The sequence below is a fragment of the Cydia amplana genome, chromosome 5 (assembly GCF_948474715.1).
Source record: "Cydia amplana chromosome 5, ilCydAmpl1.1, whole genome shotgun sequence".
Taxonomy (NCBI): domain Eukaryota; kingdom Metazoa; phylum Arthropoda; class Insecta; order Lepidoptera; family Tortricidae; genus Cydia; species Cydia amplana.
The window spans coordinates 15,949,256-16,093,222 of NC_086073.1; the positions used below are offsets into that span (position 1 = coordinate 15,949,256).

General features: G+C 37.3%; 1 protein-coding gene across 2 annotated transcripts; it reads left to right on the forward strand.

Moving 5' to 3' along the window:
• Nucleotides 1-6,531: 6,531 nt before the first annotated feature.
• LOC134648356 (homeobox protein aristaless-like) lies at nt 6,532-110,276 on the forward strand. Of its 2 annotated transcripts, none has more exons than XM_063502873.1 (5): nt 6,532-6,784; nt 100,276-100,558; nt 101,361-101,406; nt 108,295-108,491; nt 109,908-110,276. In XM_063502873.1, the coding sequence occupies exons 1-5, from the start codon at nt 6,643-6,645 to the stop codon at nt 110,218-110,220; spliced, it is 981 nt and encodes a 326-aa protein (XP_063358943.1). In that variant the 5' UTR covers nt 6,532-6,642; the 3' UTR covers nt 110,221-110,276. The 2 variants fall into 2 exon arrangements, with proteins under 2 accessions (XP_063358943.1, XP_063358944.1); XM_063502874.1 differs by lacking the exon at nt 6,532-6,784 and adding an exon at nt 94,392-94,513.
• The last annotated feature ends 33,691 nt before the right edge of the window (nt 110,277-143,967 follow it).

The window sequence follows — 143,967 nt, forward strand, 5'->3', positions numbered from 1 at the left end:
CAAATAGGATCAGAGGGCCTACCGCGAACCACGTTCGAAGTGTTGCCTCTCTATCGCACTTGTAAATTCGTACGTAAGTGTGACAGAAAGACAACACGTCGAAGGTGGTTCGCGGTAGGCCCTCAGGCCGGTGATTGGGCGCGGCGCCCCGCTGGGGCACTTTGAACGAGCCGCCGTTTCGCGGGTTCGGGTTTTGAAATGTGAATGAGTCCGTAAAGGTTTTGTTTGAATTTTGAGATAATTGTCTTAAAATGTACGTGAATATAGTAATGGCCAAATTTAGAGGAACGCAAAAAAAAAGGTTAAAATTATTGGATAGAACCCGGCACCCTAAAGCACCTAATTTAAAAGTTTAATTAAACTTTTTTTTGCGTTCCTCTAAATTTGTCCATGAGAGTACATAATATATACACATATACATACGAGTATACGTATTATGTAGTGAAAGATGAAAATCCAACTCGACAAAACTAAACTTATTTAGTCATTTATTGCTGTCGGTCGTATATGCACATAAGGTGAATAATTCCATTTTTAATAAATACATTTCTTCTGCGATAACACCATGAAATAGGAAGAGAGGAAAATAATCTAGAAAGATTCCATTAATTATAAAATCCAAACATCCATAATTTTATAATTATGGAATAATATTATCCCACGAGACATGCACCCATACATATTGCGCTTGCGTCGGCGTCCATTGAGATAAAACTGCATTCTGCACTTACTCAAATAGACTTGACTATTTCAACAGCGACGCTAGTTAGCTTAGGGTTGTCGCGTTGACGGGCATAACTATTATATGTACTTACCTATGTGCGCCAACTATGTATCAGTAAGAAATGTGAAGAATGTGCGATGTGTGATGTGTTGAGAGTCAGAGTATTGTACGCCAAATTCTGGCTGATTGTGATGTAACCACATACTAACCCTACCACCATTTATAACCACTCACATTCAAACATTTGAAGTAAGAATACCATTAATATATTCACTGCCAAGAACACGATAGTTGTGTTCATTTTGTATTGGAAATGGGGCGCTTAGCACTGAAAGTAGAAGGAGACAAAAGATATGACTTGCAGCGCGCAACTCCCTAGGGATGAAAAGTCAATAGCGCGGCTTTTTACATTTTATCTTAGTTACTCCTGAATAACTGAAAATACCTGTAGGTACTTTTGTATATATAAATTTTGCTAGTGAGATCCCTCTAGCTATAGCTAAATCACTAGTTAATAAATAATAAAGTTATACTGCTACTAGCTGTTGCCCGCGACTTCGTACGCGTGGATTTGTATATTGGTGGTTATTCTACATTAGCTTAGAACATTATGCAGCAAAATATTGCAGTAGGACGGTTAATCATTTGTCAATTATTAATATTATACAACGCATGAGACTTGTCTTTCACAACCTACGAAGTTTCTAGCCCCTAACTAAATAAAATTGTTCTCGACATAATCCCTCTCAACCCCCTTAGAAGATTTTCATGTCCTCTATTCAATAAAACCTACTACCTAACTACCTATTTACGAAGTTTGAAGTAAATAAAATTTGAACTTTTTAACCATTTTAGGGGATGAATTTTTAAAACGCTGAAATGGCTTTTCTTGTATTCTAATAATATGCCTCTGTACAAAGATTCAAGCCCCGTTCTCACAAAAATGTTTGAACTCCATACAAACCACCACCTTGAGATATAAATTTTCAAAAACGCTGAAATTATTTTTTTTCCGTTTTAAAATAATACCTTTTTATGAATTTTCAAGTTCCTAGCTTAAAATAAAATTTGAACCCCGTACAAACTTTCAACCCCTTTTTAAACCTGTTAGGGGATGAATTTTACAAAACGCTGAAATTACTTGTATTGTCTTCTAATAATATCCCCAAATACAAAGATTCAAGTCCCGCGCTCGAAAAAATGTTTGATATCCATACAAACTTTCAACCCTTTTTTCACCACCTTAGGGGATGAATTTTCAAAAACGCTGAAATTAGTTTTCTTGTATTTAAATTTAATATCTATTTGCAAAGTTTCAAGTTCCTAGCTTAAAATGAAATTTGCACCCCAAGACGAACTTTCATCCCCTTTTAACCTCCTTAGGGGTTGAATTTCCAAAAAAACGTCGCAATTACTTTATTTTGTGATCGGCTATTATGCCTTTCTAAGAAGTTTCAAAGCATTTGTAATGGATTCAAACTTTCAACCCCTTTTTAACCCTGTTAGGGGATGAATTTTACAAAACGCTGAAATTACTTTTCCTGTCTTTTAATAATATCCCCAAATACAAAGATTCAAGTCCCGCGCTCGAAAAAATGTTTGATATCCATACAAACTTTCAACCCCTTTTTCACCACCTTACGGGATGAATTTTCAAAAACGCTGAAATTAGTTTTCTTGTATTTTAATAATATATCTTTAACCGAAGTTTCAAGTACCTAGCTTAAAATAAAATTTGAACCACATACAAACTTTCAACCCCTTTTTAACCCTGTTAGGGGATGAATTTTAAAAAACGCTGAAATTACTTTTCCTATCTTTTAATAATATCCCCAAATACAAAGATTCAAGTCCCGCGCTCGAAAAAATGTTTGATGTCCATACAAACTTTCAACCCTTTTTTCACCACCTTAGGGGATGAAATTTCAAAAACGCTGAAATTAGTTTTCTTGTATTTAAATTTAATATCTATTTGTAAAGTTTCAAGTTCCTAGCTTAAAATGAAATTTGCACCCCAAAACGAACTTTCATCCCCTTTTTAACCCCCTTAGGGGTTGAATTTCCAAAAACGTCGCAATTACTTTATTTTGTAATCGGCTACTATGCCTTTCTAAGAAGTTTCAAGGCATTTGTAATGGATTCAAACTTTCAACCCCTTTTTAACCCTGTTCGGGGATGAATTTTCAAAAACGCTGAAATTACTTTTCCTGTCTTATAATAATATCCCCATATACAAAGTTTCAAGTCCCACACTCACAAAAATATTTGATCTCCATACAAACTTTCAACCCCTTTTTCACCACCTTGGGGGATGAATTTTCAAAAACGCTGAAATTAGTTTTCTTGTTTTTTAATATAATACATTTTTACAAAGTTTCAAATTCCTAGCTTAAAATAAAACTTGTACCCCATACAACCTTTCATCCCCTTTTTAACCCCCTTAGGGGTTGAATTTTTCAAAATCGCTTCTTATCTCTTGTACACTTTATAAATGCAACCTAGTGTGCAAATTTCAACTTTCTAGCTTTTGTAGTTTCGGCTCTGCGTTGATGAATCAGTCAGTCAGTCAGTCAGTCAGTCAGTCAGGACACTTGCATTTATATATATAGATGATGTGTATACAACTGAAAACACTACATAGTATAAAACAAAGTTGCTTCCCGCTGTCTGTCTGTCCCTATATATGGTTAGATCTTCTGTTATGTTACCTGTTGTTTTCTTTTATTTATTTATTTATTTTTGTCACGAATAAACGCTCTCTATTCTAAAACTACCCAACGGATTTTAGATATAGTGAAGATTTTAGAATAGACAGAGTGTTTCAAGAGGAGGGTTTATGTATAATTTGTTAACCCGTGCGAAGGCGGGGCGGGTCGCTAGTAAATGATAATCAGACATGTTGACAGATAACTTTAACCTTTTAAGGTTTAGGTTGGCGTCTGCCTCTGCCCTTGCTAATATAGTCTAGACTCCTTAATTTTACAATTAAATTATCTAATGCAATCTTCAAGATCACTACATAGTATAAAACAAAGTCGCTTCCCGCTGTCTGTCTGTCCCTATGTATGCTTATATCTATAAAACTACGCAACGGATTTTGATGCGGTTTTTTTTTAATAGATAGAGTGATTCAAGAGGAAGGTTGTATAATATTTAACCCGTGCGAAGCCGGGCGGGTCGCTAGTTATTTAAATATTTTATTTAAATATTCATATTTCATTTAAGATTACGTAACCTTTGTAGTTTCACATAAACCTGCACCGCACTTTATTAAGGTAGGTACTACATGTACAATAAACAACTCTGAAATAGCTTTTCCTTAGGACACAGTGCAGCTGACAACCCTTCAAAATAAATCAAAAGTGATAATATAGTGTAACCGCTGAGTGAGACGATGTTTTGAGATTATAAATTCTAGTTAGGTCCAGTAACTAGTAAGTTAGTAAGTATTATTTATGCTTGCTCCCAGCCGGTTGTTGACAATCACAAAATCGTTAGTGAATAAGCTTTAGTTCAAGGTACTCTTGCGCAGCATAATGAGTTTTTCGTGAGCTTGGGCCAAAGTTGCAAGTACGTACTGAATCTGAAGCCTCTATTTTTTTGGTTTTTTAAATAAACTAAGTAGGTATATGTACCTAATTTACCTTAAGTATCTGCACTTGCATACAGCGCTTTATAATTAATTTAATTTATAATAAAATAAAATGGTAATTTAGATTGTTATCTTAGGTAGGATTTGTAGGATATCACTTAAAGTTTTTTGGGAACTTTTGGGTATTTCTTCAGTGATATTACCCAAAACAAATAAATGCTTTGAAAGTTAAGAAATTTACAATAATTATAGAAATACTACTCATAAAAGTCATAAAAGCTTGTACTTACACGATCTTTAATTCCTATGTAGCTATATTAGTATTAAGAAAAAGTCTAGCTGTCATTACAACAACTATATTAAAAAAGGTACTTATAATTTACAAGTTTTTTTAGAATGAAATTATAATCAGCGAAGGCATCGTACTGTTAATTATTTGCTTGCATATATTACTTATATGCGAAAGAGATAATATATAAACATGATCAACAAATTAACACTCTTAATCTTCAATGGAATACTATTAAAGAACAAGACATCTGCTCAGTCAGCGCCACCCTGGCTCCAATTCTTTCATAAAACTAAAACATTACTTTATTTACTTATTCTCATTAACTTGTCTCAAAATAAAAGTCGCCCGACATGCGTCATCACCATAAAATATCCCCTTAAAAACTCTCGACAAGTATTTTTCCCCGTTCCGTAAATTGCGTCTATGGAAATACCGCGGTATTCGGAAAACAAGATCCGTTCTAGACTAGAGAACGGTACGATATGTAGGTACTAGATACGTTGTAGTTTAGATTTCAACTAGTTCTCTTTTGCAGCTCAATTCGGGCAACAAATGTCACTTTTACGTTAAAATATCGTAATACTATCTTGTGGAAATCGTTCAAGAGTATCTCCAGAATCGCACAAACGTCAAATTTGACAGGCAAGATCTTAAACATATCGTTGTCGTATCTTGGTCACAGATTATATAATAGTTCTTACGAACAGATACTTATCTCTCAAAGAAAACGCAAATACCTACCGTTTTAATACCTACACTAAAATACAATGGAATGACCTTCAACGCGCCGCCGCGCACCGGCGCAACGCTAGGGTTGCCGACGCTTAGAAATGATTTACTAATATAAGATACCTACCTACTTAGGTAGGTACAAATATAAGTTTTAATTGTCAAACTAACATTAGAACTGGTCATATAAAAGCATAGCGTAAAATAACCATGAGCAAGATAAGTTGCAATAAGTAATTACAATATTCCGTTTATGCGTTTCATTCCGACGAGTGACTGCGAGACATTTTAAAAGGTCATATCTCCCTGCAGTAAACGCAGTGTTTACGCCGTTTTATAAACCGCGCAATGAATCAATAATTCAATACCACCTAAGTAGCTTGCAACAACAATTGAAACCATCGTAAAAATAAAACCAAAAGTACTTGTATTGAGAATGTCTACCTACTTTTCCTATCTATCGGAAGAGCAAAAACGGTATTTTATATTAGTTTTGTTGTTTCTGCATTCATCCACACTACAAGTACTTAGTGTTATTTGTTCAATGGTTTCTTTCGCATACATTTTAGCATATTCAAGACATTTCTTTCGCTATTCGAGCGCGCGGCAACGCGACGTGTGTGCGTGAGCGCGCGTGGCAACCAACTGGCTTGCTTTTCTACCGTGAACGGGAACGGATTCGTAGGTATAAAACCGAGCTCGCGCGGAGAGTTCCATAGGCCTGTCTTGGTGACGTCTAATAGACATCTAATAGATGTCTAGTTCAAAATCGGAATCGGGCCCATACACTGATCCGGTATCAATAAACGCAATTACGGCTCATTAAAACAAATCGATTGTGTTAAAAAATCGCGCGTATCGAGTACCGAGTACCTACCTAATTGAAGTACGTGTAGGGAGGCGGAGCTTACGCCTCGGAGGCGTAGGGAGGGCCTCGCGCCGCGATGGTCGGAGGCCCGGAGGCCAGTCGCTCGGCACTCGGCGGACTCGGCGCGCGTCGCGCAAATATTCGCACACGTAACAGTGACTGCAAAATACTTGTGTGGATTTTCGAGTGGCGGTGGACACGTGACCGGAATGGATTTGGAAACTCTGTAACAGTGCCTTATTTAAACACAAGAAGACAAATCTTGATTGGATGTTTATTTATAATATTTAAAAAAAAGTTGATTAAAACCATAGGATAATTGTGATAAATCCCGTCCGAGACAAACTCGCAATGTCCGCAGACTAAAATGCTAAAACAAATGACAGCCGGTCGATTTGAACACTTTGAACGCAAACGGTCGACTTCCGAATTTGTAAATGGATCTGACGACGAGGCGAGGGGAGGAGGAGGTGGGGGGAGGAGGGGGCTGTGAGGTCACGAAGCCGGAGGTGAAGAAGACCAGCTCGTTCAGCATCAGGAACCTGATGGGGGATTCCGACGGCGCGAGCAACAGCGAAGGTAAGGAAAAAAAATTTTTTGCGAAGTTTTTTTTTGTTTTTTTTAGTGTCCTGGTTTTTACACATTTGGAACGAGAACGAGATACATAAAATAGATAATACCCATAATCTTTGTTCTACCTTAATTTACCTAGTGCATTGCATTTACCTTCATATGATTAATGATACTCGTACGATCACTAGAAGAAAACTTAGTGTAAAAAGACGTCAACAAATCGACCATTGGCGTCTCTTAAGTAAATCAAACTTGAAAAATTAATTATTGCAAAATTTTGTCATTCCAGTAACCCAAATTGACATACATATTTATGCCAATTAAACAATGTAATATTGTAAGTACCTAAATATTTATTTTTAATAGGTCTATTTTATTTCTTAAAATAGAATTTACTATTTTATAATTCCTCATTTTTCTCTCTGGATATTAACATTTTTGAAAATATTTTGACACAATTTGTTGTATGTCAACCACAGCTATTTTGATTTTTTTCGGATTTTTATTTATTAAGAGTTAGGCGCATTAAAAAATTTGTATGACCTCTATTTTTTGCGCCTAATTTTTACGATAATCAAAATTAAAATTAAAAATGTCAAACGTAGGGGCATGTACATGAAATTATGTAATAATATTTTCCATAATGTCAATATCCAGAGAGGAAAATGGAAACTACGTTTGTATGGAGAAGCGGCCATCCCCTTTCCTCTGGATTAAGTTTTTTTTTATTGATTGTCCGCTATATGTAAAAGTTGCATATATTATGTTTGAATGTATTTTCAACTCTCCGCCGGCAAAGTATTTTACGATTCTAGTAGTAGGTATAAGTTACTGGTTATACACGGTACATATTGATTAGCATAATTATAACGATTGATTGGACATGGAAGATGTTATTCTCATATCATGCCAACGAAAAAAAAACAAGTGAATGAATGATACAATACAATTAATACTTAAGTAAATGATGATAAAACTAAAATAAATCGACGTAACTCAAAACACAGATCTTGGATTTTTCTGAAATTTAATTGGTAAAAATGGTAATAACGTCAGAGTTACAATCTACAATTAGCATTAGTAATAGGTATTAACGTATTAAACAATGCACCAAAAGTACCTTCCACCCTCGAACACTTCCGAATAGAGATATGGGTAGGGTGACTGTTATAGGTGCTCAAAAATATCTGAACACGCACACTAACGCCTGACAATAGAGACGAGGACAGATATTTGTGAGCACTTGGCCGCGATATATCTGGCAACTGCACAGTCGACGTCAAAAATATGTTTACACTTTTTCACCTTACTCCATTGTAATAAGGCGACAAATGTAGACATATCTTTGACGTCGAATGTACAACTAGTGTCTGGATTAGTCTGGAAACTCATGACATCATCATCATCACCTATCACAATAATTTTATAGTGATTTTAATGACTCTACTAACGACTCTTACAAAGTAACAACAACTTCCTTGCAGCCATGACACCTGACAGCTCGTAAATGCATGTTTATGATTGCAATTACGGGCAATATAGCAGAAAGGTTTTGTGGGTCAAATCGTTTTAATTTATTATGCTTTGTTGATAAATATGTTAGCTAATTATTGTTTTTATGTAAAGTAATTGGTAGTTAGAGTTTGAAGATAACTTGACACGTGTAAAATAGTGTTTAATTTGGCTTGCGGTGTCTACTTCCTACTATACTCTCTTAAATATCTCATAAAATAATATACAACTTTTAGACTGAACAAAAGACGCAAATGTGAGTTATGCTAGTCAAAAAAAAAATTACTTGTCAAAACTAAAAAAATATAGTTCAGGGTCAGGGCTATATAACCGCAAAAATAGAAGTTCGCAAATTGCGGGCATTTATTTCTGTCACTCTAATTACGCCTTCATTGGAGTAAAAGAGAAAGATCCCCGCAATTTGTGAATTTCGGTTTTCGCGGTAGCCCCAGTACCTACTGAACTTCTGCAAAAATAAATCCGGTAGCTGAAGCCATCGCTTCTTCTGTATAATTTCAGCTTTAGATGGTATATTGGCATTTCTGGTCAACATTTGTAACACTCAAGAAGGTAAATGCACATTATTTTCCTTTGTCACTATCTTCTTTGGTTGTAGATGTTTACATTTTTGTATTATTGTTCGTAAGCTTACCTTGTGACAGCTTGAAGTGAAATCTAATGGCGGATAAATAAAAGGAAATATTATTATAGTGCATTGGTACCAGCGCTATCTGCAGATTTATGATGGCGAAATTAATTATACTGTCAATTAATATATGTATTATTAACAAAATTTTAAAGGGCCTCTGATCCTGGGCATATTTATCAAAATGTAATAGTTCTTTAATTGTGGTCCACCGTATTTAATTTTCGAAAATTTTTACATGATCCGTGAACTCCGGTTTTAAGTATAGTAATACTAACATTAGGTCAATATTGAGTAAAGTTATGCATTTTTATTCAGTATTTACGTTCTAATTTATAGTTTTTGATTTGCTCATTGATTTATCAGCCATCTTAACATGGCGCTATAGGCTTAGCTTGTAAGTTGGTCTCTAATAACAGTATAAGATATATTATGGTACTGGATAACGCTCGTCTGCGACTACATGATCTATAATAGCGACTAATAACTTCTCTATCCTACTGTAAGTGATACAAGGGAGTTAAGTGACGTTAGCGATATATGGAGCTATAAGAGACTTTTTATCACCTGTTTAGAACCTTAAGTGCAAATTGCAGCTGCTTATAACTCATATAGATTCTAAGGTTATAAAATTCACTTTGAGCTATAACACTAGCTGCTTAGCATGCATTATAGCGGTTAAAATAGTTATTGTGGCTCTTAAAGCTATAGCTAAACCCCCAGCTATTGTACCGCCGTTCTATGTCTTAAGGTTATAAAATAGGTGCTAAGTGTCGCCTAATTGTTTGTTGGGATGTATGTATTTTAAATGCAAATATGGACAGCACTAGCATAGAGTCACCTTTATTTTAAGAGTAAGAAGAACACAACAAAATGTATAGTTTGTCTGTGTAAACTCATAATGATTATTTATTTGTACATATACCGGCTATTCCAGTTGTTGTACTACAAAGGCATCTGCCATCTAGAAAAAAACCCGCATTTCAAAGTGTGAAGCCGATAAAACTACAAGCTAATTACGATTACGCAACATTTTTCACTTCAGCCAGTTCATTACCCTATCCGGCATCTACCCAATTTACCACTAAACTCACCTGCCCCAACCTACCCCCATCGGCTCCATACACGACAGTAATCACGAAACATACGGACAAAGCAAATTAAATCTTAATTTGAACAAGTTAAGGTTCCGTTTTGGTAAGTAAAAGAACACGTCGGTCGAGTCTGATTAAATTCTACAAACAATTGAATTTCAATCTTAAGTTGCGGAGTTTAAGTTTAGTTTTGATTGGATTTGGAATCGGGCTAATCGGGTAGCGGGATGTACTCCAATTTAGTTCAGGAAACAAGTACTTATGGAAGTTGTGACGTCATAGGCTGGTACGGTTCGCTCGTTATTAGTTTGATGGTCATTGTTATTGATAGCGAAGTTCATTCGGTTTGATTGTATATTCTATAGGTACATTTGAATAGAGGTACAGTCCGCATCATTATTAGGGCAATAATGTATAATAACATTTAATTACCTACATTATTTTCAACGCTATATAAATTTATGCAATTACTGCAAGTATTTGCTATAAAGTCATAGTCTTCTTTACATAAATATACATTACTTACTAAACTACTCGTACAACCTTCAAGTCTAAAGTACATAATTGAACAGAAAAAATATTATTTTTTAACTACCTTATTACTAACATAATTAATAAGGCTTTACGACTTTACGTAAAAACACTTCAGTAATTTTTTCTGTTATGTTAAAGGTACTAAAAATTATAGTAGATAATAAATGAGATACGTATTATTAAATGGTTACCTCGACGTATCGTATCGGTCAAGTTGTAGTGACAGTTAGTTTATTATTCAATGCGTAGGTCGTAAATATATGTATGGACAATAAGAAAACCAATTCTACTTAGAATTTATTTTTGAAAATAAGCACGATTTATTTTTCAATCCTGTTAACGGCTACAAAATGTAGTTAACTCTATCGAATTGGTTAACAAAATAGTTATTATGCAGCTAGTGCTAGTCAGATCCATTATATATTTTTTTGTATTTTTATTATTTGCTTAATTTACTTACTTAAAATGTCAATCGAGACCTCGACATACGTTTCAATTCGAGTTTTAGCTATGCGATCTGTTTCGGATACGATAATGATCTGTCAGTGTGAAAAGTTCGTTTTGACACTGACAGATCAGCATCCTATCGGAATCAGATCGCACAACTAAAACTCGAATTGCCCCGATACTCGGTCAAGATTTGGAACGAGATTTTTTGCACACGAGATGAATACATCGCTCAGTAGAGATTTTGGTCACTTTTTCTTTCGTACATATATAACATATGACATATATTTCAGTGTTTGAATGTGTCTGTAGTTAGTAGTAGTAGTTTAGTAATGATATTCTATTTTAGCACTTTATATTTTTTATATAAGTGATTTTTATGTATTTTATATTTAAATTGCACCTATTAAGGAAATCCTAATGCAATTCGATTTCACATATGTATCGCGTGTGGATATCGGTTTCACTTTCATAAGTGTAATAAATGTCTAGTATAATTTATAACTTAGGTATAATTTAGGTTGTAGTCTAATCAACAAACAGTATTTTACATAGTATGAATAGTATTTGATACATAGATTTGATGGATAAGATGATGCTCTTCCTCGTGATGTCCCGGCTTTTTGGCCACAGCCCATGAAAGCTGGGGACCGCTTGGCAACGAATCCCAAGAATTGGCGTAGGCACTACTTTTCACAAAAGCTACTGCCATTTGTCCTTTCAACCCAGAGGGTAAACTAGGCCTTTATTGGGATTAGTCCGCCTTCCCCACGATGTTTTCTTTCACCGAAAAGCTACTGGTAATTATCGTAAGTTCCTAAAAACTTATTGGTACGAGCCGGGGTTCGAACCCACAACCTCCGGATTCAAAACGCACACTCTTACCATTAGGCTACCAGCGCTCTAAATCATTCACACGATTATTTTTGATTGAAATACTAATTATTCAGAGCATGTTGTTGCGTAACTGCGAATGTTTAATTTTATTTGATATTTACATGCAAAATTACAATTACTTTAGTGGTAATGGTTTAATTACAATTACGTTAGTGCTAATTAATGGTTATTGCAGTAATTAATTAAGTATGGAATAACGAAATGTATCTACTTTCAAGGTTATCAACCCTTACAGTTTTGTATTAGGTTAGCGAAGTTTTTAGGAAATTGTTATAAATTACATCATCATCTCATTGGGCATCTCGCTCGTTTCTTCCCAGAACGTGCAGAATGTGGAATGACTTGCCTCCTGTGGTATTTCCTTTGCGCTACGACATGGGACTCTTCAAGAAGCGGGTATTTAGGGTTCTCAAGGGTCGGCAACGCTTAAGTGGCTCCTGTGATGTTGCTTATGTCCATGGGCGACGATGACCGCTTCCCATCAGGCGGCTCGTCTGCTCGTTTGCTGACTATCACATAAATAAAAATAAACAAATTTAAAACTCTTCGTAGAACTACACTGAAAAAAAAATCCTTATTAGTTTAGTGCAAAACTAAACAACCGATTTAGATGAGCTATGGAGATAGTTTGAGACCTGTACGGATATGATGGTCGTTCTTGTCTACGTGACAGCGTGATAAAACGGTGTCCGTCACTTTCTTTCCCACGGTGTTAAACAGTGACAGTTATTTTATCTCGTGGATAAAGATGGATAAAGCTATCCATAATAGGCTGGCTGGGGAAAGGACAAAGGATTTCGCGGGCAGAAGCTAGTCATATTTATTAATTTTTACCATTTCATTAAACTAAGCGCAAAGAAAACGGATTACAATTGTAAATGAATACCTACTAAGCACTTAAAAATCAATTACCTATTGATATACATTTATTGTAGTGGTTAATGGGTTAGAAACTGTGTGCGTGGTAACGCGTGGAAATATAAATTGTTCTTGTTTGTGGTAATTGTGAGAAATCGCGCTTCGGGCTATTGATATGCCAGTAATTAATAGAATAATAATAATTCAGCCTATATACAGTGGAGTACATACGAGACAATTTTTCGCCAATCTGATGAAATTGTCCGGTCGAATCAGGCGCAGGACGCAAACGCCAATTTGATTCCCCAATCAAATCAGCAGGCGCGGACACAAAAATGACAATTTTCGTAGTTAGAAGCCGGAGTTTTAAAATTGGTGATTAAATTGTGTACGTGTGGACGCTAGATGAGATTGGCGCCAATTATTTTCCTGATCAAATCGGTCGATTTGCCCAGCTCGTCTGGACACGGTTTAAGTCCCACTGCTTGATACAATCCTCCTATCACACACGAGAGGGAGATGGTTTGGGCTATAGTCCCCACACTGGCCCAATTCGGGTTGGGGACTGCACACACACCTTTGAATTTCTATCTAATTACAACCTTTTAAGAAGGTAAATGTGGCTAATTCCGTCATAGGGACTATTCCGTCCACTAGCGTTTTTCTCGAACAACGAACAAAATTGATAATTTCATCGACAAAATGTCGTTTTAATTTTTATTGCTTTATTTAAACGAAAATCCGCTAATCTTATCCGACCTTGTCTGGTGCCTTGGTAACGAGCGAGTTAGACGAATCGATTCGAGAATCGATACCGATTCGATTGTGTCGATTAAGTGTTTGTACCGTGGTACCGGTTTACATCAATTTGTCATATTCTGTGTTAACTTTGTATGGTGTGAAGCAATGATAGTTATCATTGATGAAAAGTTTGTTCGAGTCTGATATACTGAATACTTTTTGCAAGTATCTTCTGTAGGTATTTTAACTTGATTCGGTAGTAGGTATCTGCCTCTTTATCGCTCTTGTATATTATACGAGATTCGATTTACGTTTTTCATGGTCCAGCCTCTGTTCTATTAAGCATCCGTCATCCGTCCGTTAGTTTCACTTTCCTCATAGACTAGTTTTAGCAACGAACATAACTGAAATTACTAATTCCACCAACGTATATTCGATTACAATAAAATTACTCGCATTTGCGTATTTTTAACCGCCAGCATGTATGTAGATGTGCACATTTCCATAATAATTGATAGGCGTGATATCGATAAGCCGCATGGATGTCGAGTTACAAGTTCTCTTAAGTCGTTTTAGAGACGTGTCGTTAAAGGACAGGTGGTATAGGAAAGTGTAAGAAACATGGGTTATATTTTGCGTAGTCCTGTTGCGATGTCCCTTTTATGGGAACGTTCCCGGATCAGTTGAACATCATTTTATTTTGACATTTTGCTCATTTTGCTTAGAATGTAGATTGAAGTAGTAGATTGAGCGTGTATTAGAAAGGTAGCCTGGAGAAAAACCAGAAATCCTCCGTGATCATATGGGTTACAAGTTTGCGCTCCGGTGGGATTCGTTGAAACGGTTCGGTTCAACCTGATGGTATGTGAGTAACATATACGACCCATTATTATATTTACTCGTTTCCCGTTTAGAACAGGATGCTAGGCACCGCGAACATTGAAATTGCGAAGATCATCTATCGCTCGATTATTGTAAGAGCGGGCATGGTGAAACATGGCGATATACGTTCTGTTTTGTCAAAGATGAACATTGCTATTATGGTTCCTAAGCTTGGCCAATATATAGATGACACCCAAAAATAAGAAGAGAGGAATATCTAGCATACTATATTAATGTAAGACGTTTCATTTGTATTACATACTTAAGCAAAGCGAAGCAACTGTATTTTTTTAACATGAAAATAATTAATGTAACTTTTTTACATAATTATGGATTTTACAAATATTTCAAGGAATGTTTCCATTGCTTTTGAGACATCCTTCAATGGTCTGGAATATTATATCATAGGTACATTTCCGGTGATATTACCTAGGAACAAATAAAAACTTTTTTGTTTCAACGTAAGAATCGAATTCAACGTTCCCGAATACTCCTTCCACTGAATATTCCCTCGGCACATCACTACACAGAGAACATGGCCATATTTTGCGTAAGAACGTTTTTGCGCGTAACAATTTGTTATGATACGGGCAAGAAAGCGGTAAATACATTATCGTGGCATCCATCATCTATTGTTACGTAGACGGAACGTTAAACTGTGACCTTTTTGTGGGTTGACGAAGACTTTGTTGTGATGTTGTTATGACTATCGATATAGGTACTTGTTAGTATAAAGCGAAGCCTACGTGGTGATCACTACATAGTAGGTATAAAACAAGTCGCTTCCCGCTGTCTGTCTGTCCCTATATATGCTTAGATCTTTTAAACTACGCAACGGATTTCGACGCGGTTTTTTTAAATAGATAGAGTGATTCAAGAGGAAGGTTTATGTATAATTTGTTAACCCGTGCGAACCACAATTATTTTAACAAATGCTAACTCTTTTTTAGGTGTATAGTTCTTCCTTTTTTTCTGCTCAATGGCTGACAAGGGCGAGGAAGTGCATAAATATTTTTTCCATTTCTCTTTAATACTGAACTAGGCGATAGAAAAATAGTAAATCGTAATATGTTGGTGGTGCTATCATAATACAATAAGTTAATAACCATTGAACAATATTTTACCTACTAAGAGCACAGGCATTAACTAACTGTTGATTCATATTTTTCAAAATAAATCATCATCTTCCTCGCGTTGTCCCGGCATTTTGCCACGGCTCATGGGAGCCTGGGGTCGCTTGGCAACTAATCCCAGTAATTGGCATGGGCGCTAGTTTTTGCGAAAGCGACTGCCATCTGACCTTCCAACCCAGAGGGTAAACTAGGCCCGTATTGGGATTAGTCCGGTTTCCTCACGATGTTTTCCTTCACCGAAAAGCGACTGGTAAATATCAAATGATATTTCGTACATAAGTTCCGAAAAACTCATTGGTACGAGCCGGGGTTCGAACCCGCGACCTCCAGATTGCAAGTCGCACGCTCTTACCTAGGGTTGCCAGATGGTCGGGATTCGGCGGGATTCTCCCGATTTTTAGCATGTGTTCCCGATTCCCGACAAAGTGAAAATTGTCCCGAAAAACAGCATCACGTTATAAAACAATAATTTCAAGTTCTGAACTGTCGTGGAGCGAACCAGCGACCCGCGTCGAGCCCGTCAGCAGCGGGCGCGCGGCCGCGCGTGGCGAGATCGGGCAAAGCAGCTGACGTAGTGCTAATAATGTAAAATATAGTTGTTTTTAATACAATTAATTTAATTTGAATGGTTCATTTTCCCGACTTAAGGCCCGAAATCCCGAAAAATTCATATTTTTTCCCGATAATAGCGCCTTTCGATCTGGCAACCCTACTCTTACCGCTAGGCCACCAGCGCTTATTCATTTTTCAAAATAAATAAAACGAAGTAATTACAAATTGCCACTGATCAGTGTAACATAATCAATATAAGATAGGTACATGTCAATATCGCAATGAAAACTCACGAGCACGTTAAAATCTATCAAGACATTTGAAATTTATTAAGCTATGCAACAGAAACGAACATATAATAGTATTAATTCTACATACTGATAAGTAAGTAAATTACCCTTCATCGTCACAATGTTAAATAAAAACCGTTTGCTGTTATGTTGCTAAAATTAATTAATTATAATAGCCCCATCCAACCGAAGTCATATCCATCAAAGGAGTTATAATGCGCTTTAACATCCTACATTAATTACAAAGACGGACTTTACAGCATTGCCTACATTTTTTAGAACATCTGGTCCTTTGCGTGTTCTTACCATCGTAATATTGACTGTCAGGTCTTCATTACCACTAATGCTTATGTCTTCCCTTGCATTTCAATTGATAGTACACCCAGCAACATATTTTAAAGATTAAACTAACCTCTATAGCTATTAACTTAAGGTTCACTTATGTTGCATACTGTCCCTTAATTACAAGTCTATAAAATGTTCTTTTTCATACTATACAACATAATCGCATGGCGAGCTATAATGAGAAAGTGTAGCGAAATTTATAAGTACATGAATCGGCTTACTTATGTAACAGGTTATTAAATGTACTAGCACCTCTTTCGATTTATATCGTGGTATAAAAAACTTCATTAAGTACTCGTTCGTGAGTGGAGTAAATGAGTTTGAAGTAGGTGGATATAAAATCAATTGAAATGGATCTGCGGTGCAACGGTACATTCATTTGTTTTAACTGAAATTATAGACGGGCAATATAATATATTATAAGCTGGCTTATTTTATGGATTGTTGACAATAATAGAGTCTGTGCGGAAAGAGAAGAGTCGTGGAACCATGTATTGGGCCCCATACATTTCACGACTCTTGTCTTTCCGCACAGACTCTAACTATGAGATTCAATGTTGTTGTGTTTTTGTGTCTCTCTGCCTTATTTAGCTATTAATCGTCTATTTATATGGATTTTTTTACATATATTCATAATCCAGGGCAAATGCCATGAAAAAGTTTGACACGGAAACTAAGACTATTATGTATTTGCAAAGGCAGACTTTTTAGGTTAGCCTAAAAAGGTTAAAGTTGGCTCGATAGAAAAAAAAATGCTAAAATATGTCTAACTTTTTATTTTTTTTTAATGGTTTTGGCCAGAAAAATAATAAATACTATTTTCACATAAATTTATTTCATGGGAAAAAGTTATAAAACTCGGTCATTTGAAAAATAAATGTATATTAATATTTTTATATTTCACCCATCACTTGAAATGCTAGTGACCAGCCGAGGGCCCGTGTCACATGAGGCATCTATTCAGTTCATGTCTGTGGCGAAGTCCTTTACGCGACGCCAAGTGACAGTAATTCGATACAGTTTTGACAGCCGTGACAGCGCACTCGGTCAAAGCGCTTTCATATATTGTATGAAAATCAACAAAGGATTATTTCGATAACGGGTTGAAACTGCAAGCAGTTTAAGTAGTTTCTGGGTTATTAATTTTTTATTGCATCAAATGGAAGTTATCTTATATTTATTGGTTTTAATGCTTTTAATTTTATTTTAAGTGAGAGAATAAATGTTGAGACCACCATCGACTGACAGGAGTATTCTGATTTTAGTTACAGGTTAGGAATTAGATCTGGATTTGATCTGGATTAGTGATCTGACGGTGTCTAAACTTAAAGTGACTTTTTGGTTGAAGAAATGTCACTTTTGACATTTCGTCATTCCAACCCACGGTGTTTATTTAAATGTATTTAAATTATAATGTCATTAACTTAATACCTATAACATTTGTACGTCACACACTAATTTACATCTCCAAAGAATCCCAGCCATCCCAAACATGTACAAATTAAAAACAAACATATATTGATGCACAGAAACCTTTCCTTTAAATAAAGTGCAGATAACAATACAAATGACTTATATTTTCTGGAATTTAAAGTACAATGAACCACTACACAAAATCCAACTCTACCTACTTACCTTAAGGTTGTATTTAGAGTGTAATAACCAGTTCTTTATACAGGGTGACATGGAAATAAAAGGATTTAGAAGTGAGAGTTATCACGGCGACCCATTAGGCCGCACGCGCGAGACAGAAAAAAAAACGAAAACAAAACAAAACGTTTTGTATGGGTCGTAAAAATAATGCCGTCTGGCAACACTGGCGACTCCCGTAGTTGGCGATAAGGGCTAGTAGCTTAATGTTTGGAATTTTTGGAATGTTTCGAAAAGGAGTCATTTGTTATTGAATTAGAGTATAATTGGGGGCGCTAGGTGGTTCTGTGCTTGACACATTTTTCTTGATGACACTGGTAACCAAGCCTACTGGCCGTCTAGTAGCAAGCAGATACCGTATTCCAAGATCTGTACTGTGTCCTTTAATTTTAATTTAGCCTGGCACTTTAATTTTTCAAAAAAAAAATACTTTTCACAGATTAGAAATAGTTATTTGTACAACAAGAGATCAAAGTTTGATATTTCTTCGAGTGCTTATTTTGAGTCCCGTGCAAGCGAAAGATTCTATAATAGATTCACGAGCGTAGCGAGTGAATCTAATTTAGAATCTTGAGCGTAGTAAGGGACTCAAAAGCGCACGAGATGTAAATAACTTTGATCTCGTGTAGTACACAACATTTTTCACCTCAGCAGTGAGAACATATTAGAGAACCCGAAAAATGTATTCCTTCTTCATCACTTACCTCTATTCACTCATGTTTTCTTAAGATATACCAACAATTAAATTTTCACCTTAGCAGCTCGAACAAGGGTACTTTGCTACTTAAAAACAGTGAGCAAAATCGTATTTTGCTCACTGAGTGAGCAAAATCGCATTTTGCTCATTTTGTCTCACTCAGTGAGCAAAATGCTATTTTGCTCACTGTTTTTAAGTAGCAAAGTACCCTTGTTCGAGCTGCTGAGGTGAAAAGTTAATTTTCCATCAGTTTTTATTTTACGTGATATTTATACAGCAAATAAAATAAAAATAATCAGTCGCTAAATAGCATGGCTCGATGCGTTTCAAAACAAAAATAGCGTTCAGCGTTCACACTTCGGGGAGCGTAAGAAATGGAAGAAAGCAGACGAGGGACACGATTCACCAACACATGTATTGGATTGATTTTATCCTACTAGCCGCCCAGAGGCCTATAAAAAGGTTTTCCGTCCCATTGTAATTTGAATCTTTATTTTGACTAACCAAAATTGCATTTGTAATGGCAAATTTTTATATCTGAGCGGCTGCTAGAGGATAAGAAAGCTCGAAATCACTCATCTAAACAGATTTGTCTCTAATATCGTAAAATTAAACAGTTGCAGATACTTTAAAACGAAAAGCGTGGATTTATATCTCTACTTAGAAAAGCAATCGAGATTTACGGATACTATTAGATTAGATAGCGCGTTGTTTCATCTGCTAGTATTTATGCCAACTGTGCATGCACTTACTTATAGTTTGTCAAAGGACTCAAAGGACTGTCTCATTTCAAACATATACAGAGAGAATCATGTTACTATCTTCGTCTTACACTAGTACTAGCACCCAAAAGAAAAGGATGAGTATAGTTTTTTTGTTCTTATTTACTGACATATTGGTTAACTACCTACATATTTAACTTCCTTTGAATTAAGTATGCAGCTTCATTCCATAAAATAAAAATGTGAAGAAGCCAACAATCAAATAAAAATACAATTTCAGCAGCCAAATGTGGGCGCAGTTCGATTGCGAAAAGCAAGCCATATTTTATTCGTAATGGCTACGCCATAATTAATGGTCTAACACGCATGAATGGTTTATAGTCGTTATCACTTGCAGTTTTCCACAGTTGATAAAAATGCATTTGGGTTCTTTAATACGAGTGCACACTCCATAGAAGGCAACCCTTTTATATAATGAGTTGTATTGTATGGTGTTATGGTAAATAGTTATTTGTACAACAAGAGATCAAAGTTTGATATTTCTTCGAGTGCTTATTTTGAGTCCCGTGCAAGCGAAAGATTCTATAGTAGATTCACGAGCGTAGCGAGTGAATCTAATTTAGAATCTTGAGCGTAGTAAGGGACTCAAAAGCGCACGAGATGTAAATAACTTTGATCTCGTGTAGTTCATAAAACTTTTCACCTCAGCAGTAAGAACATTTAGACAACCCGAAAAATGTAATCCTTCTTCATCACTTACCTATTTAGTCATGTTTCTTAAGATATACTAACAATTAAGTATAATTACCGCAATCAAACACAAAAACAAACAAACAAACGCAGTAAATTTCAGTAAAATAGGTAATATATGAAAACAACGACCATCAATTGATTGACATTTGAATCGGCAACTTTTTTTTTGTAAAAAAAAAAACATTGTAAGATACGGTCCGAATTACGGATACTTACTATTTGTAAACTATTGTAGAGATTCTTAAAAGTATAATTATTTATTTTACGTGATATACTGTGTATTTTTTGAGTTCATTATTTTAATCGTACAATAAATTACGTAAAATATAGTGTTTTTATCAGTTTTTATCAAATCTGAAACTTTATTTTCATTAATTACATATTAAGAATTCATACTTGTATGTGTTTTGGAACGATGCGTTCTGACGGTTTTCGGGGGTCTATTATAAACCGTCAATATACCGTTGAATGTCGTTTGAAATTTTTTTTGTCTCTTTCTTTTTGCTAACGACGTGAAAGGGACAGAGATAATAAAATCCAAGTATTTCGAACTTGTATTAGACCCCGCATGTTGAAATGACATATGAATATTAAGGTCACTTGAATGTCATTTTGTCTCACTCAGTGAGCAAAATGCGATTTTGCTCACTGTTTTTAAGTAGCAAAGTACCCTTGTTCGAGCTGCTGAGGTGAAAATATAATTAATTTTTTTTTTCATCTACTTATATGTATAGAGTGAGCACTCTAAGTTCACTTACGAGTACCTATCTAAAAGCCAACAGGAGCTAAGATTTAAATATTTTAGGTAAATATACCCGTCTCGCTAACGGAAGCGGCTCCTAAAACCAGTGCGATAAGGACAAGGCGAAAAATCCTGCGTAAAAATATCAAAAATCGAGGTTTCGTACTCGACTGTTTCCTCCTCCAAAACTTAACCAATCGTAACCAAATTTGGAAATCTAAATGATTATGACATTATCTGTGTCGGACCGTTTTGCTTTTTTGACTAATTGATGTCAGTTTTGAATAGCACGCCTCTCATTGCGGCATAGTCAATTAGGCCATTTTGGCCATTTTTGAAGGGCTCTAGCGCCTTAAAAAACAAAAATATAAAAAAAAGCAAAACGGTCCGACACAGATATTGACAATATTAATCTGTGTTGAAAAAATCATTGCTCTAGCTTCAAAACCCACGGAGGAAACAGTCGAGTACGTTTGTATGGAGAAATGACCACTCCTGTTGGCTCTAATTTAGATAGAGAGAGTTACCAAAACTCCCGAGCGCCTTAGATGGTCGCTTCTGTCACCGTATCAGAAGTAAAACTGATCAGTAGATATGTAAACGCGAATGCATGCATCAGAGGAGGCCTATATATCTTGTACCTACCTATCGTCAATGGGTCAAACGTATGCACAAACAGTCAAGCTCACCCGCCAATGATACCACTTAGATATTTTATGTAGAAGAAAACCGAAAAGAATGAAGTCTAAATAAAATGACAATTATTTTGTTCCACTTACCAAATGAAAATCGCGCTTGACTATGTATAGACTATTAAAGTACCTAGGTGTGCAAATAACCTTAGGTAAGCTTTGCCTTCACTGAACCTGTTTTCCGGCAATTTTATGGACAAGATACACCATTAGCAGATAAGAAATATAAAATAAAACAAACAGCTGCCATAATTTGCTTGCTAACGACAGTCTTATCTAGCTAATTAAAATGCGATTTGGCACAGCACAATACTTCATATAACTTCACGTTTTTAATAGAATAAAGTCTCATGTTACTTTCCTATTTTGCGAATGAAAATAGACTTTAGATCGATAGGAACTTACGTCGCGAAGCGTAGCTTTTATATCGGATCAATGTCAGTAATGACATAACAGCCAACCATCTTAAGGCTCATTTTGATACGGAACAAACCATATTCAGTTAAGACTTTATGGTATTAAGAACGGATGCATATTGTCACTAGACTTCGATTTTATCAGTTGATTGTATGTTACTTAATTTCTCGAAATGGTTCTTGGGGAATTAGTGTCAAGACTACGTTAATGGTAGCTTCGAAGGCTTAGTACTAAGTTATCTATAAAATGGTACCTGGTAAAGTGTTGTAAAAGCGATTAGGAACGTTTAAGTGAAGGTAAAAAATGTAGCAAGTCTGAAAAAAGAGATTACGCTACCTTTTTCTTAGGTAGTTAATGCATTGTAACGCAAATGAAAGTGGCTTTGTGTATAAAAAGGCCAGAGCACACCGGCAGCGTGAGCCTAGACGTACGCGTGCGCAAAAATCTAGGAGCCGTGGACACATACAGCACGCAAGCGGTGTGCCGTCTTTCATAAGGATCTGTATATTACAACGCGCACGTACACGTCTACACACACGCATTCGATGTGTGCAGGATTTTAATAGGTACCTATTTATTCTGAGCATCGTTTTAAAATCTTAAATTAGTATTTTTAGTTACTTATGTAATACTACACTGTAAAGTATAGGACTATAGGTTGATTAGGTCGGTACCTTGCTTCTACAAGTATACATACAAATAACATATTTTTTATTAGGCATTTATAATTGACTAAATAGTGTTTGCAATTTGTAGCTCTAAGGAAAAATGATCACAGAAAAAGCATAGACAAAACCGAAAATACGTTCGTACCTAATGAACTTACGAACCATAGTTGCTGTATTGGATTATAGTTGTTTGGTTTTACCGTAGAACTTTTATCAAAAGGCCCCTACAATGACACCCCTCACACTTACACTAACAATTGACCATATGTGTAATAGGCTCATCAATGGAACATTACCCAACCCTTTCTATAATAGAAATCAATTTGTGCCCGTCCTAAATGCGAGACACCTCCAAATTACCCCTCTGGACACTGTGACAGACGCTTAACTATACTTGAGGGGAGCAATCTACTGGAACACTTTTAGTAGATAACTGTCATGGAAATTTACCATTAGATGAGGACTTCGTGCTTTGAAAAAGATTGGCCTGTATTTTATTTCTACCTATATACAGGTTAACCCAAAAATACTGCGGCTAAGATTTTTTACTGTGCTTACATATTGTTGATCATTGAGAAAAATAATTGGTATTTTTTTATCAAAGACAAAGGTACATAATACGTTTTGTTTCAGTTAAACAATTGTAGTTTAAATTTTTATTGTAATTTTGTAAAAGACGTGTAAGTAAGAAAAATATTTTTTAAATACGTATTTCTGGGTATAAATACGTATACGTATATCTCATCTACCTAGGTACCTGTATATAACTTGTGCCTAAAGAATCGCCAACAAACTAGGCCCCGCGTAACTCATTTGATATTCAAACAAATGACACTCGAAAATTCATTGGCACCGGAAGGCGACCTTTTTTAACTCTAACTTAATCACACAGAAGCCACCCGTTAATCGTGGTCGGTTACCGACTAATGTAGTTTTAATATAGCGGACCGCGAGCAATTTGGTCAGCAAAAAACGCATTTGTCCGCCGTGTGTGGCTTAATGGTAAACTAATTATTGGACCATCGGCTTTTCGGAAAGGGTTTAAAAAAGTTACAGTTGGTTTTGGTGAGCGGCGGTGAAATTATTTGCGGAATTGAGTATTTTGCGTGTAAACAAGTTTAGCTTGTTCGTTCGGTTTTATTTTTTGGTGCCGTAAACCTTCCAAATACGTATACTCCTAAGGCAAGGTATTTTTGTAGTTCTAAGGCAAGGTATGTTTATAAATAGACTAGCGACCCGCCCCGGCTTCGCACGGGTTAACAAATTATACATAAACCTTCCTCTTGAATCACTCTATCTATTGAAAAAAACCGCATCAAAATCCGTTGCGGATTTTTAAAGATCAGACATACAGACAGACAGCGGGAAGCAACTTCGTTTTATACTAGTGTATGTTTTGAGCAAATTACACGATTATAGTATGAACTGACGCGTCTCAAATAGTGGTACTACTATGTTATTGTCACAAGATAAAGCTTTCGAACATCATTTACAGGTACGATGATTTTAGAAATAACCAGATATCGGATTTTAGGGAGCAAAATTAAATGACAGGTAAAAACTGGGAGGGATCACTACTGGAAAATAATCGATAACTGAGTTTATCGATATAGAAACTCCCTACCTGTAATTTGATTTTAAAATCCGATCCTATCCTGAAAGCCGATGTCTTTAAATAACTAACGTTGTACCTTATAATTTTGAATTGCGATGTTACACTTAAATACCTAGTTAAAAAAAACAGTAATCATTTCGAGTAATGATGTATACGTTGAATACTTGAAACCTTATTCAAATCAATTCAACAGTGGTTACTCAAAGGAGTAAAGGAGGAGGAGTTATGTTTAGGTAACTACGTAGATAATATTACAACAAAGTAATTGTAACTATAATTTAGGTTAAAAACTAGTATACCAGGCGCATACGGCTTATATTGCTGCGTGCTGCGTATACCCATAGACATAAGTTTATTACTTTTCGAATTACGAAATTGACCAATAAAACAAATTCTGGTTACGTATTTACGTCAAATAAGTAATCCAATTTCCAAATTATCTTTCACAATGATCGTAAGTATGTATCCAAAGTCATAAATGACCAATGAAGCCATCTAATTCCCGTCAATTCCGTACATTTATTTTACAGCTTTATTACAATGAAATTAGGTAGGAAATTGTGTAGTAAAGTACATATCGGAACTCGCCTGTCCAAATATACTAATCTTTATGTTGATCAACCACGAAACTTACAAGTACGTAATAATGTCGTTACGGCACAATAATACTGTTATTGGATTAATGTGTACGAAATTGCCCACTAATGGTAGTTTTGGTAGAAAATGGTAGTTTCGGATTAGCCTAACGAGCGATCAAATGATTGGATTTGGAGTTTGGCTTGTAAATTAGGCTGGTCGTTATAATATCGTTTATATTTAGGCAATTGTGTATATTGTATATGGCAAATATACTTTGACGATAAATCATGGTTATAAGTACCTACGCACGCAGTTTATAAATGTAATACATAAGTACATACTGAAATCGACATAGACGGGTAATAGGGCTCAAAATGATATCTCGCTCGAATCTAGACCAGCCAGCATCAATAGGTTTTTTTAGAGAAGAGGTTAGAAAATAGTAGATAGACGTTTTGACGCTTAAGGTAAATAAAATTCGGATTTCAACTGCATCTGCATTACTGTTGCGACATTACTGCAGTGCCGTTGACATAGCCGCTGTATCTGTCAATTTCTTAGATTATTTGATTAGATAAAATAAATGTCGTTCGCCGCCGCATTATGAGGTTCAATCCTTCACTCGGTTTATCGAAGAAATTGACTGATACAGCCTTGCGTCAAGGCTGCAGCAGTAATGTCGCAGCAGTAATGCAGCTGCAGTCGCGTTCGTTAGTACTGATGTTGTCTGTATCTCCATCTTATCTAGACACGCGGTAGCGTGTCCAGCCAAGTTCAAAGAAAAAGGAACTGGCGACGCAGCATAGAAAATCACCGTTATAATTACATTCTACCAAATGAATCAGTAGGTATATAAAAGGATGTTATGATTTATGATAGACTTCAATAAACCCTGAAAATAAAAACATCTTGAAGTAAACTGAAAACTTTAGATATTAATTGCTTAACACACTAATGTTATTCAACTATTATATCCAATCAACTGTAGTGAGAAAATGAATGATTTATTTATGACAATCAGAATAACATGATAATAATTCAAAGCAAACAAAGTAATCATGTTAGAACAAAAACATGTAAACGATATGATTCACAACCAAAATCAGACTTAATGATATTGGAGCAAGATTGATTTTTGAATAAAGTAATATAACAATATGTGGTGTTATGGATTGGAGCCGTGAGGTTGCGTGTCCTGTCATAACTTAGCTTTTGTTCTAATTTCGCGGAGGCGCTTTAGGCACACTACACTATTAATTCAGTGCACAGTAATTCCATGGTAATTTGGTGGTTGGTTTCCGTTAAATGAAACTAATATTAAAATGCTAATAAGAAAAAAATTAAGACACTAAAAAAGGCACAAAACCTATGCTATTTAGCCCGCAACAGATTATTAAAATGCGACGCGACGCAACTCGACGCATCACCCGAATTAATGCGAAAACACACTTATCCCACGTACCTACGCAACGTATGCAATGAATTATGACATCTGAACCCTGACAAGTAACGCATGACAATATGTTTCTAAGCATACAACTTTCAGGGTTCAGATTGTCATAATGCATTGCATACGTTGCGTACGTGGGATAAGTGTGTTTTTGCCTTTAATCCGACGCGACGTCGTATCACATGTTCATAGTGTAATTCTGATCATAGAAAATAATACAACTTGATTCGACTCAAACTCAATGGGTTTCGGCTATAAGCCACTTTTTTCTGTCGGAGGTTAAAAAGTGGTGGTCTATAGAGGTTGCCTTTTTTGCTTCACATATATAGGTACTTATAAATAAACAACAATACGAACAATTTAAGTACATAACTGCATACTTACAGGATGGCCGAACAATACGTTGACAATATTTTGGGCCGCTCTGTCTATGTCTATAACTCTATACTAATGAAAATTTTCGCCATATGACTTTACCTCGTCCCAAATAGAGGCATTAGTATTGACCGCTCACATGTAACATGCTTATTCAATTAGGGAAAACCCCCTAATGGGGTAACTCGATTGTATGGAGTAAATCGCGCCCGATTGTGGGGTAATCTCGTTTGTCGTGATTGTTGGCTGATTTGTGTTGTTTAGGGTGGTGTTGGCTCATTCGGGGGATTAATTCATATAAATATTAAAGGATTGTTGATAGATGGGATGATTTTTATAATGATTTCATTTTTTTGAAGTGAAAACATCTTTAGCGGCGCTGTGCACTTTTTGAGGTGGGGAAAAAATGTTAAACTCGAGACAGCGTAAGACGATCACGTGACCGTAAGACGGACACGTGACCTGATCGAAAAACTGTTACATGTAGTGTCATTAAGTTTTTCTTTATTGATTTAAATGCCATCTAGCGAGTTTCGCTCTAACTGGTATTAATATAACTAGAGTACTAACAGTGATGTGCTTAGGGGTTTCAAGTAATTAACGCTAACGCTAGATGGAGTTAACCTCAATTATACATAGTGCATTTTGCAATAGTCATTGAGTTTTCACTTCTGCCGGCACTCCCTAAGTGCAACCCGTTGTTTTTTTTGTTAAGTTTTGATGTAATTGGTTTGTAGAGCTTCTCATTCTGGGCGAAATAAATACGAAATCACAACTTGTCCCGAACTAAATTACGTAATTTTCCGTTGAGTTACGAAAACATACGGTTTTTCGTTTTTCGTCAGAGCCTACATTTTAGGACATTACATTGAATTTACCTAAATTGTACCTAAAACAAAGCTTGAAGTGAAAATTAGGTAATACTTCCATGCCTTCCATATAAATAAAGAAATACGTGTAAGTATCGCAATATAATGCAATAAAATGTAGATGGCACAAATAAACGACATACTTTATTTCATTACAAAATTGTTGGCAATCTTAACATGTCGCTATGCATTGTGAATAGTATAAGTTCCTAGTAATAAATTAATTTGCAGCGATTTTCTGCAATTTGCAGTCGTATGTGGTTACAGGGGAGACGGCTGTGTGGCCGGTTGCAGACGGGCGTCTGAAACGCAGCGTTTTTACGATCTAGTCAAATATGCATCGTTTGTAATTAGATATTGGGTGAATACCTAGTAATAAAGGCCAAAGAAAGCTGATATTTCTAGATTTCAGCTTATTAAAAAAAAATCCAAGCTTGAAACAAGTAGTTGAATCCACGCTAAATTGGTTAATAAAAAGTATTTTATTTCCCGAGATACTCCGAGTAGTATTTTACATGCATATCTTAGTACATACCTATACAAAGTTTGTTTAATCAAATTGCACCCATTTTATTGAATTTGATTCATTACAGATTAAGTAATTTTAGAAATGAGTATAGATAGACTAGAAAATAATGTCCTATAGGTACCGTACCGAGTTCATTTTAATATTTCAATAGGCTACATGACTAATTTTCACTTATGGTATCAATCGATCGGGTTTGTTTTTAGGATCAAATGTCTATATGGGACCCATTGCATTAAAGCAACACAAAAGTCAGAAATTATAGTCAAAGTCCGACAATGGTACTTCACTCGCGAAACACACCTAACAAAATGATAAGTGACCCCGACGTGACAAAACAAAAAATTGCGTTTTTGTCGGTGAAATATTGCGTTTATGTATACAGTGTGGAAAGTTAACTCGGGCCCTGGAGGGAAACTACCTTAAATCCTTGAGCTAGCTCATTTTACTCAAAGGAGACATTCCTTTATTTTTAAAAAGAAACAAAACTGCATTCAAAGATTTTCTAAAACTCGCTTGCCTCGCCCGGGACTCGAACCAACTAAAATTAAAATAAAACACACACCCTATTTTATTATACTAATCGATAGTATTAATATTCAGGATAAAATTTCTCTAACAAACATTTGGTCTTAAAAATAAAAACAATCGTTAAATCTAACATTAACTTTATTTTACTATCAATTTGTTACACTTAAATTATTTAACTGATAAATTGTTCGAAATAAGCCCCGTGGTTCCGTCTACACAAAATTAGTCGCCGTTGAAATTCATTTCTTGTAGCCTTCATCAAAGTGTTGTGGTGTATGCTCCTAATAACATTTTCTACCGCAACCCTTAGCTCTTGAACGGTTTCATAGCAAGTTTCATAAATAACATTTTTTACATGACCCCATAAAAAGAAGTCCATGGGCGTCAGGTCTGGACTTCTTGCAGGCCATCTAATCGTCCCGTTTGTACCTATCCAGGTATTGAAATGTTCATTGAGGTAAGCCCTGGCAATTCTGCTGTTGTGGGCAGGTGCACCATCTTGTTGAAAAATGATATTATTTCGTTCCTCTTCTGGTAGAAGGTTTAATTGATTTTGTAGAAGCTCCAATATTTCAATGTATTTTGCTGTATTCAGATGTCCTTCGTAAATGTGCACCAAAACAACCATATTACTTTTGATTCCACACCAAACATTAAACGAAAATCTGACCTGATTGTTCGTTTCACGGACACGGAATGGATTTTGACGACACCAGTAATGATTGTTATGAGAGAGATAACAGAATTGTTACGTGTCTTTTACTTGTTAAAAGTGAACAGTAACCAAATGTTTGTTAGAGAAATTTTATCCTGAGTATTAATACTATCGATTAGTATAATAAAATAGAGTGTGTGTGTTTTTTTTTAATTTTAGTTGGTTCGAGTCCCGGGCGAGGCAAGCGAGTTTTAGAAAATCTTTGAATGCAGTTTTGTTTCTTTTTCAAAATAAAGGAATGTCTCCTTAAGTAAAATGAGCTAGCTCAAGGATTTAAGGTAGTTTCCGTCCAGGGCCCGAGTTAACTTTCCACACTGTATAGTTGCCATACAATTTTTTTTTATTAAATGTAAGGAATCGAATGGCACCCTTACTTTTATCGTTTTTGGAAGTTAAAAAAAACTTAAATTTTGAAACTTTCAGGTCCTGTATTTTTGTAACATTTCCTTAAATTATTTTAATATCCACATTATTGTGATAAATTGCTCATTTGCGACAGCAAATGCAAAATAGATATATTTTACTAGATTTTGTTATAAAATTCAACATGTGTCATCATCCCTATTTCTTGGATAAATACTTACACCATTGATGATTTTCTTTTTCTCACACATTTAAATACGGGCAAACAACGTTGACAGTTAATGATGATGACCACAATTATTTTACAGTTAAAAATTACTCTAAAATTATAAACACATTAAAATTCTATTTTAACCAGAGGCTTTGCATAAACGGTATTTAACGACAACCATATAATGCTAAAGGCTTACGTATTTACATATATTAGTCTAAGTGTGCAATTAAAGTATTTTAAGCTGAACAGGAAGCGACATTGTGAATATATATTAAGTATGTCACCCCACAATATTAATTCCACAATATTTATACCAATTCATAATCATTATGTAAGGTACCTAGATGTATTTGCGCTTGGCAACCTAAAGCCAATTGTTGATATTGTATTGTATTGTAGTTCGGGCGATTTTCCGCAACTCGACGTCTTGCGCCTATTTTGCGTGATGGGGATGTGGGCTAGTCCTGCCAGCCCAGCTCCTCGAGGAATCCTATCAAACCTTTGATGTTGAGTAGGACCTCGGGGAGGTCTCTCGGGGATCCGAGATGTTTTGCCCTGTATGGGGCCACTCCGCTGCATTCCAGCACCACGTGAGAGGCTGTTTCTTCTGTCTCCATGCATCCACGGCATAGGGGACTGTCTGTGACACCTGTTGTAAAAAGATGTTTGTTAAAGAGTCCATGACCTGTTATGACACTGGTTACCATACTCAGTCGAACCTTTCCTAGTTGAAGGAGCGCCCTTGTGAGCTTACCGTTGATGCCAGGCATGGCTTGTTTGGCCTGTCTGCATCCAGTCTGGTTTAGCCAGTGTTCTGTGTGTAGTTTCCCCGTACGTGCCAGCAGCATTGAGCGTACCTTACTGAACGGTATCGGGAGAATCGGTTCCGGGCCAATCGCCCCCGCACCCGATCCTAGTCTGGCGAGCTCGTCCGCAGCATCGTTACCTCGGGATCCGCTGTGTCCCTTGATCCATTGTAAGGTGATCTTATTGTTCTGACATACCTCCATTAGTCGTTCGTGGCATTCGTGTATAAGTTTGGATGTGATTATATGGCTTTTTAGGGCCATTAAGACTGCTCTACTGTCGGAGAGTATGCGGATGGAGGATCCTACTACCTTCCTTGCAGCGATGGCAGCCGCCGCGTTTATGATGCCCATGCACTCAGCTTGGAATACCGAGTTATGGGCTCCTAGCGGAGTGGTGATTGACATGTTCAGGTCTTCTGAAAAGGTTCCAGAGCCCGATCCGCTGTCTGTTTTGGACCCATCTGTGAAGATTCTCAGCTCCCGGGGATTGAGTCCTTCGTAGTTGTCGTCCTCATATAATTGTATTTTGTACCTTTTGTCAAAGATGGCTTGTTTGTGAATTCTATCCGTGCCCGCCCTGAGCACTGGAAATTCGTTGTATACCCTATCCAGGCATATTGTGTGAAGTGCTCCTGTGATGTTAGACCATATGTTGAGGGTTCGCAACCTTACCGCTGAGAGACTGGCCTCTTGCTGTATGTGTAGGTGCAGCGGTGGAAGGTTTAGCATGACCTCCATGGCTGCAGTCGGAGTAGACCTCGTGCAGCCAGTGGTGGCCGCACATGCGAGCCTCTGGAGTCTTTGTAGCTTGTCTCGTACGTTGCCTAGGTTTGTTCTTGGCCACCAAACCAGAGCACCGTAACAGAGTAGGGGGCGGATTATAGTCTTATAGAGCCAAAGGGTAATTATCGGGTTGAGTCCCCACCTCTTACCAATCATCCTTCTGCACTGCCAGAAGACTACTCCCGCCCTGTCTATGCGTTTGTTGATGTGATTGTTCCAGTTGAGTTTACTGTCGAGAGTTAGTCCTAAGTACTTAACTTCGTCGGTCAGCTGTAGCTCAGTCTGGAAGAGTGTTGGTCTGGTAAAGTTGCCAAGTGCCCTTTTATTGGTGAACATTACCATTTCTGTTTTGGTGGGGTTAACTGATAGGTCAAATTCTCTACACCAGCGTTCTACGATCCGAAGAGCTGCCTGGGTGAGGTCGCATACTGTACTGGCAAATTTACCCGATATTAATATTGCCAGATCATCAGCGTAGCCTATTGTGTAGAAGTGTTCCTCGTTCAGTTTGGTTATGAGGTTGTTGACTACTAGGTTCCATAACAGAGGTGACAGGACTCCCCCTTGAGGGCATCCTCGCACCGCCGCTACGGCCTGCGGTTCACCTACATACCTTATTGTCCTTTGGTTTAGCATGTTCGTGATCCACTTTATTAGTCCGGGTTCAGCGCCGTGGCTTTCCAAGGCATTCCCTATGCTGGTAAAGTGAGTCTTGTCAAAAGCGCCCTCTATGTCAATGAAAGTGCCAAGACACATTTCCTTGCCATGGATGGCTCTCTCAACACGGCTTACAACCATGTGTAGAGCCGATTCCGTAGATTTACCTGAGCTGTACGCGTGCTGGTTGTGGTGCATCGGTATGTTCTTTAGCGCTCGGTCCCTCAGGTCCCTGTCGCACAGTTTTTCCAAGGTTTTCAGCAGGAATGATGTGAGACTGATAGGCCTAAAGGATTTCGCAGCTGTGTAGTCATTCTTACCTGGTTTTGGTATGAATATCACATTCACATCTCTCCATCTCCTGGGCACGTACCCCCAGGCTAGGCAGGCTGCCATGATGTCGGTCAGGGTTTCCTGGATGAGTCCTAGACCCCACTGTAGGAGAGCGGGGAAGATCCCATCCGGACCAGCCGCCTTGAAGGGATGGAAGCTGTCTATGGCCCACCTGAGTTTCTCAGCGGTGACGACTCTGTGCGCCATTTGCCAATTGTTGTCCGTTATACTGTATTCCTCGTCCTGCTGATCTGCATCGGCGAGACTTACGCATCCTGGAAAGTGAGTTACCAGGAGAAGGCGTTGGGTCTCTGCAGGGGTAGATGTGTATGTGCCATCGGGTTTACGCAGTGAGCCCAGTTGTGATGTGGGCTTGTACGCTAAGGTTTTCCTTACCCGGTTGGCGTGGTCAAGTGTTTCGATGCTACTGCAGAAGTTCCTCCATGACAGGGATCTCCAATACCGCAGTCTCTTTTTGTACCTGGCTTTGGCTTCGTAGTAATTATCCCAGTCCACCTCGGCCGTTGTGTTCATGGCCCTGTTGAAGAGTTTCCTGGTTTTCCGCCGGAGTCTCTCCAGTTCTGGGCCCCACCACTGGTGCCCCTTTATGGCAGTTCTTGCCGGTGGTTTTAAGGGGCACGCTTTGTGGTAGCTGTCGACGAGGGTATCGGTTAAGATGTTTACCTGCTGTTCTATCTGTGCCGGTTCCCGAAGGTCATCCCTCGGTGGGAGCCGATCAAGGCTTTCCCCTAGGACCTTCCTAAAAGTGGTTCGGTCCGTTTTCCTGGGATTCCTCTGGGCGGTTGGTGTGTCTCCAGATGCTAGTAGATTGAAGCGAATCCATCTATGGTCTGAGCAGGAGGCCTCCTGGGAGACGTGCCATCCCATGATTAGTTCGCTGACCTCCTCCGACGCCAGAGTCAGGTCGATAATCGTCCTGCATCGTTTGTTTACAAATGTTGGTTCAGCGCCTATATTTAGAATGTTTAGATTAGTAGTCACAAGATACTCAACAAGTGTCTTACCTCTGTTGTTGCTGGTCTCCATTCCCCACAGCGGGTGGTGTGCGTTGGAGTCGGCCCCGATGATTATTGCGAGGCCTGATCTCTCGCAGTGGTTGACCAGTCGTTGTAGTTCGGCCGGCGGTGGCTCGTCCTCTCCGGGCATGTACGCCGAGGCGAGGACTAGGTCGCGACAGCCTGTTGGCAGTGGGACTTGTAGTTTAATCGCACACAGGTCTCTGGAACAGAATTCAGTGAGCGGTTGTGCAATAATGTTGTTAGTAGTTAAGATACATGCCCTAGGGACGGCATGTACCGTGGAGTAGTAGAGCTTACCTTTCGTCTCGGACAGCCCGTGTATGTATCCGTTGCCCGCCCATGGTTCTTGTAGGAGGGCGACGGCTGTTGGCAAACCTACCAGACAGCGTCTGAGTTGGGCCGTAGCGGCCACGCTGTGCTGGAGGTTTGCCTGGAGGACACTAGTTGGTGTCCATGTTGTCGGTGGTGGGGGCGGCATCTTGCATCTCCCCTCCCTCCTTGAACATGTCGGCCAACCCAGACTCTATCCAGGCCGACAAGTCCTCGCCCTCGGATGATGTCCCGGCTGGTCCCTCACCAGTGCCAAGGAGTTCATCCTCCGAGAGTTCGGGTATCGTCGGCCTGGGTAGCGACGGGGGGGCAACTTTCTCCCCGGAGACAGACTTGCTCTGCTCGGAGGTGCCCGCAGCCTGTTCACTGGGGACCTGTGCTCCCGTTACCCTTAGGGTGGAACCCTGCTGGGTGGGAGGCTGGTCCAGGTATTTGCCTCCTGGACCCCTGAACCTGAGGTAGACATTGCCCACCCCACAGTTCAGGGATCTCCCCCTCTCCATGAAGGCGGGGACGAGGTCTTCGGGGATTGTGAACGCGACAAACCACCCCTGGTCTTGTCGCAGTATTTCTATAATGGACCAAGATCCAACCTTGGCCCATTCGTTCTGGTACCTTAGTCCATCAGCTGCCTGACGGACGTCTTCCCAGGACGAGTTGTTTATGTTGGGTATTAGGAGCCCGCACTTAACTGTCCTTGCCATCTCCGATTGGCGAACCGCCTTAAGGGAGATGTCTGGCAAGGTTAGGGCCTGGATGCATCGCTGAGACCAGGCGGCCGAGTATTCGTCTTCTGCGAAGACCCTCAGCTGCCCCTCAGCGAAGACAGGCTTGCCCTTGAATTTAGGTGGCCTGGCTCCCACGATGTTCTTTCTTGCCTCCACCACGATTGCTTGGTGCAACCCGCGGAGGATGGCGTTGGAGTGATCAGCGGTAATCTTCCCCGACTTCGCGTCAGTAATGACGATCGTCAGGTCAGACGCCGCTGTTTGTGCGTACGTCAAAGGTTGGCTTGGGCTCACTAGTCGCTGCTTTTTGTTATCTCCTTGCGGGGAGAAGGACTCATCACGCGTCCTTTTAGCAGCGGCTCGTGCGAGCTTACCAGGTCGTCGTTTGGGTGGATCTGCGGCCGAGCCCGTAGGGCCGCCGCCCGACGTTCCAGCCTTAGGGGGTAGGGTGGAACCTTTCCCCTTCGGCGGAGGCCTGGCAGCGGCATCCTGCTTGTTCGGCACCGGTTTGGGTGCCGGCTTCTGGGAAGCCTGCGCACCCACCCCGGTTGCAGGGTGTGTTGGTGTCGGTGTGTTACCCAGCTGCTGCTCTCGTGCTAGACGAGCTGCACGCCTCTGGTTCTTGTTTTTCTTCTTCTTCTTAGCCACCCCACCTTGACATTTAACAGGGGGGGGTGGGTTAGAAGAAGAAGGGTTCACAGGTCTGGCAGGGTGAGGCTTCCCAGTAGGGGGTCGCTTCTTGGACCGTCGGTCCACTACCTGCCAGTCCTGGAAGGAGTTTGGGCCGGTCTGCTCCCCAGATGAACTGGGTTGCGGACAAGCCGGGTTTCCGGTTTGATGCACTGTCACTGGAACAGCTTGTCTCTCCTGTGTGGCTTCACCATTAGCGATGAACGCTGCTGGATCAGCTTGGGGGTTTTCGTTAGACCTGTTATCCATAGTTCGTAACGATTTTCTTCATCCTCATCGGCTCCCACCCTACAAGGGCCCCACCTCTGGGAACGCCTACTCACACATATAAAAGGTGCTTTCAGTCGTTAGGACACCGACTCGGGTATAGAAGTGAGAAGTTGGCTAGTTGCGCGACATCGGAAATGTGTAAGGGTGGAACGTAGGGTCGTCCAGGTCAGACGCCCTCCGCCCGATTCACCCATACGCACTTCCTCAGCATGGCCTTTCACCACCGCATCAGCAGCCGAAACTGCCTCTGCGGCCCCCTCACTTCTCGCCGTGAGCCCACCTACGGTTCCTCACTAGACCATTTCCCGGACTGTGGCTAGTAGCCCGGGCTACCGTTTTGCCCGAAATTAGGGCCAAAGCAGACGTGTTGCCACGCGGGTTGGCAATGGCTCAATCGCCAGGATCCCGTCATCCTTGCTTACGGCGCTCAACTGTGCAGGTCCTAGCACAGGCAGGTTGTATATAGGTCGTCAGTAGTAACCTGCACCTACTGACAACACCAGTGTGGATGTTAGCCGCCACTAGAAAGAGGCACGAATGCCAGTCGCTAGTGGCGTTGCCCAGGGTGGACCGGGGGTGACAGACGGACCTTTGGGCGGGCCGAAGCCCACCCAAACTTCCCCCTGTCTCCCGCTCGGGGAGGTCATCACACCACTCCACCCCAAATTGTTGATAGCTATTTGTCACTATTACACAGGAATAAGAGTCATAGTTACTTCTAAGATTTCCACCTTACGGAACTAAAACATTTATTGTAGAAACTTAAATATAAATACAAACTAAATATATAAAAGAAATTAAAAACTAGCTTAAATCTAAAATAGGCCCTTGAGGCATTGTACCAAGGATGCTGGCGACATTTCCTCGCTGTATCGCAATGCTGATACGTTGTGCGAGGTAGCCGCCAGCTCTTCGGTCACCAGTTACGTCAACCAGACGCTTCGCGATTTCGATTTAATTTCTTTTAGTAATACACTGTATATATCTTGTTTGTAAATAAATATATAAAAAATAACTACCCACTAAAACCCGTTACGGGCCGCTAACGACGCAAAGGTGCCCTTCTAAAAAGTAAAAACATACCTATGTACTTTTATAAAATAGACTACGCGTTTTTTAAAACGCGGCGTCCAAACCGCCGCTCCGTGCGTTAAACTAAATCGGCGGGTGAACCGCATCCGGCGCGCGCGCACAAAAAGCCGCATCTATCGTAATGGCCGCGGAAACCTCAAATGAGACTTATTTCTTTATGATAGCGCTATTTGTTCTAATGTAAAATATATTTGTTCTGTATCGATGGCTAAGCCAGTGGTCATCTACCTTTTTTTTTTCACAGATTTTTTTTCCTTTTAGTATCTTGTGTTTAGCATAATATCCAAAGGCTGTGTTAGATTTTTAAAGAAAAGAGGTATTTTTTTTTCGAATTTTGATTGATAAATATTTAACGAAGTCTTTTTTTTTAAAGGATTTTATAGGTATCCTTTTACATACACATTTTTGGACATAAAAACCTGACCCTAATTGAGCTAGTAGCACGGCAGTGCCTACATACTTACTATTTCAATAGTACAGTCAAAGATTTTAATTTCGGACCCATAACATTGTCACAGTGACAATAGTATGAGGTCTCTAGCGACTTACATATTGATTGTCACTGTGACAAGGTACGAAATGGGAAGGAAAAATACACACCTATATTCTGTGTCTTATGAAAATAATACCTAGCTTACAAAAATACACATAAAATTGTTCTAAAGCTAAAACGTTCACTATTCCTGATCAGACGCCCACGTGGCTCGTGTCACCGCAATTTCTCGAGCCAGCGATCGTTCAAATTGGCCATCTTTAAAAATTACCTTCGATAACTCGATTCTGCCTCTGACGGAAGTACCAACTTTGTAAAAAATAGAGACGTGCCCATTGTATAGGTATATATACCATTTAGGTTAGGTTAGTTAGGATTCAGTAAGCAGCAAAGAAAATCTACATAATCCTTTGTGTGTTAGGTACTGGTATAAACTGAACGTTAAACATTCAAATATAGAAACAATCACGTTTATAACAGTAGGATTTTCAACTTAGGTTTCCGACACCTGCCCGCCTGTCAAAATTAAATGAAATCTAAGTTTTAAATTTCTCCTGTTTTCATCATTGCTAATTTAACAAAAACTATTCCGTCAAGTCATCAACTATTGAGAGATTTAATAACTTTAATATTGTTATAATATCCTGTATAAGCTGGAACTAAAAACCCAAACTAATCGAACAAAATTTATATTAGCTACCAACACTTAAACCTTCTAAATTTACCTGATATAAAAAATGGATCTATTAAAATATGTTTAGCAATAATAGTAGCTTCATTATTCCCAAATTTCTTTTCCTTGGTGAGATAAAGTCGTAACTGACTCTGTAGCTTCAGTAAGATGTTACCTTGTGGTAATAAAGGTACGATTTTAATTTCCCCCAAAATCAGCGTAACCACCGTTATGTCGAACGAGATTTGACGCCAATTTCCAAGACAAAGATGTCCAAAAACAAAGCAGAACCGATTTCACATTAACGAATTTATGACTTAACAGATTTAAAAACGTTTTGCGTCTGATCTTATCCAATTTCGATCGTATTTTGAATGGGATAAAGGTGAAATTTGGTGCATTTTAGCGTTGCCAATTTGTTGCGGAAACAATGAGAGTAATGGTCGGTATAATTTCATAGCGGACCCGTTAACAATATCTCGGCGGCGGTAAAAACTGTTTTACTATTATTAGGTTGACGCGGAGATAGCCGGGTTCAGCCCGACCACAGTGCCTCTAGCAAACGCATCATCATGATCATGTACATTTAAATATACAGATTTTGACTTTAGGCTATAATTTAGGAAAATTCTGCAATGATAACTGTTGCCTTCCGTGTACCGTGCATATGTTGCATTGAATTGATATGCCTAGGCCATAACCTGGCCATCAAAAATTACTGTGCAATGTATGACACATATTTATTTAATTATATATATATTTTATAGCATGTATAATGTTATTTTAAGTATAGATTTTAATTACTTTTTGAGGTTAGCTGCAAGATATCCCTTATAGGGATAAGTTCGACTTGGTAATTTCGATTATAATGTACCCAATCCTTGTTTCGTACAACAAAGTGTATATAATGTTTAGTTACTTACTTCATTGTACTACATTTACTAACATATTTTTTTTTTTGTTTTATGTATTTTTTTTTTAAGTAGGTATCTATAATTATTTGCGCGTTTAACGAAATGACTATAATTATGTTAATTAAAACTTGGTATTATTGGTTTGAACGTTTCATGTGAATATGTGCAATATGTAAAAATAAACACGCCATATCAGTTTCATGAATCAAGTTACGTACATACAACACGCAAGGTTTAATGAAGTGCTAATGATTATCTAGAATAAACTATTATGTTTAGAAAAAATACAAGCATTTATGATACATAATCTTTTTTTTTGTTTAATCAATAATTGTTTATTTCACTGAAAAACCATATAAATAGATATGCTAAGTGTAACAATTACTTAAAGGTAAACACGATTTATTTAAGAGTCATTATTTACCATATGCAGAGTTTTAATAATTAGTTGATTACTAAGCAATCTTTCCTTTTGGCGGTTTCAAGTTTGATTTAACCCTCGATTTTTGATCACACATATGAAAAGTGTTTTTTTTCCGCATGAAACAAATCTATTTTTGTATCTTACCACGCTGGTCGGTACAGACCCGCCTATTAGGCTCGACGCGGAGATGCGATCGGTTCCAATCGATTTTGCCCCGCTGCGTGAAGTTTGTTTAACCGCAAAAAGCGTGCCTCCGGACCTTTACACCAAACAGCTTAACTTAATAAGGCCATTATGTTACTTAATGCCTTCTTTACGAAAAGTGCGTTTATTGGTCGGCTATAGAGACGGCTAACCAAGTTTTTACCCATTTAGTCATTACGGGCATGATGGCATGAACGATGATTTGTACAAAATGGTGGCTTTTAGGTAGGTTGAGGTGAGAGTTGATCGTACGACATTGACGGTTTTATTCTAAACATTAACGATATTACTAGTGGCTCTGTGAGCTGTAGACCTCCCGAGCATAGCTTATTGGGACCGTGCACGATGTCAGCGCCACACAGCGGTTTAATCAATCAAATCATACAAAGATTTTAATTTATCAAAAAAAAAATACGAAGTTCAAGTGAAAAAAAAAATACAAAAAGTTATGTCTTACTGGGGATCGAACCCAGACTTTCTGTGTGCAAACAAAAAAAGCGATTGTTTACAAAATGCGCCATGATAGTGCTTAGCTAAGCTGATGAAATTCGGCTACTCATTCTCGAGTACAAACTAAATATCTAAATACCGCCTAAACCAGCAATACAATTTTTCTGCATGTTTTGCCATTTACTATGTAAATATGTCTGATCAAAAGAAAATACTCTTATGATATCGATACGACTATTTGTTTAAGCGCAAGGTATCACAACTCCTCCATTTTTGAAAATTTCCAAAAACGGGATCGACAAAAAATTTTTATTTACTCATAGAATCTGGTCACAAAATTTCACAAGAATCGGTTGAGAATTGTGACCTGTAGAGGAGAACATCCGGACATACAAAAGCAAAATGCCCGAGTCAAAACGTAGACCTTCGCTACGCTTCGGTCAATAAAGTACACTTAAGTGTAAAACTGTCCCAATAGTAGCATCTTAGTAGAATGTGGAGAAGTTGATGTCGATCAAGGGGAGGGGCACATAATGAATAATACCTAAAGTACCTACTCCTTGAAATTTTCTACAAATCGGCTTAACATAATTATGATGTACTTGGCATTTCGTAATTTAGAATCGAAAAGTAGATCGATTTTATTTCCTCCTATGGAAACTCCAAATAGGGAACCATACATAGTAATTAAGAAATATTACCTACAAATCCTATCCAACTCAATACCTATACAGTTCGTAAACTCAAAAAAACAGAAGCCGACAATCCAAAATTGATGTCCAGTAAAATTTTATTTGTTTAATTATGACGCGTACGCAGTGATAAAGATCTACGTGTAATTTGGGAAATGAAACGATCACAACGGCTGTAGGGTGGTGTCGATAGTAAGTTACTACACACACATAAAACACTTAAATACTATATTTTTGTTAATCAAAATTACACTTTTTTACTCCCTATTTAAGTTGCTATTCCAATGCCGTGAGCTGAGACTTAGCGGGTTTGTTATTTGTAAGTAGTGAAGGTGTGTGTGCTAACTTATTCACAGGGTGCGCGTTAACGACAATAAAAATAACAATTACAAGAGAGATGGCTATCTCGGTAATCGTTTCGAGTAATTCCACACGACGGATGTTTATTGTTATGTATGTTGGCCGTGTGGTGGCCGGCTTTAGAATAGCGCCAACCCTCACATGGGATAAGGGTGTCGTACGAGGCTGTTTCGTCAAAAAGCTGTTTCGTCACAGGGGAGATGGACCTCTTAGCATTGGCTTGCAATCCATCTAGGAGAAGGATACTCCAAAATTAAATCCCGGTATGGAGTTACCGTAAGGCGCGAGTAGGGTCCAACCTGAAATAAGCGGCAGATTCCTGCAGCCGACCTGCCTCCACACGTATTGGCTCGCCTTTCCTGTGGGTTAAGACAGTGAAGCCGAGAGGGTAATGCAGGTGGGCATCCCTGCGTTTCCTTAATTCCGTCCCAGGCGGTGTTAAGCTGGAGAGGTCATTGTCTCTCCGATTTGCACCATAAATCGTCTGCAATAGACGCAAAGGCCAATGGTTACATATGTGGATAACGTTATTGATGGCTGCAAAGTTTGAAGTATGGAGATCTAACGTTTTTGCAAAGTGCCGTTTTAAATTCTCGACACTTTTTAGCATAACAGGCAACATTTTTACTTGGGTATACATTTATTTTTCTTGGCTTAGGATCCTTATGCAGAGCAATATCTACAATTTTGAACGAATAACTGCGAAATTCGTTAGTTTTGGGCGTATCCTGCGTTGTGGATTTATTTATTTCATAAGAGATTTGACATTTCATACATCCAAAACATTTTAATAAAAAGCTAAAATAGCGCGTTGCGATGGCGTGTCAATTTGTTAGTAACAATAAAATTTATCGCAATTTCCGACCGAATTTACAACAACCTCAAAAACTCAGTGTAATGTCAGTAATACCGACCAAATTACCGGACGAAATTAAAATGTTCCCAAAGCATCTTATGATGACAATCTCAACTTCCGGACCACACCGAACCTGTGATTAAGTGCCAAATTTGACTCACCGACCAACACGCGGCAAACATAGACAAAACTAACAAATTTAACTGTAGCAACCAACAAAAAGAACAATACCCTAAAAGCAATAAGGATAAGGATGAAAGTCCTTTAAATTTTAAAATTACTAACGCAAGCATATTTGTTATGGATCACAATTTTAACAATCATAATCATAATAGAAATGATGAATCGACAAGCCATATAAATAAGGTTGAGAATCATATAAGTTATAACTTGAAACATGAAACACTGCGGTTTATTTATAAAAAAAGGTAAAGCTACCGGGCGCCTTGTTATTAGCGACTTCCTAAAACGGTCACTTTTTGCGGCGTCTATCGGACACTTCAAAAGGGCAAGCTGACAAATTGCGCCAACAATGACTAACGTATTTGCCCAAACGTTTTTGGAACCCTTTTGTTACTAACAAAGAAAATAAAAGAAGTATTTCTGGTTATTAATAATCTGTTAACAATTGTGGTTGCAAAGATTGAAGGCGAAATAAGGAATCCTTTTACGCGTATCTTTCGCTTATCAATCAGGACTAAGTCGAGTGTCAGTCGTCAGTGAAATGTCCGAAATAAATTAGCTAATGTGCGTAAAGTGGCCTGGCTCGTGACTTGTCTGGGGGCCGATTCCGAATACACATTTTGTTAAGGTTTTGGCCTTGTTATGATACGACTTAGGCCTACCCCACACTAGCGTCTCCTAAGCTTCGGCATTTAGTCAACTCTATGGCTGCTGCTCGACGCAAAGTTGGCGCAACTGCGCAGCGAAGCCATTTTCTTTAGCGCTGACTAGACGCCGTCGCTCAAAAGACGCTAGTGTGTGGTGGCCCTTAGGCCTGAGATACACTTGTAAGTTTTACTTACGTAAGTAGGGACAAAGCTACTTTAGGTTACTACTACTATAGGTTAGTCAGAAGTCAGAATCGGCCTTTCGGTCGAAGGCTGAGGGAACTGAACTTTGTGTCAATACTCTGAGAAATATTGACAGCGATAGTGAGGTATTTCCGGTACGCCGAAACCTAATTTATTTTGCACACCTTTGGATATCCGTGATTTGGGTATCGGGTTTTAATTGGAGGTAAGGGGGTATAAAACATAGCTTAAACATTGTGTTGTTTTGGTGTAGGTACAAATCCATTACTTCAACAAAGAAAATAAATACCTTGGTAAGAAAATAAATAGGTATTAAGCGGCATGATCATCGACTTAAAATCATCCAACAATCCAATTCATTAGTACCGTCACACAATTAAATCCGTTCGTTTTCTTCTAATTATCCCAATAATGAGCCCTCAAAAGAAAACAATAATTACTTTTGTACAAAACCAATTTGTCAATGAATCCATCCGATTCTCGTAATTACACGATCTGGGCAGGACTGGAGTCGTGATCCGAAAATCACGATATCATTTAATTGCTTTTACCCACAGGCAGTTTCAAGTTTCAATCGACAGTGAAGTTCGAACTTATTAACGTATTTAGGGATGCGCCATTAACCGTAATCCGAATATGTATTATTTTAATTAGTAGTTACCTTATTACTTTGCTGTTTAGGTATATTAAAATGTTCATGTCCATAGAATTATAATATAAACGGCAAGGAATTTTGCATGTTCTTTTTAATTATTTTCAATTGGAATAAAACAATTTAAGTTGTAGGTATACATATTTGTGTTCACAATTATTTTTCTTTTTACCAAAATAAAAATAACATATATTCATTCAATTTGGGGTGACCATACTAAGACCTTAATCTAAGAAAAAAACAATATGATTCTTTTTTTTTTACAAAATTAGTATTGATAAAAAACCGTATCATACTTTTTTTTAAATGATATTGATAAAAATTTCGACTCTTTCACTTTCTGGTAATTGTTAGAATTTGTTTCTGGTAATTTTAAGAATTAATAATTATCAAAGGAAAACCAAACATAGGTAGGTTTGTTAGATTATTAAGTTAAATGAAAGCAATTAAAGGTTTTAACTTACTAAATACGAAAAGCCCTTACTTTGCTACAGCTACTAATAATTTACTGGCCGTGGCCGTATTAAACTACGCTGGTGTAGGTTAATTAATATTGGTAACGTAATTATCTGATATAATTTATTGGGTGTAAAACAATTTAACTTTTGGTTCAATATTTATTAAAAAAAATTGAATACATATTATCATTAGAAATTTTTTAGTACTTTACTATATCGAATTTATCTGTCTACCTAACAATTAATTTATCACTAGTCTACTCTGAAGAAAGGGTTTAATTTACACACCAATTTATTAGTAAAAAGGCCAATTGACACTAGATTAGCCGGGTAAGCCAGAAGGCGGGACTTGCTCTAAGACCTGGTGACGATTGGCGGCGTGCCGCAGGGGCGGGGTCCGGGCCCCATGTTGTATTTGAATTATGGATGACTCTCCAAACCAGTTGGAGACGCGGCTGCCGCGCAGCTCGCTCGTCTAATTAATTGATGTTTTCATTTAGCCTGTATTCTAATTGGAAGAACAATTGAGTGTAAATGTGGAGTCCCGTAAAATGCTCAAGTAAGTACCTATTTATAGTAGTTGGTTTTCGTATGTCTTCCTAAAACCCATGGTCCTACTTATGCTATTTACAAATTTCAATTTAATGTAAACAAATCATTGGGGAATTTTAATTGGAAAAGGGCAGACTTAATTTCTATTTTGTCCAATACAGCTGTTACTATTACGCTAGTTGTTGGTACGTTTCCACTAACGCCATCTAGTCTCATCTGGATGGAAAAGAAGCACTCTAGTGGCAACCTCTAGAACTAAACTCTAAAGACTAACCACAAAAGAAGTTTAGTATTTTTGGGCCGCCCTGTACCTACGTACTTCTACTACTTCTGCTCAGTGGTTAACATATGGTTAAAATAATTACATAAGCACTTTAACAATATTCCTTAATTAATTAACAAAATAAAAATTATCTTTATACCTAATTATAACTGTGACATTTATACTATCTCTTACCTTTTTGGCGTTATTGGCCTTTGAGAATAACCTAATTAATACCTAAATCCAGCAAGTATAATAAATATGTTGTCCATGTATTTATTTTTTAATAAGTTTTACGAACATCAATTCAGTAATATTGCCGATTTACTTACTCGCATACTTTACACAAAGGAATTCCTTGCAGGACCGCCAAACAGTAAAACTAAAGCACTCACAATTTTTTTAACCCTTTAACGGGCATAAGCGACATAAGCGTGTCAGAAGTTATTCAAAATAGAGCCCTGTCACTTCGCAATAAAGTTACAAATCATAGTGGGAAAATATCCTTAATAAAAAGGCCTTGTTTTACGGCTGCCCTAATTACAAATCTAAAATTATGGAATGCATCCCAGATTTCACAGTGATTCTGACGACAGGACAAAAAGCCGCCATGTCGGGCACGCAGACCGATAACCCTGAGATGGACAAAAACAAAAACAGGCGAAATTAGAGAACAAGCGACTAACACGGCTCTAACGTCGCGCGATAACGCTGGATAGGGTTGCCACTTTACTGACTTGAGGTTAGGAATCAGGGATGTTGCGAATATCCGCATCCGCATCCGCAACCGCGGAACTTCCGCATTATTTTCAACATCCGCATCTGCATCCGCATCCTCATAAAATCGATGCGGATTTAATGCGGATGCCGATGTGGAACAGGTCGGTACAGGAACGTCTTAGCATCGGCGTAAGTGCTAGACTGCTAGGTAATTTAGTCATTAGCCAAAAAAACCTATTAGAAATTAGAAGTCAAGCGTGAGTGGGACTTAATGTACGGAACCCTTGGAACGCGGGTCCGACTCGCACTTGTCCGGTTTTTTGAAATCAAAATTACTAAAATGTAATACTTGACGTTTTTTATGTACCTATCTTGACATCCGCATCCGCATCCGCATCCGCGGATGTGAGCCTCTAAAAATCCGCATCCGCATCCGCATCCGCGGATGTCAAAAAATCGGCATCCGCAACATCCCTGTTAGGAATTAAATTAATATCTGCTTACGAAGTTAAAGTCCTAGGTTCTAATCCCGATACTTGCATTTATGGATGTTTTTTGTCGGTATAAATAAATATCAAACGAGTTAAATATAAATTATAAACTGAATTAGATGTCATATATTTGGACCACCCTGTATAGTAGTGTGACTACATAAAAACCACAAATCAAAATATTTAATAAAATTAATATTTGATTTGTTCCGAAACTTGTGTAAATATAAATTATTTTTATATCTATTATGAAATGGGGTTAAACTATACTGGTATTTTTAAGGCTATAATAACTTTTGACTAGAAGCTGCAGTATTTTTACATTTCATATTGTGCATATAAATATAGTATGGCAAAAAAAAAATTAAACGCCATTCACCTTAACCATAGAGAAATATAATAAGACAAGAGTCCTGATAGTTCCGCTACTCGATGCTAGATGCTAATAGTCTTTTTGGTACTAAAACTGATGTATGGAGTGAGCAATCTATGTATTTTTTTCTCTATGCCTTAACTTATACAATTTATTAATTAGAAGCTCAGCTCAATGGCGCCCTCACGAACATTCCCTTGAATGCCAGCTAAAAACAGCGTCGAAAAAACAAGGTATTTGAGGTGGCGCTCTAGTACTGTAAGTAATTAGAAGTTTAACCTTATTAAGACCATTTGTCAGGTATGCGGCAGATAATGACGGGTTTTCATAAGAAAGGGAATAATAATGACGAATTACAATTACTGTCAGATTTGTTAACCCCTCATCCGTTGGGGAATTATGATGGAGATAAAGTCCGTCTAAGCTAACTTTGTAATTAAATAGAACAAAGTAAGATAGTGTCATTATAAACATCGCATTTTCATAGAAATTTTACACTCGCCACACTTGCTGATGTAAATGCCTAGCATCAGGGTTAGCTTCAGATTCTATTTTGATAATTTGGGAGTTTTGGGACTGAAACCGAGTGGAGTGAATGGAAATGAAAACGGGAGTGGTTCTTGTGTAACAGTGCCACAGAAAGTATTTAGGTTAAGTATACAATGTACTATCTCCTTTCTTGTACATTTTTGGCATTTTTATGGTTGGTACATCAATTTTATCATATTATATGGAAAAACTTAATTTATTAATTACAGTGTATGTATGTAAATAATTATCGTTAGACGTTATAAAATACCTGGAAATTTACAAAAATAATCATTAATTCGTCAACTTTTTTCCCACCAATGGCAACATTGGCAACCCTAAGCTCCTGCGCCGGCAATTTGTCCCAGGCGCCTCAGATAAATGTCCCGAATGCGACAAGGGTGTATCCTACTTAGATGATCGTAGAGACTTGGGACTTTGTTCTACCAAAGGTGTGGAAGGCAGTCGGTACCTTGGCGGAATGTCGCCGCATCCCTGCGCCGGAGTTTACGACTTTATTATGACAGAGGTCAGCGTCGGAGCATCCAACCTCCGTGACTAGATATTGATGTTGGCTGGACGAGTGACATATTCGGGAATGACAGAATTTTAACCCCCGTTTCAGACCCGTACATTGTCCAACAAGTAGGTAAGTACATTAATATGTAGGATTGACGCTACGATTAATATGTACCTACCTATTGAATAAAAATACTTCAGCACCTAACAGAAAAAAACGGGTTGCACTCCGGGAGTGCCGGCAGAAGTGAAAACTTAATGACATTGTAACAGTTTTTCGATCAGGTCACTTACTACGTCTTACGAATCTTACAGTCACGTGACCTGTCGCGAGTTTAACATTTTTTCCCCATCACAAAAATTGCACAGCGCCGCTAAAGAAGTTTTCACTTCAAAAAAACATTATGAAAAAACCATTAATATAATGGTTAAGTTCAATTACGAAGAAACAATTACCTAGCCAAAGAAGGATACGTTAGTTAAATCGAATTTGTGGAGACGAACCGTAAGCAACGAAATCACAGAAAAACAAATACGTAATCTAATATTGTCCGACCAAAATCGTTTTTTTACTTTCAGAATTTTTGGTTTCAGTTTCGGCATAAAAATCATGTTTCGGCCAAAACTAGAACAAAACAGAAACCGAAATTTCGGTTTGGTTCTAGTTTTGTTTGGCCGAAACATGGTTTTTACGCAGGAACCGAAACCGAAACTTCGGTCGAACACCAATCAGAAGTGCACCACAGAAAGCTTACAAACGAGACTCGTAAATTACTTAATTTAACTGATACAATTTGTTTTATGGTTGTTTTATCGTTGTCTGAATTGTAAACGGATGCATGAGAACCTGGATGCGGCGTACTAAGAAAAGTTTAATTTGAGCTAATGTTAGTACGTATGACTCACGACACGACAGTTTAAATACTTTAAAATCGAAGTTTAATTTAATGACTAAGCTAAGGTCAATGCCCTAAAAGACTTACCTACAACGACAATTTTTGGTTTATTTTTGGAGTAAGTAAAAAAAAATTTGGTCATAGAAAATGGTAAAACCGTGGGTAAAACAAAACCAATTAATAAATAATCTCTTTCACAAAATTACGGAATAAATTATTGCACTCATACTTTTTTAATCATAAACAAAAGAAATTAAATAATAAATATCAGTAGCTACCTATTAAAATAAGTAAATATGTATTTGACATATAACTTTCTTGGTTCATATGACCTCAGATCATAGAAGGATATGACCCAGCGACATAATAAAAAAAGCGGCCAAGTGCGAGTCGGACTCGCCCATGAAGGGTTCCGTATTTAGGCGATTTATGACGTATTAAAAAAAACTACTTACTAGATCTCGTTCAAACCAATTTTCGGTGGAAGTTTACATGGTAATGTACATCATATATTTTTTTTAGTTTTATCATTCTCTTATTTTAGAAGTTACGGGGGGGGGGGGGGGACACACATTTTACCACTTTGGAAGTGTCTCTCGCGCAAACTATTCAGTTTAGAAAAAAATGATATTAGAAACCTCAATATCATTTTCGAAGACCTATCCATAGATACCCCACACGTATGGGTTTGATGAAAAAAAAAATTTTGAGTTTCAGTTCGAAGTATGGGGAACCCCAAAAATTTATTGTTTTTTTTTCAATTTTTGTGTGAAAATCTTAATGCGGTTCACAGAATACATCTACTTACCAAGTTTCAACAGTATAGTTCTTATAGTTTCGGAGAAAAGTGGCTGTGACATACGGACGGACAGACAGACGGACAGACAGACGGACAGACAGACAGACATGACGAATCTATAAGGGTTCCGTTTTTTGCCATTTGGCTACGGAACCCTAAAAACTCCCTAGGGAATAAAATTTGTTATTAACTCCCGCTACACCTACGTGAAACACTTTATGAGCAAGTATGATTAAAAGGTATTGTACTGGTTACCTATCTTTTTGGTCCTGTCGCCAGAATTTTAAACAAAAAAAAACGACAATCATTCCTTTGAAATTCCAAGTCGTCGACTCACACTGTCCTAGAAACAAAACACAAAAAAGTCGCTTCCAAATTTCCACAATCTCCAAATTTCTCGTTTTAATTTGTTAACAATAAAAGCTGACCAAGTGCGGGTTGGACTAGGGGTTCCGTACAACACAATTTTTTACAGTGTTTTTAACTTTTTATCATAGGTACTTTACCGGTTTTTATTATTTGTTGTTAGGCTGTCTTTTCTTATTTACTAGCGACCCGCCGGGCTTCGCACGGGTTAACAAATTATACATAAACCTTCCTCTTTAATCACTCTATGTATCTATTTAAACCGCATCAAAATCCGTTGCGTAGTTTTAAAAATCTAAGCATACATAGGGAAAGACAGACAGCGGGAAGCGACTTTGTTTTATACTAGTGATTATCACACCCAGTTTTCGCTTTAGAGTTACAATAAAAACAAATAAAACCTTATATATCCTTACCTATATACCTTATGTATCTTGTGATGGAAACAATAGCAAACATATTTTGTGTAAATTTAAACGGTTTGGCACGGTTCTTGAGATAGAGCCCATTATCAGACGAACAGCGTAAGCTTAGTACAGTCAAATTCAGCTGCGGAAGTAAGTGGTTGACCCCTGAATATAGTCCATGCAGGGTTTCAACTATATCTGCAGCTGACCGTCCTTTATTTTTTGGGTACTGTCACACCTCGGGTACGGAACTCTAAAAAATCCTGTTGGAATTCGGTTCCGTGACGCGTCGGTGTGGTCGCGTGTCGCGCCTAATTACAAGCGCTACTTATCTGCTTGTCCCAAACCTTTTAGTGACGGCGACCACTATAAATCTGAGGTCTGTCTTTGTATCTGTCTTGAATTCTGGACGCTAGGGCTGTGCGGGTGTACAATGTTGTTGCAAATATTTTATGTGTAAGTAAAAATTGACAAACGGCGAGTTTCTTGTGGCAGATCAATATGTACCTAATTATTACCTAGCCTTTGTTTTCAATTAAATCTTCAGTAAATTAAAATTATAATAATACCTATACCTCCATAATTAATAACGAATTGTACTATTATTTATTCTGTGACGAAGGTGACTATGATAAGAATTGTCGAAGAGGTTTTGCATCTAAAATACAGCGCTGTCCGGTCCCCGGAGCCAAGATGAGAAAAATACCTACAAAAAAAGAAAAACGTATGTAGCGAGATGAAAAATATAAAATTTACTTATTTTACCAATAAAGATCTGTATATCTGATGACAGATGCTAAGCAAAGTCACATAACTATTTTAAATTTCATTTGGTGTTTTCTATCAGGGAATGCTCTCGGAGTTTGTATAGCGAGAACGGGGAATTCCCGGTTACGGTACTGTATTTGTATAGAAAACCAGTACCGGGAGGTCCGGGAGCACTCCCTATTTTCTATCAACCATTGCAATTCCAATTCCAATTCTATGGATATTAATAATAATAATTGTCATTTTGGCTAGGTCCCCTAACCAAAGGTCCTAATCCTAACATGTCAGCAAAAACTGCCGCGTGGTAACCCTATTAGCGCCGCCGCCGGGGCTGCGGTTTGGCGTCGGCCATATTAATTGCAAATGTATTAATATTGCCGATAAATGCTGATGCGGATGCTGGCCGACCTTCGTAGGCCGAACTTGAGTGACCCGGCTGTCTAAGTAAGGTTTATGTCGTTAGGTTTCTTGAGTGTAAGATGAAGAGTTGTATATTATTACGACATCCAAAAGTAGTTATAACTACGAGGGGAGGCTGAAATATTCGCGGCCTAAGCTAGAAAAAAAAGAAAAAAAAACTACCTATGCTACTTTTTTCCTCGCCTCTTTGGCAGTTTAAATATTGCCATAATTACTAGCGATTAGTAATTAACATTTACTTTAATACTCTCTTTAAAAAAACCTAAGGCCGCGAACTTTTCCATTGTCCTCGTATAACCTGTGTTCTTAACTGTGTGTGTGTAACTCTCGCATTTCAATAAATCATACCTAGTCTATCCAATCCTTGCTTTGAAGAGACTGTGTTGAATTTATTAGGAGTGTAAGTTACGAAATCTATGAGTGAGTGAGTGAGTGTGAGTCTTTAGCAGTTCATAGAGGCAATTATTTTCCAATAATTCTTTTATATGCTAACATTATTCAATTGTTTGGGTTCATATCAAATAACAAGCTCTTCGACATCATGATTTAAACAATTAACCTTTATCTTCTGTTTCGCAGGTAATACCACGTATTATTTACATTCCGGGACGCCCGTTCGCACTAATTACTTAAGCAAGTAAGTCAATTACTCCTCATCACTTCACAATAAACAATCATCCGTTAATTAAATCATTTCTTTGAAACTCGCGCCGCACGTCGTAGGCGTATGTTCACAGAATTACAATAAGAAATTATCAAATTAGTTGCCTCTCGGGTAAAAAACCCGTCGACCTGACCACAAAGGGGCCCTGGCATTGTTCACAGATTTTAAAAATCGTCCATAATTAAATGGAATTCAGTTTTTACCGGCGACATTCGCTGGATATAAATTCCTGCATGGAGAGTATTGGGAGCGGAAAAAGGAGCAATTTGCCACCCTGGTCGGATGAAGCTCTTTAATATTGAAACGACCTATTGGGAATGAAATATAAACAACAAATCAATAATAAGTTTTTCGGGGGCTTTTGTGCAGTGTCTGAACAGTATGAGAGCGAGTGCAAAAAGCGGTACCTATAGAAGCGGGTTCGGCGAAGAATCCAGGGCGCCCGCGCGGGCAACGATCGATTTTGAACCATTTTTCATACCGATACAATTCTTGCGTCATCTGGACTGGACTCGAAATTCATCTCAACATTGCATGACCAGGGAAATTGAGTATTTTACGCGTTGCAATGTTGAGGTATTTGTATCATCATAATAATTCATACCTTGATAATCAAGGAGCGAACTTTTAAGCGAATATCATGGAAGTGGGTAATATAAAGCCACTTATGAATGTCGCAGATGTTGAAATTCGAAACTACTTAAATCATTACGAAAATACCCAAATTGGCCAGAACATAAATATCTCCTGTCTAATACATATAGGTAGGTACCTAAACAGTTGGTTCGTATTATACATGCCACGAAAGTCGAATTAATATTCCATACTAAAGTTTATATATAATATATATATATATATTTTTTTTATTTATACATATCACATATATAATTTTTAGCACAATATGTTTCAATTTGTGTGTGTTGTGTGTGTTTTTGTTTATGTATGATGTTGTGGTTGGTTTAGAGTTAGGTATACTCTAATCTAGAAAATAACAACATAACTTTAGCGATATTAACGTTTGTAAAATCCAATGGCTTGGCTTTTCCAGACCTCATAATCGTCCGTTAGCTCTCTAAATGGCCTAAGATCTAAGTCCTAGACTAGCTAATAGGTCTCAATCTTCCACATACTTAGCACATTAGACCTTTCCACTTCTCTATCAAGATCACTGGCAACGTACAAGAAAAATGTTGCAGTGATTTATTCCTCACGACGGGGGACTATTTGATTGGACCCAACTGTGGAGTCAATACATTCCAGTCCATTTACGCACATGTTCCCTTGAAACGCAATTTAATGTTACATTTATAATTTCCAAAATAAACATTAATAGCTAATATACGTCTTAATTTGTAAAGCTGGAAGTTCTACTTCTTGTTTTGAAAATTGTCTTCCAGCTTTATGATGATTTCACGCATGTCTTCATAATCTGCACACTTCCACGTTAGTTCACTGTATGATAAGCTATCAATATAACATTTTTAACAACAACATGAATGAACTTGGAGGATATAACCAAACGAAGACGCATTGACTTGTCTTATCTGTAATTTTCTGTACAAAACAGTCTGCCGCTTTGCGGGGGATGGGCACGTCAAATGTATACACGTAACGTAAAGATAGCCATGTCAGATAAACGTCAGTCCATACATTGTGTATGACCATTGGCCGCCTATTTTCGACAGAGGGGAACGCCTGTTAATGGCTACTCCGTTTGGTTATATCCTCTAAGACTCTAAGTGAATGAATGTGCAAAAAATAAAATATTCTCGAGACGATTTTGCTATTTTGAAGTTCAACCACAAATCCAAGCCAGAAGTATTTTACAACATTGGTCAAAAAGTCTTGAAATTGGTCATGCGATTGTCGATCGTATCTTAATGCTGCTAGTGAGTGAACATTTGTAAAAATATAACTTTTTAGATTTATAAACTCAAGATCGTGCTACAGTAAAAACATGATTGAGTTGTAAGGCAATCAAAATATCCGTGCCGTAAAGGTATATTTACTCATACATTACTTATAATTAAATAGTCGGTATAATAAAGATTTGATAGCTACAACAAAAACGCTACTACAGTTTCGCTTATAAAATCGCGCAATAATGCTTCTCATATTTCTGATGAAAGGAACGATAAATAAGACATTACGTCGAACTAGTAGATAATGATCATTGCACAGGATAAAAACGAAATTGAATGCACCATAAAAACTTAAATTACTGGATAGAAACATCACCCTGATGACATTGAGTGCGCATTGAGTGCTATCAGTGGATCACTGTGGGAATAAATTGCATATGGAAACCACGCAGTTATTAATTACAATTCGTGGAACGAAAAAACAGGATCAATTACATTTTATTACGGTGACATTGTCTAAATAGGTTCTGTTGCCCCATAGACTAGGAATCCTCTAGACGGAGTTTAGAGCAACTATTTCATGAAACCGATGCTGCCAAAAATACGGGGGTGCGGGGGGACGAGGTGAGCGAATCCCGTGCCGTGATTGGTCCGTTCAAAGACACGGACCAATCACGGCACGGGATTCTGACACTTTGACTCGAAGATGGAGTAAAACTACCGTATATAGTGGCAGAGGGGGTAGCGTTACTATGCTCAGTCTAGAGGATGTCTTGTCTGTGTGTTGCCCATGTCATTAATATATTAAATTTGTACTTTATTCCTTGGCGATATGGTTAAAATTACTATAGATATTTATTGCTGACTGTTCTCGCTAAAGTATAAAAAACGGACTTCCATTGATTCTTATGATCATTATAAATAGCGGATTTTAAATGTGTAATTAAACTTGCTTCTGAACGTATCTAATATTGATTACTGTTTATTGGAAAAATATCTAGATGACAACATGTTTTTTCAAATTAAAAAGAAGCTCAAAGTTTTTATGAGTCAGTTCCAATAGCTACGAGTATATCAGTTAATATATACAAGTTTGTTTTCACACCTCCTATTCAGAAAAGAGCTTTTTCTTTCCTGCTAGGAGGGATCAAAGTGGCACTTTTCCTCCCTGCTAGGAGCGATCAACGTAACACTTTTCTATTCTAGCACACTATTTTTAATTTTTTTTGCACATTCTTTTTTTAGCTTAAATAATCTGTTTAAGCATTAGATTGTATCAACACTAAGATTTTTTTATTTCCTCATAGTTGATGTGAAAAGCAGTAGGTATGTGTCACACGGTATCAAAATTATTTCATCTTGGGCGTTAACACTTGAATCCCTCATTACGCTCAGGATTCAATGTACGCCCTTGACGGAAATATGTATTATCATTTTGATCCCTTGTAACACAAACTACTATTTTTATTTTGTGTTTGAGTCTTAACAGGAATATCGCCAAATATGCAGGTTACGTTGAGTAAAAACCACTTTACAAATAAAACATTATTACCTAGACTGGTTGATTTCGCTAAAGTTTAAAAGGGAACTTTACAAAATTCAAGTAAAGTAAACAAACCTCATTTAAATATTCCAAATAAACCTTATCATGCAAGTTCTAAAGTCCATTTCAGAATAACACACGCTTCTACCTAAAATGGCTTAATTGTTTCTACATTTGATATCACGCTGGCAGAATGCAAGCTTCCATAAACCAGGTTTTTTTAAATTCACCTTTACGCATCTATGGAAATTGTGGTCAAACAAAACGCTCGTATCGGCAAACGGTCGTATAGACGCTACTTTTATGTCCTGTCTTTTCTACTCTCGAATTGTACAAGAAATGTACAAAAGAGATAGAATATTTTCGTGCTCTGCTCAGCATGCGGTTTAATTATGCCACGGGACAAACAGACGACTGTTTTTACCGTCCATACTTAATTTACCATCCAGCTGCCATTTCATACACGACCAATCTAACTAGACCTTCGTCGCTCTTGATTCGTGTCGCAAAACCTTCGAAACGAGTAAAATGGAAAGTAATACGAATGCGTTTATTAACCGTTAGCGATTCAAAACGAACCTTAATGTTATAAAACAGAGTTGAGTTTAGGTCGTCTTGTTTATTTTAGTAATTAGTATGCAGACGCTGCCAGTGGGTGATGCATCCTACTTATATATGGGGTAAAATTGAGGAGATCTTCTTAAATTGGTTGGTTGTTGGAATTGTTTTTATTATGGAATAACTTAAATTGCATTTTTGTCACCCATTCGGTCTCGTCGTGATTGTGGCAGGTAGGTTTTGCCCTTTGATTACGGTCTCATGTATATTCCTTTGTATCTTCATTAGTGGGAGATGCCTTGTTTTTTTTATCTTTGGCATAATCATGTTAATTAGTGCAGTTTTGATTCGATTAGTTTTGTAATTAAAGAAGGAATGACATGGTTTATTAGCTGGTTTGTTTTTGTACGCGTGGGAATATGCGATAAGTATACTAACATTTTTATGAACACATATTTTACATATACAGTCAGCAGCAATAGTTGCTAAGCAGGCGAGGTTGTTTAAAATGATATTGACGCGAATTTATTGTTAAGATAATACATTTTTAACACCTCGCCCGCTTAGCAACTGTTGCGGCTGACTGTACCTCGAATACATACCTCGGCTACTTCGGTGCATAACTAATATAATATACCTAATATGGAGGTTATAGCAGAGCTAACCGCCTGTATCATTGGAAAATGATATTATTTCTCTTTGTCCAACTTTCAATATGGGAAAATTTCAATTTAGATATCTGGAAAAAAGTGATGCGCTTCATTAAATTCAGCTTATGAGGTGTCTCTATGAATGGATAGATAACCCATTTTTTTTTTCAATTTTGGCCTAGCTTGTATAATAACACCGTTTCTATTACTAATACCTACCAGTACATTCACCCATCTTTGATATCCCTAAGAAATAGAGTTAATTATAAAAAGTTTTAGTACAAATTTCGATCCCTATAAGGGGTTTGTGCACAAATCACGCGAGGTGTTTCGTCTACTTTTTGACCCCCTCTCCCTTGGTGATATTTGGTGAGGTTTTTGGCTATATATATAATAATCAATTTGATGTTATTGCTACTTCATTACGTATTGAACTTGGGAACTATAGTTGTGGTACTGGACTATATTTGGGTGGCTTTACGGTAAGTACTTGGTACTTGGCTATTTGAACTACTCTACGAAAGCATTGCTCAAAATCTAGTTCACATTAAACAATCGTCAAAACCAATGCAATGTAATGAAATTGCGGAAACGGCATTGTAATACGAATACCCGATGAACTCGTGAAGTTATTTAGTCAAATTAAGTGTAATTAAACCAATAAAAGAGCCTCAGAAATAATGAACACATTCCTAATAGTTACGTCGTTAAAAGTAAGTTATAAGGATGCCGAATGAAATGGAAATACATAGTTAATACAAACACTTATGTATTAAAATGATCACAAAGACATATTTCAGTAAAGTTAAGTTAGTAATAAAACATTTATCGTGTTAAGAGTCACACGAGCCATCGTCATATCAATAATAGAAGTTACGCTCTCATTTTAAAACAACATTCTGAATTTTGACATGACCCCGGCTGAGAATACGTTTGTGCCATATCCATTTTTGAGCAAAATCGTTTTTTAATTATTTTTAAAATAACAAAAAATATGCTATAATTGACACTAATCGGTTTTTAAAAAATTACATTTTTGAAAAATGTTGTGTCATATCCGCATTTTACTATAGGATATTTACACTTTATTAACGGAAAATTATCACAAAAGTGTGACATATCCACAACTTTTGTGTCATATCATACATTGTACGTTTAACATTTACTCATCAAAAACGGATATGGCAATAATAAAAATGCTTTTATTTCATGATTAAGTACCACTATATTCACAATATTTCTAGAAATAGTAAACATATGTGCCTAAATGATGAATAAGTTCAATATTTCCCAAATGTAAAACTTTTCGAGAAATATTTTTTTTTTGCTTCTTTTCGCTCTCCTGTAAACCAATGTAAGTGGCGTATAGCACAATCGTATTCTATCCCAGCGATGAACATTCAAGTAACATGTCATGTGTCTGGTACCTACTACTTAAGTAGTTACATAAGAGCGAGTAAAAGCTTTATATACTTACATAATGTCTACTAGCTCTATTTATAAATTATACTGCCGATTTATTCAGCTTCCATAATAACATAATTTTTCTCATTACTGAAATACAATAATAGACACGTTGCTTACAAAATTCCCAGAATAACAGTTGCTTTTTGTCTTACAACAAATTCCAGAGCCTTACTCCCAGTAATTAAGACTTAATAATTACTATTAAAAAACTATAGTATAATTATAAGTGAGTTTCTCGAACTGTATCGCGACTGGCACGTTGATTGCTTTAGTTAATTAAATAACGATTCTCGGTACAAGTGCTCCTGCGCCTAAACCTGCGTGACGTGTAGGCGCCATCCATTGGCCGTTTAATGAACTTTCGTGATGGAAAAAGTTTTTGCAAACAATTTTGTTCTATCTTTACATATCCGGAAACTGTGGTTTATATAATAATTAATATTATCTAATCGTACAGCCAGCAAAGATATTCAAAACCGTGCAATATTATCAAAGCGCAATGGCTCAAATAGCCAATGGCACAAAATAAACTAGATATCTAGTATATCTACTGATCATTACCTCACAGCAAAGAAAAAAAAATTAAACAGTATCTAAACTTAAGCCAAATAATGTTGAAAAACTTGTTCAAAACTTGGCAGAAGAACAACCACGCCCTACAAAGAACTGTTGCAAAAACTAGTTCACGTTGAACAATTCGATAAAATCAATGCAATGCAATTAAATTGTGGAAACGGCATTGGAATACAAATAGTTTTCCCGATTAACTCATAAAATTAGTCAAATTAACCGTAATTAGTGCAATTACGTTGGATATCAGATTCAGTGCGGGTCGACATGCAAACGTTGTGCTAACTGCGATTAGTTGATTAAAAAGTAATCGTAAACGATTAGTGGGTGGGTATACAATGTATAATGTAAACACGCACAAATATATAACAACCACTAGTACCGTTAAACCACCCAACTTTAGTCCAGTACTAACTACAACTTTTATTCACAAGTTTCATTCACTATTGCCTGTCTTCTTTCTAGTTTTGCCTGAGTTTTTTCTTCCTTTTGTGAAAATGTTTTGCCTTAGAACAATGACTCCTAAAAGAAGATATTCGACTTAGTTTAGAACCATGGGTGCTTTTGAACCATAGTTGGGTAGTTTACGGTAAGTTTATACGTCTTTGGAAAAACATGAAACATCATCAAGGTAAAATTAAACGCGCCGTTAACATTTTCAGCTATGTCCGCTACACGTTATATACCTAAGTATCACGTTCGTATAATGTACAACTGTACGGTTACCATCAGTTTGTCACTGACATAAACGCCGTCGAGAACGTAATTTACTTTCTATACATCCCGTTTGCACTAATATGCGAGTGCGAGCGAGATGTATAGAAAGTAAATTACGTTCTCGACGGCGTTTATGCCAGTGACAAACTGATGGTAACCGTACTGTAGTTACGGTACGCATAGGGTTACCAGATGACAGGAATTTTCCTGACATGTCAGGAATTTTGGCCTTTTATCAGGAATGGGGACGGAACACGAAAATATCAGGAATTTTTTGACATGTTAGACTTTTATATAAAGTACCTTTTTATTTACTTAAATTAATCCAAAATTGTAATTGTAAAAAAAATTATAAATGAGATCCACTCAACGTATCAAGCATACATACATAGATAGAATAGAAATCATGTCTAATATTCGCAATTGCAAAGATAATAATACAAGAAGTATCCTCTGCCTATGTGATTAAAATGAATGTAGGTAAAACATCTTGTTTAATCGGACTAAAAGTATAACTACCTACTAACTCACCAAAATAATACAATTGCACTTTTAGGGCCGTGTACCGCGTTGATGGCTATCGGCTCAACTGGACCCCCCCCCCCCCCCCCGTCGTCATCAAAGTCGTCATCAAAAATATGAATGTCAGGAAAATTATTCGGAAATCAGGAATTTTGTCAGGAAATTCTAAATTTGTATCTGGTAACCCTAGGTACGGATAAAAACAATGACGTGTATAAGCAGCAATAATAGGGAAACGGTAATTGATACCGACCCAATTACAACAATGTTTTACGAACGGATTCATACTAAAAGCCACTGATGCGATGAAGGGAAGGTTGATGCTTTTGGTACATATGCCTATTCTTCAGTAAACTGTGCCGCTAGGGTTACCATAGAAAAAAATAGAATATCCTGCAAAAGACCGGACATCACCCCAAAATCCTTACATTTCCTGGACGGTAATTTCATCCAAAGAAAATCCCTTATTTCAAAAAGTTTCGTGAACCACTCTCCATCACTCGCCACCATACGTTATAAATACAATACCTTCCCTTTTCTCTGCCCAACTGCAAACTTTTAACTAACTTCTAGTGGTTAGTTGAGGTGTTTAGAAAACCCTAAAGGGGCCCACTGATTAACAGTCCGCTGGACGATATCGGCCGATTCGGCCTGTCAGTTAAGAACAAAAAGCTGACAGCTCCGAACAACTGACAGGCCGATACCGTCCGGCGGACTGGTTATCAGTGGGCCCCTTAACACACGCTAAATCAGTTCAAAAATATTGACATATTAAAATATTTAAACATAATAGTGATCGACTGTTTACCTACACTTAAAAAAGTTGTAATGTTTCTGATAATTAATCAATTTTCTTAATGCGTGCAGAATTTCGGAGCAGAAATGTGCGGCGGCCGCAAAGTGGCTCGTTGTCGTACAGCCGTGTGGTCTTTAATAGTGCGTGTATCACTTGTCAAAATGTTTCAACGAGACACGCTATCCGCCTGCGCTCGGTAAGGCTGTGGCCGATAATAAGCTGGCAGCGGCGAGGGATATTCATTTAAATATTATGTATTCTTGTCCATAGTAGTATTTATGAGTATTGTCATCTACTATGAGTATTAACTTTACTGTTGTACATAATCTCCAAACAAATACGAAAAACATGTCGTAAGTATAGGAAGTAAATATAGAAGCATAATATGAATAAAGATGACATTGTAATTTAGTAACCTATTAAGTTTTCATTTATTTTTCACAATCCACGGTCAGCTGTTACATCAAACTTGTGGATACCGTTCCTAGCATCGAAAACTGGTAGGTACCTACCAGTAACCTTGTCGCGTTACGTGCTCTTCCAATAAATTGGAAAGAGCACGCAACTGAGCAGCTGGTAGGGTGAAGGTGAGGGTAGAGCAATAAAAGTATGGAATTCAGGGGTAGGTCTCTTATTTACCAGGAAAAATCAATAGAGCACTCCGAGTTATTTACAGTCCAATAAACGGCACAAGTTATCTGTAGTTACGTAGGTTAGTAGGGACGCGCACAGGCGCGCAGCGTCTAAGAGGGGGCGCGCAGGCGCGCGGCGTCCAGGAGGACGCGCACAGGCGCGCGGCGTGTAGGAAGTAAAGGCGCGCTCAGGCGCGCACGCTTGGAGGTAGAGGCGCGCTCAGACGCGCACTCTTGGAGGTAGGGGCGCGCTCAGATGCGCACTCTTGGAGGTAGGGGCGCGCTCAGACGCGCACGCTTGGAGGTAGGGGCGCGCTCAGACGCGCACGCTTGGAGGTAGGGGCGCGCTCAGACGTGCACGCTTGGAGGTAGGGGCGCGCTCAGACGCGCACGCTTGGAGGTAGAGGCGCGCTCAGGCGCACACGCTTGGAAGTAGAGGCGCGCTCAGGTGCGCACGCTTGGAGGTAGAGGCGCGCACAGGCGCGCACGCTTGGAGGTAGAGGCGCGCTCAGGCACGCACGTGCGAACGTAAATTATATAGTTACGCGAAAAAAAGCAAGAGAAAATAGCCCAAAAGAACAAGGGTTTCTTGATAGTGCGGGGCCTGCCTCGGCCCCGCACGGACCCTTAATTTAGAAGATCGCTCTTGTTTTAGAGCTGGCGTAAGACTGACTTCCAGATGACTATTGTTCTGCTTTTATAGCGGATCTTAGGAACTAGAATTACAAAATTTGAAATTTAAAAATAGTTGTGAACCAGTTATGATTTTCAATGAAATTTTGAATAACCTTTGCCGAAAGTATACAGACTAGACAGACTTCGCAAACAGAAGGAAGGGAAGGAGGTAACCCAAGGTAAATGATGCTACAACCTTACCATGAGTTTGACACTGATATATTTGCTAACAACTGCGTAAAGTAACTCACAATGCATCTCCCTCGTACTGACATTGGTACAAGCGATATGCACTGCGTTTGAGTTGACACAGTCGCTAACGTTTAAGGCCACGTAAAACCGATGTTGAGGGTACAGACATAGATACATTTTACTTGAATGTCCAAGCCATGTTTCATGGCATTTCGGCAAGTCGTTTTAAATTGAAAGCGTATCTTCTATTATGTTTGCCGGCTTCTATTATTTTATGGATCCAGGCTGGAGACCATCCCGCTACCCGCTGCCAGCAAGGCGCGTGAGCAAGGAAACGAGCAATTTCCCTTTCAATTATAATTGATTGAAGTAATTGCGAGATTCTTTCTTGAACCGCCGGTTCGTCGTATTACGATTAATATGAGATTGCTGTACACTAAGCGACAGATCTTTAAAGTTTATTTTGTTCTATCAACTGAAAATGAAATGAGTGTACAGGTTTTTAAAGGGTCGGCAACGCACATGTAACACCTGTGGAGTTGCAGGCGTCTATAGGCTACAACGACTGCTTACCATCAGACGGGCCGTATGCTTGTTTGTTGCCACCGACGTAGTGTAAAAAATTAGAGTCAAGTGTATGTAAAAATGGACGATGCGATCTCACAGACGTTTTCTCGCTTGACGAAATCTTTGCAGTTAGGCTGTGCCAAATAAATAGACAACCTGTAGACAACACTTACGCGGTTATCACATTCCGGTGTGTGAGCGAGACAGCGCTATGCATCTATTTAGCGATATCCCATTCGCACACCAGAGCGAGCGAGCATAAGGCTGCTTCTCCATTGAGGTGGAGATGAGAGACGTGCGGAAATCCACCAATAGCATTGTATTCTATTCTCCGCTCCGCTGAATTACAACCAATTCTATTGATTGATTCCCGCACATCTCTCATCTCTGCCCATCTCTATCTCAGTGGAAAGGCATCCTAAACGGTTTGGGAAATTGGCAGTGTAATTTAAACTTGCATGGTCGATTTTTTCTGATGACTGTATCAGACTAGTTGGTGCGTGGGTTGATCGAGTGCGTATACCGGAATCTCTCACCTGTCTGAAAGTAGTGTAATAAAAATTAAGTGTTAATTACCTTATTTTATATAATTCACAGTCATTTAATACTAGTAGCGGCTTTTACATTTGTATAATTTAGCATTGAGAAACTCGAACTTATTTCAAGATAGTTAAAGTTTAATTTGCTACATAGGCATGTATGTAGAGTAGAGGTTGTCTCTCAAAAAATTGAGACAAATCTAAAGGTTACATTCGGATGGCGACCGCAGTAGCGTTAAGGTGATGTTCGAATGTCAACATCTGCAGCTGCACTACTGTTGCGGCGACGTGTATCTGTTGCATTGCTTGCTCCATGTTTGTATGTACAACTATCGCAAAAAATTTGCTGTAGACAACTTTGGATTGGGTAACTTTGAGAGCGTGATAATTTTGAAAATTGCAAAATATCTTAACTAGAAGCATCTAGTAACAGATAGCAAGATACGCGTTGCAGTAACGTATATAGTGTTGCTAACATTGACATAGATATCTAGGGACTGGCTTTACGGGCAATAATAATGAGGCATGACAGGGGCCAGTACAGCAGTGTGAAATCGCTACAACGCGATTGGTTGATGAGTTCGCATCACGCGCGCGATTGGTTGATGAGTTCGCATTATGCGTGCTATATTGGTCGCAAGTGTCGCAACTAGTCGCGTTAGACTGCACGATTGGCTGGAATTCGTGGGTAGCACCGCTGAACTAGTACAATGCTTAGTGCCCCATTAGCCCGTCCTTAAATATTATACGTCAATTGTTGCTAAAGTAATACTTCTGATTAGATAGAGATTAGCCATTTCAAAAATAAACTTACGTTCGAACTTATCCCAATGCACCTTACTCGAAAACCTTAACCCTTCGTCTGTCAGATAATGACATCCGCTTATTTATAATATTACGTTATATTTATATATTCATCGCGATAAACGCCGAGATTGCGCGGGCGCGGCGTGGGACTAATCAAGGCACATTAAAAACTAATTTAATAAACCTGTTTACCTACACTGAGAAATGGTGATGCCATTATAAAAATATGGTATTAATATCGATTTATGAAATAAAAATATGTAGTCAGCTGAAGAGACAACCGCTTCTACAAATTACAAAAAAAACCGACTTCAAAAAGGATGAAATAAAATATTATCCTTTTTGAAGTCTATGCGTTACCAACTGATATGGTTGAAGTCGGTGCCAAGCCAAGTAGTAACAATACCAGTCAAAAACAATACACTCCTTTTTTTGGGCAGTCGTGTAAAAAATGGGATTTATAGCCATAAAGCGGATTATTTTTGACTCATACGTTACAATCGGTGAGTGAAAAATCAATCATTCCCTATTTTCCTACACTTAAGGTTGGATTTCTTTTTTCCAAATTTATATGGGACCAACTTCGGGGTATACCCTTTCCAATAAAAAAATTATTATCAAAATCGAACTACTCTGTAAAAATTTATGCGTGGTCATACAATACAATATATATTGTATATAAGGGTTCCGTTTTTGCCATTTTAGCATACGGAGCGGATACGGAGCATTCTCTATCTGGGTATCTGTCATTATGACTAATTGACTATGTATCACATCAGGTGGTCTAGCATGACTTCAGGGAGTCGCGCAAGATGTATGGTAACGGTTTAACCGGTTAACACCGGGTTAGTTAGTTAACACCGGGTTAGGGTTTATTATTAGATTTGTATAATTGACTTTTTTATTTTGTATGTTCTAGCTTTATAGAACTACATTTACAAATTGATATTTAATCGGATTATGCTTACTATGTAAGGATTATTTATTTTTACGTATAATTTTAAATTTGTATCCAGACTGACATGTAAATTAGCTTTACGAATAAAATGATTATGATTATGATTATGATTAGTGGGATGCGGCGAGTGGCGCTTAGGGCCACTGCCTATCAATAGAGTGATTCTTGAGGAAGGTCGGTGTACGTGGGAGAAAAACTTTGGAGACCCCTGCGAATACATTATACAGCAGTTTAACCTTTTCGACGCCGAGTGACAAAAGCTGTCACTCGGACACCACGTCACCGAACCGAAGTGTCGGATCAAAACTGAAATTGAACTTTATGCATATGCACGTAGGTCTATGTTGCTCTGTGGTCTGTGACGGTCGGTCTTTGGCGTTGAACCTGCGGTGCGGATATATCGGCCATTGGCGTCCAAAAGGTTAAATATAAGTACTTCCTTACCTTTCGTTTTGCTTTTTCCGTCCTCAGATAAAAACTAGTTATTATCTCTCGACATTACGTGTTGATAACGATTAGTTACCTATTCAATAATTCTTGTCTTAATTAATCTATTAAGCAGAGCTGACAAGGAAGATTACGTATAATTTTCCTTTACGAACCTATTGCTGTTGTTCTGAGAAAATTATTCAATAATGAGTAGGTGTGAGCGATTGTATGAGTGTGTTTTTTCACGAAAATAAGTGGCGTGTAGGTGGATATGCGTCACGTGCATCACATCAAAATCACCTGCATATGGTAGGATGTAGTAAACAAAATACGCCACAGCGCTTCTTAAATATGACACACAGCAAAATTACGCAGCAAAATGTATGACAAGAACGCACATCGCTCCGGTGTGTGAGCGGGACATCTACTTAAGCGCATATCGCTGTCTCGCTCGCCCACACAGTTAAGTTGCAGAAATAAAAAAATTAGTTTACCGATATATACCCATAAACGAAAATGAATATTATTTGAATAATAATATTCATTTTTCTTTATGGGTACGAAAAAAATTTTATAGATTCAATTTCGATTTATACCTACTTACATATTTGCAAGGATCCTATAAGCATGTATAAGCTAAAATCTATTTTTAACCGCCTTCAAAAAAAAGGAGGTTCTCAGTTTGACCCGTATGTATGTATGTATGTATATTTGTTCGCGATTATCTCGCGTTTGGCTGAACCGATTTTGATGCGGTTTTCAGAAAAGTGTTTCTTACATTCTGGAGAAGGTTTTAGTATACATAGATCTGAGCTGATGCTGAACCCTGGCTGTACCTAGTGGAACTCAGGTTTGGTGCAACATAGGCTCACGCTGTTTTGGTCATCCGACACGCCTTGATGAGCACTTGAGAGAGCAGTACCCAAGATAGAGCTGATGCTGAACCCTGGATGTACCTAGTGGAACTCTGGATGTACCTAGTGGAACTCAGGTTTGGTGCAACATAGGCCCACGCTGTTTTGGTCATCCGTCTCATCTTGATGAGCACTTGGGAGAGCAGTACCCAAGATAGAGCTGATGCTGAACCCTGGCTGTACCTAGTGGAACTCAGGTTTGATGCAACATAGGCCAACGCTATTTTGGCCATCCGTCACATCTTGATGAGCACTTGGGAGAGCAGTACCCAAGATAGAGCTGATGCACCAAACCACCCTGGCTGGCAGGGTTCACCCTGGCTGTACCTAGTGGAACTCAAGTTTGGTGCAACATAGGCCCACGCTATTTTGGTCATCCGTCACATCTTGATGAGCACTTGGGAGAGCAGTACCCAAGATAGAGCTGATGCTGAACCCCGGCTGTACTTAGTGGAACTCAGGTTTGGTGCAACATAGGTCCACGCTATTTTGGTCATCCATCACATCATGATCAGCACTTGGGAGAACAGTACCCAAGATTGAGCTGATGCTGAACCCTGGCTGTACCTAGTGGAACTCAGGTTTGGTGCAACATAGGCCAACGCTATTTTGGCCATCCGTCACATCTTGATGAGCACTTGGGAGAGCAGTACCCAAGATAGAGCTGATGCTGAACCCTGGCTGTACCTAGTGGAACTCAGGTTTGGTGCAACATAGGCCCACGCTATTTTGGTCATCCGTCACATCTTGATGAGCACTTGGGAGAGCAGTACCCAAGATAGAGCTGATGCTGAACCCTTGCTGTACCTAGTGGAACTCAGGTTTGGTGCAACATAGGCCCACGCTATTTTGGTCATCCATCACATCATGATCAGCACTTGGGAGAGCAGTACCCAAGATTGAGCTGATGCTGAACCCTGGCTGTACCTAGTGAAACTTAGGTTTGGTGCAACATAGGCACACTTTGTTTTGGTTAACCGACTTGTCGTCGTGTGCCTATGTTGCGGAGTTCCACTAGGTGGGTCGATGAACTTTTTTCTAACTGCCTTTAAAAAAAGGACGTTCTCAGTTTGACCCGTATGTATGTACGTAATTATGTGTGTATGTTTGTTCGTGATTATCTCGCGTTTGGCTGAACAGATTTTGATGCGGTTTTCAGAAAAGTGTTTGTTACATTCTGGAGAAGGTTTTAGTGTACAGTACATGGATGGTTTGAAAAACCAATTGGACCCGGTAGGTGGCCATGCTATCGGTATACCTACCAACAAATTTATGTTGCTAAAACCGATTTAGATAAAATAGTGGGAGTGGGAGTCGGACTCGGACTGGAAATGGGAATGGGAGTGGAAGTTGGAGCACTATACATACAAATCGTTTAGCACCAAAACGTCATATTATGTTGTGTCGCGACGCGATTATCATCGAGTTAGGCCATCACCAACATTAGTAGACTAAATGGAGAGCCTAACAAACTAGTATTTTAGCCCAAAACCTAACATAAATGAAGTATCTACCTATCACTAAAAAGTAAAAAATAAAATAAAATAAATAAAAAATAATTAAAAATAAACAAAAATAAAACCAAAATAAAATAACTTAATATAATATCTTTTTTTTAAAAAAAGGGAACCGCCTTCAAAAAACCAACCCACTGAAAAGTACAAAATAATTTTTATATGGCACCCCTTTACGTGTCCAGTCCCTATCCCACGGCGTAAAGCAATTTTTTGCCAAAAAGTAATTAATACCTAATAATAAGAAAATTAATAATCATCCGGGTAATTACTTAGTTTTTGAAGGCGGTGCCAAACCAACAAAAACAGTCTTTACTACCAATCAGAAAAACAATACGAGTACGTAGTACCTACAAGAACTAAATTAATGAGTAAACTCGCGTTCACGTGTTGTATTGTATGCTCAGAATTTGCTGTAGAATTTTAAAATGTAACAATGAGAAATAAGATTTGTAAACATTTTATGTGAGGGTTTTGTTGAAACATATACATAATCAATTTCGTGCTGAATTTATGAGTAAACTAAGTATGTCTTTATAATGCAAGTAAGTATGTACAGCGTTCTTCGTTGTCTAAAATATCGGTTCTCAAAAATTTTGGTTTGGCACCGACTTCAAAAACTAAGTAATTACCCGGATGATTATTAATTTTCTTATTATTAGGTATTAATTACATTTTGGCAAAAAATTGCTTTACGCCGTGGGATAGGGACTGGACACGTAAAGGGGTGCCATATAAAAATTATTTTGTACTTTTCAGTGGGTTGGTTTTTTGAAGGCGGTTCCCTTTTTTTTAAAAAAAGATATTATATTAAGTTATTTTATTTTGGTTTTATTTTTGTTTATTTTTAATTATTTTTTATTTTTTTATTCGGTAGACTGAAATGACAGTTCATAGTATGAACATAAAATGTCATTTCATACTAAGAAATGTCATTTTAGTCTACCGAATTAAAAAATAGACTTTATATATCTAAAAAATCTTGAATGAACGAAGCATCAGCTCATATGGATGGTCAAGCAGATCTTGTCAGTAGAAAAAGGCGGCAAATTTGAAAAATGTAGGCGCGAAGGGATATCGTCCAATAGAAAATTTGAATTTCGCGCCTTTTTCGACTGACAAGATCTGCTTGACCATTTATATATCCCTTTCCCTTTGAAACTCATTTCATGCACTCTTTTATATCTGTGGTATGAGCTCAAAGGTGGTCCTTCTCAATCGATAGTGCAACGTGTTGACAGATTATATTATACGAAAGCTAAGTCATGATTACAACTCAAAAATCAATTAAATACGCTAAGTAATGGCGTTGAATGGTTAAATTCGATTTGTTTTATACCTACTTGTCTTATTTAAGAATAAAATTGCATTTGAGATCTAGAGGCGCATTTAGATTAAAATGTTATTTTTCGTATGAATGCCTTTTTCGCTTCATTATTAAGTACCTACGTAATAATATTTACGAGATGCAATACCAAATAATATGAAAACATTCATAACCTTTCATTTCTACACAGATTAATACAAACCGCGGTATTCGGAAAACAAGATCCGTTCTAGACTAGAGAACGATACGATATGTACTAGATACGTTGTAGTTTAGATTTCAACTAGTTCTCTATTGCAGCTCAACTCGGGCAACAAATGTCACTTTTACGTTAAAATATCGTAATAATATCTTGTGGAAATCGTTCAAGAGTATCTCCAGAATCGCGGAAATGTCAAATTTGACAGGCTAGATCTTAAACATATCGTTGTCGTATCTTGGTGATGTCTAATAGACATCTAATAGATGTCTAGTTCAAAATCCGAATCGGGCCCTAAGTTTGTGACGAAATTTCTTTCAAATAATTTCCGAAATCATTAATGTAATTTTGCGACACCCGAAAACACACCAAAGCTAACAAAGCTAACTATATTTAATATTTATAATATATTTATGGTCAATAAATTGCCTATAATTATTTTATTAACCCAGTTAATATACGCGAAAACATATAAGAAATATAAGGCTGTATGTACACTTTTATCCCTTAAAGTTACGACTTTTCGTCCGTCAAGTTGGCAGTTATGCAAGTTGCCGTGTCTGACACGATTATCTTCAATCGCCGCGACTTATGTTGGCCAACCTGCGGTATAAATACTCGTAGAACATATTTAAATTATGAAAACATGACGCGGTAATTTTATTCGTACCATTTCAATGTGGGCTGGGATGGGATAAGATATATTTTTGTGATAAATGTGAAGTTATTGTACAATAAACACTCTGTGCTGCAAGGACGCAATTCCTCCTTCTTCCTCACGTTATCCCGGCATTTTGCCACGGCTCATGGGAGTCTGGGGTCCGCATGACAACTAATTCCAAGAATTGACGTAGGCTCTGGTTTGCACGAAAGCGACTGTCTGACCTTCCAACCCAGAGGGGAAACTATGCCTTATTGGGAGTAGTCCGGTTTCCTCACGATGTTTTCCTTCACCGAAAACCAACTGGTAAATATCAAATGATATTTCGTACATTAAGTTCCGAAAAACTCATTGGTACGAGCCGGGGTTTGAACCCGCGACCTCCGGATTGATAGTCGCACGCTCTTACCGCTAGGCCACCAGCGCTCCAAGGACGCAATTAAAGACTTAAAACTACGTGATCGTGAGTGACCCGTTATATATATCTTTACAGTACATATGGTGCTACTTTCCCGCACTAGTGCGTAAATAAGCACTTTTCGTTGCTATATCAAATATTTAAAGGGGCATATGTACTGTAATAGTTATTTTCGATACAAGTGCGAAAAAGAGGAAATTCGAAACGAGTGGCGATAAATTAAAACACGACCGAAGGGAGTGTTTTAAATCGACACGAGTTGCGAATTACCTATTCGCACGTGTATCGAACAACGTTTTACAGTACATATGGCACTTTAAAGTTTCGACATACGCACGAAAAGTGCTATTTTACGCACTAGTGCGGAAAAGTAGCCCCATATGTACTGTAAAACGTTTTACGATACACGTGCGAATAGGGAATTCGCCACTCGTTTCGAATTTCCTCTTTTCCGCACTTGTATCGTAAATAACTATTTCTGGACGGTTTCAAGGAATATTGTAGCCATTTATTTTACTGAAAAAACCCATCCATTTATAAGTCCCGCACGCTCACATTTACCGCTTTTATGGACCATGAAAACGGCAGCATTAAATTAATTAACCACCCCGCATCTTAAACCAAGTCTAAAGGATAAACTGTCCACGATTAACATGGAATAATAGGAAAACAACTCCATTAAGTATTTGTAATTAAATACCTCGTTTATATCACTAGTACAGAATTGTCGACCATAATTAGACAAGATTCTAGTACGGGTTTTTTGTTAAATGTGTCGAATGCCTGGACCTAAAAGGAGTCTACTTATTTGGCCGAGGCAAGTCGAGTTCTGCAACCTGGCGTTAATCAAGGAATATTGATTAACGGGTAATTAAATGATTAGGTAATTAAGGTACAGTGATAATTACTCCTACTCTACCTATAATATAGGTTTGATTGGGGGAGTTATGCGGTACGATTCCGTTAAGGTGCTAAAGTTATTAGTTTGATAAATCGGTTTCCTTTTAATACCTGACGCGTGAGGTCGTGACATACTAGCAGCATAGGTACTAGACTGATAATATCAAAGCGGTCATACTAGGGCACTTTCTAGTACTCCCGGTACATGTAATTCTATACTAGTTAATACGGTGCCGGCACCGGGAATTCCCGATTCTCGCCATACAAACTCAATACCGGGAGCAGTGGCGGATTTCCCATAAGGCACAGTAGGCTCGAGCCTAGGGCGGCGAGATATTAGGGGCGGCAAATTGTGTCAAAAAATCGCTGATGATAACAAGAAATAACACAAAATTATTCATATATAGGCAACGAATTCTCAAAAAAAGGTATAGAGAGAAATGCTTGGAACACAATTTTTGACTTCGTAACTTTGTTTGAACTACTTAGGAGGTGAACATATCAAAAGTCCCCGGCCGTAGCTAATGAGCCGGGGAAAGAAGGAGATTTGAAGGTCCCATTTTTCGGTTTTTCGCTTATACTTATCTCGGAAACTATGCGTTCTAACGACTGATCATTGTACAAAATGAAAGCTGATTAAATTTGCTACAAGTTTTATTTAGTACAGTTTTTCGATATCATAAGCATCAGCAATCATTGCCGTAGATAAATTACAGTTAAGTCGATCAGCTGATGCTTTTCAGCCATCTTGGCGCGAACTAAACTGCGAAATCACCGAGAACTTTGCGAGTGTGGAGTCATACGTCAACGTCGCGATATATTCGCTCCGCGAAGTCGAGCCGCGATTCACGCGCAATAGTCTGAAGGGGGGCTTGTATAGGGCCCTCCACACTCGTGCACGAAGCCGCGAACGCGAGTGTGGAGTCAATTTCGCAGATCTGCTACACTGTTAAAATCTTTCGGGTTCCTTTCCTCGTGAGCACTGTGAATATTATTGATGGAAATTTAATGCAAAATTATAGACATTCAAGAGCAGCTTTCTCAAAAACTAAACAAGATACCTATCGAAAAACTCGACTGTATAAAACTTGTAGCAAATTTAATCAGCTTTCATTTTGTATAATGATCATGTCACAAGGACGCATAGTTTCTAAGATATTATAAGCGAAAAACCGAAAAATGGGACCTTTAAATCAAACCCCCCACCCCCGCTCAAGGGCTACGGCCGGCGACTTTTGATATTTTCACCTCATAACGAGTCCAAACAAAGTTACTTAGTAAAAAATGTGTCCAAGCATTTCCCTCTATACCTTTTCGTTGCCTGACCTAAATGCAGTCAGTATGATGGGTGCCGATACTGAGAAAGGGGCGGCTACAGGGTCTGAGCCTAGGGCGGCAAAGACTGCAAATCCGCCACTGACCGGGAGCATTCCATGGGTCCGACTGATTTAATTGAAGCATATATTCTTGGATTGTACAGTCAGCATGAAAAGTGTCTACCAGATTCATTAAGAGCTTAACAAAGAGAATACAGGGTGGCCCATTTAGATCGGTCAATATGGGAAAATCTGAAACTATAAGACATACGACGATCTCTTCTTAGGAACCATGTCATCGATTTTAGTAACAAGAAAAACTGCATTCATACATTAAAAAAAATGTGTACTCAGCTCGGGAATCGAACCCGGACGTTTTAAAAAAAAATATCTAAAATTATTTCTATTTAGATATCGATTGTGTAGGTCTTAAGCAGTAAATGTTACTATGAAACATGATGTCTGAAATGAATAAAATGCATTGTATTTATATCCTTTAATTTATTTTAGTATGTTTTCGAAATGGCCACCATCTTTTTCAATACATTTTACATAAAAAAAATTTAAATGTATTAATGCAGTTTTTCTTGTTACTAAAATCGATGACATATATGGTTCCTAAGAAGAGATCGTCGTATGTCTTATAGTTTCAGATTTTCCCATACTGACCGATCTAAATGGGCCACCCTGTATACGATGTTTGATTTAATTAGTGTTGAATTAATTAGGTACATATTTGATTTAGTAAATTACATTCACTCACTTTACCACAAATTTAATAGTTATTTACGATACAAGTGCGGAAAAGAGGAAATTCGAAACGGGTGGCGATAAATTAAAACACGACCGAAGGAAGTGTTTTAAACGACACGAGTTGCGAATTACCTATTCGCACGTGTATCGTACAACGTTTTACAGTACATATGGCCCTTTAAACTTTTGACATCGCACGAAAAGTGCTATTTTACGCACTAGTGCGGGAAAATAGGACCATATGTACTGTACAATATATTTCGACAAGTAAAACATGTTTTAAATCGCAACGAAACAAGACCTAAATCCGAATAACTTGATGAATATTAAAAACTTCCAACATTTCCTTATGGTGTCTATACTAGGGTCCACAATCGCATGAAACACGACTGAAATCATTTTGCCAACTTAAGCTCTCAGACAAAGTCACTTTTAGCGCTCCATCAACTTGCACCATATCTTAAATATATGAGGATAAAGGCTATTTTAGCCTACATATATAGATTTGTAGCAGTATTTTGATAATGGTAATTCATGGGATTTGTCAATCAATGCATTGCAGAAAAAGATTAAGTCCAGAGTGTTTTGACGGGCTCAATTATTGCACTATGGGCTGCAAAGCGGATTATTGACGGAAGATTAAATCAAGGAATTTATATTATACGGAAAATTGACGTTTTGCGTCGGTTTCAATGTTATTTGCGAAAATAGCAAACTTGTAAACGTGTCAATCTCACCAATATTTTGGCAGAATAATTGATTACATTAAGATACACCTGCTGTCGAATTTAAAATACCGTATCCAAATCGGTACTACCGTTTAAGAGCTACCTGCCACAAAGCTTAGCAACTTCTGCTGCTGACTGTACATAGCGATCAAAACTATAACACCCCTCCTTTTGCGTCGGGAGTTACCTATAAACAAGCATAAATGAATGACGTCATAGTTGTTTTAACCGCTAGCACAGAATAAGTCATACCTAGTTCTACCGTACAGAAGGGACACTTCCTACAACCTACAAAACCGAACTTTGACAGCGATTCAGGGTCGAATCATGATATCCCTTTCTAACTTATGGCACTAATATCCCTTTCGGCTATTTAGGGTTGTCAAAATTCAATGATCCCATGAAGTAAACATGTCATTATACTTACATAAATAATACTGGTGTCTTTCGATCTCTTCCAGTTGCAAGCTGAAACCTTTTGCCAGAACATGAACTTTGCACAACTCACTAACCTCATTTCTATTTGTAATAAACGTCATTTCTAATGAGTATAAAATAAGTTAATGTTTTGTTTCGAGCGTACTATTTCCTATTTATTTTTCTCTGTTTGTAGTGCATGTATGTACTTACAATTAGCACGTTATCATTATCGCCAAGAAAGCGCAAAAAGCAAACTACATCGTTTCTGTCGCCGTAATGGAGTTGTCGAAGGTAAACACAACTACCAGAATCACCCACCGTTATAGTCGCAACTCGCAGTAGTAATGGCGCCTTTACGCTCTAGGCCAGGAATGTCAAACTTTTTTTTAGCTTACGGTTCACGGTTTAGACGTCCATTTTGACTTCTAATTTCTGAAGATTGTTAACCAAAGGGGCTTTCAACCGAGTTAAACACTCTACTTTTAATTTCGATGTATATGTATTTTAAAAATATATGACTAAGTATAAACTTTTGTACTTACCTATAGTATTTATTGAGGGTATTTTCAATTAATATTTTAGGTAAAAGTATGGTGATTAAATAGTTGAATGGTTCAGATTGTATGACGTGTCTTTTTCTGTTGGTGATTATAAAATATGTAGTTAAATTGAATTAAGACTGTGGTGAAATATCGGGTGAAATTCATAATTCTGTGGCCCTGGCCCTGGGCTAGTAAAGTAGATGTACCTAATATCTAACGCAAAGTTGCTTCGAACTAACTCGTAATTGCCCCGGCAAAGGTTTACCTAGGCCTAGGGCTAGCACAACCGCGATTCAAAGCTACGCGGTCGCGGGTATATACTTAGGTACTTATTTATTTATTTCATGATTTTTTTTAAGTGAAAACTTCTTTAGCGGCGCTGGGCACTTTTTGAGGTGGGGAAAAAATGATAAACTCGAGACAGCGTAAGGCGATCACGTGACCGTAAGGGGTGTAAGGCGATCACGTGACCGTAAGCCCCGTAAGGTGGCCACTCATAATTTAAATGGCATTTAAATCAATAAAGAAAAACTCAATGTTATTTGACATTTATGTTGCGGACTCCTTTTCAAGACTCTTTACCTATGTTCAAATAATTTGACGTTGTCATGGCAGTATGTAAATAAACATGTCAATGAAAAAGTGTGATCCTATTTGAGAATGATAATAATATATAATAAATAAATAGAATACCTCCGCTAAATGTATGTATCTTGTTACCGAGCGTCGGTAACATAGTGAGGTGAGTTTTCACTTCTATCGGCACTCCCGGAGTGCAACCGTTGTTGCTTTTTTTAACACAATGAGTGAATTGGGTGGTAGAGTAAATAAAAGCGACGAGAAAGGACGTGATCGTCGGACGTCCGAATGCCGATAGATGACTCTATCAATCGATAGTCAGTAATTAAAAACATTTGGTAACTTACACGCACAGCCCTAGTGTGATATTTGTTCGCAATTAGTGCCCGCGTCGCGTTAATGTATGGTTGCACCGGCGCAGCTGCAGGACTGACATTTCCTATCAGGGTTGCCACCGCCGCGGGCGAGGGTCATGTGAAGTTCTGGATGTTTTCATTTAAATACATATGTATATGTACCGTAAACTGGTGGCTGGCTGTCAGAAACTACAAAAGGCACACATTCCGTTAGAAAATTGAGTTTTGGATTTAATTTATACAAACAGAGATTAAGTTATTCTTAATCATATACGGAGGTTAAAAATTCATTTATTCAAGTATTATTTCAATATTTATAGAAAAACTTCTTATTGCTTGATAATCAATGGGCTTTAGTAATTGGATATCCAAAAAAAGATTATTTAATATTTTAGAACTCTACAAATTGCACTCTACAATAATGAATGAATGAAAATAATCAACCTGTTCGTGCTTTACATATGCATATTCGTGCAAAAATTCACGTAACATTTATATGAACCCATGTCCCTGTCATACAAAGCCCACACAAACATAAACAACACTATCATTTTTATCGCCTGTCACGGCAATGGTTAAAACAAAACTTAACTGTAAAGCAATAGACACCTTTTTTCTCGTCAATGCGAAACAATTAGCCCCAGCAAGTTTATTTAAAAAGTCCTATGTCTATTTCACATTTGTGTGACATAAGACTTCTTTTTTTAATTGACCATAGACATCCGTGAGACTGCGCTAATGGCTGTTTGACATTGCAAATGCATCGGGCCTTTGTCCAGTGCAAGTGAGCGAATAAAAAAAAACGTTACGCGTAATAGCTTATTAGCACGCACGGTTTTGGCGCGAAATTGTGACTTTTCATCTGTGATTTGCATGCGTGATGTGAATATTAATTTAATTTTTGTTATTAAACAAGACATTTTGCACCTCACTGCAAAAAAAAATCTTAAGCGATCACCAACATTTTTACATTTGTTTCTTTGTTCTCTACGACAGGGTTACACAACCTTTTTTGCTTTTTATAATTTATTTTAGCAAGATGATAAACGCTCACCAATAAATTTCTCACTTGAACTTCTGCTGCAAGCATAAATGTATACAGGGTGAAATTGTTATGTTCGTCGATACGCTGAGGGGTAGATAGATATGTATGTAGGTTATAGGTACTGAACAACTTTTACTATGAAGCTAACCCCGGAATTGCAAAAAAAAACTGCAATGCGTTTTTAATATCTATTTCCAGCCAATGCTAACACAAATATTAATCATTCTAATCGATTTTTAATTCAAAAACACTTGTCACAATTCAAAAAAGGCGTTACTTGCTACACTATATACACATAGGGTACATTGCAATGTTTATTTGTTTATCCGATCTAATCACCCTTTAAAAAAATTAAAAACTATTATGGTCTTACTTCTTTTGGTTCTGACAAATAGTTAATTAGTTTTTAATTTACTGTGGTCAAGCACGCAAACTATTAAATTTTACTGTAGGTATTTTATGTTCAGCAAATTTACGTTAGTAATTTATTTTCTGTTGGTTGTACGAAACATTCTATTACATGCTATTGACAGTTGCTACCCAAGCATAATTGCACCGAGTTTAAGATTTTTCAAATATTTAATTAACTGTTACGTTTTAGTGGTATAGTATAGGTACCTATAGAAATTAGTTTAAATTAAACAAATGTTTTAATTTCATACGTTTTGTATACAAGTTACAACAGATCACCAGCAGATCAGTTACTTACGTATATTTTCAACTTGAAGCCTTCGTATGTACATTTTATAATACTTAACTGAAAAAAATATATAGGTAACACCATACATATTATTTTATAACTTTAGAACCACCCAGGAGAAAACACTTGATGATAAATTAATAATTATAACCAATCTAATTTATTTTAATTATTTGTCTATAATTACAAACAGCTTTACTGCCGCTATTAATAAAATTTAATTAAACGATTACTATTATCAGAAATGATATCGAATAATTCGTTTCGCACGCCGTGAAACCACATGTCATAAAGCTGATTTTTCAGTACACTTTTAGTTGGCATGTTTATAAATAAAGTTCGGTTCTATTAATATGCATGTTATAATGAAATAAAAATAATAATGTTCTTTTCCTAAAGCAATTTTATATAAATAATATGAAATTGACTATACTAGAAATAAAAGTAAACCAACCTGGAGTAGGTACTATGCGACTTTTTTTATATATTACAGTTCGTTATAATTATCCTTAGCGACGATAATATTACCTATTCGTCGTCAATTTATATTATCAGAATTATATTAACATAATGTCCATTTCGGCATAGAGAAATATAGTAAGACAAGAGTGCTCACTCCATACATCAGTTCAGACTATTAATTTCAGTGTCTACATCTAGCATCGAGTAGCGGAACTATCAGTACTGCTACTTGACAATAGATGTAGCACCGACCGGAAAGTCTTATCTCAACAGCATAAGACTTTCCGGTCGGTGCTACATCTATTGTCAAGTGCAGTACTGATAGTTCCGTTACTCGATGCTAGATGCTAATAATAGTCTTTTTGGTACTAAAACTGATGTATGGAGTGAGCACTCTATGTATTTTTTTCTCTATGATTTCGGTTAGAAATAAATGGGACCAAAACATTTTATCGACAACGAGGGGCTTACCGCAAAAACAAACAACCCCTGGGTGCGTACCCAACATGCCAATCGTTTACGCTCCGTAGCGAACGAAATGCAACTGTCACTGTCGCACTAATATGGAAGAGTGTGATAGAGAGAGATGACTACGCTACGCTACGCAGCATTCACGATTGGCATATTGGCTAAGCACCCTGAATTTTTAATTATCCCTCATTCGAAGTTATCCCACTAACCTAACCTTAACCTAACCTAACCTACACTAACACCTTAAATATTGAAGCCATATCATAATTTTCCAATGTTATTGGTTATTAAAAATAAGTCTTAAGTATATAGCTGGTCAACCAAATCTAGTCAGTAAAAAAGGCGCGAAATTCAAATTTTCTATGGGACGATATCCCTTCGTGCCTGCATTTTTCAAATTTGCCGCCTTTTTCTACTGTCAAGATCTGGTTGACCAAGTATATTTCTCTTAAATTGTAAACCCACGACAATCTTATAAACTAGTCTATCAGCCCGACTTTCCCCGTGTCGCAACAGCTTAATCAACCATCCTATTAACTTTGGACATCTATATCACTTTAATCATGTTGATGGTCGATTTCTATGCTAAATACGTTGTTTATTGTGATCACTGGCCGCCATTCTTGTATATGTATTAAAATAGGCGATTACAGTTAGATTTGAAAGATTTATTGATTTATATAATTGCTATTTTAAAATGTTGGACGTTGTTTAACTAGAAATACTATGTATTAATTTTATTTTAATATTTAAAGAATTTCACAGTTAGAATGAGTTTTTTTTAATTAATTGCTCATATACCTACATGGCTCGAAACATATTTTATTTTTATAATGATAGCAACGAGTGATTACAAACTGTACAAACCAATTTTTTTTTTCAACCTATTCATTAAGCGGTACAGTTCAGTCCGTTCACCAGTTGTTCGTATAACACATTTTCTCCGTTTTTGCGTTAACCATAATTAATTACGACAACAATTCGAATTCATTAACGGTCGCGCAAAAACGCGGGAAAAGTTTCGCAGCGTAATTACAGATGGCGGTGATAGTGCGTGCGGATAGGGTTGCCACTACACGATGATAATTATTTAATCTATATTGCACAAAAGAAAATCTTATTGTACAAAAGGCGGACTCAATACCATAAGACAGCATTTCCCAACCTATGGGTTGCGATTGCGACCCATTGGTGGGTCGCGAGAGAATATTGAGTGGACCCTGAAACTACTGGGAATCTGAGCGTTACCAATAATATTTGTGCCCCCTTTTGAAGGCGGCTAAATGGTTATTGCGATTCAGTTTAGATCCTAAACTGAATCGCAATAAGGACTTCATGGTAATTCCCCAGGAAGCACACGATATATGTGTTTTAAAAAGTGACATCCTTAGCCACTGCGAGTGCGCAAGTGCGCACTGCGCACGCCGCTATAGAAAAGTAACGGACACACATTTCAACGCTTGTTTACTACTTAAAGGTCGATTTTTTCTGTCCTGTCTCCATGATACCATAGTAAAGTGAATGAGCTCTGGAAAATTATATATCTGCAAGTTACAACTACAAGTAACAGGGTACAAAGCCAATTTAACTTTTATTTAATATGTGACAGATTGTTATCGTATCGCAGTGATCTCTTGTAAGCATTGTTCGAATACGGCCGCTTGACACTTTGACACTGAAAAGTCTATAAATAGCTTGGTATAGCTCTAACACATAAGGCTTATGTGACATAACGTATACAGATAAGTCAATTTAGTCAATATTCGCACTGGTACATAGAGACGCGGATACTACGCAGTAAACTGGCTTAAACAAAAACTTTATCATTATGATTTGCACTTTTTGCAGTGATAGGTACCGGTTATTAGGGTTCCGTACCCAAAGGGTAAAAACGGGACCCTATTACTAAGACTCCGCTGTCCGTCCGTCCGTCCGTCCGTCCGTCTGTCACCAGGCTGTATCTCAAGAACCGTGATAGCTAGACAGTTGAAATTTTCACAGATAATGTATTTCTGTTGCCGCTATAAGAACAAATACTAAAAACAGAATAAAATCAAGATTTAAGTGGGGCTCCCATACAACAAACGTGATTTATGACCGAAGTTAAGCAACGTCGGGCGGGGTCAGTACTTGGATGGGTGACCGTTTTTTTGCTTGTTTTGCTCTATTTTTTGTTGATGGTGCGGAACCCTCCGTGCGCGAGTCCGACTCGCACTTGGCCGGTTTTTAATTTTAACTACACAATTGTAATGACTAATTATCATACAATATGATCTAACTTATTGTACAGCAAAAAACACGACACACATTCGTTTCATGCATTTTACTCCGGTATAAATATTGTATTTTTATGTACAGTAAAGTACAGCAATAGTAAGCAGGCGAGGCGTTCAAAATGATCTTGACGCAACTTTCTTGTTATGAGAATCGTCGCGCGTCAAGGTAATTTTGAACACCTCGCCCGCTTAGCCACTTCTGCTGCTGACTGTACTAAACAAAAGGACTATCGGCCCGATTCATACAATTGATGCTTTAAGTAGTCACAGCGGCACGATACCGATTTGTCAGTGTCAAAAGTAATGTATTTTGAAGTTAATGAAAAAATGTCACTCTTGACACTGATAGATCAGCATCATACCGCTGTGACTTTTTAAAGCATTTTTCGAATTGGGACGTATAAAATTGGAAGAAAGCGTACATTGTAAACATTACCTCCCGTTAAAGCAAAACTTACCTACCACAAACTTATTATTAGTCAAATTACGTAAATATAAGTACATACATATGTAGTGTCATTCTATGGAACTTGCTAACTATGTAAACAAAAGTCACTGGTAAATTGACATTCAGAGACAATTTTAATATGCCGGTTTGTTTACATAGTTAGCAAGTTTACTAGTAGATACTTACATATGTTTGGTGATCTGTGAATTAATTACCAGGTAGAAAAATCTTCATATTTTGGCCTATGGCGATACGGAGACTTTATCATATATCATATTTTCTGTGATATATTATTCTTCGTTCAACCACATATTGCCAAAGTGTACACACACCTCAACACTTACCCCTTATCAACACACCGGTAGTAAAAAACATACCAATATTAATTAAGAACCAGATAACATGTTGTAAAATAATGAGTGGTATATCTTAAAATGTCACGTACTATTAAAATGAGCGCTCACACTGGCCAATCGGCTATACCTCGAACTATGTAATGGTAGTCGCAAAAAAAAACAAAGATTATGTTATTTGATTACACCTACTTACATTTCTGTATGTAATTAACTTCGTATCACCCTTTGTTTATTACAAAGACGTACAAAGGCACAGAAGCAATCGTAAAAGAATATGTTACACTAAAATCACTTTTATTTTCTTAGTCGTAATACATGATATAGCTAAGGGTCGAACGGGGAAAGATGCACAAGCGCGCTTGGCGTTTACAACCTTATTTTACTGTTTAATATTAAATAATGTATTATGGAAAAATAAAAAGTCCAAAGCGCCAATAACCACACGGTTTCTTTCACTGTGTATGGGAACCTTTTATGGCAAGTAGCAATGTTTGCGATTTGCGAATACAAGTTGTGTTATTCCGATTGCTTACCGATCATGAGCGAGGTGGAACAGTATAAGACCAGTTTACGATAGAGTTTCCTGTGTATCTAAAAAAAACCAGCCAAGTGCGAGTCGGACTCGCGCATGAAGGGTTCCGTTTACTATAAAAAAATCACGTCTGTTGTATGGAAGCCCCACTTGAATATTTATTTTATTCTGTTTTTAGTATTTGTCGTTATAGCGTCATCAGAAATAGGTACCTACCTACATCATCTGTGACAATTTCGACTGTCTAGCTATCACGGTTCATGAGATACAGCCTGGTAACAGACAGACGGATGGAAAGTGGAGTCCCGTTTTTACTCTTTGGGTACGGAATACGGAACCCTAAAAAGTATCAATAATTAATTTCTCAATCCTGCGCTCGCGCACCGAACGGGAACACAACAAGATGTCTAAGGTCGAGATAAGCTGGTATGTTATTACGGCATAATTTACGATGGAAATTAAGGCGATTTGTTAATTTCATAGTCGAGTGTCAGCGGACGGCTCTTTTATGGACATCCTGTTTTTATTGGGATTGAATTGAAATGTTGCGAATACTTGTTTTTAGTAGTGGCAATAGAGCGTAGACTACTAGTTGCACTGAGAAGAAAATAATGATAGGTACAGCAGGCCCCTATTTCACCACGGTGACAGGTGCGAAAATTGTCGACATCACTGTTACTGACGTCACAGGCCTCCATAGACTACGGTAACCGCTTACCATCGGACGGGCGGTGTGCTTGTTTGCCACCAACATATTAATTAAAAAAACTCCATTATATCACCAATAAATAAGTACTTATTTTGCGAATGTAATGACAATTGTCACAAGAAACACGACAATTGTCACGAAATTCCGACACAGAACTCATTTCGTGTCAAGAATTACCGAAAGTTCTCATCATTCATTCATCAGTTGTCATCATTATCATCATAAACTTCGAAAGAGAAATACCTGTTTTTTGCCGATATAATAAAGTTTTTTTTAAATAATACAATGATGGTGGCAAACAGGAATACGGCCCGCCCGATGGTAAGCGGTAACCGTAGCCCATGGATGCCTGTGACGTCAGCAACAGTGACATTTGTCGAATTGTCGCACCTGTCGCCGTGGTGAAATAGGGGCCTTGTCGTACAGAATTCTCACTGTAAAAGTATTAATAGACGGGCGTACAGGACCGCGACCTTGGTCCGGTCCACATATATTTTTATCTCTCTCACTCATAGCTGCGTCCTTATCGGACATACGGCAATCACCTCGCGATTCTCACGATCGAATATGGCCCGGACCGTACCAAGGTTGCGGTTCGGTACGCCCGTCTATTAGTACTTTTACGTCACGAATAATGTTATCCCTCCGTATCGCAGAACATGTTCTCTTTCTCACTTACAGAACGACTGCTCACAGCAGTCGTGAATTAATTAAGTAAGAGACATATCTTTAATAGCGGAAGTAGCACAAGTAGGAGTTTAGGCACGAAGTCACTCTGTCGCTTCGAAAATAGGTATGACTAGTGTAAAATTTGTCACCCGATAGCACTATTGAATACATTTTCCTGATTTTTAGTAAGCGGGACTTTTTTACCCTAGGGCTAGGGCTCGTCACAAAAAAGGTTGAGAACTCCTGCCACTAATTGTTTTCACGGAAAACATACAAATCAAAACAAAGGGCAAAAGGATGATAACCTGACACAATATAATAAATACAAGAATGAAATCATCATATAATTTGTAAAATCCAATGCAACATATTATACGAATGATCCCGATGCCCCGACAATGCTAGCAATTAAATAATTATACATAATCCGGTACGGTTCGCCGCAAAAGACAAGTTTCTACTACAGAAACTCGAATATAACTCGACCTTTTGATTAAATAATGTATACGGCCACCCCGCACTAGCGTCTTTTGAGCGTGGGCCTATGGAAAATGGCGTCGCTGCGTAGTTGCGCCAACGTTGCGTCGAACAGCAGCCATGGGAAGAAAGACGAAAACGCAGTGACAACATTTTCCATAGCGCTGACTACTCTGACTAGGCGCCCACGCTCAAAAAACGCTAAGTGCGGGATTCTCTAAAAGACCGATCACACACCGATCACTAGACGCAACGCAGCGTGTACGCAGTGTCATTGCGTTTTATCAAGCAGCATTGCGCATTATAACTGCATATCGTCGGTGCGAATAAAAAAATCGCTATGAGTTTTTTACGATTTTTTGATTTTGGCATAATTTAATTCCTTTTTCAATTTCCCGTCGACCTATATCAATATGTTTTTTATATCTATATTAGTTTTGAAAATAACTAACAAAAATTGTACAAAAAAATAGCTAAGTATGTGATTTTTTTTTGCACATAACGAAATTAAATACCTTGTTTTCCGTCGAGGGTGATGGCGATAATGTTGCACATGGCGATTTATTGACCCTAAAATCCGGTATGTATCATTTCTCGTGCTACGTTACTTTGGCAACAAATCGCTATGTGTAAACTTTACACATGACGATTTTAAGTGAACCAAATTTAAGTCGCTATGTAGCAAAATTCTGGTTAAAATAATTTATATTGTAAAAATTTACGAAAAAAACTGTTTATTTTCTGCATAAGTATCATGTAAAAACCATTGATCTACCAGAAAAAAAATACAGGTGCAACAAATATATTACAAACAGGAAAATAAACAGTTTTTTTTGTCTCCTGTAAAGAAGCTAAAAAATATATGGCGATTTTTTTATTCGCACCGACGATTATGTATACTGGTCAAATCATAAATGTGTCCTGTATTTGTCGTTTAACCAGTAAAATAGTCAATCCAGATATAAATCTGGAGTTGCAAGCTGAATAACTGTCTGCTTTTCATCAGATGGTCCGTTGGTGAGTTTGTTTACCATCGCCAATCGCATCTCTCATGGAGGCCAATTCTGATTCAACAATTTGTTATTGATGTCATTGGGCGTGATGTGTGACTGTGATTGTCTTTAGCGTACACCAATCATCAAGAGTGATCAATTGACAAAACTGATAAAAATCAAATTCTGAGATTTTAATATAAGTATAAAATATATTTTTAAATTTTTACTCAATAAAAATCGTAAAGACATTTTGTTACGCCTTCTAAAGCCAATGGTACCTCTTTCCTAGCATGAACAGATTCATACGGCCTAATTACAATTACGGCATGCAACATACTGTCGTTCGCATTAGCAAATATTTAATACGTGACCATTAGAGGGTTAAGGTCGCTAATGCAGTTCCGCAGTAGGGCGAGTCCGGAAGACTTGCCCATGTCACCCATGTGTTTACAAAAGTGCCAAAATCAAAAGAGGTATATTTTATCAGCAATCCAATATGACCTAACGATACCAATTCGGGTATGAGACATGCATGCCAAAATATTAATAAATAGGTACCTATTATAAATGCTTTATATATTTTGGTAAAAAAAAAACTATTCAAATAGTGTTACATTCTGTGTTAGACATTTTATCTGATGATTTTCAATTATAGTGAGGAAATTAGACATTGAAAAACAAAAAGCGTGAACAACCTTGCGTCATTATGGTGGGTAAGTTTGGAATAAGTGACGAGAAGATATTTCGTCACGCCTTCTAAAGCCAATAGTACTCTCCTCGCATGATCAGACTCAAACGGCCTAATTACAAGCAATTACGGCATGCAACATACCTACTGTCGATGTCGTTCGCATTAGCAAATAATTGACTTAATTAACACGTGACCATTAGAGGGTTAAGGTCGCTGATGCAGTTCCGCAGTAGGGCGAGTCCGGGACACTTGCCCATGTTTTAAAAAAGTGTCAAAATCAAAAGAGGTTAATTATTTTACTGAATTATTGAAAACCGCAGTTAACGAGCATTTCGCATAACTATATACGAGTATGTAAAAAGTTAATTATACCTGCATCCCTTTCCTGTCGGATATATCTAATATAATTACGTATATTTAATTTACAATGTTTTGCAAAATATCGATTTCACTAAAATTGTGCACGAACGTCTGAAATAATTACATATAATGAGTTTAATGCTCGTATAATTGAATTTAATTCCAAGGATCGTTACAAATCAAAGTAAGTAATATTTATTACTTTGACTTTATGACTTTTAACTAACACAAGTAATTTCGAACACGCAGCACAGACTATCTACTTACCTACTTATATTTTTGTTTGAAAATACTGTTTCTTGCATCATGGTCAATGTATTTATTTTAATTGTTAACTGCCCGAATTATCCGAAATTTTCTTTAAAAAATAAATGTGGTCGGACTGCAAAAACTGCCAGGCAAAGGTGAGGCCGACCAAGACATATATCAACAGGTTTAATTTAGCTGTTATAATCAAGTTAATACCTTTTTTTATTATATTTTTCGATGAGGTAAATTGTAACTGTCACGTGGTACCACAAATTAGGTCGGACACAGGAAACCAGCCAACACAGAATTTGGCCGACCACTTTTTTACTGTCCTCGAAGGCACAGCTATCCTATCATACAAGTTTCATTTTATTTTTAATGAGGTGATTTTGATCAATTTTTGTTCCACTTTTTTTTGCCATTTGCGCAAAATTTGCCAAGTTAAGCCGCAGCAGACTAAGAGCAATTGAAGCTACTAAAAGAACAATCTTCTATCTATACTAATGGTTCCAGCTTAGCCAAAATTTAGCCTATTGTGACCAAAGGGTAACTACGGAACCCTACAGTGAGCATGGCCCGACATGCTCTTGACCGATTTTTTTTTATCACGTGGGTTTCATGCAGCCGACCCGCGGACTACTATTTAGTCTTTCATAGAGCCAATGTAAAAAACTGTCACATATCGGATTAAATGATTAGTAACGTTAGCAACTTGTTTAAACAGGATCACTAGAGCTACAGATAAAACCACAAATCTGACTCGTAATGAATAATGTATGTTACAATGTAATATTTATAAGCAGTGTAAACTTAAATGCGGCAATTATATATATCCTATAATTATCTACGGCCTTTAATCTTAAATCTAATTGTCAGAGGATGCTTACATTGTATTGGAAGGAAGGATATAGATATTAAGGAAATCAAAATCATTAAATTCTTGATTCGTAAATTTTCATTACCAATGATTTCATCAAGTTGGTTTATATCATTATGTAGGCCTAATTTATGTATCACGTATGTTAACACATGATATTAAACATTAAAGCTTTAATGTTATGCGCCTGGGGCTATATTCTTGCAATGATGAAAATAAATTCAAATTTAATGTTATATATATATATTTATTATAATTAACCTTATATTTACATTGTATATCCACAATAAAGCAGAACCAGCCAGGCCACAACTGTAGCAGTTTGTTAGAACTCTTGAATGTACCAGAGGTACCAGAACCCCTAGTGTAGGTATATTTCAGTTTTTGAGTTTCCAAAACGTCCCGCTTGGCGCGCTGTTCAAATTTCCACACAAAATTAGTAATTAGGTTAAATTGTGTTCAAATGTACAGGGAAAACAAACAAATTATAGCCAGCCCTTTATGAATGTAGTCTGATACCTTTGGGTATGGTGCTTTACGCACACTAGCGTCCCACTCCCTCCCCCGGTCGCAACCCCCCCTTTTAGTATAAAATATGTCCCGGTGGGCAGTTTATTTTTATTTTTGGGGAAAGTATATAATATAGGCAAAAAGTGTCAATGAAAGAAATAATTCATATAAAATTCTTGACAAAAAATGTTATATTCATTTTTTTGATATGATGTACCATATTCATGTTATAGCTAGATAAACTTCAACAAAATTTAACCGTTGAACAAGCTGGTTTTCCCCATACGATTTCTGTCAATACCATCACGTACTATGTTACATTGATTACCAAAAAGTGGCATATAACCTTTTTTGTTTAAAATTTATTAAGGATTATTTCTTACCTTCACACTTACTACTTTAATACTGTTCTCAAAAATTAAAAAAAACCATCGAGCGGGACATTACATACTAAAACGGGGTGTTGTGGCTGGGGTAGGGTAGGGGTTGGGACGCTAATGTGCGTAAAGCACCATAACCAAAAATATCATACTACATTCATAAAAGGCTGGCTTCTTTTTTTTTTCAAAAAAACACAATTTAACCGAATCATAGGCTTAAGGGGACGGTATATGACGTTTTCGATTTAGAGCTCACTTTGTGCAATCAATTTGTTCAAGAAATGTTTAATAACTGCATTAAATTATACGTAAATTTGTTCACGAAGAAGCCGTGTACCGGCTCTTCACGGCATAATATTTTTTATTTGCTGTAATTCTCTACAAATCGACACTAAAAGTATCCAAAAATCAAAATATGGAGTTCCGTTTGAGCAACACGCATTACAGTTTTGCCTTTAACAGTAATTGAGTTGTTGTGTGATTTTTAAAGCTAGATAACTAAACTAGCAAATTATTATCTACTTATATTTTTACTCACAAATACAACACAGAAATTCAATCCCAAATGTAAACTTTCGTACAATTTCCATACATTGACGACATCACTCAAAATTCTTCTTCGAGTCAGATGGCCGCTGGCCTTGGATCGAAGCAGACGTGTACGTCGTCGTAGCTCGTTTTTGACATTATTTAGACATTTCATCATATACGCATACGAAAATGTATACCAGTAGATAAATTGTATTTCAAACAATAGGGTAAATAAATTTATTTAAAATTTGATTTGTTGTTATTTACAGGTCGTAACGATCGAAAACAGCAGTAAACTATCCTAAAACAATACGATTACAATTGAATTTAAGTAACTTGTTCCTTCAAAACCCGCTTAAAATGAAAAAAGTTTAAAGACTCGTTTTACTGATTGGGATTGATTTTCATTATGCTGGTATCAATTTTGCGTCATTAAAAAAAAATATATGACTTCTGTACGTCAATGACATTTGATGTCAATTGTAATCTTGTATTTACGTTAGAGAATATTATATATTCATTTAAATATTACTTACCTATTAATACGAAGCGTAATTTGTTTAATACCTGAAAGTCTTAGTGTCTACACCTACTTTGTTGCCGTTCGTTCCGTCTATATGTGTGCGATTACGTGCTGTTCTCAATAATCAAGAAACAAGCCATAATCTTCAAGAATAAAATAACAGCAAGACCAGCATTTAGTACTAACTAGTTTTTGCGGATTTGGAGATAAGAGATGAAGCTTACAGGCTAATACCGCTGCGGTCTGGTTATTGTTATATCGAGTATTATATAAATTTACTATAAAATAGTAACAATGTTTTATTTCAATGACATTATGTGCGTATAGGTATGTATGTTTCGGTGATTATAAGAATTTTGTCCACACAATAATTTTATTGTGCAAAGCAGAGTCTGCATCATGCTTTCTTTACGGTATAAGCGGTATGGTACCGTTATTATTTATCAATACCGGTTCGTTTTGAAGGTAAAACTATACCGGTTGAAATACAAAGTACGGTACCGGTATAAAATTACAGCAGGGACAACCATTTTTATAGGTGTATAGTCAGCTGCAGAGAAAAGGTACGACCAGATTAATTGTATGCAGGGGTGGTACCTTTTCTCTACAGCTAGCTGTACCTAAACCATCATTGACCGAGCGTTGGCGAAGGTCTCCGTTTCAACTTGGGCAAAAATGCTTTCGTATGTCCGAATTCTTCTCCTTTGCATATCACATTTCTCAACTGATTCTCGTGAAAATTCGGTAGTCCGATATAATTATTCGGTTTCTTTTTTTTTGAACAATTTAAAATAGGCAGAAATTGTCATAAAGGACTTAAGCGCCAGTAGGGTCTGTGACACTTAAGACCACTGCGATTATTAGGTACTTACTGGCCCCTATTTCACCACGACCACGGTGACAGGTGCGACAGTTGTCAACATCACTGTTGCTGACGTCACAGGCCTCCATAGGCTACGGTAACCGCTTACCATCGGACGGGCGATGTGCTTGTTTACCACCAACATTTTAATAAATAAATAAACTCCATTATATTGCCACTAAAAAAATCTTATTTTGCGAAGCTAATGACAATTGTCACAAGAAACACGGCAACTGTATCGAAATTGCGACACAGAACTCATTTCCTGTCAAGACTTACCGAAAATTCTTTGAAAAATCTTGTGACAATTGTCACAAGATTTTTTCGCGAGAGAAATGTCTGTTTTATCCGATATAATAAAGTTTTTTTTTAATAATAGGTACAATGACGGTGGCAAACACGAATACGGCCCGCCCGATGGTAAGCGGTAACTGTATTATTAAATTGTACAACGGGACTTAATCGCGTATCTAAGTTTTAAGATTTACCTCCGACGTTTCGAGGACGGCGTTGTCCCCGTGGTCTCGGAGAAGACTGGCTTAAGTTGACATCAGCATCTTCTAACCGCGCGAGTTTTTCGAACTACCCGCACTTGGTCTTGTTTATCCGCTTGAACGTTTTGCGGTTCCGTTGTACAATTTAATAATGTGTAAAAATCGTGAAAGTTTAAATCAGTGTTAGCGGTAACTGTAGTCCATGGATGCCTATGGCGTCAATAACAGTGATGTTTTTGTCGTACCTGTCACCGTGGTGAAATAGGGGCCAGATTACGCCGCGCCGCGTGGAACGTGAGGTGCATTGGGGTAAATGCATACCATTCACTCAAGGAAAATAATCTCCCTTATAAGATCACTCGTGTGTCTGCCATTTTGTTAAAGCCAATTTTCACCGTAACTACTGGACTAGTTCAATTGAAATTTAGTACACATATGTCAAGTAAGGAAGTAGTAAGTCGGTGATCCGAAGATGAGTAACGTAAATTAATGAACTTTTAACTTTGCGGCGATTTTTGGTATCAGGTTTGGTATCTCACATATCAGATATAATACATAACTGTAAGTAGGTGAGCAAAAATGTACCATAACCTAACTCAGAATTGTATTACATAAATACATATACAAAAAATAGTTCAACGCCAAAAGATTAATGGAAGACCTATGTCCTATAATAGGTGAGTTGGTCTTAAACAAAAAATATGCAATAAAAATGTGTAACTGTGGAACCCATAGTGAATCCTACTCGTACATGATCGGTTTTTATATTATGTACCTATAAGATATTTTCTACTTTATACTTTATAAGTGTACCTACATAATATTTACTTATAAGCAGTTGTCACGTAAAATATTTGTAGATTTTTTTGGAAGTATGTGTCACATCATCATCATCTTCCTCGCGTTGTCCCGGCATTTTGACACGGCTCATGGGAGCCTGGGGTCCGCTTGGCAATTAATCCCATAAATTGGCGTGGGCACTAATTTTTATGAAAGCGACTGCCATCTGACCTTCCAACCCATAGGGGGTAAACTAGGCTCTTATTGGGATTAGTCCGGTTTTCTCACGATGTTTTTTCCTTCACCGAAAAGCGACTGGTAAATATCAAATGATATTTCGTACATAAGTTCCGAAAAACTCATTGGTACGAGCCGGAATTGCAATTCGCACGCTCTTACCGCTAGGCCTCCAGCGATTTTTTTGAAGTATGTATAGCACAAAAAAAATATTTAGAAATGTAACATTTAAGGTAGGTAATTAAAATACGGTATAAACATTATTGGAGAAGACTTGGAGGAAGTGTCATGGGGATCTACATTCGATGCGTGGAAATCAAGGTCTTTTGTCTAATTATAATCCATCGGCAATCACGCGAGCGCATAAAACGAAAATCATTTTTTTTCACTCCCTAAAACTCCCTTAACCTAATAACAGTAAAAAAAAAAATAAAATATAGAGGGTTACCAACCAGCCAAAGAATTATAAGTAGATATATGCACTTATCCCAACGCACCTCACGTTCTACTCTGCACGGGGTTCATTGCCGCTCCTACCGCCGTAAGTAACTATCAACAGCTACATTATCAAGGCTACGATCGAAGATAATCGCTTCAGCACTGAAATAATACCGGTGGAATACCGGTATAATATTTTTTATTTTAATTGTATTAATTTAATAGTGAAACAAAAGGCGAATATACCACATAAAAGTAAATCGGTAAAGATATTAGGGGTACATTAGCCAACACTGTTTCCATATATTTTCAAATTTTATTTTGTCCGCCTTAATTAAATTTTGCACCCTGCCGGAACTTTATTTATTTAAATTCTCATTTAATTGATTTTGAGCCTTATGAAAAGTCGTATAGAGTAGTAAATAAAATCTTACATCTGACTTAATGACATCTGGTTTTATTCGGTTTAACTTTAGAAAACGCGTATCTCGACAAAGCCATAATGTAGAAAATTGTCAACAACCAAATGAATTATTAGAATTTAAATACGTCACGTGTGACATGAACAGACAAGGAAAGCAAGATTAAATGTATTGTTTCTCTTTCTTCTTTCAATGGAACGCTTTTCCTAAAAGGAGGCCACTAAACTCAAAACGCTATCTTAAAAAAAAACTTGATGGGTCAGTGACCTGTCCCAGTAAAGTGAGGTAGTGTGCGCGAAGTGCTACCGTCACCTTAACGCAAACGTTTACGTCACGTCACGCTATCGAATGAAATTAACACTATTTACATGGTACATGTTATTATCGTGCTTGGTAAATGGTTCATTGTGGAAAGGTTGGTTAAAAATTTAAATTTCATAAAACGAGTGACTAATAAAAGTTGATTCACCCATGTGCACATAAGTAATGATATAAACAATTCTTGGAATGAATAATACGAGTACAGCTGGTAACCATTGTCCACATCACTACACCTTATAAAAAAAACTTCCCCGTCCGCCTGTCTGTTTGTGTTGTGGTTTGTGTGTTTGTATGTTCTCGATGAACTCAAAAACTACTGAACGGATTTTCATGCGGTGATGAGTGATTCTTGAGGAAGGTTTGTGTACCTATAATTTGTTAACCCGTACGAAGCCGGGGCGGGTCGCTAGTGAGTGATAAAATATGTGTATGACCCAAATGTTTCGTTTCAAAATTTCGATTTTAAATACATATAATAATATGTTCGCGGTAGGTATTACGTACGTTCACGGTATTAAGTACTACTATTGAAAAAAAAAGTATTATGTAGTTAAACATTGCCTACTTAATCATAAAACTTTACAGATTTTTGTTATTTTATTTTCTCTTTCTAACAATCACAAAATTACGAATAGGAACAAACGATTATAGCGATTAATTATGGCTTGTTTTATTTCATAGACGATCATGAATAACGCTATTGTTATGTTATTTCCGATAATATTCGTCATTAAGAATATTTCCGTATAATTGATATCTAAACGGAGGGTATCAATGACTATGACAGTGATTATGATAAAGATGACAAACAAGTGATTAAATGACATACCGTAAAACGGGGTGAATAGACACGATTTTCAACTTCAAGGACGATTTTCACCAAGAATCCAAATGATAAAAGTAATAATTATGACATCATGATTTGAGTCTTGCTTAGTTCTTCAATTCTGTATACTTATTTTTAATTTCAACCCGCTTATTTCAGAGAAAATCAAGAAAAACTACCCGATTTCGACATATCGTAAAACGGGGTCGATAGACACGTCATATGGGGTGATTAGAAAAATCAGTACATCAAACTAGTTTCCATGTTCGTCAATCAATGCGTCCAAACTTAAAACGGCCGTTTTTGTTTTGAGTTCATAGATTGACGAATCCAGCAACATAGAAACTAGTTTGATATATTCAAAAGGTACTTTAATACAAAATACAGAACGTAGCGGCCCCCTTTTTTTAAATCACGATTATTTAGCAGTGGCGCTAGTGTGCACGTTGATGGGCTCTTAATGTCAATTAAGAGGCTTAAAAATACATAGTATCTACGTTTAAATTAATCCATCAACGTTATCAAATTCTATATATAAACAAATAATCCAATCGCGATACCGCGGCACGAACGGAAATTGCATTATCTAATTACGAGTAATTATTCCTTATCAAGTAATTACAGAAACATGGATTGTTTGTTTCATTCACAAGCAAACCTGCGCGGGCGATCGTTGTCTATTTATGTAACATTGTATTTGTAGAATGAGTAAATTGAGATTGAGTTTTAAGTTTGTGTTGTGTTAATTAAGATGGGAATCATGAAACGTGAGTGTATTTTTTTTATTTTTCATTTCTCATGCTTTGCAAGAGGGATTGTTGTTCTAAAAGGTGTGCAGAAAATGATACGTTTCTGCACTAGAGCATTTTACGTTCCAAGTACAGAATAAGTTTAGAAAAAGGTTCTTTGAACCCCTATAGTGTAAATTTTATTTATCCCATGTGCGGCGAAAATTTAGCTTTTATTCACTTAAACTTTGTGATGTCTACGCGAACAAGTGAAGCATACAATGAAATGTGTATGATCCAATTATTTTTTTATTTCCGCCGGCTTACCTTGCCTATTTTGATATAATTTAGAGCTTCAACTTATAACAGTTCTTTAAGAAAATATATGGTAACAATTTAGAGTATTAGAGCTTTTTAAATAAGCCGGATTGTTTTGGCAACTTACGATGACTGACGGACGGATGTCCCTACGAAATGTTTCCGAAATCGTGAAATTTGCGTGCGGGTCCGAGTCCGTGGAAAAACTTCTAAAAATTCTCGTATTTTTGCTTGAGCAACGAGAGTTTTCAGTTTTAAAATGGAAAAATTTCTGAAAATTTCCAGAAATTTGCTACAAGCTTTCAAACTTTTTGGACACCTTCTTCAACTTGAACATCTGTAAGTACTATAGACAGTTATATAGGCCTATAGAATATAATTCAATCAAGTGGAGAAGATAAATAAGTAGAGCGCGTCAAAATCAATAGGAAATGCCTGTCTTCACACTCAAGTCATAATGATCACTGTATTGGCTATAATCGTAAAATAAACCTGTCACTGTCTCTAACAACGACACAGAAAGAGACACACTTATTCCTCTACAAAAAGACTGAATGCAAACCGGCAATTTGTGAATTTCCTCCATATAATTAGTGCATTTTTATCTCACGCAATCTTACTTAGGAACGTTTGAACTTGCAACTTTCGCACACTCGCATTTCACTCAAATTGCAGAACACAAATTGAGCGCTAATGCTATTATTTTAAAGTTCAAATTTGAAGCAAACGGGAAAATTGATTAAAGTGAAATTGATACTACGTGTTATAATTTCCTGCATACGCTTTACAAACAGGCCAATTCGGGTTTTAGTTATTCTATCTGTTTCCGATATGATACTGATCTGTCAGTGTCAAAAGTCACACTTTATAGGTTGAAGAAATGTCACTTTTGACACTCAGTATCGTATCGGAAACGGATCGTATAACTGAAACTCGAATTGGCCTGAAACATTATGTCATATTGAGAAATTGTTGCTCCATATTGCAATTATGGCAATTATGTAAAACTAATTTACTTGTACGCACTCCGAGGCACGCAATGCGGGTATAAAGAGTATTTATTGGGTTTACGGCGGTTTTATCGTGTCATAATTCTCATAATATTAGATAAGGAGTAAACGATTACATGGTTTGGATTTGCTAGGCTTTCTATAGCCTGAAAAGAACACGAGTACAGAACCCCTAGAATTATATTCAGTAGCGTGACGTGACGTACGCGTTTACGTTGTCCCATTTAGTAGGATTTTGAACATCGCGCCAAGCAGGACGTTTTGGAAACTCAAAATCCCATACAAAAACACAAACATATACGTCACGTTCACGTTATCGAATGAAATTTATACAGCGGTGGTATCATGGTCGCATGTTTATCACCTGTCATGCCATACATTGGTTGAAGTCTGCCCTTGAAAATATTGTCTACTTTCCGTGTGAAGCTATTAAAACATAAAAAAATATATAAAAGCTACTTTTTCACGTAGAAGTGGCATACGTACAGATTTTTTATAAATTTGAAAACTTTTCCTTCTATAAATACTTCAAAGGAGATAAAATAGAGATTTATACAAACTTAGTATTGTTTCCAAGACACCTTGTAATTGAGCGCGCTCAGAAACATAATGGCAGCCTAATTAGCGGCATAATACCGTAATCAGCCTGATTGAGGCAATAACAATTAAACCTACATAATAATTGATTACGAGAACAGGCCAAATTACACGTAAATTATAGTTGTACGACAATGTTACATCTGTATGATTAAGTTTTATAAATAAATCTTAGTTTGACTTTGTGAACGCGTGCTATTTTATTTAGACACTATTCTTATTGTATATGTGTTCTTATTGTGTATCTCGGCGGCCGAACGTAAAATCAGTTAGACCATGAAATTCCTAGGCATATCGTGAAAATTATTGTCTCGTTCCCTGAGTCGACGAAGCCCCGCGTAGCGGGGCTCCTATCTCTGGACAGTTTGCCCTTCGAGCGTCTGAAACAACCTATCGAACCTATCCTACCTATAATAAAAGAATTTTTAGATTATAAAGAATAGTGTAATACTTATCCGAATTAGTGTAAATAATAGATGTAAGATGTACAGATATATGTTTGAAAATTGTGACCTGTAATACCTTATTACCAATAAATAATGTCTATGTCTATGTCTATAAATTGGTTTAATGTGACTACCGTCATTCATTACCCAGGAAATTTACGTGTGGCAGGTGGCTTGCAGTAATAAAAGGGTTTAACACAAAAAATTGACAGTATTAAACTTGTTCCCACAGTGCTTGTATTTCGCTTGTATTTCCTTCATACTTCGCACTTAGCCACTAGAATCAGTCCCATAAAGCAACAAAGTATAGGCCGGCCTTCATCTAGTTAGTGAAACTTAGGATGCACCGAGGCTACACGGTTAATTAGATCTTAACTAGGGCATCGGTTGATTGGCTCAGTTATTACTTATTTATGTACGCAGTACTTAACTTAATTTAGTTTTTTTTACTGTTACTAATCATTTTAGTAACTAATTTGTTGGATAGTAGTAGATACTTTGGCCACAATTGGTTAAAACGATTGACTGAAAAGGATTTTTGACACTGCACATTATTCATGTTTGTGTATGTGCACGTGCGTATGCCAAAGGAGATTTTTTTTGAATAATACGTTTTGCTTCAGTCTAATAGTTGTACATTTTTTAAAGAAAATTTAACAAAAATTACAACATTGTAATTTAAGAGATTTTGCAAAAGAATGTGTACTTAAGTAAGAAAAATATTCTTAAATTTCTTAACGTATTATAATGGCAAATAATGAGGTATGTGGATTCGATCACTCGACTTTTTGTGTACAGAGTTTGGGCATCTGAGTATTTTAACTATCAAATAGGTTTTAATCTTACAGTTCTTGCAATTATTGCCGTGTTTATGTCAATAAATATTTTAAAAATACCATAGCATACTAATTTTAAAGAACAAACCCATCATTTCCTTGGCCACGGGAAAACAAAGTCCTCAATTAAGAAAGCAGTAATTACACAATGACGGCAAGTAATCATGGCACGGAAATTATAAAATTATAATTATATAACTGACAACGTGACGACTAGACACGGGAAAATGTTAAACCCCTTGAACTTGTTCATTGTACTATTTTACCCGTTCCGGAAAAGGGGATTGTAGAATTTCCACGACCTAGAAATACATGTTATAGTCTGTCAAGCTGGATATGTCAGTAGCAATGTAAAGCAAACTAAAGTATAATATAATATTGTCTTCGGTTGCCGCGATAGTTAATCATGAAATAAAACTATTAAAACATTTTCACATATGATGTATTTCTGTTGCCGCTATAACAACAAATACTAAAAACAGAATAAGAAAGTGGCCAAGTGCGAGTCGGACTCGCCCATGAAGGGTTCCGTATGTAGGGGATTTATGACGTATTAAAAAAACCGGCCAAGTGCGAGTCGGACTCGCGCACGGAGGCTTCCGCACCATCAACAAAAAATAGAGCAAAACAAACAAAAAAACGGTCACCCATCCAAGTACTGACCCCGCCCGACGTTGCTTAACTTCGGTCAAAAATCACGTTCGTTGTATGGGAGCCCCACTTAAATCTTTATTTTATTCTGTTTTTAGTATTTGTTGTTATAGCGGCAACAGAAATACATCATCTGTGAAAATTTCAACTGTCTAGCTATCACGGTTCGTGAGATACATCCTGGTGACAGACGGACGGACGGACGGACGGACGGACGGACAGCGGAGTCTTAGTAATAGGGTCCCGTTTTTACCCTTTGGGTACGGAACCCTAAAAAAACGACTTACTAGATCTCGTTCAAACCAATTTTCGGTGGAAGTTTGCATGGTAATGTACATCATATATTTTTTTTAGTTTTATCATTCTTTTATTTTAGAAGTTACAGGGGGTTACAGTTTTTTTGCTGTTTTTTGCGTAAAGGTACGGAACCCTTCGTGCGCGACGCGTGCGCTTCGTGGACCTTTGCGGGTGTCATTCTGAATCCCTAACAACGTTTGTCCTAAAGTCACTTGCCCTAACTGGTTTGTCCTAACGATCACTTGTCACAACGATTATTTTCCATAATGTAAGGTTCTGAAAAATGGTTAGGTTTTAGAACTTACTGCCACAAAAGTAGGTTAGGTTAGGGTTAGAACTGCGACCATCGCAAAAAAGAAAATATATGCTTAATAACATTAGGACAAGTAATCAATATTTTAGGGAAACCAAAATGAGGGTTTTTAGTGTTAGGACAACTGATCATTATGACAAACAATATTAGGGAATGCAAATATAGGAGAAAAGTCTTTAGGGATTCAGATAGAGATGTAGATCCACCTTTTGCAAGGCATTTTACTCCAGAGATCAAGTCACCTAGACTGTGCAATCTGAGATCACAGTACCACCAGTCCATCTACAACCATTTGGCCCGCTTTATGAATCGCCCCATTGACGTCTAAGTAATCAATGCACGTGTCAGTAAGTGGCAGTTTGGTCCGCATTACGCTCATAATTGTCAGTTGAGGTGCTTAATTGTCAGTGAGGGAATCAATTTGTTAGTTAATTAATCGGCTTGCGTGACTGTTGAGTGAGGGTTTTGAGACAATTGTTTATTTGCTTAGAAGGACGAGATTTTTATATTAATCCAGACCAGCTATCATGGTCGCATTTTTATCACCTGTCATTCTATGCGTCACTTTCGCACTTACATATTTGTTAGAACGTGACAGCCATGGTGACAAATGATAAAGAGCCGGCCATCTTAGCCCTACAGGCAGTTATTATCTCTGACACAAGAGGATTCTCGTTATGGTATTATGTCCGCCTTTTTGTGCAATAAAGGTTAAATAAATACTTATTGATAATAATCGGATTCTTATCACTGGGTAATATCTTATTTAATTTGTCACCTGGAATGATAATATCTATCTAGCGTTTGAAGAGTTAACTAATGTAAGAACTGTTATATAATCTTATACCTTTAAACGAGCAATTCTTGTATATTTATTTATCACTATCACTACATAGTATAAAACAAAGTCGCTTCCCTGTCTGTTTGTCTGTATGCTTAGTTCTTTAAAACTACGCAACGGATTTTGATGCGGTTTTTTTAATAGATAAAATGATTCAAGAGGAAGGTTTATGTATAATCTGTTAATCCGTGCGAAGCCGGGGCGGGTCGGGCTAAAGATTTCGATGAAATTTGCTATATGGGGATTTTCGGGGGCGAAAAATTGATCTAGCTAGGTCTTATACCTAGGAAAATGCGTATTTTTTGAGTTTTTATATGTTTTCCTAGCAAAGCTCGGTCTCCCAGATATTCTGTGCTAATGTACGGTACGTTTCGTCGACGAGGAGTAGTGTGCCTTAAATCAAGTTTGATGTCAATGAAAACAGTTATTGATTAACGATATGTCTACATTCTGTGTGTAATCATTACATCTAACCACAACCTTTTCTTTCAGAATACTTCACCCAAGACTACCAACCGCAGAAATTCAGTATGGGCGTCTCCGAGCCGCCAAAAGACGATTCTCCCCGAACCACGCCCGAGCTCACCCGAACGCCCGACCTCAGGACGGACCAGTCTCCCCCCACCGCCCCGCCAGGGTCCGCAGACAGCGATGACGCTGACGAGTTCGCGCCTAAGAGGAAGCAGAGGAGATATAGAACAACGTTCACGAGTTTTCAGTTGGAGGAACTGGAGAAGGCGTTTTCGAGGACGCATTACCCTGATGTGTTTACTAGGTGAGTCACGGTTGTCCACTCAGAGCTCAGCGAGTTGCGTTTAGAGAAGGATCAGGCCCCGAAGACAACATGCCAATCGCTAACGCTACCACAGAATATATAATAGTACTAAGTACAGAAGACTCACTCTCTAACAAAACGCGTCTGTTACGATCAGCACAGATATGGCCGCTAGGAGGCGACAGCGCCACGTGCGGCTTATGGCTTTCCCCAAAATTGGGGCCGGAACGGATGTACTTTTAGCTACCTGTAGCAAAGCGACGAAATCGCGGAGTGAGACACGCCTGACGCTACGTAGCGAACGAAACGCAACTGTCTCTGTTACACTAATGGAAGAGTGATAGAGAGACAAAGCGATTCCATGACGAAGCGCAAGCGATTGTCACCTTGGCTAGCCCGCCAGGCCCCGTACTTAGGAAACATGCCAATCGCTAACGCTACGTAACGAACGAAACGCAACTCTGTCTCTGTCACACGAATGTAACGAATATGGAAGAGTGATATAGAGACAAAGCGATTCCGTGGCGAAGCGCAAGCGATTGTCACCTTGGCTAGGCCGCCTGAACTCACTTCACCTTAATTATTACATAGGCTATAGCTATAAAAAGTTGTGTAAATAGGTCTAGAACTAGATAGTTTCTAATGCTTGTGCAATGCTAGTTCAATTTGCTTAGTACTACCTTTGGAACTATGTTCTATAGTCATGCAAATCAAAAGCATTAAATACTTTATTCTGTACAAAGTACCTCAGTAAAGAACATATTGAAAAGTATGTATAAATTAAGCTTTTATTTTGTTCCAGGGAAGAGCTGGCCATGAAAATCGGATTAACCGAAGCTAGGATACAAGTAAGTACCCATTATTCCAAAACAGTCATAATCATAATCATAATCATTTATTTCTTGAATGTGGTACAATAAAGATGTAAAAAAAGAAACAATTTTTGAACAGCACATCCTGCCTGAATAGGCATAGAAATATTGAATACCTACTACCTATAACTATGACTAGATTCTTATGACCAGCATGCAAAAGTAATACACGATATTTAAATACTACATTATACTATAAAACCTGCGGCATATAGTCTAAAAATTCTTTCAATATTCTTCTATATTCGTCTATTATTCTTTAAACTTAATACCTACCCGGCAACGTAAACTCAACAAAGTACAAATTACTACAAATTAAATAATTACAGATGAAAATCCAGTGCGGCCAACATTAGCTGCAAATTATAGTTCTTTTACCGCAAACACGTCAGTATTCAAAAATGGACCCTATGTGGTTTAAAATACGGTTGTAGTTGCAATAGCTGTGGCACGCTTCCCAGGGTTTCAAGGACTTGTCACTACAACCTCTAATCAGAACGGACCGAATCGAATGAGACATAGACACTGAGATAACTATAATAAAAGTTGGCGAATGTTGTCTGTGGTCTGGTTGGAGGAGGTATTTGAGGTCACAATTTACGCTGTGGGAAATGAGTCGGACCAAGCTAACTGTGCATGGCATTTACAATGACAGTGGGGGCAGTGGGGTAATCTCATCATTAATGTCAAAATATGAAAATAGGATGCCTTAATGACACTCCCTCGCTTTGTTCTTATCAAATCGGTGACTCTAATGGCATTTACTGAGTTATTGACATAGCCGGCCTAGGCTACATACATACACACCACCACACATACATACACATTGAGTGCCGGGCACCCGCTTGGCGGGTTCTCTGTTCGTAGTCGCTTTCCTCTACAAAACGGGAAAATGCGGGGATCAGCTGCGAGCGTAGCGAATGAATAAACCGACTGCAGCAAGATGAACATATTATTATATTTTGGCGCCGAAATGCGACATATTGAGTTTTTGATTATTTAAATCCCTCATTCTAAGTTATAAAATGGTAGTAAATGGGAGGTGCTAGTGTGCAGTGTCTTATAATCCAAGTTTTAATCAAGATACCTCCTCCAATGCATTACGTTTCAATGGTTAAAGTAATAAGCGACCGAGATTACCGAGAACTATTTATTTACGAATAATCGACGCAATTACTCGAATACAAATCGATTCGACACTGAACAATGATATCGAGCAGACGAATATTCAATGATATGACATGTATACTTGGTCAACCATATCTTGACAGTAGAAAAAGGCGGCAAATTTGAAAAATGTAGGCGCGAAAGGATTTCATCCCATAGAAAATTTGAATTTGGCGCCTTTTTTTACTGACAAGATTTGGTTGACCAGCTATAATTTACTTGTAGTAGATGAGTAATTGAATATACAGGGTGGATGTTTTAAAAGAATTTTATTAAGTTAACATTTGCAACCAGGGATCGGATACTATCGGATACCGGTATTTTTTGTATGGGAACGGAAACGGTATTTTTTCGTTCTTTGCTAATTATTTAATTTCTAATTCGGCAATGTAATAATACGAAGTCGTCACATAAACACAGAACTGAGTCCTACATTTCGAGTATAAAATAATTCGAAAAATATGGTTATTTCGACGTTTTTGCAAAAAAACCGGTTCCGATCCCTGTTTGAAACCCTTCTTTGCCTTTAAATGGTGCAATTTTTTTTTAGATAAAATTTCATTCTCTGCCTGATTGAATACAAAGGATAAGTGACCATACAATGTGTTGTTCAACTGTATTTAAATAGTATGACCAAAGTTGTTTAAACAATAGCATAATATTCAAATGAGGGATATAAATAAAGTTATAGTAGAAGTAATAGTTTTATAAAACTAATGGAAGGTGGACGACGCAATTACGACAAGTTTTTATAAAGGTTTAATTTCACTTTTTATTATTTATTTATTTATTTTCATTTGCTTCGGTTTTTGCTCAGCTAAATACAGTCGAACTTCCGAGCACGAATCTCACGGGTAACACCAAAAAGTTCGTGTCCGAGGTTTCGTCTCAGGTGGACTTCCGAGCAAAGCGGGCATGCATCGACCAGCGATAGAGTTGTGCCACTTGTGCCGTTCTCCAGAACGTTCTCCATTTGCTATGGGGAATATTCTCGAGCGAGAACATTTCCCATACAAAACATAACTTTCTCGAGAAGGGCACAACTATAACTAAAGTGTCATTCTATGGAACTTGCTAACTATGTAAACTAAAGTCACTAGTAAATTCATCATTCAGAGATGGCGGTTTGTTTATAGTTAGCAAGTTCTACAGAATGACAATTTAGCTGTAACGTAGTAGGTATGTACTCGTACTGCCGGTGTCGGATCGAAATCGCACGGCTGTCAAACGCGCGTTTCTTCACAAAAACTCGCAGTTTAAAAACCCCAAGTCCTAACAGTATTCCTTAGCGATACAGCAATCCTACGTACAAGTTAATTTGTCCGGAAACGCGGCTAACTGCTCAACTTGCTTGTAATTGTACGGAATGCTGTGCAAAAAGTCCAGGTGCCGGCTGTAATGGCTTAACAACGCATTACCTTAATGGCTGGCGAGCCCTTAAGATCACGCATTGGCTGAACATGGCTTTTTGTGGCCGGCTGAATTGATTCATAGAAAAACGAGTGAGGATGCTCCATAGTTTGGAAGCCATACCTTTTGCCTCACTTTGGCGTATAGGGATGATGACACATGTTGAATTTTATAACAAAATCTAGTAAAATCGATAGCAAATGAGCAATTTATCACAATAATGTGGATATTAAAATAAAATATTGAAAAATTACAAAAATACAGGACCTGAAAGTTTCAAAATTTAAGGTTTTTTTTTAACTTCTAAAAACGATAAAAGTAAGGATACCATTCGATTCCTTACATTTCATCCAAAAAAATATTGTATAGCAACTATATACATAAACGCAATATTTCACCGACAAAAACGCAATTTTCTTGTTTTCCGTACTACGAGATGGGCTCCCAGAGACCTTGACGTCACGTTCCCTTGTCGTTTTGTTTAGGGCGTTTCGCGAGTGAAGTGCGACTGTTTTATCTTTTATCTTTAAATAAATATTTGGTGACAATCTTACACAGATCGACCCAACCAAAGTAAAGCTTGTCCTATGTGTACTAAGCAACGATAGGTATATCATACTTATGTAGTTATCTACGTACATAGATAACATCCATAAAGATACATAGATAACACCCATAACTCAGAAAGAAATATTCGTGATAAAGACACAAAATAATGCCCTTACCGGGATTCGAACCCGGAACCTCCGCTTCGTAGGCATGGTCACTACCGACTAGGCTAGGAGGCCGTTAAACCCTAAGCCGGCCGGGTTCGAAGGACCAGCTCCCCTTAAGGGGCCCACTGATTAACAGTCCGCCTGTCAGTTGTTCAGAACTGACAAATATTTATTCTAACTGAAAGGCCGATGCCGTCCGGCGGACTGTTAATCAGTGGGCCCCTTTAGGAGCAACAGGATACGCGAACCTCTGAAATAGTGCAAGTCTAAAATAAAGGGTTTTTTCGCTTTTAATATATTGGATTGTCAATAGCAAAACAAGTGGCGATGCTATGATTCGATTAGGTCGAAAAAGGCGTGTTATATTAAACGATAGCTTAACGAACAACGCGTTGTTATCCAAATTACTTTAATTTGGTCCTTGTAAACTACAATCTCAACAGGTTTTTTTTTTAATTTTATACAAAAATGAGAGTCTAAAGCATGCTTGACCGAGCGTCATTTTACGTGCCCAAGAGAGTCAGGAGTCCTAAGTAACGATCACCACTGATGGCCCAATTTAGACAACAAGCGGTTTTAAACGATGCCCATTACTACCGAGTCGATGTTCTCTTATGATGTATTATATGTGTAAAAAAAGTTTATTAAAATATGAGATTCTATTATTTATGACTGTAAAATCTTATTTGAGTATTATATAATAAGTGGTATAAAACTAAAACTAACTACAATTAAAATAACTAAAACTAAAAACTAAAAATACCTATCAAAATGTTGAGCCCTTGGTAGGGTGCCCATCACGCAGGCAGCGCTCCCGCGTTGGATTGCTATGGCCAATCTTTGAGCGAGAATAAGCTGCCTGCGCGAGTAGCCTCCTTTAGGCGTTTGCTGAGCGCCTTGTGGAGCCCCCTCGCCCCCTATTATTTATCGTCCATTATTACTTGTATAATTATGTATTAGATATATTATTTTGTGCATTTTAAACATTATTATCGTTGCAACTATATTTGATTGAATAATAATCACTGTAACTGGGGAATATGTGTACCTACCTATAATTCTTTCCTTGATAATAATAACCTTAAGGTTACTATATTGCTAAGTGTTTCAAGCTTTAATAATTCATGGTTAGTAAGTAAGTATGTATATTTTGCAAATTATCCAAAGGATTATCCAAAATATTAATTCCTATTTTTAACACTAGGTAATTCTAGAGAAAGATAGACTTCATTTTCATTCTGATTACGGAAAAACAAAGTGTTATGAAAGCCCCTATTAGGCATCAAAATATTAATGCCAAGTTTCAGCCATAACTAACCAAAAACGCGACGCAACTTTAATAATGAATCTAAACACACAATTCCAGAAAACTAAGGCCTTATTATATTAACCCTTCCATCGTCATGCCTATGACACGCCATTATAAACCTTGTTGTAATGTATCAAGGTTAATATTGCACTGTAACCGTACGCGTCTCTGGCCGTCTTTGGCGGTCAAAGGGTTAAAGACCATTACGGCGGGGCCTTTTTGTAGCGCATTCCACACACAACCAATTACAACATTTATACATTCGCGGGCTTCAACACCGTATGAAGTCATATTTATAATATCGGCCATTGTTTTTTCTACCCCCACCCAAAGAAAATCCAACCTTGAAGGTGAAGAAATAGGGTGGAAAATTGAGTGGGAGTTTAGGCCGTAAACAAAGCGGAATTTCTTGTTTAACACAGCATCCGCTAAAACCACATCGACATTTTAACTGCGAATATTTCCAACTCCTATATAATTTGTTATATCCATTGAAATCTGAACCTAAAGTTAGTCGTACAGGGTTGATTTTCCAATAAATAAACGCTGCATGATAGGAGTTTTGTAAAGTTAATAGTGGACTTACAGAAACGCGTTTAACAGTTTTTACTCGTACGCATTTATCATAAGTGAATTAATTTAAATTGCCATAAAATAACAGTTTACATAATGACGGTACTGTTTCGTATAATTTTGACTCATAAATATGTAACACTCATATTGTAGGGGATATTGGTGTATGGTTTTTAATCAGGCTTTATTACGATTTATTGATAATTGAAGTAAAAAAAAATACAAGTTTTTTAGGCGTGTTATTCTCAATTCCGTGGGTTCGATTCTCAGCTCAGACTTACTTAACAATTGTTTCTTATCTTTTAGTTCGTCTTCTTTTGATAATTTTCATATTAAATGAGCTTAATGTGATAATTAAATTAGCATAGTAAACACTAATAGCTAAACCAATTTTATGTTATCCTGTAACCATTCAATATACCTACCTACATTATTAAAAGGTATTCAATTAGAAAACATCTGTTAATTAACATTTAAACCGTTTATACACAACCTTATTAAAGTGAATTAAGCGTTGATTAAACTTTTAATTAAAATCGAATAAATGGAAATTTTTATGTGGCGAAAAATAAACACAGTAATACTATTTCGCATTAAGTACGTAAGTACAGTCGCCTTCAAATACATCGGAGCGGTCAAAGTACTCACAAATATTTAAACAGACGCTTTCCAACACGCCGACGCGCACGTTCCAATATTTTTAAATATTTATTTAGCTCATCATCTTCCTCGCGTTGTCCCGGCATTTTTGCCACGGCTCATGGGAGCCTGGGGTCCGCTTGGCAACTAATCCCAGGAATTGGCGTGGGCACTAGTTTTTACGAAAGCGACTGCCATCTGACCTTCCAACCCAGAGAGTAAACTAGGCCCTTATTGGGATTAGTCCGGTTTCCTCACGATGTTTTCCTTCACCGAAAAGCGACTGGTAAATATCAAATGATATTTCGTACATAAGTTCCGATAAACTCATTGGTACGCGCCGGGCGGGGTTTGAAGAGTTTGAACCCGCCGCGACCTCCGGATTGAAAGTCGCACGCTCTTACCGCTAGGCCACCAGCGCTTTTTAAATATTTATTTAGCTATCAGAACAAAATCTTTTTATTTTGACCCCTATATTAATTAACTGCTTTGCTTCATATATAGGTACTTACCGACAGCAACAGACCAAGTTACAGCTTTTTTAAAGTTTTAACAACGAGCATGTGATATTCGTTGCTAATAATCCATACTATACAAATAATATGAACACAAGTTACCCTGTTTTTTATTTTGTTTCATTAATTTTAAGTTAGTTTCTACATAGGGTCTACATACACTAGTAATACGTAAGAACGACTATAATATAGTTACCAAACTATGAGTATAAAATATGTAGTAAGCTCCAAATGTGCATACAAATGTAAAAACTGTTTCAATTTGTACAATCTTTACCATTTTTTTGACTGGTGTAAAACATTCCCGCACCCAAAACCGTGAAATGTCATTCTATGGAACTTGCTAACTACGTAAACAAAAGTCAGTGGTAATTTGCCATTAAGAGACAATTTTAATATGGCGGTTTGTTTACATAGTAGCAAATTCCATAGACACTTTACTTATTACTACTGAATCTAATGAGTGTCTAGTCCGCTTTACAGCATTTTAGGGAAAATATATAAATAGCTCAACAAACACAATATCTTGTTACAGGTATGGTTCCAAAACCGCAGAGCAAAATGGCGGAAACAAGAGAAAGTGGGGCCGCAGGGGCACCCTTACAACCCCTACCTTGGGGGCGCGGGGGGCGCTCCTCCCCCCTCCGTGGTGGCCTCCATGCCCAACCCCTTCTCGCAACTGGGGTTTGGCTTCAGAAAGCCCTTTGACACCAATGCGCTGGCGTCTTTTAGGTAAGTCTCATGTCTCAACCACAGGGAATTTGAAATACCTACAGTGTAAACTCCATATAACTAGGTAAAAGGTAGCTAAAAGTACATCCGTTCCGGCCCCAATTTTGGGGAAAGCCGTAAGCAGCGCATGGCGACAGCGCCATCTAGCGGCCATATCTGTGCTGATCGTAACAGACGCCTTTTGTTAGAGAGTGAGTCTTCTGTACTTAATACTATTATTTATTCTGTGATATAACGTCACTCGATATAACGTTTTACTCCCTATAACGTCGACATTTTTGCTTCTAGTTGGTTTACTTTAATATTATTTTCTCTCTATTTAACGAAAACTCGCTCTATAACGTCAAAAAGTGTCCGGTCCCTTGAGTGTCGCTATAGAGTTTACACTGTAGAGGCGGATTGTCAAAGTAAATTATGTAGCCAGAGTAAATTTACTGTCATCTTTCGACAGAAGATTAAAACTGTTAGAACGCCATTTAACTTTGATCCTTATTATTTCATTCATTGATATGTGTCAATTTCTTAAATGTAAAATATTAACGCCATCTACTCGAGGCCAAAGGTATGGTGCAATCTTTTCGAGTGATGGCGCCATACCTTCGTCAGAAGAAAAAGAAGGCAAATTTAAACATTTTAAGTTCGAGTTGTACGAGCACACCTATTTCTACAGACAAAATTGATTATCATCTTCCTCGCGTTTGTCCCGGCATTTTGCCACGGCTCATGGGAGCCTGGGGTCCGCTTGGCAACTAATCCCAGGAATTGGCGTAGGCACTAGTTTTTACGAAAGCGACTGCCATCTGACCTTCCGACCCAGAGGGTAACCGAGGCCTTATTGGGATTAGTCCGGTTTCCTCACGATGTCTTCCTTCACCGAAAAGCGACTGGTAAATATCAAATGATATTTCGTACATATTAAGTTTCGAAAAACTCATTGGTACGAGCGGGGGTTTGAACCCGCGACCTCCGGATTGCAAGTCGCACGCTCTTACCGCTAGGCCACCAGCGCTTTACAGACAAAATTGATATGTCCGACTATAAAATACCTACAATTTTAAACAATCAAAAGAACAATATAAACAGGACAGGCGGATGTTACTCGGGATAATCCGCTGTATCAAAAACCATTGAATGAATTGATATCAGAATTATTGATAAAGACGTAATCTTAATTGGTTTAATTAAGGTATCTAAGAGGATATTAGATGATTTTACTGTTGTAATTAATTTGTTATCTTCGTAATTAACATTATCCGATAACAAATAGTAGCGCTATAAATAATGTAATTAGTTAAGATTAGTAAACGTAAAAGCATCACGTGTTATGAGACTTAAATTATCCTCAAACCCACTTCAACGGACCATCACTATAACCTACATAAATTAAAATTTTTAATAAAATGATTTTGTCAACAGATACGGCAGCTCACCAATGCTAGGAGCACAATACCTCGGCGCACCCCTCCCCCGACCCCCACTCTTCGGCGCCCCCCTCTACACCTCTGCCCCTCCATTCCACTCCCTCCTAGCCGGCCTCGCTCCCCCTAGAAGATCACCCGACCCCCCACCAGTTTCGCCCCCTATCTCGCCAGGCAGTGAATCCCCCCCAGCGGCTCCAGAAGTAGAAAGAAGGAGCTCGAGCATAGCAGCTTTAAGAATGGCCGCGAGAGAACATGAGATTAGGTTAGAGATGCTGAGGCAGCGACACCACTCAGATCTGATCAGTTGAAACTAGGACATTTGATCCAGTGCTAAGACCCAATGGTACTTAAACGATTCACAAATCGCTATATAAGGTCAATGTGGGGATGACCGTCTTATCCTCCTAAGGCTCAAGGTCCTACCTATAGTACCTATTCAGTTCGATGTAATTTAAACCATGTTCAATTGGAACAGAGTCGATTTTGCTTTGTTTCGTTCAATTTTCAAACAACGAGAAATCAACTATATTTCCTACAATTTATGTTCAAATTTAAGGGCCAAATTTTGGATGTTTCGTTTGTATGGCTGGGCCTTAAGTCTTAGGAGGAGAGGGCAAAAACTTTTGTATTTGTATACCTAAGTTGCTCAGACACAGTCAGAAAGCAGTTCCGGCTCTTCTGCTCTACCGATCTTCTGTAAGTGTACAAATGCAAGAGAGAAGCGACGAAAGAACTGGCAGACGGGCTTGCCCTATAGACGCCTTCTCCACATTTACCTTAGTTCGTATAACATGTTGGTAATAGGAAACCAGAGATCGTTGGACCGTGTGACTTTTGTGAGGTTATTCATGAATAAAATGAAGAAATACCTAGATATGTATTATGAAGTGTTATATCATTATGTAAGGTGTATTGGGATAACTTCGTAATCGTAACCGAGATCATTTTTATTAAAATTAAAATTAACCTCTTTTTTTTTTACACATAAGGTACATGCTCACAAACAAAATTTATGATATCGCCAAACTGTAACCAGTTTGTTGGCGAATGAAGCGCTCACTTAACTAATCGAATCATGCACCTAAACAAAACAATTAGTACAAAACAATAGCATTTTGGACGCCAATTACCGATATATCCGCACCGTAGGTTCAACGCCAAAGACCGATTAATCGGTCACAGACCACAGAGCAACATAGACCTACGTGCATATGCATAAAGTTCAATTTCAGTTTTGATACTTCGGTGACGTGGCGTCAGCGTGACAGCTTTTGTGTTTAACACGGCGTCGAAAAGGTTTAACCTTTCTATTACCTATAAGCACTCCTGTACCTCCTACTGTAGCAAGCAATAGCAAGATACCTTGGCAAGGGTTGCAGTAGCACAAGTGTTGCTAAAGTATGAAGTGTTTCTGCTTTAGTAGACATTAGCGATTTTTAAATTATCCCGTTCGAAGTTACCTCAATGTACCTTATCAAGCAAAAAGCCGCTAAACCTTATGAAAAAAGAGACTATATGTTTGTGTTAAGATACCTAAGATTTTATTTCGGAAAATGTGACGCTTCGTTCGCTGATAAACAGATGGTCAAAGCTTACACTCAAATGCAATTTAAACGTAATTTGTGTATGAAAACAACGCTTTCTGTTGGTTCAGAGTGATTTCTTTACTTTTCCGTGTATTCAGAAAATAAATTAGGCACAAAACTTGATCTTAATGTGATTGAAATGTATGTATCTGAGCTCTCTTTGAAATTATATTGTTATACGAACGTGCGTGGATCTATCTTAAATGTAAAATTTAGAAAAAAGTATTAGCTACTTAAATCTCCGTCCACTTTAGGCCTTATTGTTATTTATTGTAATGTTAAGATACTTAAAGGAATGCCTTAATGTCTCAATTAAATATTTACCTATAGTTAATTAACTATTATTTGTAAGGGATTAAACAAGGAATGGTTTTATTATTATTTGAGCAATATTTTATTTATTTAAAAGGTGATATTTTTACAGAGTTTCGGTGAAACAGTACTAGAAAGTTAACATGATTCAGGTCAACATACAAAAAATAACTATTTCATGTGCAAGTGAACTAAACAATATTTAAATTGTTAACTAAAATAAATGAAAATTAAAACTGGTTATAAATTGATAGATTTTAATTTTTCACTACAAACTAACAAAAGTAAAAACTTTGTAACTTATAGTTAGATGATCCATTGTCAATTACAACTTGTAATTTGTATTATAAATAGCACCAAAGAATTCCGTTGTAATAATTATCCAGTAATTAAAAACGAAACTTAAACATGACCAGTGTTTACTGTACCTTGTGTATTGTTTGTTATTTTAAATGAAAATGAAAATATCGACCTATCACGTACAATAAAATTAATTGAAAATATTTTCTGTGTTTAAAATTATCTTCCTATCCCCATTTTATATAGCCCAAAAATACGTTTTTTTCTACTGCGACAATTTAATAGTGATAATAATAATAATAATAATGATAATAGTGATAGCGTTTGTGGATCAAATCTAAAGGAAAATATTGTGATTATTATGTTTTTAATTACATTTTGTAAGATAATTGTAAATAGGAAAAACATTGTATGAAAAAGAAAGATATTCTAAGTATTCTTGGGCCATCCTGTAATAAATACCTAAGAGTTATAAACAAGCCCAAAAATATCAATTCAATTTTTAAAACGACTAAACACCAACCCGAAAAACGAAAAAAGCGCACCCAATTACCAAAACGTAAACGTTAAGAGTCAACCATTAAAGAAACCAATGAGAAATAATCCAATTTAGAAGAACAATCGTCAATCATCAATCACGGAATCGTTACGCAGTGAGTGCCTGCTAACCGTCCCTGTCCATCCATCATACTAAACAACGGATACTCAATTAATTACATAATCCCACCTAATTAAAATGTAATTCAATTATTTTTAATCGTCCAACGTGGGCTGCAGAGATTGGATTTTCAATCTATTAATCTAAAAATTCAATTACGTACTATATGGCAACGAGACGATGATTTAACGATTAAAAAGAAAACGCCGAGCACGATTTCTTTAATTGAACGCTTGTATTTTTATGGGCAGAGCTTGGGCGGCTACCGCTTTTATAAACTTGTTCACTGATTTATGTTTAATGAACCGCATGTTCTAATACCAGTTTCATGCAGTTAGAAGCGTGTGAAAGAAAAATTAAGGTATTGATTTACAAGGGCTGGCTTCGAAAGGTTTCCACTGGTGGCCGGGCTTTATACCATCGCTGATTATTCACTTGTACGCTAGGGTTAATCAAGATCAAGTGCGGGTAGTTCGCAAAACCCGCGCAGCAAGATGTTGATACGATTCCTCGCCAGTCTGCCTGTGACCACGAATGTAACGTCACGTTTGAAACGTCAGGCCATAAATGTTAGTTATAAAAGTACCTATGAGTGAAAATTGTGTTAGTAATTATATATATATTATATCAGAGAATTTGATCAACAATACACTCCTTTTTTGGGCAGTCGTAATTAAAAGATTGGGTGTTGTAAAAATCTTATGAAGCCTATTTCACCTATTTGAAATTGGTGATCCTTGGCACCAAGACTACAGAAGGTGTAAGCGGATTGACCACTGAGCCGTCGTTTATATTAATGGTAAGTCTTATCTTGCATATCGCCAGATATATGAAAGGTCAAGTCAAAACTATTATTCAATTGCAGAGATCGACCGATAGAACACAGGACCATGTTTTACTAATGAAAAATAAATAATAACTCTGTTAATTTAATTGTAATCGAATTTTTATCCCGCGCCCATCAGCCTGGCCCGCCTCTTGACAGACTCTTATTACTACCTAGGCGGGTCAGGTTATAAGAGGTAGCGGAATCAAGAATGACTCACGCCGGAAGTTCCGGCCCGGACACGGACCGCGGTCAGCCCGGTCTAACGTGAGTCATCCTTCATACTGCAGCGCTTCGGGTATGTTCGCCGATGAATGAACTGATCACTTCTATACCATTAGACGCATCTATAGCATAATAGCGTCTCTGTGGTGTATTCCCATTTCTGCCGCCTTCCATGAGGCAGGGAGAAAAGGGTATATACCGTCTCTTTTATTCCGGGTGCGGAGCAGTCACAATAGTATAAATACTAAAGGGCATAGCTGACAGAGAGTCCTACCAAGTTTTTCCTAATTACCAATTAGAAAACACGTTTGATAAACTTTTTCGTTTATCTTTTTTCGTACTTATTACTTTGAAATTAGTGATAAATACTCGTACGATATTACTGTTAGTTCTATTAGCTCGCTTATATCGTAGAACATTAAATATATTTCGCCCTACGTGTGTACCTTGCACCATATCACATTTTAGACATTTGGGCGTAACCTCGCCAAATCTAATTATGAGTTCAGGCAAAAAACCCAAGCAAAATGCACATTTTTGTATGTTTTGTAAAGTTGTCGAGATTCCTCGCTTCAGGACGGGTTTAATGGTTTATTATTACTCGGTTGATTCTGGTCATCAAAGTTTGGAAGCCACAGGGTTTTTACTTTTAGCCACTGGGTCATTCTCTCATTTCGTGCAAATCGGTGAGATTCTCTCGATTTGTAATTTTTCTTTTAAATGGTAAACTTTTGGGTTTCGTCAATTTGTGGATTCATTTATTAACATTTTTCTGCTAAAGGCACCTTTGTAACCTTATTACTTTTCATTTAATAAGGCTACTGGTAATGAACTACGCGCTGGTAATGAAATCGGCCGAGATGGTAATTTTATCTGTGGACGGTAATGAAACAAACTTATGAAATCGAACATAAAAAAACTGTATTTCAAGAAAATTAACACCAATTAAAATCGACAATATTAAAAACATGTGTCTTAAGCACTGTGGAGATGATCAAACCGACTTAACATACACTTGGGGTTGACAATCTCAACTTATAATGTTCAAGCTAGATGGTACATTTACCATTTACTTATCATTATTATAAGTCGAGATTGTCAACCCCAAGTGTTTGTTAAGTCGGTTTGAACATCTGCGCACCATATCACATAAAACGTAGTTTTCAAATTTTCAAAAATTAGCATAGACAAAATATATTTAAATCATTCGCGTTTTGTACCTATGTAATTTATTTTTATCGTTTTAACCCTATAGTGTGGGGTGTCGTTGGATAGGTCTTTAAAAATAAATAGGAGTTTGCAAACAACATTTTTTGATAAAGTGAATCATTTCGGAAATAATAATTTAGAAAGAACAAAAAACGGTTATTCCTTCTAACTTTTGAAAAATCGATCCAAAAATATGAAAAAAAAAATCATAAAAATAGTGCTTAATAAACTCATTCAAACAAAATTAAAGCAAACTTGATAAGTTAAGCCGTTTATGAGTTATCGCTAAAAGTCTTCCCTTCTTATTTTATTTAAAAGCCTGGCAACCCTTATTTGTGATCGGATTTTCGCAAGCAACCCTATAACCACATAATAGTGACCGGGAAAAGATAGGCAACCTAGTTGATTTATATTGTACAAGTTGTATACTTTCCATTGGAACTTATTTTGTCACACACACAGACACACACAGACACAGACAGATCGGTGAAATTTGAAAAAAAAATTTTTTTTTCAAAAAATAATTAAAAATAGTCTTGACCATATTTCTTTAAGCAACCCTATTTATTTATGTTCAGGAACATATTTTCTTTCATAATATGTAAGTTTCATCCGTCAGACATATCGGTGAAGGTCGACCATCTTAGACTACAAAGGCTCCCCTATTATCATATACAGTTTTAAATGTTTATAACAGCGTAGTATTTATAATTACTAAGCCTCTTTTCATTAAATGCACTGCCTCGAATATATTATCATTACCTTCTTAAGTCATTCATTACCTTCCCCAGTAAAATTGGAAGGAAAAGAAGTGAATGAAACCGATATGAATGAAGTTTTGGAAGTTTTTGTCGCCTACATCAGTTGGCATCAGACCTTAATTTTGCAGAATAAACCATCTGAAAGGCGACACTAAAACATTTCATTACGTATAATTATAATAATGTACACTTGCTACTTACTGTATAAATCACGCGATGGCGATGAAGACTATCGAGAACCACACTCCTTCCCGACCCGAGAGATCGTATATATTTTCGCTAACAGTGGCACACGGGCATCCGCTACGAGATCATGCGGCCAACTGACTGACGAACAATGTGTTGCATCGGCGGTAGGCGCTATATACCCTCGCTATGTAGCAAAATATAGCTAATCTATTTCTCGCGTCGGTAATGAAGAAATTACTTGAACCATACACTTATAAGGCTGTATAGTTTTTATTATTTATTTCTAGCTTCTAATATTATACGATTTAAAACATAACTAAATAAGTCATTTATTGCACAAACAACGAATTTTCTATTTGTAGTATCTTAAGGTTAAAATGTAGGTCAAAGTTATATCTTCACGCGTTACATATAGAGATGAATGAAAAAATTGGGTGTTAATTGTACATATAAAGAAAATACTAACTTTTTTAGAATTGTTCATTGGAGATACATATACTTTAGGCCCTATGTTACAACCTTGCATTAACAGATATTCGAAAACGCCACCACATTTTTGGTAAATTTCCGAAAACACCGATTTGCACGAAATGCGAGAACGACCCCACTATGGAGACAATATATAAAATATACTTTTATTATAAATTGGTATACTTATGATGATGATGCCTTATTACTGTAAGTATGTATCATCATAATAGTAACAGGGCAAACTATAAAGACTAAAATTATTTTAAGTAATTTTTTTCGATTTCAATGAACAATTTAGATTAAATTTGTGACTAAAAGATGAAAACATGAATACTTAGTTGTTACTTAACTATATTATAGATTTACGATAAGTAAAAATCAAACGATACTTTTTATAAGAGTATTTAATTAAATTGCAGTGAGATAACTTAGAAAGTGCTTTTAGTTTAGTAATTATTGTTATTATCCCGTTTTAGCGTTACCCCAAAACACCTTACAAGTTAAGATATAATTTCGCAGAAATAACGTACAAAGGCGAACTTATCCCTTACCTTAACAGTAAATTTAGAAAACGAAGAAGAAGTGATACAAAAAGTGAAACGGAATTTACCTATACTCGAAAGATACGGAGGTACCTACAAAACAGTGTATATACCTACTTCTTAAGCTTTTTATCTAGAAGTATTTAGTTATTAATTCAACTCCGCCATCTGCTCAAAATTAAATGCGGTAGGTAAGTATAAAAGTTTTATAGCAAGGCCTATACTTCAGTTTTAAATTTATAGTCCATCGTCTTTAGAATAAAGGTCACCACCGACTTTTGACACCCGCACCTTCCCTAACGACTCCTAGGACTCCATAAATATCGATACAATCGATTATTGCAACACGATCCGCTAAGCAAACAAACCGACCGTTACCAATAATCGATATTATGTATCGATGTTCCCATCACTGGTATCGATTAATTATGAATTGATTAGTGGTGGGCGGCGATCCTCTAACGAGCACTGCCGTTTAAAATCCACAATTTTAAATATTACATCACTATTTTTAATGGTATTCAAGTTTAAATCTTATCTCTTTATCATACGGTCGTATTTGTAATGAGTGAATTTTTTAAAATACGATTGTGCTAAAGTTACCGCTGTTTCGTGTTCGTTTAATTACTCTATGTAAGCTTTGAAGCGTGTGTCAAAATGATTTTGAGCTTTATGACACAGGTATAAGGTTGTAAATAAGCGTGATCGTCAGAAAAGGTCTTGGGAGGTTAAATGGTACAGCCAGAATCGTGTACCATTGTATGGTCCCGCTCCTGGTCTTGGTTACTTGTACGGAACATTCTTGGTTAATTGTTTGTGGTTCATTTTAATTTAACAGTTTAAAATTACCATAAGACTTCTTTTTGAATTAAAATTCGTTAACACTACATACTTATTAAATGAGAATTTATGTAAGTATGTACATACTACCTACATGCCTATAGATATAGTAGTGTAGTGTAGTAGTGTATTATAGGGTATGGGCAACTCTACTACGTGAATTAATAGGTACCTATTAAGTACCATAGGATGTCAGCTGCAGAGCTGCATTACTGTTGCGACATAACTGCTGCGGCATTGGTATCTAAGGTAAGGAGTGATGTGGTAAGACATTGATGGCGAGAAGGAATGTAAGATAAGATGGACAAAACAAAGACCAGGGTACAATAATCCCTCCAGGACCACAAAGTTGAAATCCTAAAATGTTGAAATCCCAAAATGTTGGATTCTCAAAATGTTGAATAATGTTTTCACGGATATCACTGATATCAGACTAAATCAATAGGTAGGTAGGTTAGGTTCGTTAGGTAGCTTCAGATGCCCGAAGGGCAAACCGCCTAGAAATAGGAACCCCGCTCGGGGCTCCGTCTAGTTAAGTTCAAGTCAAAGTCAACATTTTGGGATTTCAACATTTTAGGAATTCAACTTTGTGGTCCTGGATGCAATAATCAGTGTAAAAACTGAACTTTCAAAATCAGCCTGTGTTTCGCTATTAGGCTAACCTAAGAACTGACATTTAATATAGATTATTTCCTTCTTTTGAATATGACTTGGAACTCCGATAGCCGTTTAAGAAGTGTACCTAACGCTCTTACGGTAGATGGTCCCCTTGACCCACATGGTGGAAAGATTTGCTGGCTATGGATGAGGTCTTGGTGGCTCAGATGGCAGAGCGCTGGAGTATCGATCCAGAGGCCGTGAGTTCAAGTCTCACCCAAGACAGTAATTTTTCCACTTTTAAATTTATTCTAAGCTTTTATTTTATTTTAAATTTATCCTACGATGTTACCAAGAAACTTCTAAAATCAAACAAAATTCTGCTTGCAAAATTAACACTTAACCCAAAAACAAAGGCCGAAACCCATAGACAAACAGCGACCAACGAGCCCCCGCGATTAATAACTTTAATTATTAAATATATTGTTATAGCATCCAATTATAAGGGCCCCGAACTGTTTCCAGTTTTTCTGCTTCACTGGCGAACTAATTAATGATTTAGTATTTATTCAGAAAGGTGCAGGGTTGTCGACCGTTTGGATTTAAAAAAGTTCTCATCTTCCTCGCCTTGTCCCGGCATTTTGCCACGGCTCATGGGAGCCTGGGGTCCGCTTGGCAACTAATCCCAGGAATTGGCGTAGGCACTAGTTTTTACGAACGCGACTGCCTGCTGGCCTTCCAACCCAGAGAGTAAACTGACACTTATAACTTCGAGTATGTCATAATGAATAGAGAGTAAATCTGCATTCCTCACGATGTTTTCCTTCACCGAAAAGCGACTGGTAAATATCAAATGATATTTCGTACATAAGTTTCGAAACACTCATTAGTTTATTAGTAGTATCGGACACATATATATTTTATGTGATGAATGATCAAATAAATAAGTACATTTAGTGTAAAAAGAAGCGTCCTGAGTCGGACCACGGGGAGCTTTCTGCCAAATGATACCACAAGGATGGAGCTAGTTGGGATATGTATGCATTCTTACTGCCAAGTTTGTGCAAAGTTAGCGTAGTCGACGTCTAGTCCTGGGGCAGCCCTGTTGCCTGCGCGTGCGCCGCGGGAGCTGCGCCTTGCCGCCCCGCCCAGCGCCCGCGCCTTACCGAAACGGCCCCTTTACTACAGTTCCCATAGTTAGACAGTGGAGGCTTTGAAGTAATTCATTATCATAATTAGAGTATAAGGTATGCACTTATTGTACCTACGTTCTAATTATTGAATGTACCTACTACGTGTGAAATGAAAGGCAAAACGAAATATGTGAACTATTTTGCTAGTCTATTTCCATACTAAATTCAATCAATCAATCAATCAATCAATCAATTTATTGCTTACTTTTACATAGAAGCTTAACTTAGGTACAAAAATCGGGTGTGGTACATTGCTATACATATAGATATATTTATACGAGTACTTGTATGGATGTGCAAGGTATAGCGAAAGCAAGCTACCCTCCGTACTAGTGTACACTGTATTACGGCAAGGTACCCCCTTCCCCTTCTGCCCGCGGTCCCGGTAATTAATTTTGTATTAAGCAGAAACGTCTGCGAACGATGCTATTAAGCTTCGAAATAAATTAAATAAATAATAAATTAATTAAATTATTGGTGGAAATATTCGCTGAATTGGGTGCGGTTTTGGTAGCTCAGATGGAAGAGCACTGTACTAGTGATCCAGTGGTCGTGGGTTCAAGTCCCACCCAAGACAGTGAATTTTTCCACTTTTAATTTATTTCCATACTATTTGGAAGATAGGTAAATGACAACCTGAACGAATGGGAGAACTGACAACTGACTACCAAACAATGCCGTGATAATTTTACAGACGCATAATAATTTCTTAATTGTGTATGGTTCCTTATTTGGAGTTGCCATATAGCATAAAGTAATCTTTATTCTATGCATATAGGTAGAGGAAACCAACTATTGAAAAAAATAAACATGTCATATTTTCCAGCTTTTGGTCCTACATTACTAAAAATTGGTAAACGCTAAGTAGGTTTGGTATGTATCAATCTTGTATATACCTTAGATTAATACCTATCAACTTCTTCACAGTCTATTAGTAAGATGACTATTGGGTCAGTTTTGCACCTTCTGTAGTCTGTAGGGACCTACTTTGACAGTCCTTATTTTACCAACGTTATTATTTATTCACTTTCTACTTTATGTGTTTGTGAACAAATATGTTTCCACGCAAGCTGCAACGGTTTCGACAAATGAAGCCTTCCCTTATACGCAAAAATAACGTATGCTCGTATCCAGTTTCATACAAATTGCATAACATAACAGTTCCTTATGTTTATTTAACGTCTTTGCACAGAATACATAGCTACTAGATGGTCTACTTTGATAATTATTTTGTCAGAAGTACCAAACGAGTCGAAAGTGTCGAAACAATGACTAGTAGCTAGTAGCTAGTAGGTATCTCCGAATAGGGAATATTTGGACCAACCTAAGGTGCTGTCGGTAGTCAGAAGGTAATCCATTATTTATGAGACATCCTTTGTAAAGTTCAGCTCGTAAGTGCGCGTAGTGTGCAAATACAAATTCAAATGGAGTTTTGAACTAAAAAAAATCCCTGGGTATTTTGAGGTTAACATTTTAGTATCATAATCGGGAGGCAAGAAGTTAGTAGGTATTTATTTCACAAATCGTAAATCACTGAAAGAAATGTTTGCATAACAGTAACACGATACCTACTTTGTTACTAATTACCTATACAAAAAATGGGACTTGCGTACTGTTACCTGTTACAACATATTGAGCAAAATTTTATTAATACTTAATTTGAGTTATTTTTTTGAATTACTTACTCAATGGGTTCGGCTACCTTTTTTCAGTGTATTTAAAATAATCTTCTCGTATTATCCAGTCCCCACATTTTACAAAGTGACCCATCTTTTTACCGCACATCTGCGGCCACTACACTCAAACATTAACGTTTTTCCCCGCAAACTCCGCTCTGTAATAAATTACAATATCACAAACAAAACCTCTCAGGAAAGTTATTAGGGTGAAAGTGCAAAAAATAGTGCTTCCACAATGATGAAGACGTTTGCAATCAATTACAGTGACATTTGTATGGGAGCGGGATGTATGGACATGTAGGTAATGATATGACAGTAGATTGGGTTTTTGCGCAGATACATTTGAATATAGGATGCATTAGTGAGAATGTATTCATAGAAGGTTTTAGAGGAAGCTAGAAAAACATAGCTACATTGTAACGTTTTAAGGAATGGGCGAATAAAATGCATATGTAAATAATAATTGAACACAAATAAAATTGACTAAGCGATAGCCTGTCTTGGGTTGGGTGAGTCTATGGCGTATATAATATAATAATCAAATTTTAGCAATAGGAAAACTTATCAATAATGGGACCCTTCTTGCCAAAGTCCATTTTCTATCCCTGTACGTTAAATAGGGTTATCCCACCAAAAACATTTTCATATAAGATGTTGCCAAGACGAAACCATAAGGCTCGCACTGTCAAAAAGTTATCAGATCTCTTGTAGAGCCAAGCTTTTAACTCTACAAGCCCTAACTTTACAAACTCTATACCTTAGTCAAAATTATGTGGCTTGGCCGTTTCGCTACCGTCACCCATGTGACGCGTAAGATGAAAAATTTATTCTATTCATTATTTTTTTATTATATTGAATTTTGTAAATTTAATTATACGTATTATACACCTACGACGGCGAAACGTACAAGACACGGTTTAGGAAGGAAATAGTTTGGGAACACATCAGCTCAGTACGCAACTACGCAGGCACTCTACAGTCGACGTCAAAGATATGTTTACACTTTGGCACCTTACTCCTTTGTAATAAGGCGAAAAATGTAAACATATCTTTGGCGTCGACTGTACATTTATTTACTTTTGCTTATAAGGCTAAATAAATGCGATCAGAAGTACGCCAATCATATCACCTAAATATATGTAAAATAAAAATATATTTTTGACATAAGCAAAGAATTAGTTTTGACCCTAGTTATGAACTATCAAACATGCAGCCTCATCAAACGGTCACCAAAATTCAATTACCAATATTTTGAAAATCGTTTACATTTCTAAAACTAATTCAATTCAATTCAATTCAATATATTTTATTTCGTACCATGTCCATAGTGTTAGTGTACATTCCCTTAATCTTATGTTAGTGAGACTTATACTAAATTACCTATAATAAATTATAAACTACGCCTCTGGACCCCATATGTACATCGTCCCAGTGTTTCCAGAAGGCGCAAGCAGGCGATTCTAGCACTAGGCGCACGAGGCTGTTGGAACTGTCACGCACGCGACGCATCTTAGTGAGGGTGTTAAGTGAAATGACCTTTTTTTGCTTGATTAAAGCATGAAACTTGGCACAGTTGTTCCTTATATCAAAATAAGCCGATTAAGATCGGTAGCCCGAGGGACCCCCCGCTTAAGCCCGAGAGGGGGGGGGATCAAGTAGCGCCCCGCCCGGCTTCATTCTAAAAATTCTAACAGGCCCCGTTTAGCTAATAGGTCATATTTGGTATCAATTTCGGATAAATAAATAACGTAGAATTCATTTCTGGTATAAAAAATTGCAATTTGTTGAAAAAAAAAATAAAAAAACACAAAAAATCTAATTTTTCAAGTGTAATTTTTGTTTTTTATTTATTGTCAAAATTAAACTGCTTAGTTTTTCTACATACAAAAAATATGACAATAAAGCCTATTTAATGCAGATTTTAAAAACATAACTTTTACTAACCTTTATTAAAAGGAAATTGCATAAAAAAAACTTATATCGTCTCGCGCCGGTGAATATCTTTTTACCGACATCGGCATTGATATAGACAACATCCGAAGTGCACACTCTGGAGACCGATTAAATGTATTGTTTATTGTTGTAGATTCTATTATAAAGATAGAAAACGTACAATTTTTTTAAATGTGTCGTTCAGTGAAAAAGGGACCTTAAAAAAATTATCACAGCCAGCCTCGTGTTTGTATAGAAGCATACTCGTATTTAGTTAATGCCAACCACTCCATGGACTCCATGGTCCCTGTTCTCAATTAATAAGAAGTAAACTGTAAGTATTCTTTAATACACTTGCTTATTACATTATACCACACTTAAATTTTGCGTCTTGTGTATTAATACAGTTCCTTCCCCCGACACATGAATGGGTAAATTTCGTCATTCACGTATATATGTCAGTTTCAACTTCAACCATATTCTGGCCACAGCAGGGTTGTCAGAACAGTTTGGAAACAGTCGTCTGCTCCTTGCTTTCATTCCCAAGAAGACGGACTGAGCAAGTTTAAAGAGGAACTAAAGTCTGACCCCAAACATATAATCCTATCCTGATAAGGCTGCTTCTATTTCAGTAGTCGATTCATGTAAAGAATTATTTCGGGCATTTTTTAATTATTTTGCAACGGCTTTATCTGTAAGTATCACTTTACTTTGCTTTACAAGGTTATTTCACCTATATCATCATATAAAGGTATAATAAAGTTTTGGCGAATGCTATTTATTTACTGCTATTGCTCCATCCTGTAGGAGCTTGAATCCTTGTATCGGCCAGGCTAAAAAGGGTCCATGCTTAGATCTCACTTTTATACACCTTATATTAAATGGGGAACCCGGGTTCAAATTCTAGAAGGCATTTATTTGTCTGTTTATCGTGAATACTTGTTCCTGAATTACCTATGGATGTTTTGAGTGTATGTATCAAATATATATGATATATATCACGTAGTACCCACATCACAAGTCTTATTGAGCTTACAGTATTACAAGGTCGATCGAGAGAATGCTTGGAATACGAGTACGACTCCTGGTTTTTCAGGGCCCGATAGAAATAAATTAGAGTTTAATTTACCATGACGGTAAGCTTCACTTATAACCACTGATCTTTTAGTGAAACTCATTTCTTTACCACTAGGTAAATCATTTTGAGACACTGTGTTGACAAAACTTCGAAGAGTTAAAAGTCCTTATTTATGCCATCGCGAAATTGTGTAGAGAAACATGTCACAAGTAATGTTCCTCGTGAGATTCCGAATAGTCCAAGAACCATGAAAAGTCCGATTCATTTAATATGATGGCCCTAGTTGCAGATGCTGTAAAACAGTCATTGCAAGGTATTGATACGCACAGTAGACACGAACGTAGTCATAGCAGCTAGACTAGATTCATGCGTACGAATATTTCCCCAACTACAGGAATTGTGGGCTCACGTTGACACAGTGGAAAACACAATTATATCATATGACACACCATTGCATCCAGGTCAGGGAATTATATTTTAAGCTAATAAAATTATCTATTCTATAAGCTAAGTAAACTATCTTTTATTTACCCTAAAAGAGCGGAAGTCTTAGCCCTGTTTCGAGCATTCACTGGAAAGGGGAGAAAAAGTGAATTCGAAGCATGGAATCTGTTCAGAGTTCAACCAAACCACTACAAGGATTCAAGCCCTTACAAGATGGAGCAATAGCAGTGGCTAAAAGCATTCCCCTAAAATACTAAAATGTTATTATATGATCGGTAATAAGTGCAATATTGAAGAAGGCAAGTTACACCGGGATATTGAAATGAAGAGTTGTATAATGTTATACCTGTTCTATGAGATTAAGTCACTGCTAAGTTATTTTATTATTAAATTCCGTAATGTATACCTACTTCTAACAAAAGGGAGCCATATAAATGCCCTATTACGCGCAGTGTACCGAGGGGTTGATGTTTAGGTTCAGTTCAGACGTTAGTTCGTCGTCAAACTTGCTCAGTCCGTCAGACTTCTTGGGAATGGAAGCAAGAAGCAGACGACGGGTTCGACACTGGTCTGACACCTGCTTTGGTCAGAATATGGTTGGAACTGACCAGAAGTAAATGCAAACCGGAATAAAAAACGCGATGCAACTACATGAATGATGAAATGTACGCATGTATGTGTCTGGGGAAGGAACTGTATTACGACACAAGACGCAAAATTAAAGTGTGGTAGGGTAATTCGCCAGTACCTGGCCACTTTTAGTAACTGGCCACCCAAAACCAAAAATTCATTTTAGGCTAGCCAGTGGCCAGTTATTGAAAGCTGGCCAGTTTTTGGAACCTTATACTAAAATGAATTATGTTTATAGGTGAATAGAATTCATTTTTAGTTTAGAGCGGCTAGTTATTAAAGCGGCCAGTTACTGGCAAATTATTCTATAATGTAATAAGTAAGTAGATTAAATAATACTTACAGTTTACTTCTTATTCATTGAGAACAGGGACCATGGAGTCCATGGAGTAGTTGGAATTAACTATGCTTCTATACAAAAGAGAGGCTCTATGATAAATTTTTCCAAGGTCCCTTTTTTCACTGAACGACACATTTTTTTTCTAATCAAATATTATGTACGCCTTTCTATCTTTAATATATGATCTACAATAATAAACAACACATTTAGTCGGTCTCCAGAGTGTGTACTTCGGATGTTGTTTATATCGATGCCTATGTCGGTAACAAGATATTCACCGGCGCGGGACGATATATGTTTTTTTAATGCAATTTCTTTTTCATAAAGGTTAGTAAAAGTTATGTTTTTAAAATCTGCATTAAATAGGCTTTATTGTCGTATTTTTTGTATGCAGAAAAACCAAGCAGTTTAATTTTGACAATAAATAAAAAACAAAAATTACACTTGAAAAATTAGATTTTTTGTGTTTTTTTAATTTTTTTTTCAACAAATTGCAATTTTTTATACCAGAAATGAATTCTACGTTATTTATTTATCCGAAATTGATACCAAATATGACCTATTAGCTAAACGGGGCCTGTTAGAATTTTTAGAATGAAGTCGGGCGGGGCGCTACTTGACCCCCCCCCCCTCTCGGGCTTAAGCGGGGGGTCCCTCGGGCTACCGATCTTAATCGGCTTATTTTGATATAAGGAACAACTGTGCCAAGTTTCATGCTTTAATCAAGCAAAAAAAGGTTCGACCTTTTTTTGTTACTTAAAACCTTAACTAATCAGGGAGGCCGTTCTATTGCGTATGATCGCACCGAAACAGTCAGTGCGCGCCTCCGCGAACATACCTGACGCGCTGCAAAAACGAGGCAGTCCCAACAGCATCCTGAACCCATTGTTGTACTGGACGCGCAGGGCATTAAAGGCTCTTTTAGTATAATTTGTCCACAGGCTGCACGTGTAAAAGGTCTGGCAAAATGCTTTAAATAGCGTTATTTTGACATTCCCATTACACCGCGCAAACCTGCGGGACAACATATTACAACGCACCGCCAATGCCCTGCGCTCCCTCTCTATATCGACATCATCCAGTAAGTTATCAGTCACCCAGTGTCCAAGATACTTGAAACGTGTCACCCTTTTAAGAGCGGCACCACACAAGCTGACAGGTGGTAGTTCGTCAAAAGCCTTGTTACCTGCTTTAAAAACTAACAGCTCGCTCTTACTTGTGTTGTACCTCAGACCATGAGCGACCGCATAATCTTCACACAACTTGAGAAGTTTCACTAGCGCACTGATTGATGGACACAGCAGCACCATATCATCTGCGTAGCTGATGTTGTTCACAGTGGTCCCACCTACCGAACATCCGATATTGATGCTGCTGAGTCCCTCAATCAGCTCATCCATGTACAGATTGAATAAACGCGGTGAGGAGAGTCCACCCTGCCTCACCCCGCACTCCAACCTGTACATGTCCGAGTGCGCGCCCGCCCATCTCACCTGGTTGGTTTGATGTCCGTACCAATACCGAAACAGGTTAATCACCTCCCTCGGAGTGCTCGTGCCCTTTTCCATCTTATCCCATAGTATATCATAAGACACCGTATCGAACGCCTTCGATAGGTCCAAAAAGCAGGCAACAACGGGAGTTTTTCCTTCAACATAGTACTTAACGGTATGCTTGAAACAAAGAATGGCGCTCTCTGTAGACAGACCCGGTTTGAAGCCAAACTGCGCGTCTTGCGTTTTAATGTGCTTCGCCAGTAAGTTATCAAGCAGACCGTCAAGCACCTTGGCCACCGTAGTTGCCAGTGATATTGGCCTATAATTGGAACTATCGGAGGCGTTCCCCGTTTTGTTTTTTGATATTGGGACAACAATCGTTTTCATGAGATCCTCTGGAAGATGACAATGGCTGATACACAAGTTAAATAACAGTTTGAGCACTCGAGGTAAGTGTACACCTGCATGTACCAGGTGCTCTATACTGAGGCCGTCATGCCCCGGGGACTTCCCTCTGGTCATGGACTTAATGATGTGGTCAACCTCCTTAAGAGAAAACCTTACCTGTACATCTGTGTGACGACTATAAGTAGAGAACACCTGATCCACCCGCTCAGGGACCTGCTTTACAGTCTTGAAGGAAGCTCTGAACAAATTAGCGATGTCGACCGGTTCACAGAAGCCGTCAACCGCCGCGGGGACACTTGTTTTGGGATTCAGTTTATTTGTGTGCTTCCAAAACTTTGCAAAGTCTTTGGCTTGGTGGTGAGTAGCTAATATGTCCATTTTAATTTGAGTCTGATTGTCCTGACACCACTTCAACCTCTCCTTGAATATTTTCCGAGAAGAACACATGTCATCATAAAACGGCCCTGACCTTGGTTTCCCAAAAAGATGCCACCGCCGAAAGTACATCCTCGCCCGTCCATGAGCTTCCTTCACGTGCTTATTCCAACCAACAACCTGCTTGCGCTTACATTTTTTGGTTCTACGACTCAATTTTGAGGCTATCTGCAAACAATTAATAATGTCAGAGTATAACTTATCTAATACAATTTTATGGGAAATATCACTACAAAAATTATTACAACAATTAATACATTCGACAGGAAAGTCAATATCAATAATGCCGAAAGGCAATCAACGCCGTGTTTTAAATAAATTAAAAAAAACAACGTCTCTTGTTCTTTTTTTACGAGGCTGATTAGGGCCGATGTCACGCCGATAAAGGGCATAAAGCCTAAAATTGAAAAGGCTGCTTCATTAAAAATGCTATATTTTATGATTTTTAAGCAGGCAGGTGAAACTTATGGCGGGCGCCATCGCCAGGGTGACCACGGTTTTGTTATTAGTTACTCGTTAGAAAAGACGTCGACGGGTTATCTAAATTTAAAACTATTCCTTTTCCTTTTTTTGCAGATATTCAGAATCAAGCATGCATGAGGCAAAGTTATTGTTTAACTCCTCCTGTTGTTTAATATTGATACCCGAGCAAGCATTACGAACAAACTTTGCTACCGAGTGAAACACAAAAATTTACATGACATCAACGCAATGAAAGTAGGTATGTACTATTAAATATCATTCAAAATTATCACCTAAACAAATCTCTTTGAAAGTTTTATACCATTTTTTTTTATTTTTGAAAAAAAGAGTGAGGACATTGATATTTTTATTGAGAACAACAAGCCTTTGATAAAACCTTTGTCAGTTTTGCATATACCTTAAACACAACGTTCTCACAATCACACCCACCCTACACAGCGCCCCGCAGCGCGGTTCTAATGAAATAAACTGAAAATCAACACGCGCCCGCTTTGTGCCGCCGACGAGATAATTAAAACGGGAATTTATAATAGTGTCCCGGCTCCGAACGATGCGTGGACACGCTATTGTTTCTTTAATTGAAAACGGATTTAGTGCTACACTTGAGCAGTTACGGCCGTCTTAGACTAAATAAAGGGTGATTAGCTTTGGGCTATACGGGGTCCTGACCTTTGGGGTGGATGGACCGACCACGACACGATATTACCTCTGTGATTTAATAATTACACAAATTCAAAAAATTTAAGTTTTATTTAGGTACATAAACCATATTATACAGGTGCTACTACTAAACTAAATTAATAACTAGCTTACGTCTAAAATAGTTATATTTAGTTCCAGTGTCATGATCGTTTACTTTTCTAGTTATCAGTACCATTGTCCTTTCTAACAAGTTTTGGTTAATGCATAAATTCATTATTTTCAGGTCATATTAATTTATTATTGCCACCAATATCCCATATTTGCTTTAGATCATCTTTATTTGCTTTGTTCTAGAGCTGTTTTATTTCGTCAAAATCGTCTTACTTAGTTTTTTTTTCTATATTTTTAAAACAAGCCAATGTACAAATTTATTACAATTGTACAGGTAGCACCTTTAAAAGTAATGCAAAGCGTCAATTAGGTATAAATAAGCACCAATTAAAATGAACATAACATCGCATACATATGTTACATGTTTGAAATACCATTACCAGACCAGACCATAATTATCAAACGATTAGAATGTACATAGTTCATAAATTCTACGTCCAACGGATGTCTTACAATCCTTACATTATAATACTAAACTGCCATCGTCCACATGTTAACAACTAATAGTACCTACACCTTATTTCAATGATATAAGGTCCACCTACAATCAATTAAGAGATTCCTGTTAGTAAGTATAGTTAATGGTAAAAACATTCACATTCATGCTGGACATACTATTTGCTATTTAGAGCTGACGTGACAAGGTATGCTCCGTAATTTATTACTGAATAAGACCGTACACTAAATACATTTCATTTCTAATAAACATGCGATTACAATTCAAAATCTTATTTAATACCTATTTTATACCTTTAATAGTCGTTTTATACTTTTAATTTTAACAGAATATAACATTTTATGAAAATATTAGCTAATTGTAAATTATAATATTTGATACTTAACCAATTTATTTTTTATTGACGCCGAGAGCAATTTGGGTTTTCTCTTAAACCAACTTACGTGTTGTCACATCGCTGGACCCTAATGCCTATTGTTTACTTGTTCTCTAATTGATACGTTATTTTCCAATTGTTCAATTTCTTGTTACACCTACGCCACTTTTCTAAACAGAGAATATACATATTATCCTTTTCATCCTTTTGTATAAAAACAAACAAAAAACGCTATTACTATAGCCAAAGACATATGCGAAACCTGCCGCTAAACCAGCAGGTTTCTATTTTTTAGCACTTCCAAAAAATTTAATTAATACAATCGTTTCTATAACTTAATAGATTAAATTAAAAACGACATCTTCCTCTTAATTACAACATCAGACACCTGTCCCAATTTTATTATGAAAAATATCAATTTCACCTTCGAATCGCAATCAATTTCCTCTATAACCGTTACAAATATAGCATATCATTTATGTCGCTAGTGTCGCCAGAAAATATATAGATATAAATTTAATATGTAGGGGAAACTGGGGAGGGTTGATCACCCCTTTTGTTTTTAGCATACATTTTCTTAACTATTTGTAGTATTGAAAAACTTTATAGACCATACGATTCAGAATTTATCTCTTCATTAATAGTTTGAATTAGAACAGATTTGTGCAATAAATTAGACCATTATTTAATGAAAACCCATACTGTTGACTTTTACCATGTGTCCCCTATGTAAGGGAGACTTGTTTACCCCTGGTCGGGAGCCTTGATCCTAGGGGGATCAAGTGACCCTGGTTCTTGGGACACGTGGTAAACAGATTTTTACCATGTCTCCCCATACCAGATTCTCATTGATTATATAACTAGGATCGCTATTAGCAATGCATCTATAATTTGTAAAATACACAGCAAACATATATATATTGCATCTTCCATGCTTTGAAGTTGTATTTCCGGTAATCAGATGTCTAAGCCGAAGGGATCAAGTCTTCCAGATTTGGGGACACTTGGTAAAAAGATTTTAAGCGGCAATGTCATATTTCGAGGGTAGTATCTACATTAATTTATTCACTTTATCTACAGAAAATTAATATATGAAGATATCTAACACATATTAATCCATAATCTTATACTTTTAAAAAACAATGTAATCGTATTATCCATAAAACAACATAAAATAGGGAATCAATTTTTGAACCAAAAAAAAGTTAAAAAAAAAACAAAAATCTAAGTTATTAACATAAAATTTCTTGTAACAAGCTAAATTTTTTAAAGTTATTATGAAGGTATTTTTAGCGTCAGATAGGTACCTACAGCAATTTTAATTTTTTTACCCATCTCTGGTCGTTATTGTTTACTATAATAAATAAGTTTAGAAATTTACTGCTCACGTTTCGAGGACGGTGTTTGAGCTGCATAATCCTAAAATCCTTTCTATGGACCGTCGGTTCTATAGTACATAAGGTCGGAAAGCCATTGAAATAGCATTTCATCCATAAAAACAAATATCGCCGGTTGAAAACCAAGTAGTAAGTATATAAAATGTCGATTTTAAGAGTGAATTTGCACAGTAGCGTAACAGTCGGTGGTTAGTTCCATTTTTGGCCACCAGTCGGTATAAGTTGGTGGCAGCGCCGCTCGCGCACAGACAGAAGGCCCGCTGCGCACACCCCGTTGCGCGGGTCATTGTTGTTACTTTTTTATATTATGCTGCCCCGAATTGAATATTGATGTGTAGAAATGAGGGCGGGTAAAAAAGGCTTCATGTGGTATGAGGCTGTGTGGCTTGCGCGGTTGAAAAATTATTTTCTCTTATGATCTTACAGTTCGTCTCTAGTTGCAGCAATGGCGCGGGCGGAGAGATGGCACTGTCAATTTCCTCGATTGAATTTCGTTGCTGTCGTTCTCGCATTGCTGTCTCGATTAGAAACGAAGCCTTCACTCATTTTATTATGTCGTCCTAATAAAACTCTCGCTCGTTTCTTCTTATAACGTGCAGAATGTAGAATGAGTTACCTCCTTAGGTATTTCGTTTGCGGTCCGAGATGTGAATCTTCAAGAAGCGGGTAAGTTGGTATTCAAGGTTCTCAAGGGTCGGCATCGGCAACGTCCATGGGCGACGGTGACCGCTTCCCATCAGACAGCTTGTCTGCTCGTTTGCTGACTATCACATAAATAAATAAAAACTTCAACTTAAAGCAAACCTTACCCGACCGTGAGCAACATGGACACCTTACAGTCGTACATTTAATCAAATTAAAAACAACAAAGACAAAAACCCAGGCGCTTATCCCACTTATCACTCAACTCACTCCCTCAATTTGTTATATATCAATTCTGATTTATTATTCTAATACGTCAAAGAACAGAAGGTTACATGATGGATACGCATAATTAAATAAAGGCAGCGTTCAATAGAAACCATTTTGGTAGCCAATTGATTCCGTTGAGTGATGTATTGCGTTTATTAGGCTGGGCGTTTTGGATCTGTATTCTAATTGGAAGACCTTTTATCGTTAGAAATAGCTTTTTGTTGGGGTTAAAGGTGGTACATTGAGTTTAATTTGTCGGATTCGCTTTTCCATATCGTAAGGTTGGGGCTGACTTGTAAAATATTCGATACTCGGTTCGCATAACTAGAATAGGTATTCGAAATACGCACATCACCAACAAAGTTGGTAAGTAAAGTAAAGGTACCCATTGCCGTACTCGTAAGTAAATACCATGGAACACTCTACCTACTCATGGATTCTAAGTATCTTAGTCGATACGTACTGGCAAGAATTAGTAATACTCATTTTGCCAGTTCGTCTCACCTCTACGGCTGAACGTAGATTTAAAGTTTTAATATGACCGAGCTTGGTTAAGTTCTTGTGGAAAATCTTCGTAACAACCTATAAAGCTATTTACATTTTCCTTTACTGTACACAAGAGAAACAGTTAAAAGGCGATCACTGCAAAATAAATACTGATAAGAACGATTAGTTTCTTTTTTCACTACGGATTTCCTGTCGCGCAGTCTTTGTGTTTTTGGTCTGAGTGGTTAAATAGTTGTACATAATTATGTATATTTATTTAATAGATAATTACAAAAATACTAAATGCATACAGTTTACATATAACCACATTGCGAGTCCTTATCAAAAAAAAGTGCCACCCAAGTTACTTTTACAAAGTTACTAAACGAATGTAAGACGAGACTTTCTGGTCATAGAATCTCCTGTTTAGACTATCAGTGTAGCTACCGAAACACCCAGAAGCAAGCCAACAATTATTTTACTCGCATCATTAGTCTGAATCTGAAATCGTGTTGTCTATGTCCGATAGCATAGGTATCGTAATTGCAACTATATTTTTAGATCTGTTTTAACTTTCTGCCATTTTAATTACAACCTTGCGATGTAAATCATACAATTGCTTTTCGCACTTCCTTAAAAAGTCTCATCTAAGATTAAAAATATAACTGAGTATCGCAACTGCCTATCGTGATGCCAGTGGTCAATTAACACCTCAGAAGCAAAAGGACACAAGTGGATATCAACTTCGAACAGTAATTGCTTTTTTGTACTGAATGATTCTTACTTTTCGTTTACCGATATAATGAGATGCGTCCATATCCGAATCAAGCGCTTGAAATATGACTCCTGAATGATTTATTGTAACAAATTATCTTTTTTCATACGCCGCCTCAAATCTGTAAATGTAAATAAAGTGTCCGGAGTTTGATTTAATAACGCGAGGAGGGCCGCTAAGAAATCAATTATGGTTTTGTTTGAATATGTAATGTTCTTGATTTATATGCGGTTAAGGATCAAGGATGTTTACTAAGCTTAGATAAGTACAAAGTTATTGAAGATATGTTTTCTATGATTTCAGATTGATTAACAAAACAGAGACAACAAAGGTAATATGGGCACTGAGAAGTCAGCTCGCTTTGTGTAGTAGGGCACAGCACAGCAGATGGCATGTCCACATCTAGAGCAGAGCCCAACTGGGCAAGTAACACCTTTGGAGTTACAGGCGTTCATAGGTATAGAAATAGACATAGACATAATTTATTCGTAATTAGGTATTACAGGTCACAATTTTACAACTTATTCTATACATCTTAAATCTATTATTTACACCAATTCTTTATAATCTAAAAACTCTTTAAAAGTATAAAAACTTTGGCTGACTATCCATTTTTTTAGTCTTGTTTTGAAGGAACTAAGCGTTGCCGCTTCTGTGATGGAGACTGCCAAGCTTAGGCTACGGAGACTGCTTACCATAAGGCGGGCATCAAGGTGTTTGTCACCGACGTAGTATTTAAAAAAAACTGTGTTTCTAACACGGTCGGTTCTACGAACACCCAATATACTGCGTTCCATTGCTCTTTGGCAAACCTTGAGTCTGGACTTTTCAGATTCAGTTTGAGACCATGTTTGGGCGCTGTAGGTGAGGATAGGCAGGATACACCAGTCGACAAGTTGGCGATTTAAAGAGAGTGGATGGTTGCCCTTCATTAGCGTTATTGGGATTTAGATTAAATTTTACATTCCTAGACGTCAAGCCTGTCTTGCTTTAAAAAAAAAAATTAGTTTCTAGTTTTACTCACCTAGCGCCACTGTCAATGTATTTTACTTCGTGTATCTTTGGTTAGAAATACCAGTCGAATAAATAAGTGTTATCAGAATTTCTTGCATTTTTATTAAATGGGCTACCGATTTCCTATAAACTATAATAGGTTGTGGGCCCAGCCATTTGATAAAAGTACAAAGAGCAGTGAGCAGGACTCGGTACAGTGAAAATTACGAAGTCATTGTTAACATAACCTCAAAGTATGGATCTCGGCGGACTCAAAATGAATGTGGAACGTTTTGATGGAAATAACTTCCGTCAATGGAAATTTCAAATTAAGTGTGCGCTAAGAGCGAAAGGCATTGATATATCCAAGCCGGAACCAGAGGACAAGAAAGAATCATGGTTAAAAAACGACGGCATGGCGATGTTCATTATGACGTCCACCATGGATTACCGGCAAATCGCGCTTATTGAAAACTGTAACAGTGCGTCGCAGATTATGGAGAAACTTGAGTCAATATATGAAAAGAAGTCAGAATTTAACAAAATGTTAGTTCATGAGCAATTTTACCAATATAAAATGAACCCGTCAGATAGTATGGCGCAACACATATCTAAAGTGGAGAGTTTAGCGCAACAACTGAAAGATTGTGACGAGAAGATTAGTGACACGGCCATAATAACAAAAATCATAAGTACTTTGCCGTCTCAGTATCGCTCTGTAAGACAGGCCTGGCTGTCACTGTCTTCAACTCAGCAAACCTTGCAGAACCTGACGGCTCGGTTGATGGACGAGGAAGCCAGCTTAACGGTAGAAGAAAAGACTGACGTAGCACTTGTAACCTCGCAAGATAAAGCGAAACCGAAAAAGAATTCCAGTTCTCACAATGATGAAGATAAGCGTCATCGCTTCATTTGTTATCACTGCAACAAGCGGGGGCATTTCGCCAGAGATTGTAGATCTAAAAAGAAATCATACAACAAACCAAATGGTAATATGTTGGCATTTCATGTGGAAGAGTGTTTAAATTTATCAGAAGAATCTGAAGATGTTTTTCTGCTTGATAGCGGCGCTTCAGTACATACAACTTTTAGAAAAGATTTCTTTTTGAAACTGGATCTATACAGTGATAATGACAACAGATATGTGAAACTAGGAAACAAACAGAACCTGAAAGTGTATGGAATAGGTACCATAATTATAAAGAAGTGCTTGAACGGCCAGTGGGAGGAAAATATGCTCAAAGATGTTTTATGGGTACCTGAGTTAAAGAGGAATTTTGTTTTCAGAGGGTGCAATAATGAAATATAATTATGTGATAATTAAGAAGAATGATTCTGCCCTTATCTACAAAGACGATGAAGTTGTTCTAACTGCAACTAAAAAGTATAATAACTTGTATGAGATGAACTTTAAAGTTGTGACAAGTGCAAGTTGTAATGCAGTGCATGTGCCAGTGAACAATCTTAAGGTTTGGCACGAGAGACTTGGACATTTGAATGTGAAAGAAATACAAAAAATGGTGAAAAGTGAACTTATACAGTGTAAAGACATAAGTGATGAAAAATTTGTATGTGAAGGCTGCATGTATGGGAAACAAAGTCGCCTCCCATTCCATGCTTCGCGCCGAGGTGAGCAGTGTCCTGGAGACCTGGTCTACAGTGATGTTTGTGGACCTATGAGTGAATCATCTGTGCAAGGTATGGTGTACTTTGTCTTGTTTAAAGATGCAGCCTCAAGCTTTTTATATGTATGTTTTATGAGGCATAAAAGTGAGGTTTTGGAACATTTTAAGACTTTTAATGCCATTATTTGGAACAAGTTTGGCCACAACATACGCATCCTGCATACTGACAATGGTAAGGAGTATGTGAACAATGAGTTTAAGAACTACCTTAACCAAAATGGCATCCAGCATGAACGCACAGCACCTTATACGCCCCAACAAAACTCTCGAGCAGAGAGAGAACTACGTACAATTGTTGAAAGTGCACGATCAATGCTGTATAGCCGCAATCTGCCAATGAGTTTATGGGCAGAAGCTGTCGGATGTGCAGTATACATACTGAACAGGACGACTTCAACACAAACACCAGATAAGTCACCGTTTGAGATTTGGTATGGCGAAAAACCAAATCTGCAACACCTCAGAATATTTGGATCTTGTGGTTTTGTTCATGTTCCTGATGCATGTAGAACAAAACTTGAAAAGAAAAGTAATAAACTGTACTTAGTTGGTTATGAAAATGAAAATTACAGGATGTATGATCCAAATACCAAGAAGATAAAAGTGACACGTGATGTTATATTTGATGAAACTTGCAGTGACAATATTGTGAACAAACCTGCCCGGATTGAAATCGAAGAGACAAACAATGATTGTCCCTTAGTACCTCTGACTACTTCTACTCCGACATCCACTCCGCCAAGAGTTGAAACTTCAACTGCAGCTGCAGATGATAGTTTGAAGAGCTGCAATGATGATGGTGACATTACTTTTGAACCTGCTCAGACAGTTGACACACCTGAAGTGAGATCCCCTATACTACTGAGACCGAGGAAGAATATCCATTTTGAAGAAGTCAACTTTACTGAATACCCGGTGCCCTCAACATATGAGGAAGCAATGAACAGCTCTGATGCAATGAAATGGAGGGAAGCAATTAATGAAGAGCTTAAGGCACACGTGGATAACAATACGTGGACGATAGTTGATAAAGAAGCTGGTAAGAAGCCTATAACATCAAAGTGGGTGTTCAATATCAAACAGGACCGAGAAGGCAATATTGAAAGGTATAAAGCTCGACTATGTGCTCGAGGTTTCACACAAATTAAAAATGTTGACTACACAGAGACCTTCTCCCCGACTACTCGATATGATTCAATTAGAGTCTTACTAAGCTTGGCTGCAAAGCATAATTATAAAATTGTTCAATTTGATGTTAAAACAGCTTTTTTGTATGGGGAGCTTGAAGAAGAAATTTTTATGGAAATTCCACTAGGCGTGCATGTAGAAAATAAAAGTAAAGTTTGCAAACTGAATAGGTCTCTGTATGGACTGAAGCAGGCGTCCCGGTGTTGGAATGCAAAGTTTACCAATTTCCTTAAGTCCTATGGATTTACACAAACAGAATCTGACCATTGTGTATTTACAGGTTGCACAAATGGTGTTAAAATATTGTTAATTATATATGTTGATGATGGTCTCATGTTTTGTTGTTGTGAAGAGACTTTGGGCTTGATTATTGAAGCTCTAAAAACCAATTTTTGTGTAAGAATCTTAGATCTTAATTATTTTGTTGGACTAGAAATAGTTAAGAGTGAGTATTCCATTCGCATCACTCAAAAGAAATATATAGAACGGATCATTCAAAGATTTAATATGTCAGATGCTCATTCCTGCTCTACGCCAGCAGACCCAAATGTGCTATTAACAAATTGCAGTAATGATGGCGAGGCAGTAAGTTTTCCTTTTAGAGAGGCAGTAGGCTCATTGTTATTTTTGGCCTCAGTGTCTCGTCCGGACATTTCATTTGCAGTAAATATTGTATGTCGTTATGTCAATAACCCAAGCATAGAGCATGTAAAAGCTGTAAAACGTATTTTAAGATACCTAATAGCAACCAAACACATTGGTATAGAGTATAAAGGAAACTCAGGCCTGGTTGGTTACTGCGATTCAGACTATGCAAGTGACACTGAATCAAGGAAATCCACCAGTGGATATATTTTCTTATTGAATAATGGTCCAATTATATGGGCCAGTAGAAAACAACAAACCATTGCCTTGTCTACAATGGAAGCTGAATTTATGGCTGCCTGTGAAGCCACAAAACAATTTTTATGGATAAGACAATTATTGATTGACTTAGGTGAATCTCTTAATAATATGACTCTGTTGGTGGATAACCAAGCTGCTATTAAATTAATAAGCAACCCGGTGTTTCATCAACGATCGAAACACATTGATGTAAAGTACAAGTTTATTCGTGAGAAGGTAGAGCAAGGATTGTTAAAAATCCAATATGTTCAAAGCTCAAACCAGTTAGCTGATTTTCTAACAAAAGCTCTGACACCTCAAAAATTTTGTCTCAATAGAGATTTGGTACTTTCTTAGGCTAGTATAGTAGTAGTATAGAATATAATGGTCTATTTAAGTGTATCAAGACCGGTGAGATGTATTGAAAATGTAAAATTAGTGGGAGTATTGGGATTTAGATTAAATTTTACATTCCTAGACGTCAAGCCTGTCTTGCTTTAAAAAAAAAAATAGTTTCTAGTTTTACTCACCTAGCGCCACTGTCAATGTATTTTACTTCGTGTATCTTTGGTTAGAAATACCAGTCGAATAAATAAGTGTTATCAGAATTTCTTGCATTTTTATTAAATGGGCTACCGATTTCCTATAAACTATAATAAGCGTCTTCAAACATTCCGTATAAATCTTTAAAATTCGGGTCAACCTGAAAGAAACCAAGATTTGGATACTTAATCTTGGTTTCAAAGTAAGACCTGGCGCTTTCATTGCGTATCCATTTCTAATAACTTTCCATCTCAACTAACTTAGCATCCTATCCACTCAATACCACTCATTAAATCTCCAATTACACCCATGCGAGTCCACACGAGCTTGTTAGTCCAAACATCAATTTGTTAGAGATTTCTACGCGTGCCAGACGTAATGAGTTTACCGGAAAATTATACCGTACAATTAGTACAGCGGTATTAACGGACATTAATACTGCACTGAGTGATGGCAGGCCTGGGGCAAAGCGTGGAAGACACGGACATATGGGGCAACGGGCAACGTGGCTGATCATAGTTGGAATTGTATGAGGATATCGCGTAGGTAAAGCTAAGGGCAGCTACCAGAGCGCCTACCGCGAACCACGTTCGACGTGTTGCCTCTCTGTCGCACTTGTAAATTCGTACGTAAGTGTGATAGGGAGGTAACACGTCGAACGTGGTTCGCGGTAGGCCCTATCCTGTGCTAGGCAAAACTGTCTTAGGAGACCTTGCCTAATAAATTTCGAACACAACATCGACAAAATTGTAAATTTTGACAGATGTTTTTGTCTATCGAGATTTTGAGACGGTGATAGCACATCTTTACTAAGGCGGTACTGCTATATCATACGTGATCCTTACTTATACCAGAATACCGAAATTAATTGATCGCACCACAGCGATGCGCGGCGCTACACCCACCCGTGTCCTCCACCAAACGCCAACCTACACCTCCACTTTTAAAAAAACCTTTCCACTTCGCACGTATGCAGCGTAAAGCAACCAAAAAGCGAAACCTGAAGGGTCTACGCTAACTGGCCGCATAATTTCTATGCCCTATTCATTTGCGTTGTTAAGATGATTGACACTTTCAATTAACGAGGTGACCGACGGACCTCCCAACTCGGATTGTAGCTATTAAACCTACCACTTAACTTTGACCCCTGCAGTCCTACTGACTTCTGCGTTTAGCTGGAATTTTAGTTGAAGCGGGGGGTATTTTTACACTGGTTTAGGGGAACGTTAAGGTTATCGTATTGTCTTGTGGTTTGAATGTTGTTTTATGCAATTACTGAAGAAATAGCGTGTTTAGCTAACAAGGCTTTCAGCAGGCCTTTACAACCGAGTTTGACTTGGAAATGAAGTGAAACGAGTCGGTAATTGTAATTGGTATTCATTCGAATAACTGTTCTTGGTTATGTTTTACGTATAGTTTGACACCTTATTAACAGAATATAAATATTTAAATTCTTTTAATATGTTAATCTTGGCATTAACAGTTTAATGAAGTGAGAGGTTGTATTATTTAATTTAGTATTACTACTGATGTTGTGTTCCAATGTGTAACAAATATAAGAGCCTCGGTAGAGAGTAGCATTTTGTACCATTTCGAGTTGAAACTCTAGGTCCATAGGGTCCCAGCGCGCATAAGTTGTTCGCAGAATCGAAGCGTCTGGTTGACGTAACTGGTGACCGAAGAACGACGGCTACCTCGCACAACGTATCAGCACTGCGATACAGCGAGGAAATGTCGCCAGCATCCTTGGTACAATGCCTCAAGGGCCTATTTTAGATTTAAGCTAGTTATTAATTTCTTTTAGTAATAGCACTGTATATATCTTGTTTGTAAATAAATTATTTTATGTGTACTCCTAATAGGTAAATATCTACCTACTCAAACATTTTTATGTTCGCTGCATGTGTGAATCTGACTTTATATTATTAAACTGAAATATTAGATGATTATAAAATTGTAATTTAGGTAAATTTTATTAATACTACATTATGAATGCATGAATGATTCTGCATTGATTGCAGTGATAGCCATTAGGCCATTTATATACAGTTTTACGATCGTGGGATAGGTGAGTTTAATTTAAATAGCATTAAAATTAAAATACGAATAAATTACGAATTCAAATTCAAAATTACAATGATTAAATAAACAAACACTTTAGTTTGCACATTCTGTACTTAAGTTTTTTATATTTAAACTAAGGGGTCAATATTTAATGGGTATTTGATGTAAGTACCTATTGGAATTCGTATGTATGTGTTCTTTTGAATAACATTATGTTGTTGTTGTTGATAACCACCAAATGTGGGAGGAAGAGAAAATTACACAAACTGAATCCCGTTGTTATAACCTCGTGCCGCCCAATGTACATTAGGATGTACACTCAGTTTCAATGGAATGTCAACCTTCATTAAAAACAAAGTAGGTAGCATTTCATTTGTCTCGTAAAATTTTCGAACAAATGAAATTGAACCCAATTGAAAACACAACAAGATTCAAACTTCCTTGGCTATAATTTTGTATGGTGGGCGGCAAGAGGATAAAACATTCAAACCCTCGGTTCCAGGAGTTCTTACTGCAAATTTACACACGAAAGTATCTACTAGTATTCCAATAACGACAACGCCCTTGCAAATTAAACCATAACATAGAGAAATATAGTAAACATAGAGTGCTCATTCCATACATCAGTTTTTGTACCAAAACGCCTACTATTTTCGTAGTCGACATCTAGCATCGAGTAGCGGAATTATCAGTACTGCTACTTGACAATAGATGTTACGACGACCGAAAATGCTCAACAATTTTCAGCTAATATTATAACTGGATTAACTGTAAATCTATTTTCAACTCCTTCTGCCTGTAATATTAGTTGTAAATTGTTGTTCAATACAATTTTCGTGAGTCGCGACACTCGAGACATCTAGTATCAAGTAGCGGTAGCTCGAAGCTAGATGTCGACTACGAAAATGATAGGCGTTTTGGTACTAAAACTGAGGGGCTACCGCGAACCACGTACGACGTGTTACATCTCTGTCGCACTTGTAATTTCGTACGTAAGTGTGACAAGGAGGCAACACGTCGAACGTGGTTCGCGGTAGCCCCTCAGTTTTAGTACCAAAACGCCTATCATTTTCGTAGTCGACATCTAGCTTCGAGCTACCGCTACTTGATACTAGATGTCTCGAGTGTCGCGACTCACGAAAATTGTATTGAACAACAATTTACAACTAATATTACAGGCAGAAGGAGTTGAAAATAGATTTACAGTTAATCCAGTTATAATATTAGCTGAAAATTGTTGAGCATTTTCGGTCGTCGTAACATCTATTGTCAAGTAGCAGTACTGATAATTCCGCTACTCGATGCTAGATGTCGACTACGAAAATAGTAGGCGTTTTGGTACAAAAACTGATGTATGGAATGAGCACTCTATGTTTACTATATTTCTCTATGTTATGGTTTAATTTGCAAGGGCGTTGTCGTTATTGGAATACTAGTAGATACTTTCGTGTGTAAATTTGCAGTAAGAACTCCTGGAACCGAGGGTTTGAATGTTTTATCCTCTTGCCGCCCACCATACAAAATTATAGCCAAGGAAGTTTGAATCTTGTTGTGTTTTCAATTGGGTTCAATTTCATTTGTTCGAAAATTTTACGAGACAAATGAAATGCTACCTACTTTGTTTTTAATGAAGGTTGACATTCCATTGAAACTGAGTGTACATCCTAATGTACATTGGGCGGCACGAGGTTATAACAACGGGATTCAGTTTGTGTAATTTTCTCTTCCTCCCACATTTGGTGGTTATCAACAACAACAACATAATGTTATTCAAAAGAACACATACATACGAATTCCAATAGGTACTTACATCAAATACCCATTAAATATTGACCCCTTAGTTTAAATATAAAAAACTTAAGTACAGAATGTGCAAACTAAAGTGTTTGTTTATTTAATCATTGTAATTTTGAATTTGAATTCGTAATTTATTCGTATTTTAATTTTAATGCTATTTAAATTAAACTCACCTATCCCACGATCGTAAAACTGTATATAAATGGCCTAATGGCTATCACTGCAATCAATGCAGAATCATTCATGCATTCATAATGTAGTATTAATAAAATTTACCTAAATTACAATTTTATAATCATCTAATATTTCAGTTTAATAATATAAAGTCAGATTCACACATGCAGCGAACATAAAAATGTTTGAGTAGGTAGATATTTACCTATTAGGAGTACACATAAAATAATTTATTTACAAACAAGATATATACAGTGCTATTACTAAAAGAAATTAATAACTAGCTTAAATCTAAAATAGGCCCTTGAGGCATTGTACCAAGGATGCTGGCGACATTTCCTCGCTGTATCGCAGTGCTGATACGTTGTGCGAGGTAGCCGTCGTTCTTCGGTCACCAGTTACGTCAACCAGACGCTTCGATTCTGCGAACAACTTATGCGCGCTGGGACCCTATGGACCTAGAGTTTCAACTCGAAATGGTACAAAATGCTACTCTCTACCGAGGCTCTTATATTTGTTACACATTGGAACACAACATCAGTAGTAATACTAAATTAAATAATACAACCTCTCACTTCATTAAACTGTTAATGCCAAGATTAACATATTAAAAGAATTTAAATATTTATATTCTGTTAATAAGGTGTCAAACTATACGTAAAACATAACCAAGAACAGTTATTCGAATGAATACCAATTACAATTACCGACTCGTTTCACTTCATTTCCAAGTCAAACTCGGTTGTAAAGGCCTGCTGAAAGCCTTGTTAGCTAAACACGCTATTTCTTCAGTAATTGCATAAAACAACATTCAAACCACAAGACAATACGATAACCTTAACGTTCCCCTAAACCAGTGTAAAAATACCCCCCGCT

What these genes read in the sequence shown, in the direction of transcription:
- LOC134648356 (XM_063502873.1), top strand. Translation starts at nt 6,643, where the DNA reads ATGGATCTGACGACGAGGCGAGGGGAGGAGGAGGTGGGGGGAGGAGGG. An exon ending in TAACCGAAGCTAGGATACAA is followed by an intron (nt 101,407 to 108,294) that starts GTAAGTACCCAT and finishes ATCTTGTTACAG; the next exon opens with GTATGGTTCCAAAACCGCAG. An exon ending in AATGCGCTGGCGTCTTTTAG is followed by an intron (nt 108,492 to 109,907) that starts GTAAGTCTCATG and finishes TTTTGTCAACAG; the next exon opens with ATACGGCAGCTCACCAATGC.